Below are 126,269 nucleotides of genomic sequence, written 5' to 3' on the forward strand. Positions count from 1 at the left end.
TACTTATTAACAAGATGAATATTTATAAATGGTTTTCCTTAATGGAAGACAAGGACTATTATTTTCCACAGGATGTGAAGAGCTGCCAGAGCTGCCAGAGCTGCCAAAATCTTATTTCATATAATACCTGGAGTACTTGGGATTCTTTTAGCAAAAAAATAAAAATAAAAATAAAAATCAAACAACGGTCTTCCCTGAGGATTCAAGGCTTCAGTATTCTAGCACTGACGACTGGACACTCAATGGCTAGAACGAAGAAGCATGGAATTTGCAATATAACTTGTACTCTAACCTGGGTTTACAAGTAATAATAGAGCATTATCATTAACTACAAGGGTTGTCATTTAAAAGATGTTTAAATGTACCTGGCCATGCTGTTAACATTGTTTTAAATACAAAAGCACTAGCTTCAGAATGTATATTGTAATGTTATTAAGCAACTCTGGTCCATTTTTGAACAGCATCATCAGTTGATGTTGGGCCAAAATGGAGAATAAGAGAGACTGTTGGGAACACTTTCCTACGGGCACGTGGAGGGTAAAAGAACTGATGGGGCCCACGCTAGCAGAGTGGTTCAAATGATGAGTAACAGGACAAACACTCTAGATTTTGCATGGAATGAGCTATCCAGTTATTTATTTGGAAATACCTACATCAAGATATGGTAACTGGTGCTCTTGTAAGTCTTCAGCCATCTGACAGGTCATATGTCTATCAGAATGTCAGGTTGAGAGAGCTGACTTGTGTAAAGCACTTAGGACAGTGGCTGGTATTCACCATGCACTATAAAAAATGTTTGCTATCATGGGAAAGAATGCTTATGTCAGTTTTAAGGTAAATCAACCTAATATCTCAAATGAGTGAATGACTTTGGGGCTTAAATCTGCCCCAAACCTAGTGGTAGAGATCACAGGCTTTGGAATCAGGCTGCCTGAGCTTGAACATTGGCTGTTCCTCATCTGACCTGTTTGTCCTTGTACAGGTTTCTCTATGCCACCCTTCATTAGCTCTCTCACCTTTATGGTGGGAGTAAAAATGGTGCCTACTCATATGATTGGTATGAGCACTAAGTGCACTAATATGAGTAAAGAGAGCACTTGGAACAAGGCACACAGTAGGCCAATAATATGGACTACTATTAATTATTGTTAGTGTGCTTTGGACTCAATAAAACAATATACTTTTTATAAACTGTCCCTTGCTTCTTTATAGTCATGTAATCAATTTCAGAATACTTTAAATTACATTGTAAAACAATTTGGTGACACTAGATTTTCAAAATCACCTTTTATGTGCCGCTAATATATTATGAACAATGTCTACAAGCAGACATCGTTCAAAATATAGGACACATGGCCATCTGGCCTCAGGGTTGTGACTACAGAGATGCAGCTGTGCTCATTTCCAGGCCTCCAACGTCAGACCTCAAGTGCTAGATTTGTTGCTCTGATTTACCAGGGAAAAATTTAGCCTCCGTTCTTTAATGACTGAAAGTTTGGTTAATTTATGTGTATGTGTTTATATGTAATATATGTAAACAAGAAGTACCTAACTAAAAAAAAATCTCCTACTTATTTACATCTCAATATTAAGATATAAACAGAAAGGATCATCCATGCATGTTTTCCTTAAAAAAAAGACACCAAATTTCCAAGTTGATGACTACTAATAACTAAATATCAACCAAAAAAGCAAAGTGAAAGCTTAAATCTTTACACTTCTTTATATATACAGAGAAACATCCAAAGTGTCCTGGAGAATATTTAGCATATTCAAGATGTGCTTGGTTGATGATAGACCTTTTTTATATTAAAGCTAAATGCAGCTATTGGCAGAAATAGGAAAACAAATCTGTCTACAAAAAAATATTTTCTACTGTGTAAGTTCTATTACAACAGATATGTGCTTTTGTGTAACTATATTTATATTTCAGAAGACTGTGATAACTTTTTGCATATGTGTCTGTGAAACCATATATACTGACTTAAATAATTCTATATTTAATTCAATTCAATCCAATGACATTTTGACTCAAATGAGAGGAATAAATCCAAAAGTCCATAAAAAAAATTTAAGAAATGGAAAGTGGGTTTTTAAAACAGAATTTATATGTACTATTTCTAGTTGGATTATGTCTGACCTATTGAATGATGTTATAGGAATTATGTGATAATAGCTTTTTCTCAGGTTTTCTGTCTACCAAATGGGACATTAAGCTACCTACCTCATGGCATTGTGAGGCTTTCCTGTTGAATAATAAAGTTGAAAAGTCAAAGAATGTTTAAAACTTGCTCAAGAAAGTGAAAGCATGTTATTGTAAATATATCCGTACAGTGATTCTGCAACTGCATTAAGATTGTAAAGAAGTTTTTTGTTTTTTTTACAGTGTTAGCGTTTTTATTTATCAATACTCTTGCTTTTTGAGTTTTGCAAATATATTGTGGTTAAAAACAGAAAAACCTGGGCTTTGCCTCTTATGCTGTGAATACTCTAATAATATTCACATCTTTTTATGGAAAGAAAAAACTTTTAATTTGTCTGACTCATTGTTTTAAAAGACAGATCAAATTAATTAGGCAGACAGTAAACACTACTGCGCATAATCCCTGTGGGATCTTGATGGAATTTTGGGTGCCATGAGAAAGAACTAAAGGGTTAGTTTTTAATGCTAGAACAAGATTGAACCAACAGTTTTGTAAATGCTTAATCATATTCTCTCAGTGAAATCTTCATAATTCAACAACAACAACAACAATATATTAATAGGGATTTACCCCTATCAGAATAAAGTTGTTGCTCTGACAATGTATTTAGTTGACAAAGAGGGAATGTATGGGAGGCATCCTTCATGCAATCATGGCAATGGAAAAGAAATTGGTTACAAATTATTGAATGCTAGAATCATAGCTATGAAAACCTGGAAGGATCTAAGGGATTATCTACAACCACCTCCCTTTTTTTGACTGATGTGAAATCAAAGCCAAGAGAATTTTTCCAAGTTATATAGTAGCTCATAGCCAGTGCATAAACAAAACCTGGGGGCCACTGGCGTCCAGCCCGGCTCTCTCTCCATCACTCTGATCCAAGCTATTCAGGTTCCCTAGCCAGGAACACGGCAGTTCTAGAAGTCACTGGAATTAAGTGATTGTTACTAAACCAAGGTTTCCCTTGCAAAAATGTGAGGCAAGTTAAATTCACATGGTGTTCAGCAAAGCATATCAATGGACAAAACCAGTTTTACAATGAAGACTAACAACACCACACTATATCCAACTATCCCTACGGAAACATAGGATGATTTTAATGTAAGCAAAGCTGCAGGGCCAGTTAACTTCACAAGTCGGAATACTCCATGGAAAGTTTAGCTCCACAAATCCATGCCTTACTAATTCCTTTTCTCACCCTCCTCGCTAAGCTTTATAATTATGAAGTAGTTTAAAGCCTTGATATGGTATAAATCAAAAAATCTATAAACATATTTCAAATTGAGGAGCAGCAAAAGATTTTGAAACCTACTGACAACAAATGTTTGTTTTTTTCTTTGCTATTTTAATGCCTCATTACATAGTCTGTTTCAAAAACAAATAAACAAAACTACAAGAAGCCCACTAAAATGCAGCAAACAACAAAGTTTTGATTAAGTTGCTTCTGTAAATGCTTAGAATGAAATTTCTTTCAAAGGTATCCATATTTTCCTTGCCTGAAAGTTTTAACTATGACTAATAAGAAATGAGAGAAATGCAGTCACATCACACAATTTCAAAGAGAAGTATTCTTTTGCTCTAAACTGCCCTCAGTCCGTCGAATGGAAAACAAATCTGTATACCTCATGATGTCGTGAGGCTTTCCTGTTGAATAATGAAGTCCAAAAGCCAGACAATGTTTCACACCTGTTCAAAGTGCAAATATGTTCCTGTAAACTGATACCAGCTCAGCCGATGCTGTCCCCGCACTAATACTGTCATTACGTTTTCATAGTGTTAGTATTTTCATTTATCCAGAGTGTTGCTTTGTGCATTTTGAAAATACTACTGTTTTGTTGAAATCATATTTAGTATTTTCTTGAAAGAAATAATATTTAATATAGCTCATGTGGCTAATGCTAATTTACTACAAACAAAAAAATACCAGGCAAATCAAATTAGTTATTGTTCATTTGATGGCTTTAAGAATCAATATAATTCAAATTCATTTTATTTAAAGCATATTTTACTATAGCATCTGGGAGAACTCTGTAATCAATCTACTAGGAACATTCTTAGAGCTAGCTATTCTGTAGCTGACAGTGGAAAATATCAAAAGCAGTCCAAAGTCAGCATTTAAAGTATATTTTAAAGGCTCAGCTTGGTAATATTTTAACTTATATTCTGAATTATTAAAGATTTTAAACTTAAGTCACAGACCTATCCAATAGTGAGCATGCTATCCAGATGTCATGGATTTCCTGTGAAGTTCCATTTTTATAGATTTTGTTCCCTAGTCAGATTCTGTGTCCCAACATTTACTTAAAAATCTAGTCTTGTAGATAAAAAGATTATCCTGTTAGGTCTTCTTTTTCTCCACTTCGAAACCTAGGTATTCTCCCTAAAAGATGTTTGAGTGCCCACCTTTCAAATATTTCCAGGAAGAGAAATTTCATAAATGCCTAGGATTCCCTTTCTAATGGTTTTGATAACTGCCTTTTGTCTGTATTCAAAACAAGTGCCTTTTGTTGAACTTCAAACTTGTTTCTTCCTGTTTAGACCTAAGTGGAAATTACAGAATTTGGGGAATAATTTTTTAAAGCAACTAGTGTTTGTCCTATGAGTGACAGTCCTTAGGGAACGAGGGTTAGGCGGTTGAATGAACAGGCTGAGGTGCAACTGTGAACAAAAGGAGAATTGTAAAGTGGAGAGGGAAAACAAATAGAATCTAAAAGTAAAAAAGAAGCCATTGGAAAGACAAATATTAATCCACAGCTACTTGACAAAAGTTTCATAAAAAAATAGTTGGATCACAGAATAAAAGTAATTTTTTTTTTAAGTAGAGGAAATGGATGACTGATTTATCCCCCCTTAAAAAAAGTTTTCAGCCCAGATGGGCGTGGCTCAGCGGTTGAGCGTCAACCTAGGATCCAGACGATCGGGGTTTGATTCCCGGTCAGGGCACATGCCCGGGTTGCGGGCTGCAGCCGATCAATGACTCTCTCATCATTGATGTTTCTCTCCCTCTCTCCCTCTCCTTTGCTCTCTCTGAAATCAATAAAGATATATTTAAAAAAAAAAAAAAGTTTTCAGAAGGAGGGAGGGCACACAATTGTATCAACTTAACACAATTATTTTTATTTTTTATCTTCAATCCTTGTATATATGCATTTATATATTTTACAACATTGACATAATCACATATATGAAATCATGTATTTCTTCATCTGAGATTATGTTAGATATTTTACAGCGGCCATGTGTGTGTATATAATATAATAACAATCATTTTTAATGACTATCTTTGACTTGATACATCAAATAGTTATACTACATAGGCTGTGCTCAGAACACTAGGCTAGCCTGATATGAATGAAATTTAATACCAGGGTCATAAACCATAAAGTATGGCATCCCCTCTTCTGTGCTCCATGAACCCTCTAGCATTTCACCAAATAAAGACCCTCTGTTATCACCTATACTTTCCTCCAGTTTGCTTCTTTCCTGCAATGACTATGGTTACTCCCCATACTGCTTTTTGTCTGCCCCACTGGTTTAACATCTCTCTACTACCCTCTTTCTCACTTGGTTCCACTGAGTCCTCCTTGCTTCCTTTTATTAAAATGTCCCTATGCCTTCAGTCTGTTCACAGAATGCTCCATCATCTTACTAAAGTCTGATATCCACATCTCAAACATCCCTTCACTGTAGCCCTCTCAAGTGGCTGCTCTTTCTCCCTGGTTCTGATATTGAGTCAGAATTCTTCCAACTCCCAAATAAAAGCTTCCAAATACTTATGTAGTCTCCCAACAATTACTGTTGCACACTAGAATAAAACATATACTATTTTAGTACTCAGGCTCATGCCTATAGCTATACCACACATTGCCCCTCCTAATTACTGCCAGCCTCTTGATCAATCCCCACATTTATTGAGGCACTAGTCACTTACTCAAAATAGACCTCTCTACCTAACTCCTATCTTCATGGTGGTCAATTTCAATATCTAAGTGGATGGACCACGCCTAGCTTCAATTCTTTGAACTCACTTCTATTCCACTCCCAACATCACCAGTCTGGACTGTTGAAAGAACCTCAAAATGATCTTCCTTCTCTAATCTTGATGTCCTCTACTCCATTCTCCTGAACCTGTTTCAAATACCTCTAATTTATTCATTTTTACAGAAGAGATACTTAATCTAGAGCCCAACAACTTTGATTAAAAAAAAATCATCTTTATTTTCACTAACTTTTGAAAAAAATTTACTATTTCATCCCATTATAAAATAGGCAGAAAAACCTAGTAACATAAGCTGAATTACTGATTTTTTCACCAAGAGAAATCATAGGTATTTTTATTTTATTTGTTACATTTGTATCAAAATATATTTACACTTAGCACAACTCTGAAATTATGTTATTAGATTCATTGCTATCTGATGTTACTTAATGTTAATAGAGAAGCATACTTACTACTAAGTCACAAATTTTAAAAATATTTTGATAACCACATTGCCATGTGTTGGTTTCTGTATATTTCTACATATTCTATTTCATGAATTTAAAAAACATGATTATGAGAAGGGGCCAGTAGTCTTCACCAAATACCAAAGATGGCCATGAACCAGGTAGGCGCGCGCACACACACACACGAACCTTTGACCTATAGGGTAAAGACAAACCCATTTTCTTGCCGTACAAAAATGTCATGGTTATCTGCTTCCCATTTCCATTTTACTCTCCTGCCTTGAATTCCTCCCTTTTGCCAGTCTTCATTCTAGTGTTTTAAAAAGTACTTCTAGTGCTTTAAACACACTGTGATATCTCATGCACAAAAGAGTCCCCTTGGCACAGAAGCTCTTCCCTTCTTAGCACTTCAGCAAGTTTGTTTTCTGAAACTGTTGTACCAATTGACCATATCCCCAGACTATCTGAATGTTGAATTTTACTAAAATCTACTAACATTATTAAACATCTAGTGTAAAAATAGAAAACAATACTTTGTTAGTATTGTGGTAGTCTCAACTATAAAATTCTAAATTTCTGCCTTTATCTCACTGTGAATACAATGAGATACCATTCCCATGATTATGTTACATCACAAAAGAAATTTTGTAGGTGTGATTAAGGTTACTCATCAGTTGTCCTTGAGTTAATCAAAAAGGAGATTTTCCAGGTTGGTCTTATCTAATTTTTTAGATGTGGAGTCCTTTAGAAGTAGAGAATTTTCTCTCTCTGGTAGCAGGAAAGTCAGAGATTCTAAGTGTGAGAAGATGCAGTATTGTTGTCTTGAAGATGGAGGGAACCATGTGTCGAGGAATGCAGGTAGCCCTTAGAAGCCTGACAGCAACAAAGAAGCAGGAACCTTAGTCTTTCTGCAAAGAACTTAATTCTTCCAACAGCCTGAATGAGCTGGGAAGTGATTATTCACAACAGCCTCCAGATAGGAACCCAGATGAGTCCACACCTTAGTTTCAGCCTTTGAGACACTCAACAGAGAACAAAGTTGAGCTCACCCAGACTTCTGACCTACAAAGTAAAAATAGATAATAAATGGTTGTTGTTTTAAGTGGCTAAGTTTGTCGTAATTTGTTATACATGAATAGAAAATTGACAAAGATATGTAATTTTATTTATTAGACAATTCAAACATTTTTTACATGTTCATTTATTAATTGTAATTATATATTCCTATTTTGGCCAAAAAAAATTTTTTTAAACAAAAGAGGGGCTGAATCTGAATATGAATGATTTTCAAGTAGGCTGAAAGAAAGACTCAGTTAAGTACTGTTGGCAGAGGTGCTGGTAAAAGACATCACAGTTTCTGGCCTCAAATGTTTCACTATCTAATAGGAGAAATGGGTCTATAAATCTGAAAGTAAGCAAAACTAAAACTAGATTCCTGCCTGAAGGAAAAGCATGGGTTAAGTGTTGTTCAACTACTATGAGAGCTGGGAAGTTGAATGGAAATATCCTGGAGGAGTTCTCTTCAGAGTCTATGTACCCTGTGTAGACAGTCTGATTAAATGACTTGAATCTTACAGTAAAGTGGACTTGGAATTGAGAATTGTGCTATAAAGAAGGGAAATGATATTTTAGGCATGTGGGCAATGACACAATGTGAAGGAAAGAACTGTATCAACAGAAACCTCAGAGTCAGTGAAGGTGGACACCGATCTGACTACAAAGGAGAATACAGGGAGAGGAGACAATCAGCACTGAAGCCCTTTAAAATGGCACTTGGCACAAATATATTTTCATTTCCCTCCTTCAAGCCAGATTCCCCGTTAGAGTAGATGCAAATGAATTACCGAGCCAGAGGTAATGAGCACATGTACCATTGCACTAAGAAAGGCAAGTCAAGGGTGTCAAATGCTTTATGAAAACTTCCGATCTTGCCTCTGAAAGATGAATGGCAGTCCTGAAGACCAGATTTGTCCTGACTCAGACAAAGAGTGCCACCTCTGGAAAGTCAAACACAAACCACGCAAGGTATTCAAGGGTGTTGCTTAGATTTTTAACACGGTATTGTTTCTCACTTAATTAGCCAGAACCAGGAAATTTTCCCTGCAATAAAGATTTATCAAGTGATTCTTCACCTCAAAACAGAGTATTGGTTAAAGTTTACCCATCCCAACTTGTCAAACTTGTTTATTTTAAATCCTTAAGCATTTTTTCTTTAGTCAGCTTTCAAGTCTGAAAGAATGCCAAGATGCTACTCATTTGACGAGAAATCACAAAGCAGCACGGAGGTGGAGGAGTTTGCATTCTCAACGGTGTATGATGTATCAGTAAGTTTAAATTTATTTCATGTTTAAAAAGATTCACTTCAGATTGTGATTTCCAATTCAGGCAATTATTCTGAATTGGGAATTTAATAGTTTTTTTCCTACTGTTGTTGGAGAAAATAGTTACATGGTAATGCTAATAATTTTTATTTCAGGAAACCATGCTAACAATTTTATATTTACAATTTTAAAAGTTCAACAGATTGGATTTGAATTGGAAAGTTTAATGTAAAAATAAGATAATCACAGAGAGGGAGGAAAAACAGAGAGCTTAAAGTAAAATATTGTAAATTTGTAGCAGTAGAAGGATAGGGCATGGAAGAAAGTGTCTTCTCACTCTCAGTTCACAGTTTAGAAGATATAATGCTATTTGTAATATTTTTAAGTTATGCATTTAATTGATGCATTGAAAATAGAGGAATTACACAAATTGTATAAGTATTGTATTTTAACAATACATGATGATTTGATATTTGTATACATTTTGAAATTAATAAATATAATAAATCTCCAAAAGATAAATCCAAAATTAAATGTCCTTTGAGAAATTCTTTGCCTTTTAAAATAAAATTTAAAAAACAATAGAACAATTTGTACATAAGAATAGAAAAAGTGAGAAGCAAATAAATAATCATAAAGTTTTTATATTTTAATAGACTTGGGTTCTATAGAAATGAAAGTGACATAAAGGTAGAGAAACAGGAAAAATAGACTGAAATAAAAATCTGGGGAAAGGAAAAAACCTACATCTGGGAATAGACCAGGAAACCATTTAGGTCTCTTCATTCCTATTACTTTCTATTTTCAAGATTTTCAAAATTGTCACCTCCAGGTCCAAAATCTGTGAAAAGTCTCCAGTTCCATTCCATATAGATATATCGGTCTGACTGCTTTATAATGCTTTGCATTGGTTTTCCTTGGCCTTGTAGCTCAGAGGGATAGTGAGGGGTGGGAGTGCAGGGATGGTGGGGAGGTGCTGTTGAAAGCAATCTCTGCTCTTCCCAGTGATGATCCATGCCTCGGTGTGATTAAGTCAGAGGGTTTTCTCCATTTGAAACACACAAATGAAACTTTATTAGTTTTTGTTACTTGTGAGTTAAGTGAAGAAAAATATACCTTATTCTTTGTTGTAAGTGCCAGTATCCAGTAAAATGCTTGGCACATATATATTAGTTGAACCATTTAATTGTTCTTCAGATTTATTTGGGACCAACTAATTTCCAACTAAGAACTCATCACCTACTGGTTGTTTTGATTTCTCCATTTAACTTCCCTGGATTTCATACCACCTTTAAAGACTTCTTTTTACACTTAAATAGTTTGTTTACTTTTCTAGTAAGCCACTCTGTATTTAGATATCATGACATAAATAGGTAGAAATACATTCATAACATTTGATTCTTGTTTTCTTTCCAAAATATGAGTAACTGTGAAATAGATTCCTTGGATTACTTCACTTCTACAATGAGGTTCTGAATAATTTTACATTTCTCTTTGCCTCGCACAGAAATATTAGAATCTTTTAAAGATATAATTGACATATAACATTCGTTTCAGGTGTACAACACAATGATTCGATATTTTTATATATTGTAAAAAGATCACCACAGAAAGTTAGTTAATATCTGTCACCAAACATAGTAACAATTTTTTTTTCTTGTGATAGGAACTTTTAAGATCTACTTTCTTGGCAAGTTTCAAATGTACAATACAACATTAATATCTATAGTCACCATGCTGTATATTATATCTCCATGACATTTATTTTATAATTGGAAGTTTGTACCTTTTGACCACCTTCTTCCATTTTGCCCAAATAGCCACCCCCAGCTCTGGCACCACCTAGAGTCTTTTTCATGTAGTAACACCATTAGTGAATTTCATTTCCCACATTGATTATTAAAACCAAGTTTGGATTGATAACAATAGGCATAAAAGGACTCTGTCAAGTGAAAAAATAAATAAAGAAAAAATAAAATAAAATAAATATTTAATTAAAAATAAAATAAGTCATTAGGGCCTAATGATTTTAATTTGTAAACCAAACTTGTCATTTAAATGAGAGGCTGTCCTCATTTTCTGTAATAGCGTCTTGGGCTCTAGGAGTTCAGCACTGACAAGGCAGGACTAGAATTAGATACAAAAAAATAAAGACAGATGGCCCCTTAAAAAAGTAAGAGTATCTTTGAAATAGCATAATTCCAAGTTTAAAAATGTAATTTAAGCTTTATTAGAACATGTATATACACATTATGCATATAATCATACACACATCATGTATTCTATCATGTATTTTAAAAAATAAGATTAGCAAGATACAAACATATCTGTTTTATATATGGTTAAGTATTTTTACAGGAAAATGTTATAATAGATTATCTTTAATTTAAACCCGTCCTATTTTTTTATTTTTCAATCTTGATAAAGTTGTAAACAACACATTAATAATGAACATCCCTCTGGATAATTTTTGCAGACATTCAAAATTGTAAAATGTTTCCTTAGGATAAATTATCTCCTGCACTTTCACAATTTCTGGGATGCCATCTCCTGATTAACAAAATACTCTATATCCTAAACTTCTTTTTTTTTTTCTGAGTATTCCCTATATACCTAGAAAATTGAAATAGTTTGTTTTTTCCCTCAGAGCATAGCATTTTTACAGACTTATTATTGAAGATTTCGTGTTTGTCCTTTCACTCCCTAATGCCAACTCGATCCATTACTCTCCACACCCTTGTAAATTGCTTTGTTCCTTGAAGGCTCACACAGTTCTGCTCTCCACCCTCTTTTCTTCCTCATCGCTGTCATCTGGACCCATGATTCTGCCCTCATTTACTGTAGACTGACACTTGCTTCCCTGTCTCCTTCTGCAGTCCAACTCCTATGTTTGTCCTATGTAGTTTCAGTGCCCATGTGGTTGATCTTCAGCATGCTAGTCATTTATTTCCTTGATCTTTTCATCTCTATAATTCTCTTCAAATATTACTTTCATGTCCACACCCTAGACTTTGTCATGACTTGGAATTACTCTCTCTGAATCATAACTTTGGACAACCATTACTATCCTAACCTTCCTTCTTATAAACTTAGAATCCTCTAATGCATCATTTGAAAAAAATCAGTAGCCCTTCCACTCTGTGAATTCTTCATATCCAGCAGTTGTCACCCCCATCAAACACACACACACACACACACATTCATCTTTGTTTCTTTTGTGATCCTTAGGTTCATCATTTCAACAGATTTTTATTTATTTATTTATTTTTTAATTTTTTAAAAATATATCTTTATTGATTTCAGAGAGAGGAAAGGAGGGGGAGAGAGAGAGATAGAAACATCAATGAGAGAGTCATTGATCAGCTGCCTCCTGCACGCCCCCAACTGGGGATCGAGCCCGCAACCCGGGCATGTGCCCTGACCAGGAATCCAACCCCGATCACCTGGATCCTAGGTCGACGTTCAACCTCTGAGCCATGCCAGGCCGGGCTCAACAGATTTTTAATGATGTCTTAACCTCCACTAAATTCTGCACAACTATCTGAACAATGATTCTCCCCTGCCCAGACCACTGAAGAATGCTACAGAAAAATCTCACAAATGTGCTGGAAGTGCCAGTTTGAGTTCTCAACCCTTACCCACTGTTCCCACTATATAACCTTAATTAATATTCTAATTTTCCACAACGATTATTTTCAACTTCTCTAGCCTCCTCAAAGTTTCAGTTCTCACCATGAGTCCTCCTGTGTTTCAACTACTTTAAAGAGATAAAGTGACTGATCTATTAGATGAGAATTCCTTCAAATTCCTGACATGGAACCAACCAACTTACCTATATCCATTCATGCTCTTTAGAGGATTCCTACAGTTTGTCCAAGTTCTTCAACCTTTTAGGTTGAACCATATGAAAATGGTTCAACTTTTGACCTAACCAAATATCAATTTTGTATGTGTGAACCTAATAGTTTAGAATCCATGACCTTTTAAATATGCTCTCAATCCAAACTTCCTCTCAACCTCAGGAACTCTACTGGCTAGTTTACATTATTGTAAGTGTACTCAAAATTGTCCCATTCACAAGAAAAAAAAAATCCTCCATTAACCCATATGCCTTGATGATTTGTCTCTCTCTTTCTATTCAGTCAAACTCATGAAAAAAATTGTTGATATTCACTGCCCCATCTCCTCACTTTGAATTTTCCCCCAAACCCACTGACATTTGGTTTATAATTCCACTACTCTGTTTCTTTTCCTGTCATGGTCACCAATAATTTGCTATTACTTAACCCAATGGCTAGTCTATATTTTTATCATATTTTATTTCTCAACAGCATTTAACACTTGGATCAATCCCTGCTTGAATATCCTTTATCCTCTGTTATCATATCACACTTCACCCAATCTATCCATAATTTTCTTGTTTCACAAATTCACAGCCCAGGCTATATTTTATTTCCTGGTTTATTAGTAATCTAAAAGTAAATTTCTTCTAAATTTTCTTGGTATTGACATATACTGAGTTAGAATGCAATCATGGTCCCCAGGTTTGGTAAATGAACCAGAAAGAGAATTTCAGGCTCACACATGGGGGGCATAGGGAGTGAATACTGATAATATTTCTTATGCCAACCAAGTATCTAAATAACAATGAAAGAAGATCAATGTTATTTCATTTCAACATCAAAAAATGTACTCAATTACTACTAAGGACAAGTCTTATAACTGGCCACATGGTAGAGAAATAAAGGAAACAAGATCACTGGTAAAGGGAAGAAAAAGAACAGTGAGCAGTAACAAATATAACGCAATTTAGAATTAAATGAAGGTGAAGCACAGGTATAATTAATGCACGTTAGCAGCATTACCTAAAAGACCAGTACTCATACTGCTGATGGTATATGAGATGACTTTAGGTAGCATTTATCTTAATGTATATTCAAGAAAATAAAGCTACTATATCAAAATCAGTATTTGGTGAATATTATTGCTTAGGTATTGGCTATACTAAAAACGAGTCTATTTTTAAAATTTAAGGAAGAGAGTTAGAGGTATTAGTGCTTATCGCAAAACTGTGATGATTGCAACTGAAATTTGGAAAACACTATAACAACTCAATGAAAGAACAATTCATTTTTAAGCAGGAAGGAAAATGAACACTTTAAATAGAGCACATGGACGAGGCCTTAAAGATGAGTACATTTTTAGTAGTGGGAAAGTAGAAAAGGGCAATTCTAGACTAGGATTATTAAACTAACCATGAAGAATGCCTCCTTACTTAATGGAATAGGTGTTTTGTTTGTTTTTCACCAGGTTGACATCCTCAAGAAAAATGCAAAATTATAAGCCCTTATTTAGAAAGCAAATGCCCATTTATTGGTTTATTACACAGGGTATTATAAATGCTTCAGTAGGCATAAAAATACATCACAAACAAGGCAGGGGGAATTTCTATAAATAATTTTATTTTAAAATTTTATTGTTGTTATTGTTTTTTAATAATTACTATGACTAAATATTGTCTTGATAGTAACTACATGTATTTGCCTATCCTTACAAGTTCATATAAATGGAATCATCCATAATTCTTGCAATTCAAGCTCAAATACTGACTCTGGCAAAATACTCATGTCCTCTCTAAAAATGTTCTATTTTATGAAAACCTAATAAATCAAAATTCAGATTACTTAAATGCTTTAGCTACAAAATAAAGAATAATTTAAAAGAAACACTGTGAAAGAAGCACTGGGTTTTAGGTCAGAACAACTAACATTGAATTAAGGTTCCTCTTATTAATAGCTATGTGTCTCAGACCAGACTCAAGTCCTGTTTTTACCTCTGTACTGATATTTGAGATAAACACCATGAAAACTACAAAAGATTACAAATGTAAAGGGTTATCACTGCTAATGCCCCAATGGAGGTACCACTGAGAAGAGAGTTTAGTATATTAAAGTGGGATTTGATCATGACTCCTGCGCCAGAGGCACCTGTGTAACAAATGATCAGGTGATTTTCTAGGGGTCCATTCTACTTCTTTGACTTGGAATCCTAGCCAGGTTCTTGAAAGCAGAACTGATAGAATGGTTTATTGTGTCCCACTTATAAGTGAATTAACTCTCCTCCCCAAAGGGTTTTAGGTCTCTCCAAGAAGAATAATCATTTTGTGGCCACCACCTCTTTTTGGAGTTCCCTGAAGGTCTCAGTCCAGACAGCTGGTGACCTCGCCATCTTGAGACTCATTCACCAGGTGACCCAGGCATGCCTTTCCCACAAGGCCTGCTAGGCAGTTCCACTGTAAGGCTATGGTTTCCAAAGTTACTCTACAAGGTACTAGAAGCTCTTAATTGCTGCCATGTACTACTCTATGAGTCTTGGGTCTCTTCCAGATCTCCAGATCTTGGATGAAATTAAAATTATTTCTTAGTACAATTCTGCTCAGCAAAATTTATCTCCCTGTTTTCAAGCTTCTATTTTTCTACCATGCCTCATTGGTCATTGCTGTTGTATAATTTTGGATTAGAACTTGTGTTCTACAGAGGAAAATGTTCATAAATAGAAAAGAGGGAATTTCTAGGTGGGCTGGAGTAATTTGTACTTTTAAGTTCTTGGGCAAATCATTTTTGCCTCAATTGAAAAATGGGCATAATGTTTACCATATGAATCTTACAGAAATGTTGAGTGCTATAGGGTATGCTAAAGTTCTTTAAAATCTATAAAGTGCCAGGTAAATGAAAACAATTATCATCATTATTACCATTGTTAGGATGACCTATGCTTCACCCTTATTCCCTTATACCTCACCCTTTGCTCTCCAAACCTGCTTGGAATAAGGTGGGGCAACCTTGAGTAAAGGACCACTCCCTATTTTTTTAGGGGCTCTAAGACTCCCTAGAACCACCCTCATAAGGCTCTGATTACACTGTGCAAAGTTATCAAGCACAGACAGAAAGAATTCCCAACAATTAAGATAGCTCATCAGATATGTATAAATGCCACATATATTTAACTGAATATAGTTACCCTCTGGCAGATATTTTGCCACTGAAATGTGAGGGTGAATAATAGAAAACTGGGGACAAGAAAATGACTTGGACAGAGATCCCTTTATTACCATATAGACAGGAATCTCCAAAATGAGTGACTTCTACATAGTAACTGGACTGCCTTGTTCAGAGCAGTTATTAACTGTTTAGACTTTTCAAACCATGTAATTTTGTTAAGTAGGGTCAGCCAGTCACAGTCACTCTTTAATCAAGCCTGATCACAACAGCTAACATTGAATGAGCACTTACTATCTGTTTGGCTCTAATAATACCTATGTGGGAATCTTCTGCATTTTACCAATTAATAAACTCAGATCTAACAAACGAGGCAAGGTCACATGGCTGGTGAGTACAGAGGCATTCCATCTAAAAAGAACCCAGTCTCTTTCCACCATACATGCAACCTCTCTTCTGGGAGCTGGTGAGTCTTCTGTGACCAAAGCAAACTCTTAAGAAAAAACTAATATAAGAGAAATATTACTTATTTTCTGTTCAAGGCTGTGAGTTTGTAGGATTGGCTAGAAGAGGTGGAATATCGTGTAAAAGTGCATAAATAGTATATTGCAGCATCGTCTTTAAATAGTTTCTTAAGAGCCTTATCCATGATAGTGTACAATAAATGCATTAGATGCAGCCCAGTAATAATGAATAGGCAATTCGCAGGTACTTTCTTGCTCATGAGACATCAGCAACATACAGAACTTTCCATGATGGATCACACACAGACCAGATTATACAGATGAGAGAAATATGGAAAAATCCATCTGGGCAATTAAGAGAAAGTGGGAGATTTTCCTTTCAATTACCTAAATAATTTTTTTAATTCTTGACTTCCTCTTTTCAAAGTGAGTCTACCAGATTGTAAGGGGATAAGGCAAGAACCCAATCTTTTCACTCCTTATTCCATAACCCCTTCACTTAGATTTCATTGTCTCTGCAGAAAACAGATGTCAGTTCCTTGAATTAACCGGAATTTATTGCCCGCTTTGGGGCAAGCACTGTTTTAAATGTTACTGTTGTAACAAGAAGAAAGGCAGAGAACAGGGGTACAGAAATAAATCATAAAAAGGTGCAACAGGGGCGGCAGATTGGTTAGTGGGAGCCTGTGATGCTTTCTTCTGACCCTTTCTATTTTCTCAGTAAAGTGGAATCAAGGCTGTTAGCCAAGGATAAGGAGGGGGTCTGGAGATCTGAGAGGAGAAGGTATGAAATAACTGTTTCTCACACTAGGAGAAAGAGAGTGACTTAATTAGTATGGTGGCCAGGGAGCACTGAGGGCCAATGTAAGGCTAGTGGTCCTGCACCTAAAATAAGACTCACCAGCATAGCTGAGCATTTCTTCCCAGCCACATTTGTATAAACACAAAGTAGCTAGAAAGTTATATTTGATCAGGGTTGGAGTTTTACTACATGACCATGACTGAGAGAGGATTATAGGACTGAGCGTATACGCCAGGGGATGAGTATAATGAGGGACCCTGGGATTTATGCCAGTTAAGAGAGCACTGCCAACATGAGGGCCACGGGAGAAGGTGAAACCATAACGAGTCCCTGGGGGACTGAAGTCAGGGTGCAAAGACAGTGAGCTGGAAAGATGGGTGGTGGTTGTTGAAGAGTTGGAGTTGGATTAAAATTTAGATTATGGAGAAATTGAAGCTCTTGGGGATAAGATAGAGCGCAAGAGTATGAGAGGATGCAGCTAAAGTAGAGAGAACAGGGTCATTGGCACAAATAATCAGAACAAGAAACAGAACATGACTGAGCATGTAGGAAAGTTGAAGGTAGCTACTAAACGGAGCAGGACAGCTGTGAGAGGAACTGGCCCTTAAAGGAGGGAGAGGCATTAAACAGCACAGTGGGAGATTTCCAGAAATGGAAATGCCAGCAGTTGGGAAAAAGGAAGTTAGAAATACAGAGGAAGGGAGGACATTTTAGGTAGAGGGGGAATTGTAAGCAAACGGGGGGGGGGGTGAATATAAGGAACAGAAGTTGCACTCTTATATTCACCCCCCCCCCCCGTTTGCTTACAAGTAGTGAGGGCAAGTACTATACATTGAGATCCCCCAAATAAGTAACACATAGCCAACAAAAGGCCCTTCTTCTAAAAATGTAAACTATATCATGCCTTCCCATATTTAAAATTGTCCATTGGGTTCCTATAACCCTCAGAATTAATAGCACCTTTCCATGGACTTCAGGGGCCCCATGATTTGATCCTTGCCTGATCTCGGGCTTAGCCTTCCCTACTCTTTCCTGAACCCACCCTTATCCAGTCACGCCAGCCTCATTTCCTTCAGGGACTCAACTAGCTACTCCTGTTTCAGCTCTAGGAACTTGCTGCAACCTGGTTGTTCTTTCCCAGTTCTAAAAGCTGTTACCTTATAATCTACTTCTAAGGTCAAATGGCTGCTCTTCAGGGATGACTCCCTGCTACCCAATTAAGGACCTCACCTCCAGCCTCCAGTCACTCTACATTCACTAATGCATTTTACTTCCATGAATGAAACTTATTTGGCTTGTTTATTTTCAGTTTCCTTATACTAAACTGTTCACCACAAGTTTCTCCAGCAACGGAATCAGTTTTTAGCACAAAACTGGATCTCTATAAACATTTCTTGAGTGAATAAATACTAAACTAAAGAGTTTGTAGTCTATGAAATAAGAACTATTGGAAGGTTTTTGAACTAGAGAATCACATTATCAGAACTATATATTTGGCCTGACTTAGGGTAGTGAACACATAATACAATATACAAATGATGTATTATAGAATTGTATACCTGAAACCTATGTAATTTTATTAACCGATGTCACCCCAATAAATTCAATAAAAAGTACAAACCTGTATATGTAAAAGATAATTCTGGCAACAACACTGTAGAATGTATTTGAGGGGAAATTATCTGAAGATAAAAAAATCTATTAATGGCTATAGAGATTGCCCAGGTAAAACGCATTGAATGCCTGGGGTAGCACGGTATTAGGAAAATGCAAAAAAAAGGACAAATAGAAAAGACAATTCAGGGTTAGACAGATTAGGTGAGGGAGTTGTGGAGAAGGAGATACTGTATGACTTGAAGCTTCAGAGAGAGTAAGTAACTAGTAAATTTTAAATAATTTTATTAATTTTAAATGTGATTAAAAATAAAGAAAAGTAAAGGGAGATAGGAATAAGAAATGAACAGACCAAGGTAGAAAGAGAGTGCTGTAATAAGAATGAGGCAGAAGAACAAAAGAGAAGGAAGGAAAGAGAGAAACCCACTATGGGACAGTAAAGGGGGGAAAAGAAAAGATTGTGAAGATGTTGAGAAATTACATTTTTACATTGTTAATGTGAATGTAAAATGATGTAGACACGTCAGAAAAGTTTAGCAGTTTTTCTAAATATTAAACAAACACTTGTCATATGACCTAAAATGCTACTCTCAGATATACATACCAAAGAAATGAAAACACATGTCCATACAAAAAGTTAAACATGAATGTTCATAGCAGCATTATTTATAAGAGCCAAAAAATAGAAAAAATCCAAATGTCCATCAGCTGATGAATATATAAATAAAATATGGTGTATCCATAAAATAGAATATTATTTGGCAATAAAAGACATGAAGTCTTAACTCTCACTATGGAAAATAGTATGGAGGTGATACATGCTATCACATTGATGAATTTTGAAAATATTATGCTAAGCGAAAGAAGACAGGTACAAAAGACCTATTCATATGAAATGTCTATAATAAAATCCATACAGACATAAAGCAGATTAGCAGTTGCTTGGGTTTGGGGCAATAAAGAGCAACTATTAATGGGTATGGGTTTTCTCTTTGGGGTGATAAAATGTTTGAAAATTGGTTTTGGTGATAATTCTGCAACTTTGTGATTATACTGAGCCATTGAATTGTATACTTTAAATGAGTGAAATATATAGTACGTTAATTATATGTCAATATAGCCGTTAAAGAAATAAAGGAAAGAGAGAAAAAGAAGGCAGGGAAAAAAGCAGGACAAAGTCACTAAAGGCTCTGGAAGCTAAAAAATTAGTCTCTAATGCCCCCAAACCCAATTTAATTAAAAAGTGTTTTAATTAAAAGTAAAAGCTCCTGCCAGTTATTGTTCACTGAAGCTGTACAAGTCACCTATCTTTTGGCATTCATGTGACATCTCCAGCAGAATCAAATAGTTCTTTCAGTAGTTCTTTCTGGCTCAAGAAAGGCCTTATTTAATTTTCTTTTCACATTTCAAATTTTATTTTTTAAATAAAAACTATTTCCCAACTGTCAGATACAGTAACAGTAGGATTTGTTCATTAGAAAAGATTTGTAGCTAATACATTTTTGCATGTATTAACATTCAAAATAAGCTCTACTTTCTTGTAAAGGTCAAAATTTGTTGTTAAATAGCAGTAGGAAGCAATATGATTAAGGATAAGTGATGATTAATTAAAAACATTAGTAAGAAAGCAGAAAAATGCACCAACAAAACTGAAGCAATATTGGCCAAAGTGGGTGGGAAGTACGGCTCTGGACACTCACCTTATCTTCAATAGTCCAGGTCAACGGCATACACATTCTTTTTGGTATTCCTTGGTTTTAATTACCTCGATACTCTAAAATTTCCTTTGAGGAACAGCTTATCAGGGACCCTCACCATGTAAAATTGCATAATGAACAGAGATTTGAAGAGTAGCTCTTTCTGACATTATTTCCTTTTGAACTCTTTCACAACTAAAAGGCCAGTTATTTTAATTATGGCATCAATCAGCTTTTCACTTATGAAGCACCTCTTTCTTATTTGCATAATGTGGGGTTAAAGAAACAAGACATACAGCTTGTCAGAACATGAAACATAAAAGGAAGCACAAAAGTTCACTTAATCTTTTGCACAACTTGTAGTATTCCTACTCACATCGTAGGTTTTATAAAAGTCTTATATCTGGTGGTACAGTTAAAATGATCACTGCCATCATTGTTAAGCCACAGTTATTATGAATAATAACACCACCACCTCCTGATATTTTAATAACAAATTTATTCCACAGTTCTTCTTCCCTAGACAGTGGATTAAAACCCCAGCTACATGATTTACCCATCTTGTCTTATCTTAAATTTCCCCACACCCATTATTGTTTTTCAGTAGCTCTTTCCTGAGGATGCTCCAAAATGTGCTCACCACATAATGCCTACTTCTGAACCCTGTGATTACTCTTGAAGGCTCTGGTGGTCCTCCTTTCCCTAAGCTTGGAATCTCTAGAGTATGTGCTGAAATGCTCCTTGGAGATTATGAGGGCTTTGCTAGGCTCCCAAGCTGCTTCCCAACCTGTGCATAGTTTGTACCCAGTGTTGCCACTCAGATTCCAAGGTCCTGAGCACCAGTTCCCACCTCTTTCTTCCAAGAGCAGCACATCTACCATCCAGCACACACTTTCCATGAGCTCACTCCACCCCAACATACACTCCTTGGTTATCATTTCTCTGCTGCTGCTTTTGATAATAAAAACAATAAAAAACAAAATTCCTAAGTCCTCATCGTGTTTTAGTTACTGTTCTAAGTGCTCTTACATATATTAGCTTATTTGTCTTCACAAGAATGTGCAATACCCACAGGTGGGTATTATTACTATCATTTTATAGGTAAGGAAGCTGAGGCACAGAGGCTGAAGGACTGCCAGGGTCCCACAGCAGGGGAGCTGGGATAGCAACTCAGGCCAGCTGACTGCAGAACCCACACTCCTAATCACTATGCCCAACAACCTCTTTCGGAGACCATGAGCTCTTCAAAACATGCGGCCGCTGTGTGGCAAAAAGAAATCCTTTTATTCTTCATCCTTCAATCATTGAGTGACAACATTTGGTAATATAAGCCATTTTAAAAAGCTCCAGGAAAAATAACCAATGTCAGCAGAGCTATCTAAGGGAAAAGGCCCTGGAGATGTACCTTGGTAAAAGATTGTTACATTGGAAGAAATGGCTGGCATTGAAAAGAGCCAGAAGAGTTCATTCCATTCTGTTGAGGTCAAGAAGCACCTTCCATTGAGGCAGTTTGGGTATGAGCCACTCAGAATTTAAACAAAGGTAGGGGAGGAATTAAAAAGAAAACACTTTTCAAAATGCTTTAATTCTTTGTGAAAAATTTCCTAGACTGACCTGCTGAGTGGGTTGCTTTCATCACTGCTCATCTTTGCTTTGGCAGGAATACCTCAACGGTGAGGTCACATATTTTTCTTTTCTTTGAATGTCAAAAGTTTCTCTAAGGCTGTATTTTCCTGCACTACAATGAACCTGTTTAGTCATCTTGCTGGCATAGTATGACCAAAATTAAATGTCTTGAGTTGGAACGGTTAGGGGGAGAGAGAAGCCAAGAAAGAAAGAGAATTGTCCTTTGGTAATTTGTAAGTACAAAACTTCTTATAATTGTATCTTGATTCCAAGTAACTGCTTAATCTCTCCCCTCCTGCTATGTTTGAAAAATTCATCTTTAGCAAAACTCTGATAAAAATAATTTTTGTGGTTGAAGTAATTTAGAGCTGCCTACTACCTGATGACACATTCTCTTATTTAGTGCACAAACATTTACCTAGTGTGTATGAAGTACAAGCTCCACCAATACAGAATAACCACTGAAATCACACATTGAAATTAGTCAATATGTAAGTTAAAATTATACTAGTACTAAAAAATAGGGAGAAAATTATTTTAGTTTTTTAAAATATCCAAGAATAAATATAAGTCATGGCTGCCTGGTTAAGGAAATAAATGTACATTTTTACCTGTTACTCATATGTGGACCCCAAAAAGAAAGATTCATTTTAATATAAACCTCAAAATAGAATTTATCTGCTGAGATGGACTCCCCATGGTCAACCAGGTGCCAAAATTTTATAAATAATAAGATCCTAGCAGCCATTTGCTGACAGGGACTAGTCACGTACTATGTATACCGGGAAGAACCTCAGACTGAACTCTCAGCTTCCCACTCTTTGCCTCACTTGTTTACATGTGCCATATAAATCAGTCAGTGCCAGGGAAGCCCTGGCTTTGTTTTTCTACCAACTGAGACCTGGCCCATCCAATCAGAACTACACAAGTTGGTATCTCACTTACATAAAATGGACCCAATTGGGAACCTGGGTGGGAACTTTCACTATAAATGGCAACCTCCCCTCTGTCTCATGGGAACACAACTTAAGTTGCTACTTGAATCTGTGTTTTCCAGGCTACATCTCCATTTGCTCAAATACATGCTTGTTATTCTTCATTACAGTCTAAGTTTAATTTTGGTTTATACATACCTAAGTTCTCTAATTTAGTCACAAGGTTTCTGGTGTTAGAAGTACAACAGTTTAGTGGGGAACCATATGATTCTGAAGATGAGAACAAGGTCCGCCGTTAGGAATGGTTTTCCCTATCTTACTCAGAGAAGACAGTGAGAAAATAGGACCAGCATTTTTAAGCTTTAAAAAAAATATCACTATTTTGCAGCCATCATTTCCTCCAAAGAGAACTCATTAGTCTTTCTTCAAAGTTTTCTTAGAGCCTAGCCCAGTGTGGCTCAGCAGTTGAGCATCAACCTCTGATCCAGGAGATTAGGTTCGATTCCCGGTCAGGGCACATGCCTGGGTTGCGGGCTCCATCCCCAGTGGGGGGCGTGCAGGAGGCAGCCGAGCAATGACTCTCTCTCATCATTGACGTTTCTATCTCTCTTCCTCTCCCTTTCTCTCTCTGAAATCAATAAAGATATATTAAAAAAATATTTTTTCTTAGACGGTCTCTGTGACTTTGGTAGCAATTTGTGTGCACCATGCTCCTTCTCCTCTATAAGATTATAAGTTTCTTGAGAGGCAGCTCTACTTAAGATTCTTTTTATATTCCCCTACTTGTACATGGGAATACTCAATAAATATCTACTGAGTTAACTAATGAATATATATATTACGTTTACCTCTATTCTTGTTCATAAACTCTACTTTCTCAAGTACGTCCTTAGGAAGTCCTTGTCCTTGTCTATGGCTCCTTGTCTTTGTTTATGCTATTCCCTCTGTATGGTACATGCCATCCTTGCCAATTTCTACTTCTTAGCCTTCACGGCCAAGTTCAAAGGGCAACTTCTTTAAGACAAAACCATTTGTACCTGCTTCTCTCTCATTAGGCATAATTCCATTCTGACATATGTCTTTTGTATTATAGTTGTTATTTAATGTGTCTCTAGATTACACATTCTTGAAGATAGGAGACTGTGTCTTATTCATTTTTGAATCTTGAGCAAAAAGTGGCACACACAAGAAATTGGCAAATGTCAACTGAATGAGTTTATGATTGCCTATGATCTTCTATTAATAAAGGTGATTTATATGTTCATTAGCTCTTGCCTGTGCCCCAGAGGGATCCCGGCTTTTCTACTGATACTTCAGATATTTGCAGAGTACTGCAGGTACTCTTGTCTTGCAATCAACCAAGGCATAGTAGGCCAGAGTAACTTGAGATCCTTCCAGAAACACAGCAGAACTCAGAATTAATACTACCTGAAATACATAGCAGAGCTTAGGTTATAAGTTCTGGGGCGGGGAAACTGCTTCTAGGTTCTTTGCCCAGATACAAGGATATAAGAACTTCCTCATTCCTTCCAGATCATTGATGCCAAAAGGCATACCTCAGTTATATCTTCAATTATTTAACTAGGGCCTATATTTTCTGCTTTAACAGTACCAGCTACCATTCCCAGGGAAGATAATCCCTTCTCTTTCTTTTCCATGCGTACTTGTAAGAGGAAATGAAGCAGTACCTCTAATGATCAGAGCCATATTCCTGTTCAGTTCTCTCATGGATTAGATCTTCCTAGACAGCCCTGTTGATCTGCTTCTAGCCTTCCTCAGTTCTATAATTGCTCAGATTTGGTCTTTAGGTTGTGGGCCCTGAAACTGGAATGGGGGAAGAGCTTTGTCACATTTTCCTGTTTCCACAAAGGTTTGCCAAATGGCAGTCATTTGCATTCCACTTTCATACTTTTTTGCCATATTTGTGTGCTACTGGTACTATTATCTTAGTATTTTTCTTTAAATTGATTCATTATTTATTCAAATAAATATGGCCTTATCCTATGCAATATCACAAAGAAAAAAATCACAGGTTTGAATACTATAAAATAAATATATTCCTAAAAAATAGATATTCTTATAATCCTATAAAATAGATATTCATCATATACCACCAGTGGTTCTCATGTCATGGAGTTCCTGGGTCCAAAGTCCTGAGCTATCACTATTTATTTGTTCATTATATAAATGATCTCTTTTTGGTTTGTTTATTATTTCTTCATTATTGTTCTGTTTTTTTCTACATGTCCTGTTTTAGATGCTCTTTGTATGCATTACAGATTACTTGTTTATAAATGGGAATTATGGGTTTATGTATAGATGTGTGGAAAGAGCCCTAATGGCCCAAGTCCTAATTCGAGCTTCTCCAATATCCAACTTTGAGGTTTTAGTAGTCACTCTGAGCCTCTGTCTATTCATGCTAGAATGAGAGGAGTGACCCATATGCCCTCACTCTTTGAAGCTCATTGTGATTTGAAGCACATGAACCAAATATATGGTATTGATTCATTTACAAAGAAAAACTATTTCAGAATATCTAGTTAATGGACTGGGAAATATATAAAAAAGTAGTCACTGTAGTATAATTCTGACTTTTTAAGATCAAAATATAAAGTTAAACATCAATGAGTTTTTATTGACAGTATTTTTCTAAGTTTTTATAGAAAAAATATATCTAAATGTTACCAAATGCAGTATGAGCTAACCATGAATTCCAGGAAAAAAAATTCTATGCCAAAACTGTGAAACTGCGATTCCAATGTTTAAGTTCTGTTTGTTTTTAATATACAACTCTCTTTCAAAAGGCCACCAATACGAAGCAGAAGAACAAATTCCTTGAAACCATGGATGATTGCCCTTATTATTGCAGCTGTTGTGCTGGTTCTAGCAATAATCATCAGTCTCCTTGTTTATTTTTTGGCATTTGGTAAGAATCTATCTCATTTTATTTTTTGGAAATTTAAAATATCCACTCAATTATTTCAAAACCTTAATATTTTCTAATATTTTAGAATACTATTTTCATTGCAACAACTTGAATAAATGTATATATACTTTGCCTAATGTAATGTTGATTTGTATAAATGTATGTACATTTTGGAAATTATCATTCTTTATGTATAAAATTGCTTCTAGCACTTAAAATTTGACTTGGCTCACATAATATTATCTCTTGACCAATGCCATAGATTTACATCCTATGTTATTGTATGGTTTAATATTATTTAATGTACTGAGAATTAAAAAATTATTTTAGTAGCAATTCTAAATTTGAGGTCAACTTGTGTCAGGACACAACTGAAGACTACATGAATAAGAGAACGTGCAATCTTTAAAAAAGAAGGGATAGGTATTGGCCACAGCTATTGAATGTTCAATTCTCAGGAGTTCATCAATTATAGGACATTTTTGCATGCCATCCCCTCTATTTCTGTTATTTATCTAACTCGTATGAACTAAAGAGAAACCATGGATTTTTTGTTCCCCCTTCCAGATCAGGAAAAGTTTCACTATTACCAAACTTCCTTCCAGATCCCCAGTATTGAATATAATCCTGATCTTTCAGTAGAACACTCAAAAGTTAGGACTGATCTGAAACAAAAAATCAGTGATGAGGTAAGTCTTAAGTTTTGCTGATATCATTCCTAACAATACTGGGAAGAAGGGGGTTAAAATGAAAGTAAGAGGAGAGCTGAGAACATATCAAATTGCACGTATGTTAGGTTTGCCAGACAAAATACAGTGTCCAGCTAAACTTTAATTTCATATCTTACTGAAAATATACTTCATTCAATATTTTGAACACATTTATACTAAAAAATCACTTATTGTTTATCTGAAATTAAAGTTTGTATTTTTATTTGCTAATCCTGGCAACTCCTAACCAACATTGTCTCAAGTACACTAGAAAAATGATGGCTGCACCAAAGACTGAACAACCTAATCTAAACAGAAAAAAAAAATAGCTTAAATACCAAAATAAAAACAAAAATAACTCAATCATTCAGGCACAGACAGCATTACCAAATTTAGTCCTAAAAATAGAGCACAGAAACATACAGATTTCAACTGAAGACTTCAGTTGTATACAGCTTCTACTGAGCCAAGCATTGACCAAAGATGAAATATCATTCTTGCCAGGTTCAGAAATATTTTTTAGCCATTTCCCAAACAAAGCAGAAGGTGATGAAATGAGTTGAGAGATGCAACTAAGAGGGGTTGATAGGGTATAGAATATTTTGTTACAGAAATAAATATATTTAATTAGAGACAGTCTAAGCTTTGATGTCAGAACATATAGATTCCTATCCCAATTCTAACCTTTGTCAGCTTCTCGTTTGGGAAAGCTACTTCCACTTCAAAATAAGGATAATCACACCTACCTCTCTGAATTATTCTGAGAATCAGTTTATGTTGCAAATAAACAGTATGAAAAGTAATGTGTGAATGAATTTTAGCATCTGTTTCAAGTGCTCTCATAGAACTTTTCGCTAACCTCTTCTAGAGCACTTACTGCCTTGTGACATTATTATTTCATATGTCTAGGTCCCTCTGGATTTGTGAGGGACTACGTCTACTATTCTTATAATTCTGGTGCCTATCACAGTGTCTGCCACATGGTAGGATCATAGAAATACTCATTGAAGAGATGACAAGGAAGTAAATAAACAATTTTCTAGTATTGGCCCTGACCTCTAGAATATAAATGGTGACAACATAAGAGAAGTATTGTAATTTAGAAGTACAGTACAGAAGTACAATAATTTAGACCAGATGTTGACAATATTCTTCTGTCAAATGCCAGGTAGTAAATATTTTCAGCTTTGCAGGCTATGCAGTCCTTCCGAAGTAATTCACATCTGTCATTGTAGTGCCACTGCAGCCCGAGACAATATGTCAGCTAATGAATGTGGCTATGACTCAGGAAAACTTTACTCTGGACACTGAAAGTGAAATTCTGTAAAGCTTTTAGCTGTCACAAAACATTATTCTCTTTTTATATATTTTTTACTATTAAAATAATGTGAAAGCCACTCTTATATGATGGGCACACAAAAACAAGTGGCTGACCAGATTTGTCCTACAGGCTATAATTTGCTGATTCCTGATTGAGACACTGAGTTACAGTTCTAGAAAACATTTTCCTAGAAGAAATGACTAAAACCAGTACCTAAAATGAAATTTAGAGATGTCCTTTGGAGTTCAATAATCCAGGCTCTTTATATTCTCAGTTGCCATGGGCTATAACATGGTTCACAAAGCTGTGATTTAAAGGGAAGCAACAACAAAATAATAATGAAATTGAAAAGAGAATGGAAGTAGACAGGCAGAGAACTTATAATAAAATTTATAAAAATCAATGTAGAAAGTCTGGAAGTACATATACCAAAAATGTATATAGCAGGCTCTCTACAGTGATTTGGAAATTATCATAATGCTTTTCATTCTGCTTTGCTGTGTTGCTAGGTTTTTATAACTTACAATGAATATGTATGAGGTTTTGTCATATAAATGTACATGGGTATATATAAAACTATTTCCTTAAAAACATTTTTCTTTACAGTTAGAAGGGAAACACATGGTCATTGATTTTTGAATAACTATTGATTTTTCAGTAAACTTATGCTTTCCAACCTGTCTAATATGATATGACATGGTGCCTCACCAGAAAAAAGTTTCATAAATGAAACCAGATGAGTGAAAAGCGCTGTTTGACACGTATCTAGTTTCACAATCTGACAGCCCTTCTCTTCTGATTTGAGGACATAATTATGGAGACTTGGGTTCACTAACGATTTGGCACATGATCCGTCTTTTTTTCTGAAAAGCCAAATTGATGAGTTAATGCTAATGAATAGCTTAGTACAACCACAGATTCTGTAACAAGCTGTGGTTTTAGTAAGAAATAATTTCTTCTAGGAATTAATACTACAAAATATTATCCCATAAAAGTCTAAAATGACACACAAATAACATAGCCTTATTCTAAGTAATTATTCCATGATTTTTCTTGATGAGTGTATTCATTTTAAAGAAGTACCCAATAAATATATATTCCCCTCTCCCCTATTTACCATAGGATCAAAATATGGCCTAAAAATTTTCAGTAAAGCCTAAAAGACTGATTCTTTAATCATCTCTATGAGGATGATAACTGAGCTTAAATCATAGCAGATTTTATGCCCATACATACCAAGTTTTCAAAGAAACTCAAGTCTTTGTACCTCCAACTCTGTGTATATTTTATACTGGCTATTGAAATATCCAGCTTAATTCAACTCTATATTAGTCATCTTTAACCATGTGACAAGTTCAAATATCAACATCTAATTACTAGCATGACCTTGCTGATAACAGGATTATGCCCCCAATGAGCTTTCTGGGGATAGAGGTAATTTAGAATTAAATGCTATTTTAATCACTGCTGGTTTTATACAATTTTTTTTGTGATATATTGAAATGTGTGAAATTTTTATTTAACAAAGTTCTATACTGTTGTTTTTCTCTTTTCTCAGATAGATAAGATATTTCAAAGTTCCAGTTTAAATAATCATTACAAGGAGGCCCATGTTGTCAACTTTAGGTAATCATAACTAATCAATTTGTATAATAAAAAGGCAATTTTGTATTGTTTAGTTATTCTTCAGTTTTTTGCTTTGTGGACAGGATCTAAAAATCTTAGATATGCCAAGAGTAAAAGCAATTTAATATTAATACATTTAATTGTTACTCCTCCTGTACAGAGTACCTATAGGGGAGACTTTCCTAACTTCGGTAGAGATGAAATATATTCTACTTGTTGTCCTTTTAAAGACTTGCATTTCAGCCATGGCCCAGTGGCTCGGCTGGTTGGAATGTCATCCCATACACCAAAAAGGCTGCGAGTTTGATTCTGGTCAGGGCATATACCTAGGTTGCGGGTTCAATCCCTGGTCAGGGCACATGCGAGAGGCAACCAATGGATGTTTTTCTTTCTCATTGATGTTTTTTTCACTTTTACTCTCTCTCTTCCTCTCTCTCTCTCAAAATCAATAAAAACATAACCTCAAGTGAGGACCTAAAAAAAACAAGGCTCGCATTTCAGTTAAAGATTCCCACAATCATTAAATACTTCTACTTAATTTTTAAATATTACTTACTTTTTGAAGATAAACAGATATTATGAATTTTCAAAAATCAAGAAAAAATAGGTGTAGACAGAGTTAATGGATTTAACAAGTGCTTTTCATTTATTTTTCCTGAAAAAAAATTCTAGAACTCTGTTATTCTCCCCTCTCTGAGTATGATCAAGTTTTATAAGCAGGGAATAATTTATGTATTGACATTTATAAGATAAAGGAAAGAGAAAAAAATCCATGATAATAAAATGTAAAATTATTTATACTGTTGTGTGTTTTTTTGAAGATATAGCTAAAATTTAAATAAGGTATAAAATAATAATTACTATGGCTCTGACTTTGCTCATTTATTCTGGTGTTTTTGTTTTTCAGGTCAAGTAATGATGGTTTGAAAACAGATGTGTTGCTTAAATTTCACTTTGTTTCTAACAATGCAGAAGCAATAAAAAGTCAAGCTGCTAACATTTTGCATCAGAAGTTAAAATTAAATGAAAGCTTCTTGAAGTTAGATACTTCATTACCTTATCTTAGAGGCAAGAAATACCATTTTTTTCTCTTGTTATAGTTCATCATTTTAACTCTCTTCTCATCTACAGAGAAAGCATCTTTATTTTACCATAAAATGAAACTACTTTCATTTTAAGTCTCTGATTTACTGGGTAATAAACAAAACCGCACACAATAAACACCAAGATGATCTTCCTTTGGAAATATGGAAATAATTATGAAAGAATAATTAGATAATAACACAAATATAATAGCATTTCCTCCTTTTTAAAAGAAGGGTATTAGTGTAATTGATTAACTTAATTAAACATAGACATGATGAAAACCTAGATTCTGCTACTGTGCCATGACAAGACTCTCTTGTTACCTCTTTATAGCTACACCTATCCCCTCTGCCCATCTCTAGCCCCTTGCAATCACTAATCCATTCTCCATCTACATTTTTATTGACTTTATTTTTAGAGAGATAAAGAGAGGGACAGAGAGATTGAAACATTCAGTCACCTTACGCTCCCCACTTTTTAGATTTATTTTAAAGTATTTCCTCCACATATACTCAGCACACCATCAGATGGATGTTATGTCTTTTGCTTTAACAATAAAATGTTTAAAGAGACTCATGAGGTAAAAGATAGCCTATCGTGTTTTTTCTAATTTTGCCCATTATGCCTCTTTCTTCCCTTTCTGAAGGTTCCAGCCTCCTTCTGTCATCACTTGCTTTTTGTTTGGATGGTTTCTTTTAGCCATGATCTAAGAGAAGGTCTGTTAGAAACAAGTTCTTTTAGGTCCTCTGTATCTAAGAGTATCTTTACTTCTTCCTCATTTCTGAAGATAGTTTCACTGGATATAGGATTTTTGTTGATAGTTTTTCTTTCAGAATTTGAAAAATGCTATGCTACTTCCTTTTGGACTTCATGGTTTCAGATGAGGAAACGGCTGTTATTTAAATGGGGTTACTTCATAGGTAATGTATGGTTTTCCCCTGTCTCTCTGTCTTTAGTTTGCAGTAGTTTCATTATGGTGGCTTTTGGTGTGGATTTCTCAGAGTTTTTCATATTTAAGATATGCCCCCTTCTTGAATCTGTAGGTCTCTGTCTTTAGCCAGATTTGGGGAGTTCTCAACCATTATTCTTTAAATACTTTTTAAAATTCTATACTCTTTCTTTCCTTCAGGAACTCTGATGATTCGAATGTCAGATTTTTGTTATCACCCCACAGATCTCAGAGACTGTTAATTTTTTTAGTCTATATCTTTCTGTTCAAACCGAGTAAATTTTATTGACTTGTCTTCAAGTTCACTGATGCTTCCTCATCATTTCCACTCTACTATTAAGACCACCCAGCAAGTTTATTTTATTATTGTATTTTTCAGTTCTATAATTTTCTATTTAGATTTTTTTTTTATAATTTCTATTTCTTTGCTTAGATATTCTATTTTTTCACTTGTTTCAAGAGAATTTATAATTCATCGCTGAATTACTGTTATGGCAACAGCTTTAAAGTCTGCAGCAGGTATCTTCAACACTTTATTCATCTCAGTGCTGGCACCAGTTGACTACATTTTATCATTCAGATTGTGATTTTCCTGGGTTTTGGTATGGCAAGTAATTTTTGTTCTGATTCTGAATCTTTTAGTTATTATGTTAGGAGACTCTCAATTCTATTTAATTTTTCTGTGTTAGCAGGTAGCCAACCTGTTTAGGTTTGAAGTTTAGATTTTCCCTTACTTTCATCATTCTGATAACAATTTAGTTTTCAGAGTCCTCACATTGCTATTCCAGCCTTCTGAGGCTTCCTCTTAACCTGCTGCTGGTACTATCTATGGGAATAGAACATGATTCTCTGGGCTGCCTTCTATCTTTGGGCCACCCTCTACGGAGGGATACAGTGAGCCTGGGCCTACTTATCTCAGTGGGGTGGATGCCGGTTGATATTGTCCTTGTGGGTATATCAGCCTGCAAGCTGGCAGCCTGGTTGTGAATAAAGATTGGGATGATCAAGGGCTTCCTGCTGTCCCTGGTGTTGCTACTGCTGGCAGAATAGATTGCCAGCCCTTGGTTGGTAAGCAGAAGGTTTGGGCTCCCCACAAGGTACCTGCTATTTTCTTCTTTCTGTAAATTTAGATGGAGACTAAAGACTTCTCTTGGGATTTTTTTTGGTCTATGCCTATTTGTGATTTCAGATGACAGACCTCTATTGGGCTCTAGTCCAAAGTATATGTGAGGTAAAGAGGAAACTCACCACATTTTCCTTCCTCAAATCCTGAAGTCTCTAGCCATTCTGTCCCTTCTAGCTTCTGGATTCCTTTTACTATCTGATGGGTAATGTTTAGTGTATTTAGTGATATTTATAGGAGAAGAGCAGGGAAAGCGAGTCTACACAATCTTGTTCTAGAACTTGAGCTATTGGACCTCTTTTACCCTGCAGATAGATCACATCTGTTGGGTAATGTTCACATATGAGATATAGCACCATCATCGAAATTCATCAATAGTTTTTCATACATAATAATAAGTCTAGGCTAAAATTAGCTGTAAACTAACCATAATTTCACCTTTCTCTCACTGATCCATAACATAAAGGGTGACACTAGACTGTAATTCACCTTACAGTGAAATGGTTGCAGGACAAGCTTTTGGCCACAAGAACTATTTAAATCATGCCCTTAATAGGTTTGGCTCACAATAGTATTGTGAAGATATAGTAAGTAATGTGAAATGTTTTTCACAGTCCCTGGTATACAATACTTAATAAGTTATTGCCTATCGTTACTGCTCATCTATTCATTCAGCAAATATTTACTGGGAATCTATTTGTGTCAGGACCTTAATTCTCTGCCCTCATGGAGCTAACATTCTAACTGGGCTAGGAAAGATAATGATTCAGTAAACAAGATAAAATCCAATAATATGAAACTCCGTGCAGAGAGTAGGCTAATTTAGATTTGTTTGTCAAGGAACGTCTGTTTGAGGAGAGTATTTCTAAGCTGAGATCTGAATTACAATGAGGGAACCAACCACAAAATAGATAAGTAAGTAAATAAATAAAAGGGCAAAGGAAGAGCATTCCTGGCAGAATAGGCAGCTAGAACAAAGAAAAGGCATTAACATCTTGGCACAGTCAAAAACTGGAAGTCTGACCTGGCCCATGTGGCCCAGGTGGCTGAGCATCATCCCGTTCACTGAAAGAGTGAAGGTTTCATTCCCGGTAAGGCACATACCTAGGTTATGGTTGGTCCCCGGTTAGGGTGCATACATGAGGCAATCAATTGATATTTCTCTCTCTCTGCCTTTCTCTCTCTAAAATCAATAAACATATCCTCAGGTGAGAATTAAAAATTTTTATTAGAAACAAAAGAACAACAACAAAACACCTGGAAGGCCAAGGTGGCAAATGGGTTGGCTAAGAGCAAGAGCAGCTCAACATGAGAACAGAGACATAAATAGGGATCATGTGATGCAGATCCAGGTAGGAAGTTTGGGTTTATTCTAAAGGCCAAGGAAGGCATTAGAGGATTGTTATTATTGGCAAAACATAATTCCTAATAAACCCCCTACCCATAGTTATCTGCAGATGAATTCTATGTTCCCCTTTAGAGTCTGACCTACATTAAAGGCTCCTTAATTTGCAGGTTTACTGAAACTTCACACTAGCTTTCATTGTAATAAAAGGTGTGTCTAGATTGCTCATTACACTAACTGGCATAAGGAAGAATTCATATAATTGTGGGGAACAGCTACTGATCATGCTTTTTTTCTATTTTACTTCATGGAAAAATGACTAACATATATGAGGATTTGTTAGTACCTTGGTAAATTTTGATTCCTGGGGAGCATCTCTGGACTAACCCTAGATGCCAGGTGTCTAAGATTCTTGAACAGCTTTATAGTGACACTACTGTACAACTGAGGACAGAGGAGAATGGTGTCCAAACATATCTAAAAGTGGTATTAGATTCTCTTCTGTTTCACTTATATTTTAATAAGTTGGTATGGCATTAATTAATTAGATGCTTTTCTCCTTCATGGCAAACAATATCCCCTCTACCAATGTTTTTATAATCATTAACCAGTATTTTCCTGGAGTGCACATATAGTAGTCAGAGAAGAGTCTAATTTCTATCTAAGCCTCTCCTTTTTGTAGGATTTTATTCTATTGCCTTTAAATTAAGTAGTTCCTGACTAATTCAGTTTCTCCCAAATAGAAATATTCATGTCATGTAGGCACAGTGTTTTAAATTATAATTGTTCCATTGCCGAGCAATCATCTTTTGTTGTGTGTTTTTTTCCCGGTTTTCTTTTCACAGATATAAATAAAATACAAGCAGAGCACATTCTGAACAGTGGTAAGTTGAAAAATAACACTGAGATGTTTATAAATCAAATAATACAACTTAAAACACTTTTAAGAGTTTCTCTACACCCAAGTTGACTATTTCCAAAAGTATATGTTATCTCTGAATGGATACATGATTTAACTCTTCTCAAGGGAAAATAATTACTAGTAATAATTGAGAATGTCATATGGATTCCTTGTATATAACTTGCTCTTCCTTATAGAAGATTTTACTGATGACTTCTTTTAATAATTCTCTTTCATTTTATCTTATTTATCTTTATTTGTCTCACTTTGTTAAAGTAGAAAATTTGCTTATAAATAAATGATACTCATTAACTTTAATATGTAAACTTTGATATTTATACTAAAGTAATATGATGGTTTTAATATTAGACAAGTATTTTAAAAATAGTACAAATAGTATTTTTCTGCAATAATTAGTGTACATTTCATAATAAAAATCACCAAATATCACTGGGGCAAATGCTGCACATAAGAACATGACCCAAAAACATATGAAAAAAATTTAAATAAAATTGCTTTAAATATATCAAGAGGGTGTCAAATATTTGATGTTTTAAGTTAATCTTTTTTTAGCATAATTATTATGTCATATAGTTTTGATTATTTTTTAAGGCAAGGTAAACGTATGAATCTTTCTATCTTTTACTGTGTGTCAAACATACTTACACACATTGATAACTCTAGAAATGATCATCTTATTCTCTTATGACAGGTTGTGGTTTAGGAAGGGAGTCCCCATCCATGGAAAAAATTGCTGATGGTTATATTGCAGAGAAAGCTGACTGGCCATGGCAAGCCAGCCTGCAAATGGATGGCATCCACTTCTGTGGAGCATCTTTGATCAGTGACGAGTGGCTCCTGACTGCTGCTCATTGCTTTGACACGTAAGTCCTCAATCTGCACCAACGGGATCACCAATGTCACTTCTTTTCCTCACCTTCACTTCCTATAATTTGTATCCCTTTTTCATTAACCATTTTAGCCCCCCCTCCCCCCTCTCCCAATAGTACTCATGATTTTGGGGCAGGTTTAGAAGAAGTGACAATTACTGAATAGTAGGAAAAATTAGAGTATCTTCAGCTCTAACTGAATAGATATTCTCCAGCAATCTCAACTTTAAAAACAAGCCAACACTGTCAAAATTTAAACACACTCACCAATTTTCCTGAGGTATATCGTGGATTTTTTCAACTCTGCTAATAGTATCCCAACTCACAAACCTACATCTGATTTTCCCACACTTACATCTGATTATCCCACATGGATATCTTTGGTGCTTTACTTTTATTATTTATATGCTCGCTGAAGATTTAACATGTGGGACACTTGGAGACAATAAAGAGATGCAGTACCTCTAGTGCAATTCTTATAAAATGGGAAAATGTTCTGGATAAAATGTTAAGATGAGAAAGGATGAGAAGACAATGTATCAATTGTGGTTCCAACTTCTCTCTTCCTCCCTTTCTCTCTCCATAACTACGCATACATACATTTATATAATTGTGCATGGATATGAGTGATATGAGTGTATGTATATATGTGGGTACATATCTCTAATTTTTATTTATTTATATTTCCTTAAAAAATAGCAATAATACATTGTTTCCTTTAAAAATTACAAACTCCTTAGAATGGGGGAATTTGTCATCAGCTAAAATGAATGCAAAGAAGTCCTAGGGGAGGAGAAGGTGGGAGGATTCCAATCAACTGTCACCATGATAGGCCCTTCTCCCACCCTATGTCCCATGCTCATCCAGAGTATTGGGTGACTTCAGATCAGAAATGAACCAACCGTAATCCTTTTCATCTGTGATCAGTTACAAGAACCCCAAACTCTGGATGGCTAGTTTTGGAACAACTCTAAGCCCTCCACTGATGAGAAGAAGGGTGCAGTCAATTATCATTCATGAGAACTACGCTGCCCATAAACATGACGAGGACATCGCTGTGGTGAGGCTCTCCACGCCTGTCCTGTTTTCCAACGATGTGCACAGAGTCTGTCTCCCCAATGCTACTTTTGAAGTCTCGCCTAAGAGTAAAGTGTTTGTCACCGGATGGGGCGCATTTAAAGCAAATGGTGAGTATCTCAGTAAAAACACCCAAGCAAAACACCAAAACCTTCATTTGAGTGGAGATATAAAATAAGATACCAAATCAAAGAATAGAAAATAAGAGATGAAATCAATATGTCCCATGAAAAATATGGCAGAAACAACAAACAAAAACCCAGGTATGGTAAATTATGAAAACTTTGGCTATTATTATTACTATTACACAGTATCTATGTTTATTGTATTCTTCATGGGCTAGTCTAAAAACTAGTTATAACTTTCTTTTCAAAGATCATTAAAGCATATATTTTCATAAGATTCTTTTTCTTTCATTGCTATCTTTCATATGTAGAGATTCTGCTATGGCTGCATAATTCTTAAAGTTTGTTATCTGTGAGCAGTAGTAATGATAAGCTTCTGTGGTGTATCATGTAAATAAACAGAAATAGTCTTAAAAGAACACTTTGAATGGCATTCTTGATGCTAAATATTAAATGGGGGCCCTCTGATCCATGTATCTATGAAAAAGTTTTTGAGTTTGAGAGTTTATAAAGTTGACAAGTATGATATTTCACTATACTTAATAATATACAGTATACTTCAGATAGACATTTAGATTCTGACATGAGTCTCCAGTTCTCTTGGTTGCATTTTTTACATATGGCTTAATCTGTGCTTGAATTTCTGATTCTCTTTCCAGGCTCTTATTATGAAGTTGTAGTCTTATTTATGTTCTTGCCCAAAGTACAGTTTTTATCTACTGAGTCTTCATCATTTTATGTTTATAGAAGTCTGCTTTCTCTCAATATGCCCTCCAAAATTCTGACATGGGGTCCAGGCTGATACACTATTGTTATAGCCTAAGAGTCCTTTTCCTGATCTCCGGGGGATCTGCCTTGTTCTATAGGCCATAGTGATAAGTATGAAGGGGAATGAAATCCTTTGAGACTAGAGTAGAAATATATGACATCTATCACTAGGGCAGGACCATTACACCTCCTTTCAAACCTAATTAAACTTATCACCACCCCTTTCTAGATTAGAAGTTTAGGAGTGATTTGTGACTTCATCATGAATCATTCAATGTCCAATAGTGTGCAGATTACTGTGCATTGACCTATCCATTGAAACAAGTTGCACACTTTTCAGGAATAACATTATGAATTTGTTAAACATCAGACTAAGGTTATGTATTAGATATTTGCTTATGGTTTTATCTCTGCATTTTGAAACTGCAAAAAGGACTACCCAGGTTTTCTTCTCCTACATTCCAATATTTATCCCATGTTATCTAATTGAAAATCTCATTACCAGACAGCTTGTATAACAAAAACTTTCTATTCTGGAAAGTTTACTTCTTGAATAGTTTGATAATGTAAAATAGCTTGTTATATTGTTAAGCACTTAAGCTGACTTTTTAAAAGTTGAGTTTAAAGAAGTAAAAGGATTTACAATTTAAAACTAAGCATCCTAGATCAATGAGCTAAAATAAAAATAGGCACATGGAAATTAAAAGTAGTTGGAACACAGGTGATTAAAGCCCATGAATACCTATAAATTTCAAATGCCAATTAGAGACAGCAAAAGAGATAGTATATAATGTTGTTGATACATATCCACAAATAGTTTGGATTATTTAAAAAGCTATATAAAGAGCAGATGATAAGCAGATTTTTTCTCTAGGAGTATTTCAAGCAAATTCAGAGGTGAAGTGAAGATGGTCATATTGTGACCCTCCTGTGCTTAAAAATGAGGACTGAGATGAAGAAATTCACTAGACCCTAGAGAACCATTAATGACCATAGAGGAGTTAGGCTTAGTTTTTCAACCAGATAGTCAGTCCTAGGTAAGTGAATATGCTAATTTTAAAACAGAGAATTAGATTTATTTATGATGAAAGACAAAATCCTAGTAACCTAGATTTTCTTTATAGAAGCTCTTGCTCTCACCATCCATCATTAACAATGAAGTTCAGCTTTTAGACCATGAGGGTTTTAAATACATAATCCTATTTCTCCAATAGCTTCCATCAAATGAAATCTGAATATGGGACAAAGCATTATCATAACTGATTGTATTCATTATTTTTTTAACCATCACATAAATATGTGAGATAGGTATCATTTTCTCATTTTTAATGGTGAGTGAAAGTGTGCTTAGTAATATTAAGTAAATTGCCCAAGGTCAAATGGCATGTAAATTGTTCAAAGTGTGCAAATTCATATCTGCTTCCTTCAAAACCAGAGGCCTTAGCACATAATTACCCTGACATGCTCCTCAAATCAGCAGCACTGTCCTCCATCTTTTTAGTTGCCTTTGAACCTGTTGTAATCAGAGTGTCATCTTTTTATGAAGAATACAGTCTTCAAAATAGAAGCTATTGAAGGGAAATGAGGAGAATATCCTGGCTAAAACTGCATTACTCACAATAAATAATACTTTTCATATAATAACAAATCATAATTATGTGGGTTATTAATGAAACATGACATAGCTCTTATCTTGGTATTTGTTATTACCTTGGTATTATTTTGGATAGCAATCTGAGCTATTATCAAAGTAAACATGGACTTTTTTATGAAGCAAAAGTATTCCATCTATTTAGTACTGAAGTTACTTCCTGATAGTACAGAGTCACTCTATATTGCCTTTCCTAAAGGATTCTCAATTCCCCAATATGAGTGTGTCCTTTGAAGAGTGATAAGGCAGATTTCCAGGTAAATTAGCAAACTGTCACAGATTATCCCAGGTGGTGATAAATGCCCTGGGTTTATATAAAATATTATTCCCATTCAGCTATGTGATCACTGCAGGACTCATAATCAGGTGAGCTTTGGTTTATTCATCTGAAAAAAAATATTCATATCTATCTTTAGTTGTTACAAGGAGTAAGTAAGATAGTGGAAATAGCGGTGCCAAGAGTGATATCTAATACACAGAAAGCAAGAAAACATGCAGGAAATATAACTTGACCCCTAGAGCTGTCATCAAGCCCAGAGTCTCACGACTTCCAGACATGTGCTTTATCATTGATCTGTCCTTTGCAAGACACAGTTTACTATCATAAATGCACAAATTTTGAAATTCTTCACCTATTTATTTATTTTTCTTCTTAGGTCCTCTTCCCAATACTCTGCGACAAGTTGAAATAGAGATCATAAGTAATGATGAATGTAATAAAGTTAGCGTATACGGTGGTGCTGTGTCATCAGGAATGATATGTGCTGGATTCTTGTCAGGAAAACACGATGCCTGTGAGGTAAGAAGAGACTCAAATCCACAAAAATGAACCTGTTGAATAGAGATGGGCTTACTGAGTCTAGGTCAATGTCACTTCATGGGACTCCATAAAATTAAGTCATGGAGGAGAGAGCAGAGTGTAAAAAGAAGGAATGAAAGAACCATAAGAAATACTCCTATTACTGTCTACACCCATACATAAAAAATACCACCAGCTGTACACTAGGACTCTGATTTGAGAAAAGTAGTGGCAGCAGATAAGAGAAACTAAGTCAAGAAGACAACAATCATTGCTTCAAGCCATAGTTATAATTGATAGATATCTAATCCCTACTAGTTGTAAGGCACTGTGGATGGGATTGGTAGATATCTCCATGGCCAATAGAGCGCCATTCCATAGGTGCTTGAAGCGTTGACCTTAAACAGTGTACATCCAGATAGAATTACACTATTTAGAAAACATTTGTCTCAATCATTATGCATTTAAAGAGACTACCACTTTCATTTATTCCTCTCTTTTTGAATTTATTGGAGTGACACTGGCTAACAAAATTATACAGGTTTCAGGAGCATATATTCACAAGATATCATCTGTACACTGTACTGTGTGTTCACCACCCCAAGCTGTCTCCTTCCATCATTTGTCCCCCCTATAGCTTCTTTTACCCCCCTCACCTTCCCTCACCCTGGCAATCAACACACCGGTGCTCCTGTCCATGACGTTTTTCTCTTTTTTTTTCTTTTTTGCTCAATCCCTTCACCCAAAACCACCCCCCAACTCCTAACCCCAAACATCTGTCAGCCTGCTCTCTATCTATGAATCTGTCTCAATTTTGCTTGTTAGTTCATTTTGCTTATTAGATTTCACATATGAGTGAAATTGTATGGTACTTGTCTTTCTCTGACTGATTTATTTCACTTAGCATAATGCTCTCCAAGTCCATCCATGTGGCCACTTTTAAACTCTGACTACTTAAAAGAAGAAAAATAAATATCAAAATTAATAGAGATTTCTACCTATAGCATTTGAAACTGGGCCTAACATTTTCACAGTTCTTGAAGGATTGGGAATGGCTTTGAGACTTTTACACACATGAGTGCTTTTCTTATATGCAAAGGTGCCACCATTGACCTGCCATTGGTAATAAATATTCATTCATTGTTCATTCAAATTTTTTGTGAATTGCAAGGTACTATGGCAGTTATTGAAGGAAACATAAACATTTTAAAAAGCTTGAGTCTATGATGCATTTACAATCAAATAACAGCACAAAAGTAACTGAACAGAAAACAAAGATTTGGCTACATATTCTGGAATACAAGGTCTCCTTCTACTGGCTTTACTTCTTAAGAAGCAGAAACAACATTGGTGGCCCAGGATAAAACTGGATTACATGACTTTCAAGGAAGAACACAAAAAAGTCTATGATTAGAACAGACTTAAATCCACAAAAATGAATCTGTTGTGTAGAGAGTTGTATGTGAGTTTATAAGAGAGCAGATTTCCTCTTTCCATACTCCATGCTCCCTTGCTTCCTTCACCACTAGCATGCTGAGGACCTAAATTAGGATGTGGGCCTACAGGAAAGGAGCTGAGGAGAGTAGCTTTTCTTAGACCAGGGTTTTCACACTCTGTCTACCGTGCACTGAGTACTAAGAAGCATGTTAAGGGAACAGAGCTAAAGGCACAAGAGTCTGGGACCCCATGCCTACTTCAAACAGGATCATTTCTCTTACTAAAAAAAAAAAAATATATATGTAAGGGACTAAAGGACTTCCACATAAAACTTTTTGGAATGAACAGGTTCATCGCTAAAAGACAAAATTACAAATCAGTTGTCCAAACGTAAGGTTAAGATATCAGGAAAGTCCTCATGACTCAACAACCTTCAAACCAGCTCACGAGGGCTGGGGATTCCACCTTAGTTTGGGAGCAAAATCACCTGTGTATTAAATGGTGCACGTTGGCTTGGAGTGCCCTTTGCATATCTTCTTCCTCTCAAACCAGCTGCTGCAGGGATGCAGCGTCTAGGACGCCTTCCTATCAGCCGATGTGAGTGAACAGGGTGAGATTTAAATGCAAAGCAAGAGATTATTTCTACATAACAGAGTTAGAAGAGGCTTCATGTAGAGGGGACATTTAGTGGAAGCTTAAAGTCATCATTTATGTAAGAACTAGATGCCCAAACTTAGATACAATTTGGACTCTCTGTTTTGATAGAGCAAAGCTGAAAAGCTATACAAGGATAAAACTGAAACCTTAGCTTGATTCACATCATCTTTCAGGCGAAGACATTAATAGAAATAAGCAGAGATAACAAGATAATAACTAATAGTACAATTATTATATTAATGCTAGTGGTGAGTAAAAGTAGAATTAGTTTTACATACTTCAAAATATTAATTTATTAGATATTGAGATACTGATAAGCTGTCCTGACACTCCTTTATTTATTACATTGACAATATTTTTTCTTCTTCTCTAGGGTGATTCTGGGGGACCTCTGGTTATACCACATGATAGAAACATCTGGTATCTTATTGGAATAGTCAGCTGGGGAATAGACTGTGGTAAAGAAAACAAGCCTGGAATTTACACAAAAGTGACTCGTTATCGAGACTGGATCAAATCTAAAACTAACATCTAATGCAACAAACATCTACCTCTAAAATGTAAATGTCATGTGTGGTCTCTATCAAATTGTGTCTAGTATGTGTTGCTGTATATACTGTAATTGAGTTCAAGATGCAAATAAGCATGATCTGACAACGTCCCCCTTAAACATGAGGAAAGGTAGCCTTTCTTTCACATACCCTGAAGTGCTTTGCTGACCATGAACATACAAGAAATTGTCGATTCCTCAAAGATCCACCATTGCTGCTAAGTGTCTCTGGTGACCTCCTAGCTTACCTTTCTGTCCCTACTACACACTTCTCAGTTTAGCATAATCCAGCAGTTTAAGCAGATAAGTACCAACTGCCTAAGCATTCTGTATTTTCTCCCTGACAGAACATACTGGCCTTCCCTGACTCCAGTTTTTGCCTTCCTTATCAAAAATTCTCGTTAAGAATCTGTAGGCCCAGGTACTAGACAAATCAAGGTAATTAATTTTGTCCAATACTAACAAAAATGATGGAGGTCTCAGTAGCCATGAAACTAGAACTTAAGAGATGGCACTACTATGAGTTCTTTTCCCTTTGCCCTCAGATGCATATTTTTTAATGTTATTTTTATTATTGATTTTAGAGAGAGAGGAAAGGAGAGGGAGAGAGAGAAACATTGATATGAGAAACATCGATCGGCCGCCTCCTGCACACCCCCTACTGGGCATCAAGCCCAAAACCTGGGCATGTGCCCTGACCGGGAATCAAACTGGAGACTTTCCGGTGCATGAGCTGATGCTCAACCACTGAGCCACACCAGTCAGAGCTCAGATGTATATTTAACCCCTCTTTGAAACTCAAAAGAAACTGTGATTTACATTTACACCCAACACTGCAGATTTTAACCTTTTCAGCAACCACACTAATCTTTACCTTGGAACAATAACTAAATACTTGGATCAGACAGCAGGAAAACTCAAAATATTGCCTAGCCCTGGAGTTTGTTCTAAACTATGTAAAAATGCTTTTCAGTATTCAGAAAATAATAATAGAGTTTCTTGGCCTTTTTGCTGGGTGGGAATGAGAAGAGGCAAAGACTGGATGAGAAGGAGCTTCTTTCTTCTCTAAAAATGAGAGAAGTTTCAGTCTCAGTGTGAATTTACTTTTCAGTTCTGTTCCATTATTTCCTAATGCAGTTTATTTTCATATATATTAATATTTCTTTATTGATTTCAGAGAGAGGAAGAGAGAGGGAGAGAGAGAGAGACATCAGTGATGAGAGAGTCATTGATCGGCAGCCTCCTGCACGCCTCCTGCTGGGATTCGAACCCGCAACCCAGGAAGGTGCCCTGACCGGGAATCAAACCTCAATCTCCTGGATTCTAGGTCAATGCTCAACCGCTGAACCACACCTGCCTGGGGCAGTTTATTTTCTAAATAGTTTTATTTTCAATCAACTTCAGAACATTTAAGGAACCCACAGAATGAGAAGTCAATATAAATTAGATATTCATAAATAACTTACACAAGGAGCCCATATTAAATTAGACATTCATGGATAATTTGATACAAGATTTCAGGAAAGACCTTACTGTATAATATTTCAAGTTTTCTGTTAAAAAGTTAGTCATTCTTTGAAGAATGGTATTTATAGGGAATATTTAAATAATCAAAAAAATATCTTTGAAATGGTTTAATTATTATGCTAAGTCATTTTCATATATATTTAAATGCATTTTTGTGTCACTGTATATGACAACATGACATTACTAATGTTTAACAAAACTCAAACATTTTCTGTGCATCTAAATCATTATTTACTTCCCCCTCCTTTTATAATTAATTTAGTTAATGAAATAACTTCCAATGTTAAGATTTTTTTTTTTTTTAGTTTTATATCAAGGGAGAATCTCTCTTGCCCCACATAATATTATGTTGTAAACATTAAAATATATTTATAATAATAAAATCAAACTCATTTTCTTTGAGTTGTCACTATACTGCAGGCCTTCTCATCCTTCATACTGTTGTCGTTTTGTCAGAGATCAATTTCTGGGGGGCAAGGCATGTGGAGAGCCAGCAGCTATCCTCTGCTTTGTAGAAGGTATAGTAGCATTCCCTCTCTCTACACACTGGGTGCCAGCAGTAATCCCACCTTGTTGCAACAAACAATAATGAATCCAGACATTGCAAAATGTGACCTGAGGGGCAAAATCACCCTCAGTCAAAGGAAGGATCCAGCAGTACCTTAAAAAGATCATACACCACGACCAAGTGGGATTTATTCCGGGGATGCAAGGCTGGTACAACATCCACAAATCAATAAATGTGATACATCACATAAACAAAATGAAGGAGAAAAATCATGATCATATCAATAGATTCAGAAAAAGCATTCGACAAAATCCAGCACCAATTTCTGATAAAAACTCTCAGCAAAGTGGGAATAGAGGGATCAGAGCTCAACATAATAAAAGCCATATATGACACACCTACAGCCAACATCATCCTCAATGGGAAAAACTAAAACCATTTCCCCTAAGAACAGGAACAAGACAGGGGTGCCCACTTTCACCACTCTTATTCAACATAGTACTGGAAGTCCTCACCACAGCCATCAGACAGGAAGAAAACATAAAAGGTATCCAAATTGGAAAGGAGAAAGTAAAACTGTCATTACTTACAGATGACATGATATTATACATAGAAAACCCTAAAGACTCCATCAAAGTACTACTAGATTTGATAAACGAATTTGGCAAGGTAGCTGGATACAAAATCAATATCCAGATATCAACGGCATTCTTATACACCAACAATGAACTTTCAGAGAGAGAAACTAAAAACACAATACCATTTACCACTGCAACTAAAAAAATAAGATATCTAGGTGTAAACTTAACCAAGGACATAAAAGACCTGTACTCAGAAAACTATGGGACACTGAAAAAATAAATAGAGGAAGATTTAAAGAAGTGGAAGAACATACCATGCTCATGGATTGGAAGAATTAATATCATTAAAACTTCCATACTACCCAAAGCAATTTATAAATTCAATGCAATTCCTATTAAAATACCAACAGCATGTTTCACAAACCTAGAACAAACATTTCAAACATTTATATGGAACCAAAAGAGACCCCAAATAGCTGCAGCCATTTTGAAAAAAAAGAACATTGTGGGAGAGATCACATTAGCGGACATCAAACTGTAATACAAAGCCACTGTAATCAAAACAGTCTGGTATTGGTACAACAACAGGCATATAGATCAATGGAACAGAACAGAGACCCCAGACATAAACCAACGCCATTATGGTCACTTAATATTTGACAAAGGAGGCAAGAGCATACAATGGAGTAAAGAGTCTCTTCAATAAGTGGGAAACTTGGACAGATAGATGCAAAAAAAATGAAACTAGATAATCAACTTTCACCATACACAAAAATAAACTCAAAATGGATAAAAGACTTAAATGTAAGTCAAGAAACCATAAAAATCCTGGAAGAAAACACAGGCAATAAAGTCACAGACATCCCATGTAGTGGAATTTTCACTGATACATCTCCTAGGGCAAGAGAAACAAACAAACAAACAAAAAAACATATGGGACTACATCAAACTAAAAAGCTTGCACAGCAAAAGACAACGGCCTCAAAATACAAAGGAACCCCACGGTCTGGGAAAACATATTTGCCAAGGACGTATCTGATAAGGGGCAAATTTCCAAAGTGTACAAAGAACTCATACTGCTCAGCAAGAGGAAGACAAACAACCCAATTAAGAAATGGGCTAAGGACCTGAATAGACACTTCTCCAAAGAGGACATACGGATGGCCAAGAGACACATGAGAAAATGGTCAATGTCGCTAATCATCAGAGACACGCAAATTAAAACCACAATGAGGTATCACTTCATACCTGTCAGAATGGCTCCATCAACAAATCAACAAACGACTCCTGCTGGCGAGGGTGTGGGGAAAGGGACCCTAGTACACTGCTGGTGGGAATGCAGACTGGGGCAGCCACTGTGGAAAACAGTATGGAAGTTCCTCAAAACATTAAAAATGGAGCTTCCTTTTGACCCAGTGATCCCACTTCTAGGAATATACCCTAAGAATCCTGAAACACTAATCAGAAAGGATATATGCACCCCGATGTTCATAGCAGCGCAGTTTATAATAGCTAAGATCTGGAAACAGCCCAAGTGCCCATCAGTAGATGAGTGGATAAAAAAAGCTGTGGGACATTCACACCATGGAATACTATGCAGCTGTAAAGAAGAAGGATCTCGTACCCTTTGGGACAGTATGGATGGACCTGGAGAATATTATGCTGAGTGAAATAAGCCAAGCAGAGAAAGACAAACATCACATGGTCTCACTTATACGTGGAATCTAAAGAACTTAATAAACTGATGAACAGAATAGATTCAATGACATGGAAGCATAGATGAGACTGACGAAGGTCAGAGGGATGGAGGAGGGTGGGTGGGTGGAGGGGGAGAGAGTAACCAAAGAATTTATATGCATATATACACAACCCAAGGACATGGACAATGGTGTGGAGAGGGACTGGGGAGGGGGATGGGACAGGGTGGAATGGGTCAATGGGGAGAAAAAGGGACATCTGTAATATTTTAAACAAAAATAAACAAAACAAACAAACAAATAATCAAAGGAAAAAAATCACTGAAAAGTCTTGCAGCCATAATTTTCTTACATGAGTTTGGGAATATCTTTCTTTTCCCCCTTTTTGTAATGCTGATGCATTGAGGATGCTAAGAGACAATCATGATTATAGTCATATCTAAATTATTCTAGCCAAATTAAGATCATTTGGAAACTTAATCTGGCCAGAACATGGAGGCCATTTGAAGGCTGTGCTGCTTGGGCAAATCACTCATCCCTTTGTCTATCTATCTATATCTATCTACCTACCTATAGATAGAAATATATAGAGATAAAGAGAGACCTATAGAGAGAGAGAGAGATCTACATATAAAAATATATAGAGAAAGAGAAATTTCTCAAATACCTAGTATCTTCAAAATGCATAAAGAGATACTACTTGGAAGAGCATTATGTATTTGGCTGATGCAGAATGGTCCAGCCCATCATTTATTAACAGTGTAGAGTAAAGAATAGAAAATTGCATAACACTATGCACTAAAAGCTAAACTGTTCAATATGGTAGCCACTAACTAAATGGGGCCATTTAGATTTAAATTAATTTAAATTAAATACAATTAAAAATTCATTTCCTCAGTCATACTAATCACATTTTAAACACAAAATAGCCACCTGTGGCACACTGGGTAGCATAGGGGATATACACAATTTCCATTATTGCAGAAAGTTTTATTGGACGCTACTGACCTAGAACACTCTATGCAGCTACTTATATCAGTGATTTTCAACTTTTTTCATCTCCTCGCACACATAACTAATTATTAAAATTCTGCAACACACCAAAAAATACATTATACTCTCTGCCAATCTGACAAAAAATAGATACAATTTTGATTCATTCACACCGGACAGTTAGTATTGTGTTGACTGCTGTCATTTGTTTATTTGGCAATCTAAGGAAAAAGACATCAATGTCCCTGACTAAATGGTCAGGTTTGCATGTTTTAAAAATTCTTGCGGCACACGGGTTGAAAAATCTCTGGCTTACATAATTACTTATTCATCTGGCAAACACTTCTTGAGCCCCTATGTGTCAGACATTGGGAGTTCTAGACACTAGGTATACAATTGTTTATAAAGCCAAGTCCAGTTTTCACCACCACATGAAAAGGTAAAAGTGTGTTTGATATCTGCTGTTGAAAGTAGGAAACCCTTGGGGAGTGTGGCTGGTCAGGCGTGGCACAGCCACTCTCAGACTCTCCCTCCCCTAGGGGCACCGGGCCACTGGGGAGAGGGGAAGCTCTGTGTGAGCTAGAGCAGGCCCACCAGAGACCCACCGAGGTCAGAAATCAGTTTTCAACCCTCCAAAGATCCCAGAACTTCCCCAATTAATGGTAGATTAAGAATCAAACGAGTTTTGGGTTGCTTTTTACATAAACAAGGAATTTCTTATAACCCAAAAAGATATAAATGACAACCAAAGAGAAGAGTATCAACTAATGGCAAAGTGTCAGAGTGCCTTAGTCACAAAGTTCAAAAGATCAAATGATGTTTTAAGCAACAGGCAAATGCAAATATAACAAGGACTGGCTTGTGCACTAAGTAAATGTCATTCTGGTTGTGAGATTGGGGGGCCAGGTGAGGTGGCAGCAAAAAAGGCAAAGGGGGAGAAGAGGCGCAAGCTTCCAGTTGTAAAGTAAAATAAGCCACAGTGACGTAACGTACAGCAGAGGGAACAGAATCGATAATGCCGTAGTAACTTGGGACAGTGACAGATGTTACTAGACTTATTGTGGAGATCTCTTCATAATTTATAAATGTATGTGTTGAATACATAGATTGTACACTTGAAACTAATATAATATTGTATGTCAACTATGCTTGACCTTAAAAAGAAAAAACACAACTACAAGGCACCAAGAAACTTAGACCAAATGTGTTACTATGCTGCCATCTCCTGGTCTGTTATTTTTTAAACATTTTATTGTAATCTCATTTCAAGTTATAATTTATATGAGCTGTGTTTCAACATAGAGTAATACATACATAGAAAAACCTGGCAATCTCTCCCTAGTTTTCTCCAGTCAATCAAAGTTTCAAGTTTTGTATATCCTTTCTTGTTGTTCTCTCTGTTTTTATAAACATAAACCATTTATAAATGGCATCATTTTATATGCACACACATACATATATATGCACACGTATATTTATGCATATTTTTTTTTTCCATTTCTGCCAAAACTGTGAACTAGCATAGGATACTTACTCCCTCCAAATCGATCCAGTCAGATAAACAATAGAAGAAAAAAGTGAATATGAATTCTAGGTCAGGAAATTAAAATAAAAGTGAGAGACTGGGAGACCGAGGCTTTCCTGGACTGGAGTCTGTAGGGAGGGTGGGTGGCTGAAGCACAGAGTGGAGTAAGAGAACATTTAAAGGACACACTTTCTATGTTTTACTCTTTCTTACTCACAACACCCTGCCTTTCCCAATATTGCCTTGAGAAAATGTTCACTTGCTTTCCACACCAGAAACTAGTTGCAGGGATCCAGGTCACCAATTTTGGAAGCATCAGGGCAGATTCCTCCTAAAGAGAGGAGTTTTTAGAAAAGGTGGCAACGAAGCAGCTACTTTCAGATATTCTCTTGGTCGCCCTCACTCTCCAGACCTCCAGGGCTGCCGCTGTTTCCTCCCAGAGCAGCTTTGCGCTAAGAACCTAGCTCTACAGCTGCTCCTCCTATGGTCTGCCTTCACCTGCAGAGAAGAGCCAATTTTGAACTTCTCCGTCATGCTCGAGCCCCAAACACCAGCTCATCTAGTGGCTTTGATAAGCAGAGTGTCCTCTGGACCACCCCATAGAGCATATTCCCCGTTGGGTCTTCCAGCTTCACCAACATTTCCATTTCATGTGCCTCAGCCTCTCTATTTCTTTCTCCACTCTCTACCAGGACACATAGGGCATTTCGTCTCCACTGAGCCTTAGCTATTGCTTTCTTCAGGCTAAGAGCCACCCTAGCAGCAAGTCTGCCCAATCTCCTCGGGTCCTTGCCAACATGTTAAATACCATAACTGGAGAAAGACAATGAATTCCTATTTATTCAGTCTTCTATTCAGTGCTGCTTCATCAAGCACCCTCAAAACTCAATGCCAGAAGCAGGAGAACTCCTCTACCACTTATTCTTATAGCATTTTCAGAGCAAATTTTCTTCCTCTCTTATCAGGCTCTGCACATTCCTAGCTGAGTTATTGGCCTGGTTATCAATTGAAGAGGTGGGAATATCTTTCAAGGAGGCACCTGTGTCTTGTAGGGAAAAGGGCTCTGCAGCATTTCTCAGCATGCGAGAAGGGACTGGCTCTTATTAAAGAGTGAGGGACTACTTCTGCAAATTCTGAGGATTCAGGGGATCTGCAGAACCAATATCCTCATGACATCCACCCACTTGTTTCTATCTTACATCTCAGGGTCCTAGGTTTTCCCAACCAGGACCCTGACCTAAGCATAGTGGATGAACTTTGACTAAGTATTCAAATAAACTCTGGCATTCTAACTATTAGATCTTCAGCCTGCTGCTTAGCTGTGTCCACTCTTCCTCTGTAGGGGAGTAGGACCTCTTTTTAACCTTTAACTGGTTGTAAATAACCCTCGGTTTCTCTTTATCCTTGTGCAGGGCAACAGCGCAATTCAACAGTAACCAGTCAACTCCACTATTTGTCCAGGCACTTTTCCTTCTCATTTTTCAAATGCTTGGACCATCTGACCTGCAGGGGTGTCCCCTCTGTCAGGAAGTTTTTCCAGGCCACTGCTGCTGAAATCTTTAGTAATTCAGCTGCCCCCTTGTGATGGGGATTGTCTGTGCCTCCTGTCTCTCAAGATGGTGTCCTCTTTACCCAATGGGCAGTGAAGTGAGTCAGTCTGTCCTACTTTTCTCAGGCCATTCGATCAGATCACAAGATGGAATCTGAGGTGAAAGAGATTTATTGGAAGAAATTCCTGTGAATAAAATAGAACACGTGCTAGAAGAGTCAAAGACACTCTTCAGAATGCAGGTCAGGTCTGACTCCTGTGAAGTAAGGAGGGAAGGAAGAAGAGTCTGATGGGAAGAGTCTCACATGGCAGTGCAGCTCCAAGAAAATTCTGTCAGGCCTACAGGGTCACCCATCAGAGGAGTCCCACATCTCCCTGGAATGGAACTGCCTTAACAGCCCTGCTGAGCTTGGTCACAGGTTGGGAGAAGCCAGTAAGAAGCATGGCCACAGTGTAAGTGCAGTGGTGAAAAGGTAGTGATACTAGAATATATAAAATGTTCCTACAAATAAACAAGGAAAAGAATACACTCAGTAGAAATATGGACAAACATTATGAAAAACAACTTACAGAAAAGGAAAACCCCAAAGCTGGCAAGCACATAAAACAAATGCTCAAATAACTCTCATTGAGATAAATACAATTAAAATACAAGTCATCAATTTACACCTAATAGACAAATGGAATAATGGCAAGTGTAGGCAGGGATGAAGACTTGGACTGTTGGTGTCAGCAGACAATTTTAGTTAAATTACTCAGAATAAAGAATATATTGTTAAAAGAAAGCATAGAGAATATCAACTGTAAGGTAAAAATAAAAATAAAAAATATATTTGACTATTCACTGCTTCTGTTAGGTAAGTAATATCCATAGAATGGGAAACGGCATTTAATGTCCTATGACCCCCAAAATTCTATAATTTTCTATATTATGCACAAGTCACTTTCAAATTGAATCCCAGTATATTTTTTTCATATTAGTTCTAAGAAAAGTATACTTGTAGCAAAAGGAAAAACATACATTCTTAAGTAATGCTGCCAGTCTTCATAGTTTTCAGAATCAATGACCCATCTCATTTAATTGTTAAAGGAAGAAGAGAGTTTTCTCAGTTTGAATAAACCTCTCCAGGTTGTTAGAGTAAGCAGTAAAGGATTAATCTCACATTCTATGCATAATAACCAACATAGATTTCATCTTTCAGAGGTGCAGGCAATAAAAAGAAAGATTTTGTATCTTAATCTTGGGTTGGAGGCAGTCATTGAGGGGAAAATGGAATATCTGTAATACTTTCAACAATAAAGATAAATAAAATAAAATAAAATAATAAAAAATAAATAGATTCTTATATTTATAATTTATACTTGTAACTAATTACACTAACTGGCAACTTTAATTAAAATAAGTGCATAAACACATTACCTTATTTTTATTCTATTTAATTAAAAGTGTAGACAGTATGATAGCTATGCCTATGATATTCCTAGATCAGTATCCAAGCCATGACCTTTCTTTTGCATGGAACAGAATAAACAGTCTCCACCTGAAACCTGTAGGACAATAGCTTTCAGAAAGGACATTTCTAGTAAGTGGGATTCCAGGTATGCTCTGCTTACTTCAACTAGAAGTACTTCAGTGTGATTTCTTTCATGTATTTAGCATAAAATTCAGTTAGAACAAATTGTTCCATTGCTTCATCCACCCCCACCACAAATAACAGCTCTAATTCATTGTTTTAGATATTTGTGACTTGAATAGACACTTCTCCAAAGAGGACATACAGATAGATGGCCAAGAGACACATGAGAAAATGCTCAACATCACTAATCATCAGAGATGCAAATTAAAACCACAATGAGGTATCGCTTCACACCTGTCAGAATGGCTCCATCAACAAGTCAACAAACGACATGTGCTGGCGAGGGTGTGGAGAAAGGGGAACCCTAGTGCACTGCTGGTGGGAATGCAGACTGGGGCAGCCACTATGGAAAACAGTATGGAAGTTCCTCAAAACATTAAAAATGGAGCTGCCTCTTGACCCAGTGATCCCACTCCTAGGAATGTAGCCTAAGAATCCTGAAACATTCATCAGAAAGAATATATGCACCCCGATGTTCATAGCAGAGCAGTTTACAATAGCTAAGATCTGGAAACAGCCCAAGTGCCCATCAGGAGATGAGTGGATAAAAAAGCTGTGTGACATTCACACCATGGAATACTACGCAGCTGTAAAGAAGAAGGATCTCGTACCCTTTGGGACAGTATGGATGGACCTGGAGAATATTATGCTAAGTGAATAAAGACAAGCAGAGAAAGACAAACATCGCATGATCTCACTTATACGTGGAATCTAAAGAACTTAATAAACTGATGAACAGAATAGATTCAATGACATGGAAGCATGGATCAGACCGACAAATGTCAGAGGGATGGAGGAGGGCAGGTAGGTGGAGGGGGAGAGAGTAACCAAAGAATTTATATGCACATATGCACAACCCAAGGACACGGACAATGGTGGGAAGAGGGACTGGGGAAGGGGATGGGATGGGGTGGAACAGGTCATTGGGGAGAAAAAGGGACATCTGTAATATTTTAAACAAAAATAAAATTAAAAAAAAAAAAAGATATCTGTTATATGTTGTGACCCAGTTCAATAGAAACAGGAAGAGAGGTGGGATATAGATTCTTGTGTAAATAGGAGGGAGACTATAAAAAGAATAATGCAGGTCATGATAATTCAATGGATATGGGAGACCCTGGGATGGATGGAAGGGAATTAGAGATCAATATTTTGTTTGAGTATATTGAATTTGAGGAGTCAGAAACAGATTCACATCGACTACTCCAGGAGCCAAACCTTTAATGCAGGAGAATTATAACAAATATATAAAGATATTTGTGAGTCAAATGCATACAGGTGACATTTGGATCTGTGACAGTGGATTAGAAAATATAGGAAACAACCTTCATGATGCTGAATTTGGCAATAATTTCTTGGCTATGAAACCAAAAGTACAGACAACAACAACAAAAAGATAAATAGAATTACATCAGAGGACACTATCACCAGAGTGAAAAGGCAACCCACGGGATGAAAAAAAATATTTGCAAACTGTATATCTGATAACAAATTAATAGCCAGAATATCTAAAGAACTTCTACAACGCAACAACTAAAAAACAAATACCAAATTTAAAAATGGGCAAAGTATTCAAACAGATATTTCTCCAAAGAAGATGTACAAATAGCAATAAGCATGATATAATGCTCAACATCACTAATCATTAGAGAAATGCACATCAAAATCACAATGAGGTACCAACTTTACACATTAAAACGGGGGGGGGGGGGGAATATGGAAAATAAGTGTTGGCAGAGATGTGAAGAAAGTGGAACCTTCGTACATTCATTGCTGGTGGAAATGTAAAATGGCATAACTGCTATGGAAAATGGTATGGCAGTGCTTAGTCCCTTCTGGCTACCATAACAAAAATACCATGGACTGGGTGGCTTAAACAAGAAAATTTATTACTCACAGTTATGTAGACTGGGAAGGTCAAGATCAAGGTGCCGGCAGATTTGGCGTCGGGTGAGAGCCTGCTTCTTGGTTCATAGCTGGCCATCTTGCTGTGATCTAACCTGAGAGATGAGACAAGAGAGCTTTCTGGGGTCTCCTAATAGGGCATTAATCTCATGCATGAGGGCTCCCCTCTCATGACCTAATCATCTTCCAGTGGCCCCACCTCCTCGTACCATCATATTGAGGGCTAGAATTTCAACATATAGATTTTGAGGAGACACATTCAGTCCATTACAGGTGGTTCCTCAAAACATTAAGCATAAAATAACCATATGAAACAATTCCACTTCCGGTATCTATCCAAAAGAACTGAAAGCAAGGACCAACGGATATTTGTACCCCCACATTCACAGCATCATTATTCTCAATAGCCAAAAGGTGAAAGCAAGTAAAGAGGCTATTGACAGATCAATGGATAAGCAAAATGTCCTGTATGTTCATATAGTGGAATATTATTCCACCTGAAAGAAGAAGGGAATTCTGGCACATTCTACAACATCGGTGAACCTTGAGGAAATTAAGCTAAGTGAAAAAAGCCAGTGACAAACAGACATACTGAATGAGGTACCTAGAAGAGTCAAATAAGTAGAGACAGTAGAATGGTGGTTCCTAGGGACTGGAGGAAGGGGGAGTTCCAGTTTGGGAAGATGAAGTCCTGGAGATAAATGATGGTAATGGTTGCAGAGCAAGGTGAATATACTTAGTGCAAAAGAATATACGCTTAAAATGGTTAAAATGCTAAGTTTTGTGATATCTATATTTTATCCCAATAAAAATGAGAGAGACGGAAAATGAGGGAACACAGAAAGAACAGAAAAGACAGCCAAGTCAAGACTGAAGCAGCTTTTCTCTCCTTTTTTCTCGACACAGTGCTTTATGGAAAAGTGAAAAGAGGCATGGGCATGGAATGGAACTCTGACTTCCTAATAGGGGAACTTGGGCAGGCTACTTCGACCCTTTGAGCATCTTTCTTCTTGTATGAAATGAGCTGATACCATTTATGTGTAGGACTTTTGTGAGAATTAAATAACATAATGTATATGTGACACTGGCACATGGCCTGGTACTAAATGGCAGCTTCCATTGCAAGGGGCAGAAAGCCTGGCTCCTTTCCTAAGCTCAGGAGTTGGAGGGAAATACAGCTGTCTGTAAACCAGGCTCCCTGACACCACTGCAGCTCGGCCCTTCTGCACCTAATCTTCCTCCTTTGTACATGGAATTAATAATAGCTTTCCAGACTGCTGTAAGAATTAAGTGAAAGGGTCCATGTAAAATGGTCCTCTTACTGTGTGGTACATGTAAGAACTGAATCACGAACAGTATTAACATAAAACAGTGACTGCGCTGACAGCAAGGCAGAACATGGCAGGGAGTTTGCTCGGAACTCCTCTCTTAGCCCTGTCTGTCTTCAGGAGTTATTTGTCTAATTGTCTAATTAAAAATATTATTTGTTTCTCTGGTCCCTTTTTTGTTTTCTTTATGCTGCTAAATCTCTCTCCATATAATATATGTAAAACATATATAACAAAAATATAAATTGTAATATATATTTATTACATTAAGTCATTTGGGAAAAATCTGATTGGATATAAATTTATTTATATACTCTCAGAAGCGGATTTTTTAAAAGAAAAATGTTTATATATTAATAAATTCACTATATCTCTCTGATACATGGGGATAGCTGTTTTTCAACAAAAAAATTTAAAGAGTATTTCTTGGGTTATATTATGAATATAGGTTTTAAGACTATCTGGTTGTTTTTATTGAGAACTTTTATGTGAAAGTTTCTTTAAGATGTCTGTATACCTACCAATAAGCTTCTTTAAACTCTTAATCCTAGTGCATTCCTTAGGTATTTCTCATTCAAGTCCTTGCAACCAGTTTCTTCTCCTTTGATGAAATTAGTCAATACTAAAAAAAAGGTATTGCTTTCCTGCTGGGACTATGCTGTCTCTGAGCTGTTTTCTTCAAGCTGTTCTATGGGTTGAGGCTTCTCTGTTCAGACTTGTTCAACTAGTTTCACTTCAACTACCTGTAATTTGTTTCCTTATTTCTTCTAGCTGTAGACCTTTAATATATCTAGAGATGCCATATAGTTGATTAGAAAGTGGAGTTCAGTGGGTGCATGCTTCCAAGATCATATTTTTTCTCCTGTAGATGATGTATCGGTAAGTTCAGTTTTGTTTTGTAAATGGCTTGTTTGCTCTGCTGTCTGTCAGTGGCGAGATTCCTCGTGTGTTGGAGATTCCTATGAGGTGTCTTCAGTGGATTCAATGTGCATTGGATTTTGTGAGATATCTGGAAGTATTACAGCGGCTGGATTAATTAATCTCTGTTTTTGTTCTAAAAGAATCATTGTTAGTATTATTTCACATTGTCAAGTTCAATAGTTGGGATTTTAGAACTTAATGAAAACAATATTATGTTATATTCTGATTGATTCTGACTTAGGAGGTAGGGGAAAGGTGTTCATTTGTTTTTAAAAAGCCTGTTAGCAATCTGACTAAATTTAGCTTCTACAGCACTTTCCCTTTAGTTGCTTTTCCCTGTACCTTGAAGTCAATCCCTGGGAACTAATGCAGATTGGGAGGTCAGTAGCTACGGAGAGATACTTGCCTTCATCATAGAAATATCAGGACTCCTTGGCGGGGAGAAAGAAAACAGGAGACCCAAATTGGGGAAAACATGTCTATTTTCTAAAACTTTTTCTATTAAATATTAAGAAAAAAAAAACTGAATTATTTCAAGGTTTTTGTTTTTCAAATGGAGTTTGCTGCAGGCAAAGGAGAGGAAAAAGATTTCTTGATGTAATTTTATACACAATTAAAGTAGTGATTTTAAACATCCATGAGGACAATAATACTTCACCATTGCTTAGATTTAGTTCATTTTCAAAGCATTTTTATTTATGTTATTTCATTTAATAGCCAGGTCAGGTCACTGTTGTGAGATCAGTCGAACGGGTATCATTAATTCCGATTTTAAAGTGAGAAATCTGAGGGAAACAGAAGTGAAGGGGCCTCGCCAGGTCTACAGAGCCACGTAACGCAGAGCTGGAGAGCTGCGATGCACAGCTCCTCAAGCCAGTCTTCCCGGGCTCTTGCAGACTCTCCAGGTGGCAGGGTTTCCACCTGGGAAATTTCAGAGACAAAAACTTGACACTATATCGACCACTAAGTTAATGAACTTCCCTGGGCTTCCTTCTCCACTAATAGAATACATATTTGTATCAGCCCTTTAGTGAGCACATAGTAATTGTCAAAATGTCTCTGAGACCCTGAGAACAGGTCTAGAATGCTTCACACATAATCAGTACTCCACAGATATTTGGGGAACACATGAATGAGTCAACAAATGTAACTGTCTAGCATTAATGTTTTGCGTATTAAAATTCAATGATTTTGGAAATGTATATTCCATATTCATTGAAATCATGATGTTGTAAAGCAGTAAGTAGTTCCAACCATGCATATTTCACTTTTCCCAAATTATTCTTTTATTTTTTATATTTTTTTAATTTACTTTTTAAATATATCTTTATTGATTTCAGAGAGAGGGAAGGAGAGGGAGAGAGAGAGATAGAAACATCAATGAGGAGAGAGTCATTGATCGAGCCCGCAGCCGGGCATGTGCCCTGACCGGGAATCGAACCCCGATCGCCTGGATCCTAGGTAGAAGCTCAACCGCTGAGCCAGGCCCGGCTGGGAGCCAAATTATTCTTTTAAATATATGAAGTCTCATGATTAAAGACACCAAAAGTCATCCTTTCTAATGAATATTTGTGTTTACAGGGATGTGTTCAGTTTTAGGGAAGTAAATTACAGAAACAATTTTGGAAATCAATGCTCTTGTTTAGGACACCCATGACACTTGCTGGTAAAGAAAGGGGATCATAGAAACATCAAATGTTTATGGTTCCTTTAAGATAAATTCAATGAACACTATTCCAGGATTTAGAGGATGTGCAGGAAGCGGCAGGTCACACTAACAGGTGAATTCAAGGATTGAGCAAAGCAAGTGCTTAGTAATTACGGGTATCCCCCACTTTTCAAAAGTTCATGTTAGGCCATTTCACTTTTACAAAAGGTCTGCATTAGCATCTGTTTCTGTTAACTGAAAGTCACCCAAAGAGGATTTTTGTTTTCACAAAAAATAAATAAATAAAACACACCAAAAAAACACAAAACCTGTGAAAAGTGAAAATAGCAGTTTGTTTTGCAGTGAGCTGTTACAGAGGCAGTGAGCACTACTGTTAGTTTAGGTTTTGTGTATTATTTAGTATGATCTGGTAGGTTATTTTGGAGGTCTGAGAATATTCAAAAAATTTTCCATATAAATTAATGATAAGTGTTTTTTCCCTTTATGCCATTTGGGCTTATGAGAGATTTCAGAGGAATGCTCCACTTCAAGAGGGTGGGGGAAACTGGTACTACTACACCCTGTGTCTCGCCTACATTAATTGTACAATACAGTCTGCTGTCATGCTCACCATTCCTACTTCTCTGTTAACAAGAAACAGCATGCGGAACCCTTGTCAGAATATATTTGATTCATATCTTTGCTGTTTCTGCTATATTGAACCTTGGGTCTCATCTCTATGGGTTTAGCAATCCTCGACATGGCAGAGATATCTTTAGTTTGAACCTTGCTGTGAATACTCATTTGCACTTGCCTTTAGCAATAGCCAAACCCCTACTCTTCCCTAAAAATTTATTAATTGGGTGAATCACTTAAAAGCTCAATTATTTCTCTTGTGTTAATAACATACCAAATGACTTCATTGAATTGTTGTCATTTTCCCAGAAGTCTGCATGTCTCTCTCTTCCTATAGCACATTCTTTTTGGCATTGCTTAATAAATGCAAACATTAGGTTCTTCCTCTCCATTATTATTCTTTAGAGAAAAAGATAGTCCTGGGAAAGTCTGCAAACATTCACATTTTATATTTTAATTTCATTCTGAATACTCATTTTAATCAACTTGTTACTTTGCCAAGCCCATTCTCTAATATATTAAAAAACTAGATCTTCAGAGTTAGAATCAAAACAGCAAACTTCATGTTTCTTATTGATTACTAAGCTTTGCATAAATTATATGTTTTACTGTTTTGTATGTTTTTCAGCAAACTCATAGTGCTCACTATGTGCTGTATATGTGATACATTATAATGTCACACTTAATTCTCACAACAATTCTAAGATTAGGTACTATTATCTCCATTTTATAGATGGAGAGAAAGTAACTGGCCCCCCTACATCATCACAGGTAATAAGGTGAAAGAGCTGGGATTTGAGGCTGTCTAGAGTCAGAGCTTAACTATTTAAATATTCTGCTTGCTTTTCCTTTTTTTTTTTTTTTTTTTTGATAATTTTAAAGCAAAAATAACTTGTTTTTTTATTTAAAATTTGAGTAAAAGATGCTAGTCACTCAATATTCCACAAAGCTGTGGTGACAATTGCGTGAGATAACCCACATTAAAACTCCTGTCCCAAAGAAATTTGATACATGCTAGAGTCCTTCATTACTCACTTCATTGCCTCACATCTCTGGGCGGTATCTACTGTCCCTGTTCCAAGGTAGGACAATTGAAATTCAGAGAGATCTCAAAAATTTCTCAAGATACATGTTAAAGAGTTACAAGCAGGGACAGAAGCCAAACTCTTCTACCCTATCAAACAGGGCCATATCTGCAATACAGGATGCCCACAGAACATTTGTCCAGGCAGGTGAAGACTTAAAGGAATTTTTTAAACCTTTGACTCAGAAAAGCTGTGTTTTTCTTTACTTTCACACTACTACCATGCTCACAACACTGCTCACAACAGTGGTATGGGGGTTTTCTCCAAGCAATTCTCGAGCACCAGCTGTCCTACAATTCAGTTCAGTTCTGACACTAACCAGTTACCACAGATCTCATAGGTTAACATCTCAGCCCCATAAGACTGCCTTTGCTCCACTTCAGATGCCAGTCAAGAGTCCAGGCTGTTATCTGTGCTTCTAACCAATTGGCTATAAATGGAAGTTTCCCACAACCCCCTCCTCAGATTTAATTAATTTGCTAGAGCAGCTCACAGAACTCAGGAAAACAGTTCACCTACTAGATTACCAGTTAACTACAAAGGATATTAAAGTATGTGAATGAGCAGCCAGCTGAAGAGATAACATACAGAGGTCTAGAAGTGTCTTAAATGCAGGAGATTCTGTCCTTGTGGAGTTGGATTGCACCACCCTCCCAACATATGCATGTGTTCACCAACCCAGAAGCCCCGAACTCTATACTATTGGGTTTTATAGAGGCTTCATCACATAGGCATGATTAGTTATTAACTCAGTCTTCAGCCCCTCTTCCCTTCCCAAAGGATAAGGGGAGTGGAGCTGAAAATTCCAAGTTTCTAATCATGGGTTGGTCTTTTGGGTGATTAGCACGCATCCTGAATCTATTCAAGATCCTGCCAAGAATTATCTCATCAGAACAAAAGACATTCCTATTGCCAGAAAATTCCAAGGGACTTAAGAGGGGGGAGAAGGGAATCCTAACTTTTTGAAAATTCATGAGAATTTAAAGCCAGTGGAAAGGAAGATGTGAAAGCAAAAACAAATTCAAGACCTACCCACACCAAGGCGGGGAGCCGCTCCAATCAGTAAAATAACCTCGACCTTTAGTTCATAAATCTCTTTGCTTTTTTGTTTTTATTTTTTTCTTAAATTTATTGGGGTAATATTGGTTAATAAAATTATATGGGTTTTAAGTACACACTTTCCCTCTGGTAGCCACCATACTGTTGTTGTGTCTGTGAGCCTTTGTTTGTTTGTCTTGTTTGCTCATTTGTTGCTTTCACTTTTATATCCCACATATGACTGAAATCGTATGGGTCTTGACTTTTTCTGCCTGACTTACTTCATTTAGCGTGATAATCTCAAGATCCAATCATGTTGTTGCAAATGACAGTATTTCATCTTTTCTTATGGTTAAGTAACATTTCATTGTACCACATCTTTATCCACTCTTTTATCAAAGGACACTTTGGTTGTTTCCATGTTTTGGACACTGTGAATAATACTGCAATGAACATAGGGGAGCATATATCTTTGCAAATAAATGTTCTCAAATTTTATGGGTAGATGCTTAACTTTACTAGCTATTAGGGAAATGCAAATCAAAACTACAATGAGATATACTTCACACCTGTTAGAATGGCTATTATAAAAAAGACAAGTAGTAACAAGTGTTGGAGAGGTTGGAGAGAAAAAGGAACCCTCACTCACTGTTAGGAATGTAGACTGGTACAGCCACTATGGAAAACAGTATGGAGGCTCCTAAAATTATTAAGAACAGAGTTATCACATGACCCTGCATCCCCTCTTCTGAGTATCTATTCATTTGTTTTTTATGCTGCTTGAAATTTCACACACTATTCATTTGGGTTAATAGGAAGCCTGTTCTGAAAAAGAAGAAAATTATTCTCAGAAGGAAGTTTGATATCACAGAGAAAAAAAATGGGTTCTGGGTACTAGAGGCTAAAATTAAGTTCTAACTCTGTAAAATGAATTGAGCAAGTTATTTACCTATAAAATAAAGATAAATAATTCTACTGACAAGAGTGTTTGGAGGATGAAAGATTGCAATACATCAACAACTCTACAAAGTCAGCACTTACTAAATAGTAGCTCTTGTTCTTATCATTTTTAGTATTAAATGCTCATTCTAAAATAGTCACAGACATGATATTATACATAGAAATCCCTAAAGACTCTATTAAAGTACTACTAGGTTTGATAAAAGAATTCAGTAAGGTAGCAGGATACAAAATTAACATCTGAAAATCAACAACATTTTTATACACCAAAAATGAGCTCTCAGAAAGGGAAACTAAACAAACAATACCTTTACCATTGCAATTAAAAAATTAAGATACCTAGGAATAAACTTAACCAAGGATGTAAAAGACTTTTACTCGGAAAACTACGTGAAACTGAAAAAAGAAATAGAGGAAGATTTAAACAAATGGAAAAATATACCATGCTCATAGATTGTAAGAACTGATATCATTAAAATGTCCATACTACCCAAAGCAATCTATAGATTCTATGCAATTTCTATTAAAATACCAACAGCATATTTCATATAGCTAGAACAAATATTCAAAAAATTTATATGGAACCCCCCCCAAAAAAACAGAATAGCCACAGCAACCTTGAGAAAGAAGAACAGAATTGGAGGGATCACTTTAATGGATATCAAACTATACTACAGTCATTATAATCAAAACAGCTTGGTACAGGTATAACAACAGACATATAGATCAATGGAACAGAACAGAGACCTCAGAAATAGACCCACGCCATTATATTAACTTAATATTTGACAAAGGAGGCAAGAGCATACAATGGAGTAAAGATAATCTCTTCAATAAATGATGTTGGGAAAATTGGACAGATACATGCAAAAAACTGAAACTAGATCACTAACTCACTCCATACACAAGAATAATTTCAAAATGGATAAAAAACTTAAATAAATATAAGTCATGAAAACATAAAAATCCTGGAAGAAATCATAGGCAGTAAAGTCACAGACATCTCACATAGTGGAATTTTCACTGATACATCTCCTAGGGCAAAAGAAACTAATGAAAAAATAAACAAATGGGACTACATCAAACTAAAAAACTTCTGCACAGCAAAAGAAATCAGCCTCAAAATACAAAGGAACCCCATGATATGGGAGAACATATTTGCCAAGGATGCATCTGATAAGAGGCTAATTTCCAAACTGTACAAAGAACTCAATACAACTCAACAAGAGGAAGACAAGCAATCCAATTAAAAAATGGGCAAAGGACCTAAATAGACATTTCTCCAAAGAGGACATGCAGATAGATGGCCAAGAGACACATGAGAAAATGCCCAACGTCGCTAATCATCAGAGATGCAAATTAAACCCACAATGAGGTGTCACCTCACACCTGTCGGAATGGCTCCATCAACAAGTCAACAAACGACATGTGCTGGCGAGGGTGTGGGGAAAGGGGACCCTAGTGCACTGCTGGTGGGGATGCAGACTGGGGCAGCCACTATGGAAAACAGTATGGAGGTTCCTCAAAAAATTAGAAATGGAGCTGCCTCTTGACCCAGTGATTCCACTCCTAGGAATGTATCCTAAGAACCCTGAAACATTCATCAGAAAGAATATATGCACCCCTATGCTCATAGCAGCACAGTTTACAATAGCTAAGATCTGGAAACAGCCCAAGTGCCCATCAGCAGATGAGTGGATAAAAAAGCTGTGGGACATTCACACCATGGAGTACTATGCAGCTGTAAAGAAGAAGGAGCTCATACCCTTTGAGACAGTAGGAAGGGAAACTGGGGAAAATTATGCTAAGCAAAATAAGTCAAGCAGAGAAAGACAAATATCACATGATCTCAGTTATATGTGGAATCTAAAGAACTTAATTAACTGATGAACAAAATAGGTTCAGTGACATAGAAGCATGGATCAGACTGACGAATCTCAGAGGGAAGGTATGGGTGGCAGGGTGGGTGGGGAGAGAGTAACCAAAAAATTTATATATTTATATGCATAACCCATGGACACAGACAAAAGTGTGGTGAAAGCCTGGGGCGGGGAGTGGGTGAAGGGGGGTCAATGAGGAAAAAAGGGGATATCTGTAATATTTGCAACTATTAAAAAATAATAAAATAAAATAAAATAGCCACAGAGTACCCAGGTAGATATTCACAAATTAGGTCCCAACAAAAGAATGCTTTTCTCTAACAAATGACTGATTTTAGTGGTTCAGAGGGAATGATGATTTTCATTGGTGAAATGAGAGTTTGGCACTTTGGCCTATAAGAATTTTCCTCCAGAGATGGGAACCAGGCTAGAAAAAGAGAAGCAGATTTCTGCACCAAATGGCTCCCAGGAATTTACTGCATTTAACACCTTTTGTCAGTTACATTAGGAGTTAAATAGATATTTTGGTAGGCATGGGAAGCTAACCGATAATTTCTTTTTAAATCAGATAGTACATTTTAAACTTCAAAAGCTATCTTTATGAAGAGTTATGAGAACATAACCTATCTGTTAATTGACATGTGTAAAACAATCACATGTATCTATCTACATGTGTGAAATGATAACACGTATCTATAAGAAAACAGAAAAATCATCCTGAAAAAAGAAAAATTTGGAGCTTGTAGACAAAATTATAAAGGGCATGTGGTTGACTGTGGAGTGAGTCAAAGTTGCTGCCTTCAGGGAAGGACTTTCTAGAAAAAGGTAAATCCACGTGGGGTAGGGAGGCCTTTTGCTAACTCAAGTCATCTTTGAACTCACATATATATATAGAAGTCCTGAGGCTAGAGCTTGGTTGCTGAGGAAATGAATATCCCAGCTTTGATCATTAACAATTCATACTGTTCTATATATTCTTCAAGATGTAAATCTTTCAGTCTGTAAGACTACAGAAAGCGAAGTTATAAAATTGTTCAAATTATCATGTTTTCATTGACAACATCTTTGGAAAAATCATGCCTTGAATATGCTGAATAATCAAGCTTAATGAAGGTATAAAGGATGTGAAAAACTGGATCTCACGGAAGGTAGAGCGCCAGTTAGGTCATGAAGAGGGATTAACTTTAGCTTTCTTTCCATGTTAACAGTTCACTTTACATTCTCCCAAATTATTGCTTGAAAAAATATCCCTTAGTCTTCTAATTGCATGCTTAATATAGAATTCCATTTTAATGAAATAGTTCACCACCCCCACAATTAGTAAAGAAGATTTATATCTCACATGTTTTTGTGTGAAGTCTTTAGATTTCTGTCTATTTTATCAAAGTCATAATATTTTGTGATAAATCTCTAAGATGTGCCCCAAGAATCCTATCCCTTTGTGTACATATTCCTTCTCCCAGTTATTCAAACACTATTCTAGCCTGGCAGGGCATGGCTCAGCGGTTGAGCATCGACCTAGGATCCAGGCTATCAGGGTTCAATTCCCAGTCAGGGCACATGCCCGGGTTGTGGGCTCAATCAATGACTCTCTCATCATTGATGTTTCTATCTTTCTTTCTCCCTCTCCTTTCCTCTCTCTGAAATCAATAAAGATATATTTAAAAAATAATAATAAGCACTATTCTAGGCACTGCTGTGAAGGAATTTTGCAGATATGATTAAATCAGTTGGGCCTAACCTAAGAGGTTATGCCCTACAAAAGGACAAGGTTTGCTCTGGCCAGGTGGCTCGGCTGGTTGGAGAGTCGTCCCATACACTGAAAGGGTGCAGGCTCGGTTCTTAGGTTTCGGGTTTGATCCAGGTCAGGACGCCTAGAGGAAGCAACAACGATCAATGTTTCTCTCTCTCTCTCACCCTCCCTCCCTCTGAAATCAATAAAAACATATCCTTGGGTGAGGATTATAAAAGGCTCTACCTGAGAGAAATTCAGAATATGAGAGAGATTTAATCTGAGGGAGATTCACCATTGCTGGCTTTGAGGATGGAGTGGGCTTATATGGCAAGAAGACAGATTTCAGAGTTCAGGAAATTCCTTGAGTTCTAGCCTTTGTCCTTTGGTTCTTTTTTGTGCTTTTGAATGACTTGGAGACATACTGATAAAATTCTCTGAGAAAATGAATAGTCAAATAAATAAATGAGTGACTAAGCTATATAAAAATATATTTAAAAATGAAAATGCAATCGATGGAGAGGCAGCCTGGCACTGAGAAAAAAAAGTTGTGTTGAAAGAGGGAGAATTCATGAGTTTGAGATTACTGTTGGTCCTATTATATTGGAGTAGCTACTTATTTATCTCTGGGCCTCAGTTTCCTCATCAAGAAAATACATTAAACTATACTACATAGTCTCTAAGTTCTCCCGCATTTTTAAATTTTTAGGTGTTCAGCCATTTAAGAGACTAAGTGATGTCACTCCCCATAGAGCTTTGGCTTCTAGCACCTTAGCTCTTGTCCATCAGAGGACACACTGCCTTTCCACAGCCAGTTAAAAATAAAAGATAAACAGTAAATGGGATGATAGATCTGAAATCATTCTGTAAACTCTAAAAGGATAGACAGGTAAAAGAGATCTTTTTTAAAGTGTTGAAGAAAGGAGTGGTGCTTTTTCAAGCATGTGTCCTACTTTGGACCACACTATTAGGAGAAGTCAGAACTGGCCACCACGCAGAGCCATCAATTGCCTTGAGAAATGAAACCAGAAGCAATATTATGGATTCCAAAATTCTGATCTTTTTCACACCTCCCCTCAAACCAAGATGGCCTTCACCAAAATTGAAGACAAATGTCTTCTTGCTGGGAAAGGTAGACTAAAAAAACTTGAAATTATTCAAGGAGGACAGAAAGACTGTAACCATTACATGAGAGTAACGTGAGTTTTCCTTCATGCAGGGCAGTAGGACTTGGCACCCGAAGCCGAGGTTTGAAACCATGGGTGACTGTCCTCCTTGTTGTGTTATCACTGGCTGTGGTGGCAGTAACCATCGGTCTTCTGGCTCACTTCTTAGTCTCTGGTAGGTAAAATTATGGATTTAGCTCAGTTTGAGTTCATTTTTCTGTAAAGCTTCACCTGCATATATGTAAATGTAATTTCATTTTTAAAAACTTGTACTTTTACCTGTAAATGCCCACATTCTGAATAATTTTTATTTATTCAATTATTTCATCAACAAATAATAACTGAATGCCTATTATATGCAAGTACTTTTCTGAGTGCTCAAAACACAGCATTAAGTAAAGCAGGCCAATTCCCTATCTCCTTGGACCTCACAATCTAGGACTCTTTTGAGAATCTACACAAAAGATAGTGATTGTCTGAAATTTACTAGTAATCATAGCAAGTCTAATCGTTCATTGCATATTCAAGTGAAATCCGTGATTAGTTACTAAATTAATTACTAAAATTGGCTCCTTTACTCATCATTTTTCTGTCCACCAACATTTCAAGGGTAAAAGAATAGCATATGCAATGAAATAATAAATTTTGAAATGATATAAACTATAAATATGACACAATGTTGTTACTTATTTTTAGAGAAAAAATTTCATTCTTTCCAAAATAATATTCAGGGAATTTTTTTATTGCCTGATATATTTATAATCACACGAATAATGCATTTTGGAATTCTCTCTTCTTACATTTCACCTTTCTCTGCATAGAGTGAAAACCATTTACATTTTTTGACAAATCTCTTCCTGCAATGTGACTCTGACCCAGGTGTATGTGATTAAACAACCAGTTCAGGCTGCTTATTTGAATAGTCTTATCTGTTGTCACCTTCCTCAGACTTAATGAGAGACTGAAGCCTCCATTAAGAGCTTTAAAGGGCCGACCGGTGTGACTCAGTGGTTGAGCGCTAACCTATGAACCAGGAGGTCATGGTTCAATTCCTGGCCAGGGCACATGCCTTGGTTGTGGGCTTGATCCCCAGAAGGGGGTGTGCAGGAGGCAGCTGATCAATGACTCTCTCATCATTGATGTTTCTAGCTCTCTCTCTCTCTCCCTTCCTGTCTCTGAAATCAACAAAGCATTTTTTTAAAAAAAGAAAGAGCTTTAAAGTGCTTGAGAACATAGTTCTGGATCCCCATATAACAACCCCACCTATAGTTTACATGGTGGCAAAAGATTCTTAGGTGAGCTAATTTGATTGCACAAAAGCTCCTTTGCTATGAGTAACAGGATTGGTGACAGTATGGATTGTCTAGATGAGTATCGGGGGACCGAAAAAGCCTTACACACCCAGAGATGTCTCACATAGGAGACAGACTATCCTGAGATCCCTGCTTCTTTCCCAGGGCCATGGGAAACCCTATGCAGGCTCCCCAAGGAGAAAGGCGGTTCTGTTCTCAGTCCCTAACTCTTTCCTAGCTTCCTCTCCCACCCTGCCCTCCACCCCCAGGCTTTGCTCCTAAGATTACTAAATTCCTCAGTAGTTTCCTGATCTTTCTTCTCTGATCTTTCGCCTTTCTGACTGATTCATCCTGGTTACACACTATTCTCACTTCCAAACTCAGTTTTCCTCCTGCTTTTCTTTGTATGTATTTCTTAGTGTACTTGGTTCTCACATTACAAAGTTAAAATATATAAGGATTTTTATTTACCTCTACTTCCAGTAGAGTATAACATGATATACACTTCACCTCAGCAAACAGTAATGTGGTAATTAGACATTCCAGTGCTAGAGCCAGACTATCTGGGTTTGAAACCCTGGTAGGTCGCTTACCACTTGCATAGCATAGAGCAAGTTACTTAATACCTCTGAGCCTCACTTTTCTCATTGGTGAAATGGAGGTGATTATAATCTTAGAGAGCTGGAGTGAGGAATTGATACACATAAAGTGTCCAGAACAGGGCTTGGCACATAATAGGCATTCAATAAATATAACCTGCTCTTGTTAATATAAAACATTAATCACTATTTTAATATACTTTTTATGAAACAAAATTAGAAAGAATCTCAGCAATATATTCAAGACCATATTAGCTTTGTTATAGTCAGATCCTGAATTTTATGCCTAAACATTTAATTTTTTCCTTTTCCTTTTTATCATAGGCCAGAAAACGGAGTATTACCATGGTACCTTTAAAATTTTAGATGCACGAATCAATAGTAATTCTGGACAAAATGGCATATACCAACTTAAGGACTTAAAAGAGATGAGTGAAAAGTTGGTAAGTCAGATAAAATTATTTCTGTCATGGAGCAATGAAGGTAGAAGGGATTTTGTAGATCATTTCATTCAATATTTTTCAAAACATAATTTTCAGACTGCCTGCATCAGAATCATCTCGCAGATCCCTAGGTCCCACTCCAGACCCACTGAATCACTGTCTGATGGGATGGGGAGGTAAGGTTGGGGGGCAAGGTAATTGGCATGTCTGACAAATGGGTCACTCTGATAAACCACTCTTTCTAACTCCCCTGCTTCATTTAAAGGCGAGAGAACTGATGTCAAGGTATCTCCAGGCCCATTTCTCCCCCTATTCAACCACAATATTACCCCAGTGGAAAAGCTTAACCATGCCAGCAGTGGTTACTTGTAAGGCCACATGCTCTTTTTGGAAGGCCACACTTTAAAATTTAAAATATTTTTATGTATATGAGGAAAGATGATCATAAATATTCATTTTATCTTACAAACATAGTAAAAGTAAAAAATACCCAGACTTGTTACATAATATTTAAATGAAATACTAACAATTTTTTAAAAACTAAAATAAAGGAATGCTCCCAAAAGGAAAAAAAAAAGTAAATTTAGCTGTATAATAATTCTGCTCAGGATACCTATAAAGACAAAGCTCAAGGTAGCTTCTTTGACAAGGAGACACAGAGCACAGTTATTTTTAAAGGTATAAAAATGACAGGTGTATTGGTTTGTGTTAGTCAAAGAACTTTTCCTTCCCAAAAAAAAACATTTTCTTTCACCTTAGCGAGTTTGGCTCAGTGGTTAGAGCGTCAGTTTGTGGACTGAAGGGTCCTGGGTTTGATTCTGGCCAAGGGCATGTACCTCAGTTGCAGACTCAATCCCTGGCCCCAGTCGGGGCACATGTGGGAGGCAACCAATCGATGTGTCTCTCTCACATCGATGTTTCTCTCTCTCTCTCCCTCCTACTCTCTCTGAAAAAGCAATGGAAAGAATATCCTCAGGTGAGGACTGAAAAACACATGCACACTTTCTTTCTTTCTCAAGTCAGTTTTCATTTTTCCATATCACCATCCAATCTTTGTCCTAGACATGCTAAAGATGTTTATAATGTATACTTTCAATTATTAAGCCATGCATACTTTTTCTATATTGAAGTTTCACCTCCCCAAACCAATAATTAACATTTAGGAATTGATATACATCTTTTTTTTTTTGGTATGCTTTGTTTTTGGTTTTTTGGGTTTTTTATTGTTCAAAATATTACAGATATCCCCTTTTGTCCCCATGGACCCCTTCCACCCTGCACCCACTCCCTGCCCCAGGCCTCCACCACACTACTGTCTGTGTCCATGGGTTGTGCATATATGCATATAGATTCTTTGGTTAATCTCTCCTCACTCGCCCTCCCACCCACACCTTCCCTCTGAGATTTGTCAGTCTGTTCCATGCTTCTATGTCACTGAATCTATTCTGTTCATCAGTTTATGTTTTTTAGATTCCACATATAAGTGAGATCATGTGATGTTTGTCTTTCTCTGCCTGGCTTATTTCACTTAGCATAATATTCCCCAGGTCCTTCCATACTGTCCCAAAGGGTACGAGATTCTTCTTCTTTACAGCTGTGTAGTATTCCATGGTGTGAATGTCCCACAGCTTTTCTATCCACTCACCTACTGATGGGCACTTGGGCTGTTTCCAGATCTTAGCTATTGTAAACTGCGCTGCTATGAACACAGGGGTGCAGAGATTCTTTCTTATTGGTGTTTCAGGATTCTTAGGATATAAATCCTTTTATATTTATAGCACCTTAAAAAATAGGATTTGTAATCCATTCTTGAGGAATGCCAGGTAAAAACTAGATATATACCCAGTACTCCCTTTATTCCTCTAATCCTGAGCAACTCCACATAACCTCTTCAATAAAAAAATATCAGTATGTAGTGGTTAAAAAGATATACAAGTTCTTTGAACAATGGGAGACAATATAATTTATTGGAACAGCTAAAAATCTGTTTTCTTTATGTTTTCTGCCCAACATTGTTCTTGTTTTAGACTAAGACATTGTTTCTACTGAAGTGAATGGACGAAAATGCAATTGGTGTTTTAAAAGGAAGTGAAAGAAATGCTATAGTGTATCTATAACAGAAGCTATGTTTGAAGGTAGACTTTTAAGTTTCAGTGCAGCCTACATTTCTAGGAATGAGGAAACCTTAGCGGCAAAGGCTAAGTAGGTAATGGTACATTATCGTCATGACTACATGCAAGGCCCCTCTCGTCATCACTATTTATTACCCTTCATTCTCATAGCACACTCCCATTCACCTCCCTCTGCAGGTGACCATTCTGTGGTTCATGTGTAGTCTTTTGTTTATATTTATTTTTGCAAAAATACATTTTGTTGTTTTGTATGCACATGCTTTTAATCATTCTACGTGTCATTCAATTCTGTCTTAGTCAATTCTGGCTGCTTTCCCGAAGTGTCATAGACTGAGTGGCTTATAACCAGCAGAAGCTTCTCTCTCATAGTTCTAGAGGCTGGAAGTCTACAATCAGGGTACCAGCATGGCCAGGTTCTGGTGAAGGTTCTCTTTCGGGTCATCTTTTGGTGTATCTCACGTGGTAGAGAGCAGGGGGCTCACCAGCTCTCGGAGTCTCTTTTATAAGGACACCAACCCCACTTATAACCTAATTACCTCCCAAAGGCCCCACTTCCTAATAGTTTTACATTGGGGGTTAGGATTTCAACATATGAGTTTGTGGGGTAAACAAATATTCAATCCATTGTATCACTTTTTGTTTCATACTGTTTAACTCAGATTTGTTAAGATCTATGTTGTTAAATGTGTATTAATTAATTGCTCTTAACGGTCACATGATGATTCATAGCGTGTACCCACCATGTTTTACCTCCTGCCCATTATTCCAAGAAATGCTGCACCAAACAGCCTCCACCTTACCCCCTTATGAACCCATGCAAGTTCTTCCGGAAGCAAAATTACCGGGTCATTAGGTGTGCATACACTTAATTTGGCTAATGGGTGCTGGCTTGCTCTTTGGAGCGGCTGCATCAGCGCGCACTCCCATCTGCAGTGCGTGAGGATCCCCACGTCCCTACAGCTTTGCCAACACCTGGTATTAGTTGGCTTTCTAATTTCTGCCAGCCATTATCTTATTCGTGGTTTAATTTGCATTTTTCTAATTACTAATGAGTGTGCGCATTGTTATGTATCCGTGTTAGCCTTTTGGGCTTTGCTTTCTATGAGTTGCCTGTGCCTGTCCTTTGCCCGTGTTTCCATTAAGGCTGTTTTGTTTTCCTAGCATTGCTCTGCAGTTCTTTACGTCGCGCTGTGAGCGGTTTGCTGGTTACAGACATTGCACCGTTCCATTCTGTCTGCTAGTAATTGAACCAGGCTGTCCTTCGTGAAACAGATTCATAAGTTTGAAATAATCATATTCATCAATTCTCTTTGCGTTATGGTTGTGTTTTTAAAGTTTTTTATGAAGTCATTCCCTCTTTCTAAGTCTATACTAAAATATTCTACTATAGTTTCTTCAATCAACTTTATAGTTTGACCTTTCCCGCTGCGTCTTTGATGTATTTGGAGCCCACCTTCAAGTGCGATGGGGCCCAGGCACTATTCTCCATATGGTGAGCCAGTTTTCCCAATTTAATTAGACAACCTGTTTTCCCAGGAGATGGTATGGTTATGCAGCTCTGTACACTTCTCGGCATCTGAGTCTTCCAGGAAAGGAAACATAATCTGTTCCCTACAGCTGTTCCCAATCTCTTTGGAGCGATGAGGGTAACACACGTGAAACTGAATAGCATGACACAATATAATTAAGGATTAAATTGTATGTTGAGGAAATAAGTACCGAAGAACTTCAAAGACAAGAAAGATCAACTAGGGTTCCCATAGTCAGGAAAGGCTTTGTATTATTTTAACCCTATTTAAATAAGACAGGTGTCCCCTTCCTTCCACTCCCCACTAAGTTACCTTAAGAAGAATTACAGGAAGGGTTCATGCCTCATCCCGAGCCACTCCTGTTTATTGTTGCTAAATTTCAATGAATAAAACCAGATTCCTCTCTCTGCCCTATATGGGTGCTAACTAGACAGCCAAGAAAAACAGGTTGCAGGTCCTGCTCTTCCTCATAATTTGGGATTTACTAATATGAATGCAAACAGAAAAAAAAGTAAAAAGCATTCATGTTCAGATACTGCTAAAACCCATCCCAGTTCCCTGAGATAGTGGCACAGACATGTGTCATCATCTTTCATATCATTCTTCAGAGAAGACTCCGGTAACCAGATACCAGTAATTCATGATTTCCCAAACAGGCAGGTCACTTTCATTATTATTATAAGTTTGAGTAGGGTCATGAACAGAAAGAATACTTAATTTGGAAAAAATATATATTTCAGAAATATCAAGAAATATTTTTAAATTATACTGTCATTACGAATGTGAAAGTTACGAACTTGTAACACTATGACAATAACAATAGCTTAGCATATATTGAATGCTAAGCACCACAATAAGCATCTTATGTGTTATTTTAGTTAATCCTCAAAAACAGCCTCACGAGGTAGGTACAATTACTATCAGTTTTACAGATGAGAAAACCAAGGTATAGAAAAGTTAATTTATTCAAGATCACACAACTAGTAAATGATATAGTTAGGACTTGAGATTACATGTTCTTAATAAGCTCTCATCCATAAGACACGTCTATGTGACTTTACTTCACATTGACCAACCCATAAGACACCAGAAATCAAGAAAGTATTCCTGGTACATTAGCCTCTTTCAACTATACTATTAACATGGCCTAGTAGTGATCATCAGCTGCATTAACAAAGGCAACCATCGGAAATTTTCTTATTGGGGTCATCTCTCCCTCAAAAACACTATGCCTGAACCCAAAGCAGTTCTAAATTTTATCTTCTTTGTACCAGGAACACCAAGAACAGGGCTTTAAGTGGTCCTCAAAGTATCCTTGAGAGTCTGTGCTAGAATTGTAGTGACAAAAAACTTGGAAACAGAAAGTGATGCAAGGAGATGGATGTAGTTGGAATGTAGTTACTCTCTATACAAATTAGAAGGCAGAGGTAAGACTCGGCTCAGATCAACACTGAAGCAGGAGTTCTACTGAGAAAAAGCAACTGGGTCAAGGTAAACTTAACAAAGGTATTAGACTATTTCAAGCGTGGACTGGCATAAGGTAAGAAAAGTAAAAGATGCTTAATGCTCGGCGAAGGGCTTCAGCCCTATGCCTACAGAGAGCAGATTGGATTTGGAGGCTTTGAGAAAAAAATAAGCAGATGTTATCCAAAAGCTTCTGTTCAGAGGTAAGAAAAATCAGATGTGGAGAGTGGCTGAGTCCTTACTCGAGAGCTAAGATTTACGTTTGCTTGGTAATTAAAGATGAGGCAGGATGAAAAGAGGACGATGTGTAACGCCGCCTCTCCCTTCAACGTCCTTCCTTTGAATCCTGAAAGAAAAGGCGAGTTGTTGTATATTTCCCGTCAAACCTTCAGTATAACACTGCAAAGAGGCCTGGTGTCCGCATGTTAGAGATGAGAGAACTAAGCCTCTGAAGGCAAGGTCCACAGCTAGGAAATGACAGAACGGGGATTTGAGGCCACAGAGGTAACTGGAACATACGCGCTTTCCGCTAACTTGTTCTACGAGTCAAGGAGGAACTCAGCTGAGGTGGGAAACTCAGTTCTACAGCAATTTTTCTCTCATTTAATATCTAAATCCATAAGGATTATAAATCTCATATACGGTGCTAGATTACTTTTACTTAAGCAACACGTTGTATTTATTTATTATATAAAGATGTCTTTATCCTTACTTTCTTTACTTCCCTGTATCAGTTTTTATCCAGCTTTATTGAGACGCAAATGACACATAACATTGTGTAAGTTTAACGTGTAAAACATGCTGATTTGATACATTTATATATTACAAAATAATTATCACCATAACAATATTAATTCTTCCAGTCCATAAATATGGGATATCTTTCATTTGTTTTTGTTTTCTTCAATTTCCTTCATCAAAGTCTTATAGCTTTCAGGGTAGAGATGTCTCACTTCCTTGGTTAAATTTATTCCTAAGTAAGTTTATTATTTTTGATGTTATTGTGAATGGGATCGTTTTCTTTTTTCAGATATTTTGCTGCTAGTGTAATAGAAATGCAACTGATTTCTGTATATTGATTTTGTATCTTGCAACTTTACTGAATTCATTAGTTCTAACAGTTTTTTGGTGGAGTCTAGGATTTTCTATATACAGCATCATATTTCTGCAAATAAAGGCAACTTCACTTCTTTCTAATTTAAATGTCTTATTTCTTTTTCTATTTTGTACTATAGTGAATAGGAGTGGTTAGAGTGGATGCCCATATTCTTATTTCTGATCTTAGAGGGAAAGCTTTCAACCTTTTATTGTTGAGTATGATGTAAACTGTGGGCTTGAATATGGCCTTAATATGTTGAGGTAGGGCAATTTGTTGTGCATTTTTATCATGAAAGATATTTTGTCAAATGCTTTTTCTGCATCTATTGAGATGAACACATAATTTTATCTTTCATTCTATTAATGTGTATGTCACATTTATTAATTTGCATATATTGAGACATTTTTGTATCCCAGGAATAAATCCCACTTCATTATGGTGTATGATCCTTTCAATGTGCTATTGAATTTGGTTTAGTAATATTTTGTTGAGAATTTTTGCATTTATATTTGTCAGGGATACTGGCCTATTGTTTTCTTTTCTTATGGTGTCCTTATCTGGCTTTGGTATCAGGGTAATTCTTGCCTTGTAAAATGAATTTGGGAGTATTCCTTCCTCTTCAGTTTTTTGGTAAGCTTTTGAGAAGGATTGGTATTAATTTGTCTTTAAATGTTTGGTAGATTCACCAGTGTTGGGAGGCTTTTGATTACTGACTCAGTTTCCTTGCTCATTTTTGATGTGTTTGGACTTACTATTTCTTCATGATTCGGTCTTAGCAAGCTGTATATTTCCAGGAATTTATCCATTTCTTCTAGGTTATCCAATTTGTTGGAATATAATTGTTCATAGTAGTCTCCTGTGATTCTTTATATTTCTGATGTACCAGTTATAACGTCTCCTCTTTCATTTTTTATTTTGTTTACTTGACTCTTTTTTCTTAGTTTGTCTAGCTAAAGCCTTGCCTATTTTGTTTATCTTTTTTAAAAAATGAGTTCTTAGTTTCCTTTATCTTTTATTGTTATTTTCCTGGTGTCTATGTCATTTATTTCTGCTCTGGTCTTTGTTATCTCCTTGCTTCTGCTAACCTTGGGCTTAGTTTTTTTCTTCTTCCTTGAGGTAAAAAGATGTTTATTTAACATCTTTTCTCTTTTCTTAATGTAGGCATTTATTGCTACAGACTCCCCTCTTAGAACTGCTTTTGCAGCATCCCATAAGTTCTGGTATATTGTATTTCCCTTTTTATTTGTTTCAAGATATTTTTGGATTTCCCTTTAACCCATTGGTTGTTCGGAAATATGTTGCTTGCCCGGCCGGGCGTGGCTCAGCAGTTGAGAGTCGACCTAGGATCCAGGCGATCGGGGTTCGATTTCCGGTCAGGGCACATGCCCGGGTTGCGGGCTGCAGCCGATCAATGACTCTCCTCTCATCATTGATGTTTCTATCTCTCTCTCTCTCCTTCTCCCTTCCTCTCTCTGAAATCAATAAAGATATATTTTTTTAAAAAGAAAAAAAAGAAATACGTTGCTTAATTTCCACATATTTGTGAATTTTCTAGCTTTCCTTCAGTATTGATTTCTACATTCCTACTGTAATAGTCAGAAAAGGTACTTGGTATAATTTCAGCCTTCTTAAATATTTCCTAAGATTTTTTTAATGACCTACCATATATGATCTATTCTGGAGAATGTCTATGTGCACCAGAGAAGAATGTGTATTTTGCTGCTATTATATAGAATGTCCTGTTGGTCAAGTCCAATGTTTCTCTGTTGATTTCCTGCCTGGATGATCTATCCATTGTTGAAAATGAGGTATTGAAATCCCCTACTATTATTTTATTGCTGTCTATCCCTTCAAATCTATTTAGTATTTACTTAATTTAGGAGCTATGAAGTAGGGTGCATATATATTTATTATGGCTATATTTTCTTGATGAATCAACCCCTTTATAATTATTATTCTTTGTCTTGTATTACTTTTTTAGCTTACAATCTCTTTTGTCTGTGTCAGTTTTTGAGGAGCAAGACAATAATTAAATCAACTGTAATAGAGAGAGGAAGTAGGTAAATAAATATATTTGCATATATATGTGTAATATAAGCAATCTATGATTGGAGGAATGATGTGGATGCATGTTTTCTGAGGGAAGATTTTTTTTGTCAAAAGGAAGTGATATTAGCTGTCTGTAAATTTTCTGATAAAGTTGTAAATATTGCACAATCTTCACTCTACTGGGTAATCTATTTAGATTAATAGTCATTATTCAGGCACTATAAGAGAGTCGGAGAGAAATTATTCCCTCTCTGATAGAATAATTAAATTTAGAAATTTTGAGGACAACACATCTGGAGAGAACATGAATCTTCTAAATAATGATCTTTTCTTGCTTCAACCACTCTGGTTTAAATATCTTCAATACAACTTTAAACAGATATTAATTGTGTATTTTCCTGTTTTAAAGAGGTAATTCAGAGATCTAGGCTTTTGTAATGTACTTAAATGTAGTATATTTAATAATGTCTTTATCACCCTTCATTACAAACATTTTGACTATCAATCCCAGGAATATAAACCAATTTGGGATAAGGTTATCCAATATGTTGCTATTTGCTATATATGATTAGGTGGTCACAGATGTCTATATGTTTCCTTCTGACATTTCACACACAAAAAACACTGAGGAAAAACTAGTACAATCAAAGAAATAACTTTGGTAACATCACATAACACTACAACCCATTGGGTGATATCATTACTTCCTGGTTTAGAGTAATCCGAATGTCATACTTCCTTGGCACATCGCTCACACACCCGCAGATCCCATATGACACTGGACACAACCGCCTTCTCCAACAGGCACAGCGCTGGGTTCAAAGCTCTGGGAGTTATAAAGAGGACTTCAGTGAAAATGAAGTGACTCGATTCCCAGGCCAACAAGCCCTTCTGGGAGTCCTGTGAGCCCCACCAGTGCCCAGGTTGGCCAAGTTCAATATAGGCTTAGGATAACGATTCACAGCTGATTTATTGAATCTTAGGTTTCACCAAAACTCTACGGTTTTAAATAGATACAATAATAACTTCAAAGGATTGCAACAGAACTATTAAGATTATAACCCTTATTTTTGGAAGCAAAGAAAACAGGCTGCCTTTGGAGAGGAGTTTAATGGATATATTCGCATATATATTTGTAGCATAAACGATCTATGAGAGGAGTATAACAGTTTTGGTCTCCCTAACATGCTGCTTGCTACACATAAGTGGGTAGGAGCTCTTAGAACCCACCGGGATGCTCGCCCTGGGTCAGCTGGCTCACTGCTGTGTCACCGTGGGCAATTCACTTACTTACTTATACAATGAGTAAAATGATAGTATTCACCTCAGAGGCTGATGTGAAAAGCAAATAAGCTCAAAGACAATGGAGTTTGTGCCTGGTGCACAGGTAGAAGACAACAGTGATACTACTCTTCTATTATAACTAACACAGTGTCATCATAGAGGAGTTTTCCACAAGGAATCAAATTACCTGAAAATGTCAAAAAGGAGGGGGGAAAAAATCCCTTCAATTAATTCATGGGCAATTTTTCCTCCAGGAGCATTGATCACAAAGCCCATTAAAAACTCTTAAGTATCTGGATAAATGCAAGACTTTCTAATAAATAGATTCTCTCTTTCGTTAATTCATTCAACAAAACATGCTGCATTCCTATGTGTTGTAGAGCATGAAAGATGAATCACTGTTCCTATCCAGAAAGGGTCTTCCGTTTAGTAGAGAAGGTAACATATTTGCATAGCTAACTATATTAGGAATAGAAGGTAAATAAGAAAAATTAAGGCAAGAGGAAAAAAGATTACTCTGGGGTTCAAGGAATAACTCCAAAGAAGGTATTACCTCAACTAGACCTTGAAGGAGAGTTGTGATCCAGAAAAGCAGAGTTATCGGAATGGGGGAGGGTACACAGCCAAGCCTGAAAGGTAGGGTGGTGCTGAGGGGCACGGGGGTCAGGGGCACATGGTGAGGTCCTTGAATGTCTGACTGTATGACTGGAGGCTCAAATTCTATTGTGCTCTGTTCTCTGTTTCTACCTTGAGTTCAGCCTTTTTTAATGGTGTATTTTTAAAAAGCATCTTTTAAACAACCTTTGTGTGGTACTCATTATAATTATGAGAAAGCAACAGAACCCGAAGTTTTCTTTATGGCATATTTTGGTTCCCAGGGGCTCATCTGGTGTGATGGTGGAAGAAATTGCTTTCCAATCCCATTGGCCAGTCTTCAGTGGCCAATCTTCAGTGGCCTAACTATATGCAGGTTGCATTCTCAGCCCCCTATGTGAATACAAAGACTGCTCTGAGAGCATTCATTTGGGGGCATCTGACAGTGAAAGGAGGCTACGTGAGTAAACAGAGCTAGTTTTCGAATGATCAGTGAATGGCTGGGTGAGGCCTGTTTGAGTTGACAGCCCCTCCCTAACTCTTTCATTAAACACCCAACTAACCTCCAATTGCCCTCTTAGAACTTAATCTCAGTGCAATTACCAGCATTTCAAAATCATCAGACTTAAAGAGGTACTACCCTGAAAGAGGGTCTTTGTTCAGTGTTAGGAGAGTAACTCCACCTACAAAATTCTACAAAAGCCCCAGAGGGGAAGTAGGATAGATTTAGAAATCACTTACTCTTTTAGGTGGTATAAATAATAAATTTATAACAAGCTGGCACACAACTTTAAAAAAAAAAAAAAAAGTGTCCTCCAAAATTTCGGAGAATTTAGAATGCCAAAAAGGGTTGAGGGAGTGTTTCTGATGAGGTAGGCCTTAATCTGCCAGGGAAACATGATTTCAGGGTCTCTAGTTCATACATAAACGCCACTCAGCAATAAAATTTCATGTTTGCTCTAATTTTCCCCATTGTAAATGCCTTTAGTGTAAGAACCCTCCTAGCCAATCTGCTCCCCAGCATTTCTCAAAGTGTTTACCTCATGGTTCCCCGACACCTAAAGATCCTGGGCCTCACCCTAGACCTGTTCAATGAGTCAGAGTCCTGGAATTTGAGTTATAAAAAGGAAACTTCTTTATTTGTATGATTACTGAAGTTACTCCTACCTAGATTCTTCTTATGTTATTATTTCTGCTCCTATCTTCCCAGAGAGTTGAACCAGTCAAAGACAGACCTGATGCTGGGTTCAGATAGTCTTCTCAGCGGGCATGTTGCCATATGAATGATATCATCCGGAGTCAAAAACTTACTCCAATACCTTCACCAACAAATTACAACAGGCCAAGGGATCAACTGTGGTTGGAAGTTCAGAGGATAATTACAAACCAAACTTTTTAAGATACTCAATTGCTATTAACTTTTCTTCTTTTTAATATTTGTCACTTTTATCCCTATTGTTTTTTGTTTGCCTTTGCTTTTCTTTTAGATTTCCCCAGAATACTGAGCAATAGGACTGGCTGTGGGTGACAAGAAAAATGATTATAACAATGTCACTCTTGTGAAAATACATCTTCCAAAACAGTTTCATTTCCAGCAAATAAACCCCACACCTCCTCAGCCCCTTTAAGACTTCTTTTAACTTAAGTACAACTAAAAGTATATTTTGGATCCTAGAAATTTCTGTTTTCCAAGCACTGCTTTTGATCTTACCAAATGCATATCTTTAAATTTTTATACGTTATCTTTTAAAGTCAACCAACTAGTTATTTTATAACTTACTATTATGTATTCTCTAAAAGAAATTGAAGTAAGATGTACATCACATTTAACAGGGAATCTGTGTGTTTGATGAGAAGAGACCTACAGACAGAAGACCTGGGTTTAAGTCCTAGTTTATTATTCACATGGTGCCAAAGAAATTCATATGATGTCTCTGAGTCTCAGTTTACTATTCAAATAAATAAGAATCAGTATAATTCTTAATCCACAGAGTTATTGTAGGAAGTAAAGGACATCGTTAATATTTTGGCTCTCAAGCATTTATGAAATCCTAATAAAGCTAAGGAAATCATAACTTGTTCCTTGATCTCTGAAACAGTATTACACTTATTTTTACCTTTTGTGTTGTGTTTTTTTTTAATGATACTTGGTCTTTTTATCCTTTCCTTAAGGATATAGGACATGTGTTTTTTTGTTTTTTGGGTTTTGTTTTTATTTTTCACCTGTGGCTCCTGTCCTATCAAATGCAGTGCCAGCATTCCGATGACACTGTTGCCACCAAGTGTCCACTGGGAGTACTGCAAGCCAAAATGTAGGTGTGGTGTGGCACAGCATGACCATGCCATGACAGGCCACTAAACCTGCGCATCTGGAAAAAACGGCAGCTTTTCTTCTCCTTCCTTGGTGCAATAAACTGAGTAACGCAACTCTGATATAATCTACAACAGCATATTACTCTTTCTTCCTCCCTGATGTACCCTAGAGCCGACAATCAACAATTCAAAAATCATTGGCTCTCCCCTAAACCCCTAATCCCTCTTTCCTGTATGTATGACCAAAGACCAGCCAAGGAACCTGCGACCTGAAATGCCCAGCTGGAGACCAGGGAACCACCAGTAGTTGACTACCATAGTATATAAGCCCTGTATGTGTATTTAATCTTTGAAACCCGAGGAGCAGCATACAATATCTTTGTTTTACAGGTTAAGAAATTAAGGCTCAAATTGGCTCAGTTAATGGGCAGCAGGATAGGCTTTAAACCCAGGAGTGTGCCGAAGTTCTCTCTACCACCTCATAAGGTCTCCCTCTGCATCCCATAGCAGCTGCTCTGTATTTTTCTGCTTTACCTTCTATGGGGTTTAGGTATCTACCCAAGATACTTACACCAGCACATTCAGAATCACCTGGCAAAATTCTTATAGTATGAAAGCCTATGTCCCTCCCAGGTCAGTTATAACTAAAACTCTGGAAGATAAACCCCAGCATCTAGAATTTTTTTTAAAAATCTGCAATTATTCTGTTGCACTATGAGAGTGGAGAAACACTGGTTTAAATAATGATAGTACTCATGTTAAAAAAAAAAAAAATTCTACAGCTTTAACATTTAACCAGGGGTATATTCTTATTATAAAATACTATATTAACACGACGTTTCTGTCTTATAATAACAGGTGGATGACATATTTATAGATTCGGCCTTGAACAAGCATTATATCAAGAACCGAGTAGTCAGACTGACGTATGTATGTTTGCGCCAAGATGGAGTCAAAGGGCAAAGGGGGCAGGGACCTTCATATATTGTGCACCTCTGTGAGCTAGGCTCTTGGATAGGGTTTCTCATAAGCATTATCTCTACGACAATCTCAAGACATAGCATTGACCATCATTTCATAAAGGATAAAACGAAAACTCAGGGAGGTTAAGTGTTATGTTCAAAGTTCCCCAAGTGACAGAATCAGGATTCAAACCCTATCAACTGATTTTGAGGCCTGGGACTAGCAGAATCCGTGGTCTTGGGGAAACCCAGCATGTCACTGCAGGCACCAAGTTGTATTTTTTATTTTATTTTTTGACAAATGTGTCATTTCAAAAATATTAAGCAGGCAAAGTTGACTACAATATGGGACAATAAGTTTTACTTGTAATAAAGCCCCAGTGTCAGGAGGCATACCTAAACAAAAAGAGGTTTCTGTTTTAATAAATGTTCTGTTTGTTGTGGTGGAGAAGGAATATTCCTATCAGTTGCCAAAACTGCTCAGAGGTTTCAATTGTGTTATTTGGAAAGCACGTAGCAGCACATATACGTAATAGGTGCAAACGTATGGGTCTGTATGACTCATCTTCTTAAAGAAAATTAATATATTCAGACAGATTCAGTTGAAGAAAACAATCACTTTTCTCACCAATAGACTAATGCCTATAACAGACTTACTACAAGTTCCTTACACCTTTACTGAGAACTAGTGACTTCCAGAAGAACTTTCAAATATAAACTGAGTAAATTCTGTAACACGTAGGAGATAAAAGGCACATGTTTGCTGAAACTTTCTCGATTTCGTGCCCTCTTTTCTCAAACTCTGATTTGCCACAATGTTCAAGAAACATTATCAAAATCTTATGGACTCCTTTGAATTTGTAGCCATTATAATGAATTTTTGTGTGAATCCAGAGAAATTCCACCTGGTAAATAAATGTCTTCCCTGTGATTAAATCAGGAAAAATACTTAGTCATATGTTTGCCAATTTGACGTAAAATTCTGATTATTTATATTTTCACATTCCAGAGCCTAAATGGACCTATATAAAATGACCTGTAATTGATATGAACTCCTTTTTTTAGTCAAAGAATTCCAAAAAATTGGCAATTCATAATTTTTAGAGCTTGAATCCTGTTAAGTATAGCAATAAGAGATGTGCAGATCAATACATACATTTTAATTTATTAAAGATGTTTAATTGTTTGGTTTCCTACTTTAAGAATGTGTAAAATTCAGGCCCATACGTGAATGGACTTGAACCTGTTTATATTTTTTAAAAGTTCAAGGACTGGACGGGTTTAATCTGGAGAAGACTCAGGGAGCACAATATTACTATCTTCAGATATTTTATATAAAAAGGGAAATTGATGTTTTATGTATGTCCCACCTGGTAGATCTAAGCTTAATGAACAGAAGATATAAGGAGACACATTTCAACTCAAAATGAAGAGTTCTCTTAAAATCAGAGCTGACCACAGAGAAGGAAAAAAAAGCCTCTTTAGGGAAGTAAATCTGTAAATTTTCCATTACTTTCATTACTGTGCAGGGTTAGAGGAGCACTTGCCATGGAAGCTGTAGAGATGATTCAGGTATCAGATAGATGAGTGACTGGACAAAGAGATCACTAAAGTTTCTTCCAATCCCCAGAGTCTATGATTTCAATGATAATTTCTGGATGTCTGAGTCTTACCCAACTGCTATAACAAGCCTTCAAATTAATGAGAAAAATGCTCTCAAAACATAATGAAAACTTGAAGAGGGAACATATGAAATGGCGTTGGGTCAGAGAGTGACATATGAGAGAGTGAGTGGGAGAGGATTAGGGCTTGCCATTCTCAGCAACTGAGGCATAATTCAGGGGAAGAAAATACAGGAAAGAGTGTAGGATGACACCAGATGTATTCTTTGAATAATCATCTTTCTCTTGTGTCTCACAGTCCAGAGGACGATGGTGTGAAAGCTGATGTCATTATGGTGTTCCAGTTCCCCTTTGCTGAGCAAAGAGCAGTAAGGAAGAAGAAAATCCACAGCATCTTAAACCAGAAGATGAGGAACACAAGAGCCTTGTCAATAAATGCCTCCTCAGTTCAAGTTAATGGTAAGTAGGCATATTTCTGTGATATGAAATTCTCTATTAGGTTCATTTTATGTCTCATTTTAAACTTGCATGCCATATTTCTATTCCAAATAGTAGCTAGAATTTAGATGAGAAATTTTCAAGTTAAAAGAGTAAAATTTCAAGGTTTCATTATTTGCTGATGAAAGCATATCTAAAAGTTGTCAAGTGGTTTTTCCTGTAGTAATTTTCTGGTGCTCATCCCCAAATAAAGGCAAATGTTTACCATTAATAAAGAGTTAATCTGACCCAGCCACTGCCTCCATGACCAAGTAAGTGAAAATACTAAGCATTTAGCAACAACTCCTTTTCTGGGCGGGACCTTCCTAAAGCATAAACTCATGTGTTGCCTCTTAAAAATATGGATAGTTTCTGTATATAGTGAAACAATGAAGTTTTTGTTAACTTTTTTCCTATAGGCATTTAGAAAAATGGTAAACCAACTTTGGCACCACTAAAGCCATCTTATAAGTAATGAGTAAAAAAGTCACTAACCTAGAAAAAAAATTATTGGAACCATTATACCATTATTGCTTCTCTAAAAAAAGAGAATCAACTATATCAAGGTCCTTTCTATGCCCTTTACTTGCAGCATCTAATTTCTAGAGTCCGATGAAGTAGGCAAATTCACTCTTATAGATGTGAAAGAAGGGCTAAAAAGATTAAGGACTCTAATTATTAAAAGGAGATAAGATTCAAATCTAGATCTCTAATTTCTTGAGAGGCTCTATTTAAAATGGCTCTGTGGTCAAACATATTTTAGAAATTCTGTCTTAAGACTCATTTGTTTTAGAAATGCATTCCTTATATTGGCATATTAAAATCTTTGAGGAGCCCAGCTAGACAGAAACCTGTTCATCCTTGTACGCTAAGCTGCTTCCACAAGCATCTACCTCTGGCAGACAAGTGGGAACTTCCCCTACAAATTCCCATGGACACCATCCATAGGGCCACAGAAAAGAATCAGTGATTAATATCAGATGGGAAACAGGATGCCCTGCCCTTGTAAGGATCTGGCTGACTCTTCAAGAGGAAACCTGACCAGGAAGTAATAGTCTGAGCGAATGGGATGGGCAAGAGTTTGCTGATGTGACAAAGAGTCAGATACTCAAGGAATAAAGCCATGGACCTCTCCCAACCCAACAGGGAAGCATCTGTCAAGGGCTTAATCCACCTTCTTTGTTAAGGTGGGGAAACAAATGAATCGAGGTTATGAAGCAGTGGCAATCCTGATAAGTTACATGATATGTTCTATTTCATTTCCAATAACCAGTTAATTTACAAGGAATTTAAAAGCCTGCCCTATCTGAAAGCTGAAATGAGGCATGAAGAGGTCATGGACTGCCTGGTCTCTTTGTTTCTTACAGTCTCAGTTTGTAAGCTGCAGGTTATTTTAATGACTAGAGTAGATTAAAGAGTAGGATGTGCTGATGGAGAACCTGATTTAAGAGCTACCTAATTCTAACTCTACTGAGTCACTGCAGGACCACCCAAGTAATTGGCCCATGCCTTTGCCTCCATGTTCTCATCTATAAAATTGCAATGATAATGTTTGTTCTTCCTGAAAACATAGAAATACCAAGAGGATATAGAAGAAAAAAAAAAAAAAAGATATATATATATATATATATGAAGAATGGAACATATATGCTATGACCATTTAGAAAACTAGTAAATTGTGCATGCTTTGGAAACCTAAAGACATTAACTTGAGTGATTGACTGGTAATAGAAAAGGCTAGAACCTTGAAAGTTCCCAAATTTCTAAATGTAAAAAGAACAGTGTTTGCTAGCACTTAGGAAAGGCCCATTTAGTGGAAAACTCAGTAAGAAACCTAAAGGCAATTCTTATAGGAAAAAACATTGCTCTATAGGAACACTTAATTTTGGGGACATCCAGTGAATGCAAAACTGCAGCCCAAGATTTAGCCATAATTTGTCGAAATATGTATTTTGTTTTGAAAAATAACTGTGGTGTGGGTCCTTCATATGATGCAGTGTGTCAAAGCAAAGCCAAAGTCAACATCTTTGCATTGCAGCCATCATGGCTGTGGAAGAGCAGCTAGCTGCCTTCAGGCAGTGGGTGTGTGCTCCAGTTCCCATCATGTCACCTGTAGCATATGGAGCCCTGAACGCTAACTACATTACTCCCAGCTCAGAAATGTGTGAAAGGGTTACTTTCAAGGTTAGTGCATTAATGTTTCTTTGCACTCCTAGATGTAGAAAGTCAAAATATTGATCAAAATCAGAAATCTCCAACAGCTAGTTACTTGTGCATAGGTAGTTTACCTCCAGGTGTCAAATCTTCCTCCCTAAAAATTCAACCCTTAAACAAGCCAATTTCACTTACAACCTGGTATCATTACACCTAACCTGGTATCATTCCTGGAAAGGGGATATTTGCATTGTGCTCAAACTAAGCTGAAGAAGTTTTAACGGAAGAATTCTAACATTATACTATTTTCCATTTTAGTGCATTACTAATATGGGGCATATTAAATTAATGGGTTTTTTTAAGTGAAACAAGAAATTTACTAAAAACTGTATTTAACAGAAAATTGAGTTCCTTCTATAGAGCAAGCATTGAGAATCTGTCCTGAGAAATTGATGTTTTGCCATATAATGATTTGGGCATGTCTTTAAGGGTATCTTTGAATTCAATATCTTCAAAAACCCCACTTTGCAGAGTTCATCATCACTAGCTTCCCAAGCGGGATTTATAGAAGGTGGAAAAAAATTCTTATTTTGCACAATGAGAAGTCAGATGCAGAGAACATGAGTCTAAGAAACATGTCACTGGTAGAAATTTGAAAAACAGTTTATCTTCATTCTGCTCAGTAAGCAATTTTATCTTGAAAATCATCAGTTTTCAGGCAACCTTCTACCAACTTAAGTTTAAGTATTCATGTTTTCTTTATAAGATCCCTAACTTTGTTGGACATTAACAAAATTTAATCTTAGTTTATGGCCAATAACTGACCTTGGATAAAAATACACAATAGTTTGTTCTTCAGGGAAAAAAATCATTTTGATAATTTAGGAACTGTATTTTAGAAGTATTTTAAATACAGTTTACATGGGTGTTTTCAAATTTTTTTTTTTTTTTCTTTACATTCCTAAACCCTTTCACCAAAGAAAGTCTTATGTGAACTCTTAAGAAGAAGAAACAAAGGCAGACCTGTTCTGGTTGAGGCTGGGTTTGAGCCTTGAAACCCCATCTACTTGCTCCCTCTTTCCTCACTTTTTCTAAAATCTGAGGTGAAATCCAAAGAGGCTTTAGCCTGTACCATTGGAAAATCACTATTCTGTATTAATACAAACTGTTTGTGAATTTTAATCATCTACTATTTGTGCCTTAATCACCCACTGTTCGAGGTATTAGCCACCTAATAGGAGGTTGCCAATAAGTCTCTACAAAAGTTGCACACATGTTCTGTCATATCTGGTAGCCATCCTCCTGACTGTTGAGTATGTTCAACTGTCTAGAATCCACATATGGTCAGTACTCTCTGATAATTTCAGGTCACTAAGGCCAACCAGGAGAATATCAAATTATTATTCTTTGTTCTATTTTGTTTTTCAGCAATGAGCTCATCAACAGGGAAGTTAACTGTCCAAGCATGTAAGTCTAGTTAGCTTATAAAAACAGGTTCAATTTCCACATCAGAAAGAACATTATCTTCAAATATTAGCTCATCCAAGACCCACTTTTTGTTGGGAGAGAATAACAATTGGGCAATATGAAAATACTTTTACTTCTAACTCTGAGACTGATCTTTTCTCATGTTTAAGGAAAACAGTTTACATGGTTGAAATTTTGGAGCAATTTGAAGATGTTATATATATATGTTTCTGGTTTGGAATAAATGGACTTGCTTTTCTAATTTTTAAATGCTATTAAATGTGCTTTTTGCTGAGAAATAAAATAATGAGAACATGATAGATGAGGAGGAGATAGATCCCATTATCTCTGACTGACCTATAAAATTTGCTTAATATATCTCACCTTCATGGTTGACAGCAGCTCTACTTGCTTACTTTATATCAGTGTGGCCAAAATTTTGAAAGATTTTATAAAAGTGGTGAAGAATTTGAGCAAAGGTGTTCATGCATTCACCTATGTATTTTGCAAACACACCACACTATACATTTTAATTCATTCATTCATTCAACAAATATCTAAGTGCCAGTAAGTGAATATCATTGTGAATAAGACATGATCTTTCTTCTAAAATTAGGAAGATAGGGGAATTTGAAGATAGGGAAAGACATAAGTAAATCAGGAAACATTAAAATAGTATGATAAATGCTATGACAGAGAAAGTGCACACTGCTATGAGAGTGAATCACAGAGTCAGCTAACCTCATCTTTAGAGTCAAAAAGTGATTTGAGACAGCAAAGAGGAGGGGCCATGAACCAAGTGACAAGTGGGATGGGTGTTCTGGGTGGGGAAGTAGTATGTAAAAATATCTTCTGAAAAGAAAATGCGTGCTCATTTCTTGTAATTGCAAAATGTCAGTGTGGCTGGAACACAGAATGGAGATTGAGGGTATCAGAAAGAGGTGTGATTAATAGTGATCAAAGACCAGAATCATGCTGGAACACTTCAACTTCATTTGGAGGGTAGTGAGAAATCACTGAAGGGTTTTACCTAGAAAGATCACTCAGTTTTCAGTGTGGAGAGCAGATTGGAGGAAGAAGGCTAGAGGCAGGGAGATAACCTGGGAAGCTGTAGCAGTCTTCCAGATGAGAAAAAATGGTAGTCTAAACTAGAGTAATGGCAGAGTGATGGCGATTTCTAAAACAACTGGCCACAGTTAGAGTATAATTAATGCCAGTAAAATAAATTTTCTTTTTTGACACCTAATTAGTTGGAACAAGAATTGAAGCTACCATTTTTTTCTTTTTTAGCACCATACTCTAAAGAGGCTTAATTCATAGCAGAACCCTAAGCAGCAGACTAATCTCTGATATGATGCACGTAACAGAGTAAATATTTATTCCCACCAATAGAGAATGTGATGCTGATGTGGAACCCTCCATCCTGAAGGGTGAGAGACTGGTCATGATACACAAACTCATGCACACTTTAAGAACTAGTCACTCAGAAAAATGTGTAGGCAAAGGAGTTCCAACAAATAGGCAATTACTTGTCAGGTCAGTTCTCTTGTGACAAGTTCATGTCAAAGTAACCCTGCTGAATCACCTAAAACAATCATCTTAGTCTGAGCTTCCAGGACATGTAGATAATTGACACTACAAGTCCTTAGGATACACACTTTATAGTGTGTCAGCCCTTTGCAGCTGTATATAATTTCAGTAGGCAATATATATCCACATCTATAAATGTAGGGAAAGAGCAAAACATCAACATATCGGTAAATACAGAGGACGTATATTAATATTGTACATGTTTATATAATGACAGATGCAAATATTGCACTTCAGTACTTTATTAGGTTACCTGTATCAAACATTATACATTTCCTATAACTTAATGATCTCATCTCTTTCAGGTTGTGGTAAACGAATTGCTCCATTAATCGTCAACAGAATCATGTCGGGAGACATTGCGGCCAAGGCTGCCTGGCCTTGGCAAGCGTCCCTTCAGCGTGATAACGTGCATCAGTGTGGGGCCACCTTGATCAGTAATACCTGGCTCGTCACTGCAGCACACTGCTTTAAGACGTAAGTTATGGAACTTAAGTTGGACCCCATTACTGCTAAAAAATCCTCTGAGATTTATTATGTCCTGAGTAATAATCAATGCCCCAAATATTACTGAGGTAATGAGAAATTCCTCTCAGGTTATTTTCTAAAACAATGTTACATTTATATACTTATTGAAAAGGTGTGTGGGGGGAAGGATGTAGTAGTCATTATTCTAGTATTCATTGATCAGGTCCTTAGAGATTTAAAGAAATTGTATAAGGAAGCAAAAGTCATCCGAACACAAAGTATTTACTAATAACATATATAATAAATCCTTTCTCAAATAATCCTCTCCACTTAATACTAGTGTGTGTTTCTGCCAAACACTTGGGCCAGTCTCATGCTGAACATAAATAATCAAATTAATTACAAAGTGAAATTGAATGCTTCAGTGGATGTAGGAAGTTGGTAACTGAGAATGGAGAAATGCTCAAACCAAAATTTTCAGCACTGACATGAAGATCTGATGGAATTAGAGCAACTCACAACCAAAAGGAGAAAATTACCAAGATGGTAAGAACAGGTACTTCAAGAGAGATTCCTCTGACTAACAAAGGATTAAGAGGCCCCTGGGCCACCCAATGAGACCTTCCTGTAACACAGCACCTCTTGACAATGGTGCCGAAAAGGGCAAACTGGAAGGAAAGACAGCATCTGTGCTACCATTAATCGTCTCAAATGAACAATGAACAATTATTTATTCATTCTGAGCATGGTTATATCATAAATGATTTTACATATAAGACAAAATGACATTTTTCATAATTTAAGTTTTATTTTTCAAGATAATAACCAGTTAGACCTTTTTATTAGTTACATTAAAATTTTGGATTTCTTTCTAAGTAGGTTCACTTTATGACCTTTCTCTAGTACCAAGTATCATGGTGATAACAGAGGTCCCTGGGTTTCTCAGTAAAGCACGTGGCAGCAGGACTTAGTGGACAAAATATTGTCCTAGACAGCAGAACTGCATCTGATCTCTGTGACCTTGGGCAAGTTAATAAACATGGAACAGAATAACAGACCTCATGGAGGGGGGGGCAGGAAGAGATTAACCAAAGATCATATATGCATATATCTATAAACCACGGACACAGAAAATAGCATGGGGAAGTCCTGGGGTGGGGTGGGGATTGGGTGGATGGGGGCAAAAAGGGAGAAAATGGGAGACATTTGTAATACTGTCAACAATAAAATAAAAATTTTAAAAATGGGAAAAATAGATGGACTCCAGTTCTTTTAGAGCCCTAAAATCCTGACTTTTAACACTATAGTAAATTCTGCCTTCCTCTAAGTCTAAATCTTTCTAGGAGACTTAGATCCTTAAAGTTTGAAAGACATGGGTACTTAATAGATCAAATATGTTAGAAAGCACAGAAATCCCTTATGCAGGTACCTAGTTTAGTACTGAATATCTCAGAGATATTCAGAGAGCTTATTGGCTCCAAAGTTAGGAGACGGTGGAGCTGAACACAAGAACACGACTTCCTCATGGCAAGTCCCATCTTCCAACTTCCAAGCACTGGGTCAGTGAAAGGGCTAAATGACTTTGTACGGCCTTTTCCATTCAGATGATTTGATATTATTGCAGTCTAATATTGAGTTAACACTTTAAGAAACCTCATTGCATGATTGTTTTTTTAAGCAAATAACACAATTCCCAGATCATTTTTATAGGAATGGTTTTTAGACCAGGTGTCACCACTTTGAATTTTTACAATTTATTTGGGAATCTAAAATTACTGTTTTATATTTATCACTAGTAAATTGCATCTTGTTGAGTTGGGGCTGGATTAAAATTTTTTAACTTTACTAGTAATCTTCACTCAGCATCTCTCATGTCAGGTATTTCTTTTTGGTTTGTAATCTGCATATGTAATAAACACAAACTATTCTAATTAGTATCAAGCCATTGCTGGAAAGTGTTAGAACGACCACTCCCATTTGAGTAAATACCATTGTGTCCTTTGCATTTCCAAGTTCAAAATACCTAATTTATGTGAAGTTCATTTAGGCATAATTAAGTTGAACAGATTTGCACCAAGAAATCTCACCAAAGACTGATCTTAAATAAAAAATGTGGATATGTATTTATGCTATATGAACAATTGTATTTATAAATCAATCTTTATTTAGCTTTTCTCATTAGAGTACTTTTGCACATCAAAATTATGTATAAAAGTAAAATTTAAATGGCCTCAATAATACAAATAATAATCCCAGCACAACTAACAGCTGTAAAATTGGACTTAAACCCCATTGATATGTTTATAATAAATGCTTCTATCCATGAAGCTACCTATTAAGAAATAATTCAGTTGAGAAACAAGTATCTATATAGACAGTATTTGTCTCTTTGCTTATCCCTTATGGATGAAGTTCAATTAATTAGTTAAGGAACATTTATCTTGCTATTAATAGATTTTGGTTGGAGACCATGTCCTACAAAGAGAAGAGCAGAGAGAGGCAAGCAGACATGTGATACTAAGCAAATAGTGTAACCCATCTAGGCCTTACTTTCCTTAGGTATGAAACACAGGCTTTACTAGATGATCTCTCATCACTAGATGACCTTTCCAATCCCCACCTGTACCATTATCCACCAGTTGCTCCAGCTCACAAACTAGGAGTCACACAGAATTGGCCATCTCTCACAGGACCTCTGACAGCTTTTAACTCATCCACTCTCACCCTCCAACAATCTATTCTTCAGAGAAAACCAACATGGTTTTTTAAAAATATGAGACTAAAGTACTGTTATCTTAAAATCATCCAGTGAATTTCCCTATCACTTGAATAAAACCCAGACGCTTTATTCATGACCTGTTATACACCCTAAAATCTGGTTCCCACCTCCCTCTCCAATCTCATCCCTCACCATTCTCCCTCTAGGTCCCGAACTGCAGCTCATTTGATCTAAAGCCTTGAGAAGTTTTCCTGGAAACTTGTCTCCTTCTCTCACACTCGACTCCTTGTCAACCATATATTAGCCCAATTGTCATGCCTCAAAAGAGCCTTCCCTAACCACCCCCTCTTACTCTATTCCATGGACCTATTTTATTTTACTCATAGGCCTTATCACTGTCTGGTTATTTACCTATTTGTTCATTTTTTTCATTCTTTTCCTTTACTAGAATCAAATACTCTCACTCAGAGACCATTTTCAGGATGGTATTTTTATCTTTTATTAGCCTAGTGCAATTATTATAGTAAAGTTTATATATTCTGTTCATTTCTAATTCTTTACAGTAATGCAAATCCACGTCAATGGACTGTTAGTTTTGGAACAACAATCGACCCTCCACTAATGAAAAGAAATGTCAAAAGAATTATCCTCCACGAGAGGTATCACACCCCAGCAAGAGAGTATGACATCGCTGTTGTGCAGTTTTCTCCCAGAGTCATCTTTACTGATGACATCCGCCGGGTCTGTTTGCCAGAAGCCTCTGCATCCTTCCAACCGAATTCAACTGTCTATATCACAGGCTTTGGAGCACTTTACTACGGCGGTGCGTATCTCAAAAATGATCACAGTGTGTGATTTAATTTCCGTCAATACTGTCCTGCCAGCCACTCCCACACAGCTTGGTTGAATCAGGGCTCCTGTTTTGCAAGTGACAGAAACTCAACTCAGATTAGCTAAAGTAAAGAATAATGATAAAATGGCAAATTTTGCCCTTGTAACTTGGAGGTCAAGAGATGAGATAAGTCTGGATTCAGACACAGCTGAACTCAGGATTTCTTATGACGTCATCAGGCTCTAAATTTCTGAATCGTTCCATTTCCTGGCTCTGTTTTCCCCTTCATATGGAGGGTTCCTAGCTCCAAAGGCAGCCAACAGCAGCTCAGGGTTTACATCATCTTCACTTCACCTAGTAGATGGAGAGGGGAGAACATGTCTGTCTCTTTGCCTGAATCTACGTTAATCCCTGTAAAGATCTCTTTGGGCCCAGCTTGGGTCCAGGGACTCTCAGATTGACTGGCTAACTCAAATACTCAGACCTATGCCTACGCCAAGGAAGGCAGGTGTGTGATTGGCAGCCCGGTCGGAATCACATGGAATGAGGGAGAGGCAGTTCCAAAAGGGTGGGCTTTAAGGAAGACTTAAGAGCTGTTTCTTCAGCAACACTGACGTCTACTTCTGTGTGGCGTTCTCTGTGCAACGCCAGGTATACAGGAGAAACGCTGCATTCCTCACGCCTGCCTTCACTCCAAGACTCCCTCACTCTGAGCCCCGTTTCTGTGAGACTCCTCGATCTTTTCCATCACCTCCGCTTGGTTTGCTCCATCATTCATTTTCACTTTCCTCAATCATCTCATAAATTTTCCATTTGCAACAAAATCTGCTTCAGAAGAGCCTAATTTAAGAGTGATCAGGAATGAGAATACTGTGTAGAGATAAATCGTCTTTGATAACAGAGCTTCCATTGCCCTAAGATGATTTAACTTGATAATACTAACTTAATCTCCTAGGAAATAAAAATTATTTTTGAAAGTTTTTTGGGCATACTTAGTCCAACACACTCTGGATTCTAAAATCTGGTCCAGATATATATACATATATAACAGTGAGAGGAATACCTTTCACTAATGTGGCCCAGAATAGATGTCCCATGTGTTTTCATTCCATATTATACAAGCGGAGAAGTGTGTTGCTTTCTTTAAGGCCATATTACCTATCACAGAAATTATTATCCATCCATAGTTTCTTAATTCCAGGGGTGACTGAGTGGAGCTGTAGGCCTGACACCTCTAAGTCTGCACTCTATCTGATGGGTTTTGTCCTAAGACAGAGTTTGTATTCTCTGCTTCATGATGATGGGAAGGGCATCTCGGATTCCTTTGGTGTGGTGGGAAGATATATTCCTGGCCTGGAGTTTGTGGCTGGCACAGAATCATACCTGGCATAATAATTTTTAAGTAGCAACAGAATGTAACTGACATGTAGAACATCATACTGAACAAAGGAAGATCCCGTTTTTCAAGCACCCATAGACATTCACCAAGATAGACCATATCTAGGTCCATAAAACAATCCACCACAATTTTTTAAAATATATATTTATTGATTTCAGAAAGAGAGGAAGGGAGAGGGAGAGGGAGATAGAAATATAAATGATGAGAGAGTCATCATTGATCGGCTGCCTCCAGCATGCCCCCGACTGGGGATCGAGCCGGCAACCTGGGCATGTGCCCTGACCAGGAATCGAACTGCAATCTCATGGACCCTAGGTTGATGCTCACCTGCTGAGCCATGCCTGGCTGGGCAATCCTCACAAATTTTTTAGAAAATGAAATCATACATAGTATGCCTTCTGATCATAATGGAATCAAACAGAAACTAGTAACAGAAAGATAACAGGAAAATCTCCAAATACTCAGAGATTAACACACTTCTAAATAATCCATAGGTCAAAGAAGAAGTCTTGAAGAAAATATATAGAATTGAATGAAAATGAAAAACAAATTATCAATATATGCAGAATGGAGCTCAAACAGTGGAGAGAGGAAATTTATAGTAAATGTGTAAATTAGAAAAGCAGAAAGGCCTCAAATCAATAATCTAAGTTCCCACTTCAAGGAACTAGAAAAGAGCAGCAAAAGAAACCTGAAACAAGCAGAGGAAGGAGATAATAAAGACTAGAAATCAGTTATTTATAATAGCCAAGATCTGGAAACAGCCCAAGTGCCCATCGGCAGATGGGTGGATAAAAAAGCTGTGGGACATTTACACACTGGAATATTACGCAGCTAAAGGAAGGAACTCTTACCCTTTGCAACAGCATGGGTAGACCTGGAGATTATTGTGCTAAGCGGAATAAGTCAGTCAGAGAAAGAAAAATACCGTATGATCTCACTTATATGTGGAATATAATGAACAAAATAAACAAATAAAACAGAACCAGTGGCATGGATACAGAGAACAGGCTGATAGAGATCAGTGGGTGGGACGTCCTGGATAAAAGGAGGTGAAGAGAGTAGCCAAAGAACATATATACATAGCCCATGGACACAGACAACAGCGTGGTGAAGGCCAGGGAGGGGTGGTGGGGAGGGGTGGTGGGGTGGGGTGGTGGGGCGGGGTGGAGGCAGGCTAAGGGTGGGGAAAATGGGGGACATCTGTAATAGTGTCAACAATAAAAATAAAAAAAAACTTGAAAAAAGACTAGAAAGGAATAAAAACAAAAGCAAGAAAACAATAGAGAAAAATTAATGAAATAAAAAGCAAATTCTTTGAAAAAAGTCAGTATTTTGTTAGAAATGCCATTCAGCATTCCCACAATAGTTGAGAAATAGTTCATGGAGTTCCAGGATTTATTTACAACACAGTCAAGGTATTGACTAGGGCAGAGGTCTCCTCTGCAGCCCTGGGTTCTCTTCCAAGCTCACTGGTTGTTGATGGAATTCAGTGTTTTGCATCTGTATTACCTGTGGCAGCTTGCTTCTTCAATGCCTTTAGGAAAAAGCCTTTAAACTCAGGGAAGTCCTAAGCCCTTTCTTAAAGGTCTCACCTGATTAGGTCAGGCCCACCTTGCAAAGTCTCTCTTTTGATGAACTGAAATGACAAACGGAATTCACCTAAATTACACCTAAAACATTCCCTGTGCCTAATAACAACCTACTCATAAGAATGACACCCATTATATTCACAGGTTCCACCCATACTTGGGGGTACGGAGATCACAAAGGAATGCTGGGGATCACCGCTGAGTTCTGCCTATTGCAGTGTCAGTTTCCCAATGACTGTCAGTTTGATACAGAGCATCTGTGAATGCCTGCGATACTCTGTGCCGCAGGCACTTGTCTTCCTGCCATAACACTGCTTTCTGCATCTCAGGATCTGGTTTATGATCAGGCATCCCAAACTTATAATACATAAAAAATGAAAGTGTTGCTTTAAATGTCATATTATATGTGAAAGTTCTTCATAAAATATAAAGGACAAAATAAATATACATAGTATTACAGTTATTTTATCAAGTGAAAGGAGAAAACTATCTAGACCCACAGAGTTTCTGGGAATAATCTTGTCCACAAATACAAACTTCATTTTAAAAAATGATTGCCTTCCTAAATACATAAACTAATCGTTTTTTAGCATAAAGATACAAAGATTTTCCAGGAAAAGAAACAAAATAATTTTTCATGCTAGTACAGCCATTTATAAAAATGTGGTAAAACCCTGGCCAGTGTGATGGAGTTGGTTGGAGTCCTGTCCTGTCCACCAAAAGGTTGTGGGTTCGATTCCCAGTCAGGGTGAGTGTGGGAGGCAACCGTTTGATGCCTCTCTGTCTCTCTCTCTCCTCTAAAACTCAATAAAACATTTTCTCGGGTGAGAATTTTTTTTTAAATGTGATGATGATAAAAATCATTTAAATCTGCTAAATTTTAAACAGAATTTTTTCTCTCTGAAAACTGCTTATATTAACTTCATGCTGTATTGACAATTTTTGTATAAAAAAAGATTAGAAAAAAGTCTGCTCCTTTCATTCTAGCTAAGGATGCTGATTGGAAATACTAAAATTACTTTGTTTTTCTTTAAGGGAAATCTCAAAATAATCTTCAAGAAGCCAGACTCAAGATCATAAGTGATGATGTGTGCAAGCAACCGCATGTATACGGCAATGATATAAAATTTGGGATGTTTTGTGCTGGATATCTAGAAGGCACTTATGATGCCTGCAGGGTAGGTGGAGAGAGATTATTTTTATATCATTAACTCAAAAAATTTTATCTAGCTTAAGAAATCTTCTATGTTCTTTATACTAGTACAAAATACAGATATCTTGTCAGTTCAAAAATTTCTAAGTGCAAATTTCACAGCATACATATTTATAAATGTTTTGTTAAGCAAAATGAAATAAGCAGAGTTCCTTTGATGCTGTCAAACAAACTAACCAATACAATTAAATTTTCTTCATACCAGAAGTCCAAAGATTCATAAAACTCACTTTCGTTAAATGGTTCACATCTAGAAAGGAAACAATCAACCATGGTGTGATGTTATAAATGATCTAATGAAGAGCAAATATTTCTACTGCAAGTATCAGAGGGATTAATTTAAACAAGGCCTGGGGAATAAATAGCACTTGCCCAATTATAGAATAAGAAAAGAATATTATAGAAAAGAGAGAGGGCATGGCCACAATCATGAAGGTGTGAAATTACAATTCATATTTGAGGGATCTCCAAACTCTGCTGGGTCTCAGCCTCGCAGTATGAGAGGTGAGGGGTAGCGAACACCACGAAGGTAGATTAGACCATCCTGTGACTCTCCAGCGTCCTTACCATGTCCTCCTCTGCTGTCCATATCTGTCCTGCATGTGTATGTTCGCCACGGTATAAAAGTGTGTTTCTTCCTGGAGGCACTTGCTTTATAATGTGAGATCCCTGAAAACTCCAAGGAGGTGATTCTACTTGATGAAGTGATGGGAATGGTGTTGATATCAGGTGGCTGCAGGCCCTTTCCAGAGTCCCACAGATTACACAACATGGGCAGCCTCTGTCAGAAAAAGGTATGCTCGGTACATCTCCATGTAGCATAAAGGCTGGGAAAGAACAGGATCTGCCAAACAGCTAGTTTTAGTTGTTAGGAACATGGAAGAAGGTGACTAGAATTCAGGTAATTCAAAGAGAGGTCCATGCCACGAGGGACAAGGCAGCTGGCAACAGGAGTCTCGGAGCAGACAGGTTACGGGAATCTAGGCAAACGGAGAGATTAGTAATAAGCCTCAGGAAGGCTTGGTGGCCATGAAGAGACTTCCCTGGTTTGGGGAGCAGACGTAAGATTCCTAACCCATGACTGCAAGTGAGCAATAAGCTGGAGTCATAGAAACCGTGAGAAAGTGAGCGAGGAAGGGACTTAGACACAGGGTCCAAATCAAGAGTACTGAGATTGTAGCTGAGGAACATGGTGTGGGGCTTAGTCTGTCTGAGAAAACAGAAGTCCAAGCGCCCCACTTAGAGTCAGAAGAAAAGGAACGTCAGCTTGACTCTGTGTGTTAGATACTTGAAATTTGCTGAGTGGACCTTAAGCATCCTTCACCCCCATCCACCTCCCCACAGCCACACAGGGTAATCATGTGTGGGATGGATGTGTTAAGAAACCTGGTGGTCATTCCACAAAGCACACTATGTCAAATCATCATGCTGTTCACTTTAAATATATATAGTTTTACCTGTCAATTATATATCTATAAAGCTGGAAAAAAATTAAAATGTGAAATTGAAGTTTTATAGGCTTTTTAAAGGCTTTTATAACTTTTAAAATACATGTTTCAATTAATTATCCTGTAATTGGTAAACTATGCATATGTCTAATAATAAAACATGTGCTTCATCAGAATATCTTAAGTAATAAGCTTAATATTTAAATAATTTTATTTCTCTTTTTTATTTTCAGGGTGATTCTGGGGGACCATTAGTCATAAAGGATCTTAAAGATACCTGGTATCTCATTGGAATTGTGAGCTGGGGAGATAACTGTGGTCAAAAGAACAAACCTGGAGTCTACACAATGGTGACTTATTACCGAAACTGGATTGCTTCAAAAACAGGCCTCTAAGTCATTGTAAAAGTTAAACATCAAGAGCTGTATGCAGGCCATACATGAATTCAGTGAAATTAAATGACTGGGCCTAGCAACACAAGACATGTGACATGATTTATTAAGAATCACTTTAATCAACAAATAACCCATAGCCAATTCACAAAGGATTTAAATTTGTAAAGTCGTGGGTCAGTTTAGCCTGGCTTGAAAAAACAGCAGAGATACTCAGCTCTTTAAATCATACAAGCTGGAGTACAAAAGAGGAGATATGCATGCAATTTTTTGAGGATAATCCATGAGATTTGTCAGGGGTGTGACCTTGAGAACGTTTTTAAACTCTCAAAGAGTTCAGGAAAACTTTATATAATCCCCAAAGCTCAGAAGTACTTTTTTTTCTTTTTTCTCACTCTTCCAGGTTTTCCAAAGAGATTTTCCACCATAAAGAAACTAATTTTTTACTCATACACTTATTGGAGGGATCCTCATAAAAAGAAAGTTATATCTGGGAAACAAAGTATTGTGATAAATCAAGCCAGAGACATTCTAATCTTTTTCTGTTGGTTCTAACTTTCCTAATTTTGGGTGATTTTTTCACACACACACACACACACACACACACACACACACACACAAAGAGACAGATATCCCTACCCTACAGATAAACTCAGAGAAAGCCTGCTTAATGAATGTGTGTGTAAATATATATATACACTAATCAAAAATATATTTGTTACAAGAAATTTGATAGAATGTGATGGTAACTTCATGAGCAGTCCCCAAAACAATGGCACAAAAATTTAACACTTTATAGGTGCATTTACATGCTTGGACCAACAAGAGGTATCTTTGTAGATTATTATTATAAGATAAAATGCCTAGAAAAAATTGTGAATTTGCCAAAATATTAAAAAATCAAAGAGCATCATCTTTCTCGATAGAAAATTTATTTGTATTGCTGCAGCTGATTATCACCTAAAGCTTGTGGCAGTAACCTAACTACTGCAACCATGAAACCCTAGTTTTTAAAAAAATATTTTTAAATAAATATAAATTTTGAGGACCTACCACACAGAGCACATGAACAAAGTGATCTGAAATAACAAACATACCCCCTAAATAAAGTGTCTTGTGAAGACACTGGGAAAGTCAGGCTCATGTATTCTATGATACAACTGAATGAAGTCTTTGTGGAAACTTACTCTGTGTGACACCACCAGCTAAACTTCAGTTCTGAGGGTGTGGTGTCATTTATTCATGTAGACCAAATATAAGCCAAAGATTGAGAAATTGAGTTACGTTATAGTAATTTTGCCCAATGTGCTATTGAGAAAGTATGAAAATAATCCTAAAATAATGGAAATGAGATTTACAATTTACTCACCAAAAAAAAAATTTGGATCCATAACTTAGACTCATAGAAGTTTAAAATTTAGAAAAGACCATACCAGTCATGTAGGGCAAAACACATGGTTCAAAGAACTGAAGCCGGAAAACATAAATGACGTGGCGAGGCTGTAGGTAGCCTGTATCCACTGTGAGCTGTGAACCCAGGTACCAATTTCACATGCCCCTTTCCTTGCAATGTATCTTTTTGTTTGCCTATATTTATTGGACCATCAGATCTATAAAAATTTCAGCAAGTACTATTATTGAATCTGTTTTAGATTAGGATACTCTTAAGAAAATAATCTTAAATGATGGAATCCAGTTAGGTAGCTGGCTGCCAATTCTCTGAACTCACTTCAAGACAAAGTTACTTGTTCACACATAAAAATATACACAGCCATATAAGTTATTCTATATTTTGGTGGTATATAATTCTGACTTTTAATATTAAGATTCAAAATGATCTTAGAGTTATAAACTTTGTATTTCTAAACTGTTGGTGTAGCATTTCATTGTGGGTCTCATGTAAGCAAATATTGATATGTGATATATCACTTAAAATCAATAATAAAGTTGGTGGTCAGAGCATTCCATAAATAATATCACTGAATCTGTGTTAGGCCAATAGTATGAATCTTTCTTTCAACTGCTCTTAAGAATTGCATTTCTTTTAAATAACTAGTTTGGGTCACTTCAAAGCAGCATTTCTCAACCTTGGTGGTTTTGACATTTTGGCCTGGACAAGTGTTGTGAGGGGCTGCCCTGTGTGGTGTAGAACATTTGGCAGCACCCTGATTCCTGCCTACTGGACGCCTGTAACACACTCCTTCCCCCAAACTGTGATAACCAAAAATACCTCCATGCATTGGCAAATGTCCCCTAAGGGGTAAGCCTGTCCCCTCTTGAGAACTACTGTTTGCATTTGATCTTTTTCAGAAATGCAATAGATACCTCAAATTTCAACACGGAGTACTCAAAAGCCATAGTCTCCTGCTCAGAATGAACATTCGCTGTCATGTTCAAATAGCAGAATAAATGACTGATGTTTCAGTCAGTGGCTAAGTCAAAAGAAACTGATCTCTCCCTAAGCAACATGCTTGAAAGATTGTTCTCATATCTCTGCCTAGATAGAGCACCATTGACCATTACCGTAAAGGCAGGTTTTAGTTTTTTACATTACAGTTCCATAAGTAGATAACAAAACACATATATTAAAAATTAAAACAGAAGTTTCGTAAAATAATACCCTACTAAATGCAATAAAATCCAATATTTTCTATTCTATCCTATGTTATTTTTTTTTAAATGTTTGCCCCATCAACTAAATTGATTTCATAATCTAACAGGCCATGACCTGCAGTGCCTGGAATAATCATCCACTATTATTAACAATGAGTTATTATTATCTCACCTACTCCCACCATTCTCTCCACCTTCAACCTCTCCCTGCTCTATTTAGCAAACTGTGACTAAATATGATGTCAGTCAACAATGTTCTTTCCATGCTCTCAATCTTCACTGCTTTCTCCTTTGCCTGACAAATAGACTCTAAACCCATGTCACCACAACTTTTAAGAACCTTTACAACCTTTCAGAACCAATAGAATTTTTGCCTCACTCATACTCAGTGCTCCTGTAACACTGAATGTTACTCTCTGTTTCCTGAACACGTTGTCCCCTCTGGTCATGCAAAGTTCTCCTCACCTCAGAGGTGTATTTCTAAATCTTAAAATATGCTTGATCTTGAAGAAATAAGGTGTTTTATCTTTGTGGGAATGCTTTCCTAGAGAATTTGGTATGAGTAGAGGCCCCTGAGAAAAGAGTGTTTCAATGATGGGAGGTAGGGTTAGTTTAGGAAAGGAGATTGGGGTAATGCCTGTCACTATATAAACGAAATACAATCATCTCTGGGGTTCCTTTGCACATAAAGGCTTGTTTTCGTGTGTGTGTGTGTGTAGAAAAGTATGAAATGAGCTTAAATGTTTTTGATCAACTATGAAGATCCTCACTTATAAAACTGCTGTCAGTTGTCTTGCTGAATCGTGTCCTTGACGGAGAGAGCATTCAGGGCCCCTAACAGCTGCTCCTCCTGAAACTGTGCTAAAGGGAGTAACGCAACCTGGCTCTGTCATCTACCACACCAGGGCTGTCCAGCTCAAGGCTTTACCTGTGCCTCCAGCACTCAGAGTTCCTCCAGCTTTCCCAGGAGTCTGACGGACAACTGGGAAATAAGATGGAGCACGGAGAAGCCCCAGCTAGGTGAGGAGTCATCTCACCGCTGACCACAGCTCTGTTTCCTCTCTCCCACTTTGTCTGAGACAAGGAATCCTATTCCTGGTACGGAGCACAAACATTACCCCTGGCTTTTCATGGAAAGCACTCTAAAGGCAGCCAAGCCCTCACATGTCTTTCATTGGGCCTTTTAAAAACCTAACAACATACTCTGATTACATGATCTCCTATTTTATCCATAGTCTTTATTTCCCTCTCATTTCGATGCCTCTGAAAAATGAGATCAACAGATTATAGCACAGGACAAATAACAAAAACAAAAGCAACAACAACAAAAAAAGCACACCACAGACTGGGTTTTAGTGTAAGCTGGATAGTTTCTCCCTGATCCATAACTACAGGCTATTCCTAATCCCCGGTAAGCATCACAGTATTAAGTGTTCCTGTTCAAACACCTTGGGAAACAAACAGGATGAATCAGTGGAAATGTCCTTGTATTACTAAAAAAGAAAACAGTTCAAGTACATGCTCTTCCAACAGTGGGAACTATTACCTTGTATCAGAAGGGTGTTATGATACATTTTGTGGTTCCAAATGACCCCCTCACACATTTCAGAGTTTGGTAAAAGAGTAAAACACTAATACAAAACCTGGCCATTGATGGCCACTTGAACCAATTGGATTACTGAATGTAGGTTCAAATAATCTTTTTAAATGTTTGTAAAGATTATACCACCAAATCACATGTTTGCTAGATGGTGGATAGCATGACATGGAGATAAAAAGTACAAGGTTAAACAGAATTTATTTGAATCCTGGCTCCATAACCTACCACTGAGTAGCAACGGGTCTGTTGTTTGGACTCTGTGATGGTTAGTTTTATGTGTCATCTTGACTGGGCCACTAGGCTCAGGTAAGTGATCAGACATTATTCTAGATGTTTCTGTGAAGATGTTTTGGATATTATTAACATTTTCCAGCTTTATTGTGGTATAATTGACAAATAAAATTATATATATTTAAAGTGGACACATGACAATTTGATAATACATACATTGTGAAATGATTATCACATTAAGATAATTAGCATACCCATCACCTCATGTAGTCACCTTTACAATACCACCAGCATATAGCCACTATGTTGTATGCTAGGTTGCCAGGGGCTAGGAGGTGGGGGAATGGGAAGATGTTGGTAAAAGGGTACAAACTTTTAGTTATAAAAGTACCAGGATCTAATTTACAGCATGGTGACTATAGTTAATGACACTATATTGTATACTTGAAGGTTGATAGAGAATAGAGCTTTGATGATCTCATAGTAACAATAACCACAATAAAATTGTAATTATGTGAGGCGATGAGTTAACTAACCGTATAATGGTAAACATTTGCAATATATGTGTAGCAAATCATCACATTACACATGTTAAACTTACACAATGTTATATATCTCAATAAAGCTAAGGGGAAAATAAGTCAATTTTCTTGAATTTAGCAGTAAACATCCAGAAAATTAAGTGGGAAACTTAATCTATCCAAAATAACAACAACAAATCCTACAAAACAAAATCAAGAAATTTACTTGGCAATTCTCATGGCCAAAGCAAGTAAAACCCAATCTGATGAAAGGTCTATATGACTAAAGGTCTAGTAGGACATGTTATATATATTACAAGTTAAAAAACAAAAAAAACAAAAAAAACCCAAACCCAGTATTTTCACATACAAACCCCAGCTGAAGATCGTAAGTACAAATACTCTAGCAGAAGAGTTTGATTTGTAGTCTACATTGGCAACCCTACCTAGTTTATTCTAGAAAAGACAGACCCAGGGGTTTACTTATTCAAGTATAGTTAATAATATCTCATAGATAGATTGGTATATTTCTTAGTGTTTTATCAATTTTTTTATTAACCAAGATGATGTCAGCATTATAAAATTCACTGAAAAGATTTCAGCATGTTCTATCCTTGGGAACAGTTAAGAGAGCATAGGAAATAGCTGTTTCTGGAAGTGCTATGAGTTCAGATGTTTTTGGAAATTCTCATGGCCAAAGCAGGAAAACCCAATTTGATGAAAGGACTATATGACTAAAGATCTAGTAGGAAAAAGAGCAAAGAAAGCAGGTGAATATACAGAGATGGTCAGGGTAGACATCCAAAGCAACAACATTAACCAGCATAAAGAGGGCAATTTGTACTGGTCAAAAGTACACAAATATACAATTTTTAAATAAGGACAATAATAATGTAACAACATTTTTCCTAGATCTTTTTCTAAAGATCTAGAAAAAACATTTACGTTCCATTTCTTCCATGGTTATTTTTCTGCTAAAGTTTCCTAGCTCTTAAATGAATTTCAGTAATTTGTTTTTTTCCCCCTAGAAATTTGTTTTCTTGAGACGGAATATTTTAGTATAGTTTCACATATAATTTCTTATTTTTCTACGTTTGTTGTTACATTATTGTTCTTAGTTTTAAAATTGTATATTTGTATACTTTTGACCAGTACAAATTGCCCTCTTTCCCCGGGTTAATGCTGTTGCTTTGGATGTCTGCCTTGACCCTCTCAGTATATTCGCCTGCTTCCTTTGTTCCTTTCCTTCTCTTTCAAATCATTTTGATTTTAGTTGTGTATCTGATGATGTATAGGTTTCTGATAACTGGATTTTCTTTTTAAAACCATCAGAAGAGTCTTTGCCTTCTACTGTATCTGTTGAAACCATTTATGTATATTGGCATAACTTTTTATGTTTCATATAACTTGTCTCAGTTTTCTTTATACCATTTGTTTCTTACGTTTTCTTGCTAAATTCTTAATTGTTTATATGGGGCAGGGCAAAAAGTAGGTTTACAGTTGTGAGTATGTAAAACACAGAGTTTATTCTTGCATTATTATTTATTAATGATTATATTACTTTCCATATGAACAACTGCAAACCTACTTTTTCCAAACCTTGTATTTTATTCCCAAACACACCCCCATCCCCAGAGCAATAGAGACCCTAGTAAATATTTCCAGGTCCTTCTCTCCCCTGGTGGGAAGTTTTCTACATCTTATCCATAATGGTCTAACCACTCTGTTTTAAGCATACAAAAGTTGTTTCTTTTAAAGCACCTAAAAACAAAAGTGAAAAAAAGCTTGTATGCCAATAATTAATGTAATTTTATTTCCCACAACACTTACACTTGTCCCTCCTCTCAAGTGAAATTCCTCTTTGCCAAAGGTCTGGCTTATGCTCTTACAGGAAGCCATGATGATTCCCAATATTAAAAAGAACACTTGCCATGGGAATCCATACCGATAATTTAATACCCATAATTTAATGAGTTCTAAGGCCCTTTAAATATAACAGTGCATAGATTTAGATATGTATTTTTAATTACTACTTTAACAATATTACCACATATTCAAGTCAATATATGATAAGGCATTGTCTCTAACTTTAAGATTATAGTTAAATTCCTTTTATTTTATCATTATCTTTGCTATCTTTCATGATATGAATTGATGCTAGAAAGAATCTTCTAAATAATATTTTGTTAATCCCGAGCAAGAACCATGTTCAAATGCTTGTAATATTTTTATACTGTCTTTGATACATTTCAAAATACAAGTTCATAGTCTTATTACTGCTCAAGAACATTGTTAAAATTAAAAGATAGGTACAAAATATATGACACTGTAAAAAAAACCAACCCATATCACACTCCAATTACACTTAGTCATATCCTGAAAAGAACATAGTTTATAGGAAAAAGAAACATAAAAAATATATATTTAAAAAGCTGATTTCTCTGAATTTTGTCTCTACATATCAAAAAGTATGAAAATAAATGGCAGGTGCGATTGCCATACATTCTCATTCTACTTCCAAATGAACAAGACAACATAAGATACTTTTAATATGACATAATAATCACAATGAAAGAAGTTATTAAAGTTTCTCCAGGGGTGGTGAAAATCCTACTCTTGATTATAAGGAATCTACCCAGTTAGAACTTTCACAACAACCCAACAACCCAAACAGTGCTGCTGGCAAAGGTCCTCTGAGTAGGCAAGACAACCCACACCTAGAATAGATGTCTATTCCTAGGAGAAAAAATAGCTGGTCCTCCCAGGAAGGAAGAGGCTCAGTGTAGCTGACTTGCCACCAAGTGGCCACTAGGTCTTCTTGAGAAATAGTGCCATCTTGTGGGTTCAGTGTTTGTCTCTGTTGATTATAGGTTAGACATTCAGAGGAGAGATTAATTAGATTGGCGTTGGTGAGTAAGAATTCATGCTGTTGGGCCCATAAGAATTCATGCTGTTGGGCCCATCTTTCCCACTGTGGCCATGTCATTTATGTGTCCACCATGCCAACATTTAGTGATTGTGGTTTAGAGTGACCAACTCTGCAGTCTGCCTAGATCAAGCAGGCTCTTAGAACACTGGACTTTCCATTTTAAAGCCTAGAAAGTCCTGGGCAAAGTGAAACAAGTTGATCCCCTTCTGGTGCCCACTCACTAGCACATTCCTATGGCCTTAGTGAATGGTGTGTTACCTGGACCCTCCCATGAACATAATATCCTGATGAGTCTTTTAGCTTCACATAATATATCCATTCCATTGTGCTCACTTCTTTGAGTTTTTTAATCCCTTGACCTCTACTGCCTCCCACAAAAACTCTGGCATTTCAACCTTGCTTAGCATGGGTCACCGTCTTTATCCATATTTCTAGGAGCCACTCCAGCAGTGAGTTTACACCATTTCCTGGGCATCTTATCAGGTCTTATGCCTTGTATGTAGAGAGACTGCTCCCAAGTCAATAAACCCTTCCTTATCCAGCCTTATGTTCCAGCCCCTTTAATCAAGCACCCTCAGAATCTACTCCCAAAGAAAGGACTTCCGTAGTCCCTGCAGCTCTTTGGATATATAGAATCTTTCTTTCCTCTTTAGGTCTGACACAGTCTCAAATGATTATGTTGTGACTTAACCTTGGTAATAGACCAGGAGAAGAGATGGATGCATCTCCTGGAGGGAACATCTATTATAGCCTCGTGGGAAAGAGGCCTCTGCACTGTCTCTGTAGAATGCTAGCTCCCAGAGGAGAGAGAGGACTCAGTTCTACAGACTCAAAGGCTCAAAAGAAGCCTTCAAAGTCAAAATCTTCAGGGACATCTGACTAGATACTCACATCTCATGTGTCAGGTCCCAGGTTTTCCCAACAAGGGTTCTGACTTTGGAATAACAGACATGTTTCTGTTGAGCATTCTGCTATCATTTGAATTGAACCACACAGTCCAACCCTGTACTTGGTATTCCTGTTCACCCACTGCACGAGATGAAGGCTTCTTAACAATCTACCAAAGAGAATGTCTGGATCTCAGACTCACCTTTAAATTATGTTAATTGCCTTCAACTTCTTTTCCATCTCTTGGGTACCCATGTAGCCTAATAGCAACCATGCAATTCCACTGTCCTTATGGGTATCATCCCTCTCCCTCATCCCTTTCAAAGATATGAATCATTGCACTGGCCTGTGCATTCACCTCTGTGAAGATGCTGGCCCAGCCCACTACTGGTTCAAGTTTTAAAATCAGATCACCACCTTATGCTAGAGGCTGCTGGCATGCTATCCACCACTAAGTCCTCATTACCAGCTAGATAGTGAGTGACCCAGTCCCCAAGTTTCATCTGAAAGCCTGTTTTCCTGGAGTTCTCTTAGTACCAGCTAATACAAGTTGGGTTTGGCCCAGCCCGTGTTGCTTAGTGGTTGAATGTTGACCCAGGAATCAAGGGGTCATCATTTTGCTTTCTGGTCAGGGCACATGCCTGGGTTGTGGGCTAAATCCCCTGCATGGGACACATAGGAGGCATCCATTGGTGAAGTTTCTCTCCCATCAATATTTCTATATCTCTATCCCTCTACCTTCCTCCCTCTCTAAAAATCAATAAAAACATTCTTTAAAAAAAGTACAAAGGTTTATTGAAGAGTAACACCTGTTAAAGGAAAAGGAAGGAAGCAGAAATGGGTAGAGGGGGCTATCAAACAAGAATGTCTATCCAACAAATTTCTGCCAGACCAACTGGGATTTCTGGAGTGAACTTCACGTGTTAGAGGCTGAGGTGAAGAACTTAGGAGAGGGGTTGTGTGTGATGAGCTTTGGATTTCTTAAACAATGTCTGATCAAATGGTTTAGGAATAAGACTGGTTTGGAGAAGCCAAATCACATGTATAAATCTAGGGAGGAGGGTATTTTAGAAACATCCAGGGTCATTGTCAAACTGTACATGCTCTCCACCTCTCAGCATTACATGTATACACACACAAACTGCTTTGAGAATTAGTGCTGAAGGAGTGACTAAGTTACATATCGTTGACATGCCAGGTGCTTTAAATTCATTAGTTCATTTGATTTGATTTGGTTGAATTTAATTTTCACAATTCTATGAGAATGTTATTTTAACTCCATTTGTACACGTAAGAAAACAGCTTTCCTAAACCCTGCTGAGCAGTAAATAGAAGAGCCAAGATTTGGTTCTAGGTATTTTAACTCCAGAGAGTATAGTATTTCCACAGCAACATGTCTTCTGAACAGACAAAAGCCTTTGAACACAGTGGGATATACTTATTCCCTTACCTCCAACTACCTATATGTAATAATCCACAAACTTAAACTTGAATACACTTACAAAATTCAATTATTACCCAATTTTTAAATGTACATTTACAATAAATGTAAAACTTGTATACAAATAGCATTTTATGTTCAATTGTGGCCACTTTATCTTTGTTTTTCTATCTTTTTAATAATTTTGTGAGAGAGGTGATGACAAATTCATCACCAACTGTAGCCATATGACTGTATTGCCCTGAACTTGAGTAATCAACCAAATTCAAAGAAATCACTACACCCTCTTATATCATCTGCTTTTTGTTGTTGTTTTTTCTTGCTTATATTGTTATGACAGACTCCACTAAGCAATTCATATTTTTTTCAAAGTTAGGTCCATTAACAGGTTGTTTGTATGTTTGGAGATATCCTCTTTACTGTGACCTCTCCCACTCAGCCTGGGCAGGCAGAAGAATCAATTCCAACAGCTCATACCCTGCATGGTTTATCCCTCATCAAAATTAATTCTCTCTTTTATTTCCCCAGAAACTGTTCCTGTCAGTTCTCCTCAGTCGGGTTGCCTTGGTTTTGTGAATGTACAACTAGAGGAATAAAATCAAGTTTATGACAGGGAGGAAGAGGATTCTGATGTTTTCATATGTCATTCTACGTTCCTTATTCTTGCTATAGCTGCCCCTTACAAATAGAAAAGGTCAAGACCTATCCTGCCACTTCCTGAGGATCTTAAGATCAAGAGTCAGGCCCAGCCGGGCGTGGCTCAGTGGTTGAGCGTTGACCTAGGATCCAGGCGATTGGGGTTCAATTCCCAGTCAGGGCACATGCCCAGGTTGTGGGCTCGATCAATGACTCTCTCATTATTGATGTTTCTAACTCTCTCTCTCCCTCTCCCTTCCTCTCTCTGAAATCAATAAAGATATATTTTTTTAAAAAAAATTAAGAGTCAGTATCTTTGGTGTTGGTGAGGATGGGAAGAAAGTGGAGCTCTCTTGCACTGTTGGTGGGATTGTAAATTGGTGCAGCTTCTGTGGAAAACAGCATGGAAGTTTCTCAAGAAATTAAAAATAAACCTACCATGTGACCCAGCAATTCCATTTCTAGGTATTTATCTGAAGAAATCCAAAAATTTAGTTCAAAAGATATATGCACCACTATATTCATTGCAACCTAAGAGTCCACAGATAGGCAGATGTATAAAAAAGACGTGGTACATAATTGCAGTGGATTATTACTTGATCATGAAAAAGAATGAAATCTTACCATTTGCAGCAGCCTGGACGAAGAGAGTATTATGCTAAGTGAAATAAGTCACACAGAGAAAGTCAATACTATATGATTTCACCTAAATGTGAAGTCTAAAAAAAACAAAATAAATGAACAAACAAAAAAGAAACAAACCCAGAGACACAGAGAACAAATTGATGGTTACCAGATGGGAGGGGTAAAAAAGGTAAAGGGATTAAGCACACAAATTGGCAGTCACAGAAGTAGTCACGGGGATGTAAAGTACAGCAGAGGAAAAGTAAATAATATTGTAATAACTATGTATGGTGTCACATGGGTACTAGACTTATCAGGGTAATCACTTTATAAGTTATATAAATGTCTAATCACCATGTTGTATACCTGAAACTAATATAATATTGTATGCCAACTGTGATTTTAAAAATTTTAAACTTTTTAAAAAGAGTCAACATCTTTTGAACCAGCCCCTGTTAAGAGCAAATCCTCTGCCTCACAAACCATAATTTCACGCCCCAGCTCTTTGTGTTGAGCTCATTCCAGACAAGCAGGAAGTCACTTTCAGACTGAATGCAGTTTTCCCCGTGCCACTCCCCTGACTCATCCCCAAGCTCCGCAGTGAGTAGTGATGGGGCACCAGGATCTGCATTAATACATTCAGTTACTGGACATTCAGACAACATGCTTTGACTAAGCACATACTCATTAAAAAGGCCTTTGCCGCGTACTACTCCAAGATGGAGGGGAGAGAGCATGTGTGCGTACTTGGGGGAAAGGACTGTCGTCAAAAACCGGAAGATAGTACTTCACACCCTTGAGAAAAATTATTGAAACAAAAGTAAATTTTAAAAAGCCATTAATAATTGGCCAAACAAATTATTTTCCCTTTCATTTTTTTCAAAGAAAAATTGAGCATTAGAGTAAAAAAGAGCTATGTTTGTGAAGGTGGTCACTGAAAGAATTATCAACAATAAAAAATATATAAACACATCATATCAGGAGATGGTTTCAGTATTTTATGATGAATCTCGTCAGTGTAATATGCTTCACCCTTTAAAATGCAGCCATTCAAATGATTAATAATTGATGCATCTAGGTACTATATTTGCAAGTGTTCTGTAAGTTTGAAATTATGTCAAAATTAAAAGTTATAATATACTTTTTATATAGCTATTGGATACATAGATAGCTACTAGGAATTACACAGCTACTAGAAATAAAAATTAGTAATATAAGAGTATGCTTATGAAATAACATTAAATATAAAAATCATAATACAAAGTTATACATTATGATATGACTGTGTGAAAAGTACCTGTATTTGTGAGAAGGATCTAAAGGTTAACATGTGGAATGAATATGGTTGGTTCAGTTAACTTTGTTCAAAAGGTTTAAAGATAGCCCAGCCAGGTGTGGCTCAGTGGTTGCACGTTGACCTAGGATCCAGGCGATCAGGGTTTGATTCCCAGTCAGGGCACATGCCCGGGCTGCGGGCTCGATCAATGACTCTCTCATCATTGATGTTTCTATCTCTCTCTCTCCCTCTCCTTTCCTCTCTGAAATCAATAAAGATATATTTTTTTAAAAAAAAGGTTTAAAGATAATCTTGCATTCTTTTTGCTTAAAAAAGAAAAAGCATCAGAATATCAGGCATGACATAGAGGATCTGATGAAAATATATAAGGGAAAGCAAAGGAGGAACCCACTCATTCCTGTCCCTAATTGTTTGGTTTGCACATTATATAAAACATGTATAATTGAACACTTCTGGAATGAATTTAACAGTTATTATTCATCAGTGATTTACAAGGTAAAGTCATAGAATTTTAGAGTTGAAAACGTCCTCTAAGGCCACTGATTCAGCTTCTCGTTTCCCAGTAGATAAATTGAGACTGAGAGGAATAAATGATTTTCCTCCTTAGGCTACCCAATTAATTGGTGAAAAAGCTGAGACTAGAATTCAATCAATATTTAACACCCAATCTAATTCTATTATACATTCCAATTCTTTAGCATTCATTATTTTTCATAAAGTAACCCCAGTATAACCTTCCAAATTTATCTCCTACTGGTTTTTAACACACTAGACAGGAATGTTTTCTCTCATCTCCATGTTATTCTAGGCTCTATGTTTTCTTTGGCTCAGCCTCTGCCTGCAAACACCACCCAACACTCCAGCTGTACTCTAATCCGACACATACTGGTATTACACTCCACTGTCCACTCGCCTACAAGCGGTAATTTAGTTAGAATACTTTTTTCAAAAGACATACTTGGAAACAGACAAAGTGAATTTTAGTTTCAACAATTCTGCTTGCTTACCCTACAACTTTGTACACCTACACAATTACTTCTCTGGATCTCTGTTTCATATGCTATTGAGAAGAAGAGTGTTTTTTCTCAAAAAGGAGAATTCAAAGGTAGTACTACCCATTGATATATAGAAAGTATTTTCTGATAGTCCTTGGCTTACTGTGGCAAAGAATGTGACAAATGATAACACAGGCAAGAGTGTCACATCTTCTCTAAATAAAAAATATACACCCTACAGTATGTGGAGTAGTTGTAGGCTTTCAAAAAATACCTGCCACCTGTTATGGTGCTAAATCACAATTTACCAGAATAAATGAAATTCTTCCTGATTTGTGAAATTCCCTGTCTATTTCTGATTCTGTTCCACAGTCATACTATTGGTTCAAGTTAATTCCTTCAGACTTGTTTAACAAGTTATTAATAATCACATAGGATTTCCTCCTTTGACTTCAGCTCTTTCACACATAATACATGATAGTCATTCATTTGAGTGAAAATCTCAGAGCAGCAGGGGAAAAAGGCTTCTTCATTATTTGGCATTAAAATGTATAGGTAAGTCTTGTTTTTGCCTCTGTAATTTTAGAAGTTTTACTATATCTTAGAGAATGTGAAAAGTGTACAGAAGCTTAAATAATTTTTTGTTGTATCTAGCACCTTCCAGTTACTTTTCTGGAAACTTCATTAACACTCAGATATTTTTAGATAATATGCTTGATATTGTTTAAATAAGATCCTTAGCTGCTTGACTGAATTTTTTGTGAAATGAAGAACCTAGAAAGATGGCTTGGCATTTTGACAACATGTCTTTAAATAAGGAAGTGTTTGTTTTCTCATGTTTAACTTTTCAAAAAGTGATGTGTGAACATTTAAAAATGAAATCAGTAAAAAAAATTCTTTTGTTGCTTTAAAATTTTTTGAGAATTTTGTATTTTTACTCCTATTACAGTGTTATTACTAGCAATTAAATATGCAATGAATCCTGATGTTCTCTTTAAGAAAGTAAAGATTATTTGCCTACTTGTTATATATTTATGGTATTATTATTTTCAGGTACAATCTTGTTGATACTTAAGACGAAGATAGTACTTGTCTAGTTTTGTTTTCAGTTAACAAATACTTATTTTTATACACTTTCGTGTAAAAAAAAGTTGTAGCATAATTTAGAGTCAGACAGTGCAATCTCAAATTCATTGTATAATTTGATGTTTTTATGTGTGCATCTATGAGTGTACAAATTGGGAGAGGGGTGTTTCATGACAGAAAAATATGATACTGATGTGATTTTAAAAGGGGGATAAATAAAAGCATGACAGTGTGTTAGCTATGTTAAGTGTAGTTGAGTTTATTTTAAATGTCCCAAACTTTAGAAAACTCGACCAAAATTTAAATCATTTTAATAGTAAAATATATGTACAGGGGATTAAGAAGTACAAACTACCAGTCATAAAAGTAGTCACAGGGATATAAAGTACAACATAGGGAATATTGTCAATAATATTGTAATAACTGTGTATGGTGCGAGGTGGGTACTAGACTTATTGTGATGATCACTTCATAAGGTATATAAATGTCTAATCACTATGTTGTACACCTGAAACTAATATGATATGTCAACCATAGTTGAAAAATAAATTTTAAAAAAATATATGCACAATAGTGTGCATTTAAATATATATACAAAAGAGTGAAAATGGGTAGCAACCTAAGTTTCCAACAATAAACAATAATTAATAATTACCATTAACATAAATAAAATAACTTCAATTATTTCATATTTTCATATTCATGCAATGGATATAACAATTCATTAAAATATGTCAAAATCTATGAAGGGATTTATATTCTGTGTTTGTTCTCATTTTATGTGAAAAACAAGTCACAAGTTGTATTTACTTACCAACCACCACTTTGGAAAGCTATGCATGTGAAAAAGCCTAACGAGGACTAGGCTGTAAAATACCAATCATGTTTGTTGTACTAAAGTGGTGAGCTCATAAATTATATTTTTCCACTATTCACAAACAGTTTATAACAGTGTAATATAGTTTTTGGTAACCATGATACAATTTGACATGTGTTTTGCTGATACATTTTTCATTTTGCAAAGGAATTTCTCTGATTTTAAAAAAACTGACCCTTATAAGCAGCTAAATATACATTGAAAGTCACCCAAAGGAAAAAGAAGACATGTAAACAATGCATATAATAAAAAAGATGTACAATTTCAGAATTCCTTGACTCAATCTAATTTCTAAATTGATCCATCCTTACATGAAATATGACACCTAATCAGAACCAAACTTTCCAACTATGAAGAGCTCTTCTTTGGAATTTTGGTTTTTGTGGATCACAATTTAAATATTTTATCTCTTAAATAGGTTGCATCTAACAATAATCAATTTACTTTTACTTTTTATTAACCTAAAATAATATAATTTCCAATAAATTTTGTTTATTGGTTGGCTGTATTTAATCAGAATGATATAGAGTTATCATACCAAATTGATGACATTTTGAAAATAACTTTTGGGTCTGCATTCATCAATTTGAGGACCCATGACTGGGAAACAATTCCTTTTGTCAGTTGGAATAAAGAGCAGAATTTTCAGTGGGAAGGAGAGAGCATATTCAGATGGCCTCGGGTGTTAAAAAAAAAAAATAGACACGTCTTTGTTCTGACAATCTTACATCTAAGCCAGGACATCCGCATCTTTAATATTGCAAGGAATGAACTAAAACAAATTTTTCTTCTCTGCTGGAATATTCCCATCAGCATAAAGAAATGCAATTTGAAAAAATGTCTCAAACTCCATTATTTTCCAATTCCTTTATATGCTCTGAGGGAGCAGGGTATTCAAATATAGTGGAGAAGTGAAATAAAAACTAATAATATATCTTTCAGGTAATTCTATATAATTTTTAAGTAATTTTAGGTAAATCTCCAGGTAATTCTAAGATATCTTTGGTGGAGAATGGGCTCCCTTGGATGGTTTGATTACTTTTATATATAAATTAAACTGCCAGACCTCTTCCAGGTTGTCCTCTCCTAAGGTTGCAAAGATGGAGTGTTTCTTTTTTCACCACCTGTCCTTCCCTTCTTTGAAAAAGAAAATTCTACCACAGGGCCCAGGAACTTGGGCAGCTGTATTATCGTGATATAATCATCATTCCTTTCAAATCCTTGGATATTCCAGATGTCCTCAGATCCACTAGGACAGTGTCTATTTCACTGACTTACATTAAAAGTATGAGATGACGTTTGGACAGTAAGATAAAGATTTGGGGTAAATGGGCCTATCTTAGTTCAGGAACAGACAAGTCTTAGCAGGGCTCTTCCCACCATAACAAATCTTATTTCCATTTTCTTCCCTTTGAGCTCATAATATGACTGACTGACGACACAGACATGCCACAGATAATCAGTAAGGTGCCCTGCCTTCTAACAGTCCAAGATAACATGAGACAAAGGGTGGGGGCTTACCTGTCTAAAACGCATTTCAAACTCTGCCTGGTGCTTCAATTCTGCTAAGTTATATAATTGTAGGTCACTAAATGTTTTACTAATGGGGGAGTGGCGATGGAGTTATAAATACATAGGCTGATCAGCTGTAATCAGTCACCTAAGATACCATGCTCCCAGAAAATTCTCTCATGCCCACTGGCAGTTTCTCCTCTGGAACGCACTCCCAGTCTACTTCTTTAGAGCTTTGTTACTCACCTTACTCTCACGCTCCTCCAGCTCCCGAGATGGCTATGGGTGAAACGCCTAAAATAAATCACAAAGAGAGAATCAGTACCTACTATTGTGAGGAAACCTGAAGATATCCAACCCAATTCTTTAAAAGGTGTTCCTCCAACTTAAGGGGTCTCTTTCTCTTGAGCAAAAAAACGTGCCATTATTTCAGTTTTTCAGAGTATTAAGTGTAAATTTAGCATATGTTCATGATATGTAAAATAAAAGCACCATCCCAAGTCTAAAACTGTTCAGTGAATAACTATCTAAGATGAAATAAAATTGACTTTGGAAAAGTTTATACTAATAACTAACAGTAGAAAGAAAATGGCAGATTCTATGGAATATTTACAATATCCATTTGCCAGAGCTATGAACAAATATATCAGTGATTAATTAATAAAGGGATATGTGAATTCAGGCTTCAAGGCAGTACATTAAAAAGATCCACTGAACATTTTTTTCTAACCTAGACAAATTTTTATTCTGACAATCTTACTTTTAACCAGGATATCATCAACCTGAATTTAACATTGCAAGGAATGGATTAAAACATAGAGTGTATCCATCTGCTACAATATCCCCATCAGCACAAATACATATCAGACTATCGCCAGTTAACACATAAAATCCTCCCTTGACCCACATCCCCTCTCCTACTGTTGCCTCATTTCTCCTTTACAGCAAAACTCTTCCAAAAGTTTGTTTAGTCCCACTGCCTCCATTCTTATTTTCTTCTCCCATTCACTCCTATTAATTTAAATTTTTTTAATTGTGAAATATATCCCACATAAAGACCAATTTAAAAAATAAACCTCTAGGCACTCAAAATTTATTAAGAAAAACAACATTGCCAGTACTTTAGAAGACCCTGAGAGTCCCTCCTCCGTTATGTCCTGTCCAGTAACTGTCCTCCCCCCACTTTGCCAATGTCACTGTCATCTGCCATGGTATCTAAATATCCTTGATTGTCTTTATGGTTTTACTAATCATGGATAGATCCCCAAATAACAAATCATTTAGTTCTACCTACATGTGAAATTCATATGAATGGGATCAAAATTATATTTTATATGGTGTGTATAGGCATGCCTTGGAGATATTTTGGGTTTGGTTTCAGGCCACCACAATAAAGCAAATATCCTAATAAAGTGAGTCACATGGATTTTTAGGTTTCCCAGTACATACGAGTTATATTTACACTATACTGTGGCCTATTAAGTGTGCAATAGCATTGTGTAAATGCTAACCATCATCTGGGCTTTCAGTGAGTCATAATCTTTTTGTTGGTGGTGGGTCTTGCCTCAGTGTTGGTGGCTGCTGACTGATCAGGGTGGTGGCTCTTGAAGGCTGGGGAGGCTGTGACAATTTCTTAAAATAACACAACAATGAATTTTGCTGCATCGATTGACTCTTCCTTTCAGGAATGACTTGTCTAAGGCATGCGATGCTGTTTGATAGCATTTTACTCACAGTAAAACTTCTTTCAAACTTGGAGTCAATCCTCTCAAACCCTGCCACTACTTTATCAACTAAGTTTATGTAATATTCTAAATCCTTTGTTGTCATTTCAATAATCTTATAGCACCTTCACCAGAATTAGTTTCATCTCAGGAAACCACTTTCTTCACTCTTACATAAGAAGCAACTCCTCATTCACTCAAGTTTGATTATGATATTACAGCAATTCAGTCACATCCTCGGGCTTTACTTCTAAGTCTAGTTCTCTTGCTAGTTCCACCACATTTGCTGTTACTTCCTCCCTGAAGTCTTGAACCCCTCAAAGTCATCCACGATAATTGGAATCAACTTCTTCCAAAATTCCAGAGAACTGATTTGCATCATGTTAGACAGCTTTCCTGAACACTTCAACAACTGTATCCCCACAATGCATACTGCTTCCCAAAATAAGAGATATATCTGCAGCATTTATCTGAGCTCTGAGAAATATATTCTACTGTGTAAGTATCAAAAAAATTAGTATCAGAGATCTCAGAACTCTGCTCATTTCACTATGACACAAAATCATCCTGGACAAATGATATTGAGAATCTCAAATCTTCCCTGTTTCTGTAGACAACCTGGGCAAGAAGCCAGTAGGATTAAATTCAGAAGAGGTTGAGTACAAGGTGTTGTTTTAAAAAATATATTGATGCAACTAAATATTACTCAAGAGTACTTAAAACAACTAACCTTGGGTTTGGTCCATGATTCATTAAAAGCCACTTTTTTTTCCATGAGAACAATTATCTTTTACTAGATATGGTTAAATAAAAGTAACCATGATAAATACCTATGGGATTCTGAATCCTATCTCCACTCCTCTGGCTGCACTGAGAAAACAGTTTTGGGAAATTCACCTGGGTTTTCTATCACAGCATGCCTGTTATTTTATTCCATCCAGTCTGTGCTGAAATGTCTTTCTTGCCTTAGATCCTTTACTAACAGATTTTCACTTCTTTAACTTGGGTATTTATAAGATTTTTTTTCTTCTAGCCTATCATGCATAATACCCCCTTTCCTGTCTCCCTGCTCCCCTACCTAAGTAAACAATGTTAGAAACCTGTTATATATCCTTCTGTACAAATAAAGCAGGGTTGTTTCCTTGGCAGTTCCTACAATCTTTTTTATAGTTGGGTCTATATGTCACAGTCAAATCAAATATTGGAGGATGACACATTTAGGGAAGAAAAAAAAAATGCTGCCTTGTGCTTCTCTGGAGTGTGGTACACCAAATTCCTCACTTCATCGGGACACACTTTGTAGAAACAATGAAATATCAAGACACTTGCAATTTAGTATTATATATCAGGTCAGATTGAACTGGAAGTAAGGGCCCCTAAATCCTTTACTCATTTGTTTTCTGTAGAAAACAAACATGCATCTAGTTCTGCATTAGGGTCAGTATATTTTGGTAAAGTGATAAGTTAAGGTTTTGAACATTTTATACTGATCTTGTAACAGATGAAGATTGTTTATGTAGTTGCATTTTGGGAAACAGAGAAGTCGGAAATCTTCAATAAAATCACTCTTTTGGCTCTGGACAGTGTGGCTCAGTTGGCTGGAGCATCCTCTGTGCACTGAAAGGCTGCCGGTTGACTCCTAGTCAGGGCACATGCTTAGGCTGTGGGTTCGATTTCTGGTGGGGGTGTGTACAGAGGTAGCTGATTGATGTTTCTCTCATACATCGATGTCTCTCTCTCTCTCTCCCCCTCCCTCCTTCTCTTTAAAATCAGTAAAACATCTTTGGATGAAGGTTAAAAAAATCACTCTTTTCCATGAATCTGATCAGGCTTCTAAGCAATTCCAAATGCCTTATTTGTAACACCGCACCCCCCCACACCCAAAATAAGAAAATACAACTGAGTGAGAGGAATGTTATGTTAGAACTAGCTGCTCTAAATTGTGTAAGAAGTAAATCATTTCAAAACTCTGATGCTTTAACTATTATTTATAACAAATTGCTTGCCATCAACGATAACACACCACTGTATTACGATAACTGATTGAGAACTATTTTCCAGAAAATGGCATTGAAACTTGAACTGAACAGGTTATTCAGTCCTTTTCAGTTCTTGCTAGTTCAAGCCCACCCTCACTGTCAGTTATTCACAGAAAGCTTGCTAATTTTGTTATTACTGTAAGTTTACAACCATTAAAAGATAAATTTAATTTTCAGCAGCCTCATTGAGATGTAATTACATACCAGAAAGTTCACATGTTTAAGTGTACAATTAATTCAGTGCTCTCTAGTATATTTATAGAGTTCTGCAACCATCACCAAAATCCAAGTTCAAAACATTTTCATCATTTCAGTAGATACAAAAATTAGTTTCAAGAATTCATTTCCAAAAAGCATTTTGACAGTAAAATATCATACTTATGCTGTCATTAATATTTCTTTGTAATCTGCAGAAAGCTAGCAAAATAATGTTGGTGCCAGTAAAGGTTAAAGATCATCTTTAGTTAAGAATAAAGAATAAAAGGAAAGTAAATGAAGGGAAAGAATTTAAAAAGGCAAAAGAGAAAGAAAACCTAGTTATAAAACTAAATCCAGGAAGGGAAAACTCCTATTTAGAGGAAAATGAAAGAGGAAGCAAATCTTCAACTAAACAGTTTCTTGCATTGGAACTACTCTTGGCTCAATGTCTGTCGATAGCTAACTTTTTAGAACTCAGAAGGAAACTAGCACTGAACAGCAGGGACCTCTAGAGTACGTGCTGGCCTCTCCTTAACCTTAATTAGCAAGGAGGCCAGTAACCGGTATCGTATCAGGACTTTCCCTGTTACAGGTGTTAGTATTGAAACACTAGGCACACATCCTTCAACAATGGTAGAGTCAACAAAGCATTGCTTTCATCACTTTGTGAATTTGGTGACTCCTAGAGAAATATGCTTAAAATATCATCATTATGAAGCTCCAGAAGAAATACTTCCATCTGTTCTGTTGTTTTCAAATCACCTAGGTAGGCTCACCTTTGTAGATAATGTCACCATCTACCATAATGCCACTGTGTCCATTTGCACACGAAAAAGGCTCCATAATCTCAAGTACGGAGCAAGAACCCGCCCTTTGGGCAGCTGTACAGTTCCAGCTAAGATTGCCTTCCTTCTAAAGGCAAGTACACTTTAAGTTTAGTAGAGCAGTAACCAGAATATAGCTCTACGTCTTCAACTGACTCTTTGTCAGTCAGTAGTCTTCAGACATCTTCTATTAATAATTACTCAAGGCTGACTCTACAATGTACATCTAACTTCAATTCTCTTTCCTCATCCCCTTAAATGTCTCTTGCAACGCAAGAATTAAACACTATGCTCAGTTTAAAGCCAATTAACTAAATCTTATTTTAATCTCAGATTCTTCATTGCAAAATCATGACTGATATTAAAACAAAGGAAATCTCAAAAAGAAGAAATGATTATTTTTTTAATTTAAAAAATTTAGCACCTGCCTTACTTTTTGCAGAAACATAAAGTGAATATTATTAACAAAGACTATGTTACAAAACTGGAACTATTTTTCAATTTAGTAGGGTCCAAATAAATTAAGATTTGATACACTATGATGAAATATAATCTGCAACATACTCCTTCTTTAATAATCGCTTAATACACCCTTATTACTAGAACCTAGTGAAATCTTTTAAAACCAGGTAAATAATTGCTATAAATCAACTTGAAATATATTTCAATGCCATAATAACAATAAAATGGAGAAAAATGCCCATGGACTTTCGTGTATGAAAATAATTTCTTCAAGTTTAGAACAAATTGGACAAAGTATGACTAGAGCATCACTAAGAAAGGCATTTCTTTTTCTCCCAGCAGTAAAGGTAGATTTGCCCTATTGTGGTCACACCCTCTTATGCAGTTGACTCTAGGATTTAGACCTGTTAAAAAGAGCCCGAGTCCCAGGAAAGGAAACACTTAAGCAGCTTATGAAACAATTGAGCCCACACTTTTAGCTTTGTTGGCAGCGGGTTCTAATGAACCATCACTAACTCCCAACTTAACCATTATATACATACATATGCACGTACATGCGCACATACTAGCCATTTGTTCATATCAACTTGCAAACCTTGTGAGAAGAATCTGAATCCTACATTGGCTTTCCCTACAAGTAGCAGATCACCGAATTTCGACACATCATTACAGGTCTGCTATATACAGTTGTATAGTTTGTGCAACATACAAAAATGGATGGCTCAGGGGAAGACTGGAAGCAGATTTGGAGCCTACGTTCTGTGCCAAGTTGTCTGTCCCAGAGTGGAGCTGGATGCAGCCCAGGGAGCAACCTTTTATAATTGTCTGTCTCCCAGAGAAGTTGCCTTTTCCTAATTCTCACAAAAACATTATAGTGTGGGTCCCTCATCACTTGCCCAGCATCTGTATCCTCAGGAAGTATAAAGTAATTTATATCCTCAGGAAATATATACTCATTTTATATGCTACCCAAGATAAAAAATAAACTTGAAAGTAAATCATTGAATTAAAAAAATCATGTAGTGTATTCCAAAGGTAGATTTAGGAAATCATTCAGTGATGGAGGTGAGAGATGAGGGAATTTTATACAGTGGTGGTAGTATTGGAGGTGGGGATAAGTGGTCAGAGTCTGGATATATTTTGAATTTAGACTGTAGAGAATTTGCTGGTTAACTTATGAGATGTAGAAAAATGAGGAATCTAGACTGAATCTAAGATTTTTGTTTCTTTCCAACCAATCCTTTAAAATCTTTCAAGGGGTTTTGTTGTTTTTTTTTTAATTTAAGTCTTAGGCTCTAACACTCTCCCCTTCCCCTGCCTCATTTGAAATTTATCTATAGCTTTTCAAGATCCTCAGGATGGCATCCAAACTTTCCACATGGCATTTAAAGCCCATCACAGTAACCTCTGCAACTTTACTGCCACATACTCACCTGCCCACTTATTCCCAGCCAAACACCTAGCAAATTCTCACTTTATTCTTAAGATAATTCAAGCATCTTTCTTTTTCTACTAGGTAGTTACCTTCTTGTGCTCTTATTGCCCCTCATCTGATCTCATAATGCCCAAATCCCTTCATGTGATAAGCAATGATTATATTGCCTGCACCCACATCTAGGCTGTAACTTGTGAAAAGTAGAGGTACATCTTCTCTGTCAGAATATGCCCCATCCTTAGCACAATACCATATTGGGCCTTTTTTATGGAAAAATTTATGAATGAGAATGCAGAGGAATTTAAGAATAATTGTACTGTAGTTTGGAGGGACTTTATATACAATTGTATGCCATGCATTCTTGTTTTGAATACCAACAGAATATAGATATGAGAATAATCTACTGAGTGCATACCATGTATTTGGCACTGTGTTGAGTTTTTCTACATAATTTAATTTAATCCTTGTAAATTACCCTAGTTTACAGATGATGAAATAGAGGCTTAGTTACTCAGCTAGTAAGTGACAGAGCTGGAATGTGACTCCAGATCTGTCAAGCTCAAACTGCAAATGTTCACATCCGGTGGGAGATTTTCTGTTAATTATCATGCCATTGTTAATCATTTCTATCACATTTACTACATTATTGTTGATACTAAGGATGGAAATTCAAAAATATTTGTACAGACCCTATATTACAGGATATACAAACACATATATTTGAATATGTGTTTACATTATATATTGGATACCTAAAATCTTATTTAAATAGACATAAAATTGTCTAAAAGTCCTGTATATACATGCTGTGTGTATCTAAATTTGTGATTACCCAGTTGCTGTTTTCCTCAAATTGCCAAATGGCTCTCTTAATCCACAGCTGTATATTGGTTGTAACTACATGTCAATGGCAAAGATTAATTAACATTCCTACATAACCCTGATACAGTAATGTCGGGTGTACTTTCAAATTTAAAATTAAATCAACAATCATTTTATTGCACACTTATATGTGTAGGACAAAATCTTAACACTTAAGGGATATTGACTCCCTTTGCTTTCCCCAAGGAAGGTCCAGAGAGACACTAGTCCCAAAGCTTTCCCATCTTCTGTAGTGTGAGGGAGGAAGAACACATTCTTTGGTTCAAACCAACCTCGTTTCCATTTCCAGCTTTGTAATTCCTGGGTAATTAGGAGTTATCTACTCTCTAAGCCTGTCTTCAAAACAGAGATCCTAAAGCCTACTTTACACGACCGTCATGAAGACCTGCAATGTAGGCATACAATTCTTGACATTTCCTCTCTCAAGAGTATAGAATAAGTTTTCCAACATTCATGTAACTTTTCCAAGTCAATGAAACAGAGAAAGAGAGGAAAGCTGGTGAAACATGTCACAACTGAATATTTGTTTTTCTGTTTAAATATAAGCACTAAAATCTCACTAACCAGGACCCTGCTATAACAGCAAAGTCTTTTCATGCACAGATTTCCATTGCATTGTGAGTCAAAATTCAGACAGTGTCTCAAACATATTTTCTCTAATAGTTTACAAAGTAAATATTGTACACAATTGAGTTTGTGTTAGCATAAACTTTATAATCAGCCACATACAAAGGTTCGAGACAAGTTGCAGTAAAAAAAATCGCATTTTTTTCAGCCGTTTCTCTAGGGTGGAACAATCCATTCTTATGCAATTAACTATGGCTTGAGAGATTAAGGTAATTTGGGCTCCACACCCTTTGTTTACTGAGTCATATGTCTCATGATGCTTTTCAGTCATTGGATTTTTAGGATGTTTTCCATGAACTGAAGCAGAGTCGGCTCTAAAGTCATTCCCATG

At 36.6% G+C, this 126,269-nt stretch overlaps 2 protein-coding genes across 2 annotated transcripts; both read left to right on the top strand.

The window, feature by feature from the left end:
* The first annotated feature begins 8,887 nt into the window (after positions 1-8,887).
* LOC107537220 (transmembrane protease serine 11G-like) lies at positions 8,888-43,033 on the top strand. Its single transcript, XM_087816690.1, has 10 exons — positions 8,888-8,974; positions 25,912-26,033; positions 26,601-26,722; positions 29,623-29,690; positions 30,598-30,758; positions 35,039-35,077; positions 35,807-35,978; positions 36,912-37,171; positions 40,262-40,404; positions 42,872-43,033. Exons 1-10 carry the CDS (start codon positions 8,964-8,966, stop codon positions 43,031-43,033), a joined length of 1,260 nt encoding a protein of 419 aa, XP_087672816.1. The 5' UTR covers positions 8,888-8,963.
* Positions 43,034-57,097: 14,064 nt separating this feature from the next.
* Positions 57,098-100,500, top strand: TMPRSS11A (transmembrane serine protease 11A). Its single transcript, XM_016213205.2, has 10 exons — positions 57,098-57,177; positions 67,418-67,539; positions 69,580-69,698; positions 83,021-83,088; positions 85,045-85,205; positions 88,806-88,844; positions 90,740-90,911; positions 94,185-94,444; positions 98,480-98,622; positions 100,339-100,500. Exons 1-10 carry the CDS (start codon positions 57,167-57,169, stop codon positions 100,498-100,500), a joined length of 1,257 nt encoding a protein of 418 aa, XP_016068691.2. The 5' UTR covers positions 57,098-57,166.
* Positions 100,501-126,269: the final 25,769 nt, after the last annotated feature.

Source organism: Miniopterus natalensis, chromosome 1 (assembly GCF_054644295.1).
Source record: "Miniopterus natalensis isolate mMinNat1 chromosome 1, mMinNat1.hap1, whole genome shotgun sequence".
NCBI lineage: Eukaryota > Metazoa > Chordata > Mammalia > Chiroptera > Miniopteridae > Miniopterus > Miniopterus natalensis.

Bases quoted from the DNA above. Each gene is read 5' to 3' on its own strand.
- TMPRSS11A (XM_016213205.2), top strand. The intron at 83,089-85,044 runs GTATGTATGTTT...TGTGTCTCACAG, and splicing joins AACCGAGTAGTCAGACTGAC to TCCAGAGGACGATGGTGTGA. The intron at 85,206-88,805 runs GTAAGTAGGCAT...TTTGTTTTTCAG, and splicing joins CTCCTCAGTTCAAGTTAATG to CAATGAGCTCATCAACAGGG.
- LOC107537220 (XM_087816690.1), top strand. The intron at 26,723-29,622 runs GTAAGTCTTAAG...CTCTTTTCTCAG, and splicing joins AACAAAAAATCAGTGATGAG to ATAGATAAGATATTTCAAAG. The intron at 40,405-42,871 runs GTAAGAAGAGAC...CTTCTTCTCTAG, and splicing joins GAAAACACGATGCCTGTGAG to GGTGATTCTGGGGGACCTCT.